Raw genomic sequence first — 144179 nt, 5'->3', positions numbered from 1 at the left:
GTAGAGGCTCTGTAATTGGAACAAGTGATTAAATCCTTTAACGAGCATTAGGCCCGGCCACAAAGGTACAGTTGAATTTTTTTGTAAGGCCCACTACTCGTACAGACATAGCTGCAGAGTCTTTTGTGCACAGTACCCCCATTGAAGCTGATTACAAAATTCACCCGCAGAGCCTGTTTCCACATTTCCCCCACATAAGCTGATAACAAATCTCAATTTCACCCTCAGAGCATGTTTTCACATTCCGCTCAGAGAAGTTGATTAAAAATTTCACACCCAGACAATAGGGCACAGTACTCCCCCAGGCAGAGCTGCAAAGCACACACAACATCTTAAAGGCACAGTACTCCCACAGATAGGGGTTAAAGAATACACACAGTGGCTTTTGGCACAGTATAATCACAGACACGGGTGCAGAGTACACATACAGAATGTTTTTTGGAAAACTGCGCACACACAAAACCTAATACTGTACCTCACTAGAGCTGAGTCCTGTTCCTAAGCTAAGAAGAGCAAAAATAAAAAAAAATAATCTTGAAATAGAAGGAAAAGTTCCAATTAAAGGATGAGGTATTTGTGGCGGTATAGGTGGAAGAGGCAGGGCAGCATGGTGGCTCAGTGGCTAGCAGTGCAGCAAAATACGGGTGCTTCTCACAAAATTAGAATATCATCAAAAAGTTAATTTATTTCAGTTCTTCAATAGAAAAAGTGAAACTCATGTATTGTATAGAATCATTACACACAGAGCGATCTATTTCACATGTATATTTCTGTTAATGTTGATGATTATTGATTACAGCCAATGAAAACCCAAAAATTATTATCTCAGTAAATTAGAATAATTTACAAAAAACACCTGCAAAGGCTTCCTAAGTGTTTATAAAGGTCCCTTAGTCTGTTTCAGTAGCTCCACAATCATGGGGAAGACTGCTGACTTTACATATGTCCAGAAGGCAGTCATTGATATACTCCACAAGGAGGAGAAGCCACAAAAGGTCACAAAAGAAGCCGTCCTGTAGCCGAGGTCAGGATCCTATCAGACCAGTGTCTGTATGCCCTCATATCAGTTAATCCAAGGTGGGAAACATGAAAACCCCATTATAAAATCTTGAGTTCAGGATGAACATATATGATAGTCAGACAGAAGAAAATAGAAACAGCAAATAGGCGGCATAGAAAGTCACATATGGGTGCGGGCCCCTGAACATATACTCAGTCTAGACAACAAGACCCCAAAGGGGGAGAAGGGGGAAAAGACAGGAACAAATGAACCAGAGGGTGCATTTTCTTCATGAGATTGGTAATATTCTACCTCCCTCTCTTTCTGCTGGTTTCCTCCTTTCCAGTCCCCTCTTTGGGGTCTTGTCCATAGAAGAGTATTTTTTTAGGGCTACCTGCATACATTCAGGGAGCTGTACCCATATGTTGGCCTCGATACACATCTGTTAGCTGTTTTTATTTTCTTCTATTTAGCTCTGTCATATATATCAGAGCTGTGCAAATAGCGGCCCTGAGAAAGGGATAGACAGAGACCAATATCTAAGGCATGGGAGTGAATGCTGGGGCCATTATACAACATGGGAGCTAATGTGGGGGCATTATACAGTGTGGGAGATAATGCAGGGGGCCGTTATACAGTTTGAAGGCCGCTGTCAGGCCATCATACAGTGTAGGGGCCATAATTGACTGTGGGGACTACTGTGGGGGCCTGTAAAGAGTTTGGGGCTACTGTGAAGGTACAAAGGAGACATTTTACTATGTAAAGACACAGTAGTGGCATTACATTTGAAGCAGTATGAGGAGCATTGTTTTTGTACCGCACAGTAAGTGGAGTAATAGGGACACATTCAGCACCAGCGGCTCAGTATTGGGGTATCAGGTGCAGTAATGGGGACACATACGGCAGCAGCGGCTCAGTATTGGGTATCAGGTGCAGTAATAGGGACACATACGGCAGCAGCGGCTCAGTATTGGGGTATCAGGGGCAGTAATAGGGACACATACGGCAGCAGCGGCTCAGTATTGGGGTATCAGGGGCAGTAATAGGGACACATACGGCAGCAGCGGCTCAGTATTGGGGTATCAGGGGCAGTAATAGGGACACATACGGCAGTAGCGGCTCAGTATTGGGATATCAGGTGCAGTAATAGGGACACATATGGCAGCAGCGGCTCAGTATTGGGGTATCAGGTGCAGTAATAGGGACACATACGGCAGCAGCAGCTCAGTATTGGGGTATCAGGTGCAGTAATAGGGTCACATACGGCAGCAGCGGCTCAGTATTGGGGTATCAGGTGCAGTAATAGGGACACATACGGCAGCAGCGGCTAAGTATTGGGGTATCAGGTGCAGTAATAGGGACACATACGGCAGCAGAGGCTCAGTATTGGGGTATCAAGTGCAGTAACAGGGTCACATATGGCAGCAGTGGCTCAGTATTGGGGTATCAGGTGCAATAATAGGATCACATACGGCAGCAGCGGCTCAGTATTGGGGTATCAGGTGCAGTAATAGGGACACATACGGCAGCAGCGGCTCAGTATTGGGGTATCAGGTGCAGTAATAGGGACACATACGGCAGCGGCGGCTCAGTATTGGGGTATCAAGTGCAGTAATAGGGTCACGTACGGCAGCAGCGGCTCAGTATTGGGGTATAAGGTGCAGTAATAAGGACACATACGGCAGCAGCGGCTCAGTATTGGGGTAGCAGGTGCAGTAATAGAGACACATACGGCAGCAGCGGCTCAGTATTGGGGTATCAGGTGCAGTAATAAGGACACATACGGCAGCAGAGGCTCAGTATTGGGGTATCAGGTGCAGTAATAGGGACACATATGGCAGCAGCGGCTCAGTATTGGGGTATCAGGGGCAGTAATAGGGACACATATGGCAGCAGCGGTTCAGTATTGGGGTATCAGGGGCAGTAATAGGGACACATACGGCAGCAGAGGCTCAGTATTGGGATATCAGGGGCAGTAATAGGGACACATATGGCAGCAGCGGCTCAGTATTGGGGTATCAGGGGCAGTAATAGGGACACATACGGCAGCAGCGGTTCAGTATTGGGGTATCAGGGGTAGTAATAGGGACACATACGGCAGCAGCGGTTCAGTATTGGGGTATCAGGAGTAGTAATAGGGGCACATACGGCAGCAGCGGCTCAGTAATGGGGTATCAGGGGCAGTAATAGGGACACATACTGCAGCAGCGGCTCAGTATTGGGGTATCAGGGGCAGTAATAGGGACACATACGGCAGCAGTGGCTCAGTATTGGGGTATCAAGTGCAGTAATAGCGACACATACGGCAGCAGCGGCTCAGTATTGGGGTATCAAGTGCAGTAATAGGGACACATTCAGCACCAGCGGCTCAGTATTAGGGTATCAGGTGCAGTAATAGGGACACATACGGCAGCAGCGGCTCAGTATTGGGGTATCAGGTGTAGTAATAGGGGCACATACGGCAGCAGCGGCTCAGTATTGGGGTATCAGGGGCAGTAATAGGGACACATACTGCAGCAGTGGCTCAGTATTGGGGTATCAAGTGCAGTAATAGGGACACATACGGCAGCAGCGGCTCAGTATTGGGGTATCAAGTGCAGTAATAGGGACACATTCAGCACCAGCGGCTCAGTATTAGGGTATCAGGTGCAGTAATAGGGACACATACGGCAGCAGCGGCTCAGTATTGGGGTATCAGGTGCAGTAATAGGGTCACGTACGGCAGCAGCAGCTCAGTATTGGGGTATCAGGTGCAGTAATAGGGACACATACGGCAGCAGCGGCTCAGTATTGGGGTATCAGGTGCAGTAATAGGGACACATACGGCAGCAGAGGCTCAGTATTGGGGTATCAGGTATAGTAATGGGGACACATACGGCAGCAGCGGCTCAGTATTGGGGTATCAGGTGCAGTAATAGGGACACATACGGCAGCAGCGGCTCAGTATTAGGGTATCAGGTGCAGTAATAGGGACACATACGGCAGCAGAGGCTCAGTATTGGGGTATCAGGTATAGTAATGGGGACACATACGGCAGCAGCGGCTCAGTATTGGGGTATCAGGTGCAGTAATAGGGACACATACGGCAGCAGAGGCTCAGTATTGGGGTATCAGGGGCAGTAATAGGGACACATACGGCAGCAGCGGCTCAGTATTGGGGTATCAGGTGCAGTAATAGGGACACATACGGCAGCAGCGGCTCAGTATTGGGGTATCAGGGGCAGTAATAGGGACACATACGGCAGCAGCGGCTCAGTATTGGGGTATCAGGGGCAGTAATAGGGACACATACGGCAGCAGAGGCTCAGTATTGGGGTATCAGGTGCAGTAATAGGTACACATACGGCAGCAGAGGCTCAGTGTTGGGGTATCAGGTGCAGTAATAGGGACACATACGGCAGCAGCAGCTCAGTATTGAGGTATCAGGTGCAGTAATAGGGTCACATATGGCAGCAGCGGCTCAGTATTGGGGTATCAGGTGCAATAATAGGATCACATACGGCAGCAGCGGCTCAGTATTGGGGTATCAGGTGCAGTAATAGGGACACATACGGCAGCAGCGGCTCAGTATTGGGGTATCAGGGGCAGTAATAGGGACACATACGGCAGCAGCGGCTCAGTATTGGGGTATCAAGTGCAGTAATAGTGTCACGTACGGCAGCAGCGGCTCAGTATTGGGGTATCAGGTGCAGTAATAGGGACACATACGGCAGCAGCGTCTCAGTATGGGGGTATGAGGTGCAGTAATAAGGACACATACGGCAGCAGCGGCTCAATATTGGGGTATCAAGTGCAGTAATAGGGACACATACTGCAGCAGCGGCTCAGTATTGGGGTATCAAGTGCAGTAATAGGGACACATACGGCAGCAGCGGCTCAGTATTGGGGTATCAAGTGCAGTAATAGGGACACATACGGCAGCAGCGGCTCAGTATTGGGGTATCAGGTGCAGTAATAGGGACACATACGGCAGCAGCGGCTCAGTATTGGGATATCAGGGGCAGTAATAGGGACACATACGGCAGCAGCGGCTCAGTATTGGGATATCAGGGGCAGTAATAGGGACACATACGGCAGCAGCGGCTCAGTATTGGGGTATCAGGAGCAGTAATAGGGACACATACGGCAGCAGAGGCTCAGTGTTGGGGTATCAGGTGCAGTAATAGGGACACATACGGCAGCAGCGGCTCAGTATTGGGGTATCAGGGGCAGTAATAGGGACACATACGGCAGCAGCGGCTCAGTATTGGGGTATCAGGGGCAGTAATAGGGACACATACGGCAGCAGAGGCTCAGTATTGGGGTATCAGGTGCAGTAATAGGTACACATACGGCAGCAGAGGCTCAGTGTTGGGGTATCAGGTGCAGTAATAGGGACACATACGGCAGCAGCAGCTCAGTATTGAGGTATCAGGTGCAGTAATAGGGTCACATATGGCAGCACCGGCTCAGTATTGGGGTATCAGGTGCAATAATAGGATCACATACGGCAGCAGCGGCTCAGTATTGGGGTATCAGGTGCAGTAATAGGGACACATACGGCAGCAGCGGCTCAGTATTGGGGTATCAGGGGCAGTAATAGGGACACATACGGCAGCAGCGGCTCAGTATTGGGGTATCAAGTGCAGTAATAGGGTCACGTACGGCAGCAGCGGCTCAGTATTGGGGTATCAAGTGCAGTAATAGGGTCACGTACGGCAGCAGCGGCTCAGTATTGGGGTATCAAGTGCAGTAATAGGGTCACGTACGGCAGCAGCGGCTCAGTATTGGGGTATCAGGTGTAGTAATAAGGACACATACGGCAGCAGCGTCTCAGTATGGGGGTATGAGGTGCAGTAATAAGGACACATACGGCAGCAGCGGCTCAGTATTGGGGTATCAAGTGCAGTAATAGGGACACATACTGCAGCAGCGGCTCAGTATTGGGGTATCAAGTGCAGTAATAGGGACACATACGGCAGCAGCGGCTCAGTATTGGGGTATCAAGTGCAGTAATAGGGACACATACGGCAGCAGCGGCTCAGTATTGGGGTATCAGGTGCAGTAATAGGGACACATACGGCAGCAGCGGCTCAGTATTGGGATATCAGGGGCAGTAATAGGGACACATACGGCAGCAGCGGCTCAGTATTGGGATATCAGGGGCAGTAATAGGGACACATACGGCAGCAGCGGCTCAGTATTGGGGTATCAGGAGCAGTAATAGGGACACATACGGCAGCAGCGGCTCAGTATTGGGGTATCAGCAGAATGAGGAGTTTGTGCAAGTTAGAAATAGATGAGGACGATGCTGGAAATCTGAGAAGTGAAATGTGTCTTTGTTGTAATCACTGAAACCGAGTCGTGGCTGGAAAAGTTGTCATGTTGGTCTGGGCCAGATGGAAAAGACGTGAAAAGTGAACGATTCCATCAGAAAGAACGTCGGCTGTAAGTCACCATCTATAACTGTACTGTAATCAGTTGTATGCTTTACAGCACAGGTATCTATAAACTATATGGTCACAATATGCCGGTAATATCAGCGTTGGTCTTTGTGGAGAATTTTTTTTAGGTACAACAGGATCATCTGCTGAGGTTCTCCTACATCCACTCTTACTGTATGGTGCATCACTATAGTTGTAATCAGGGGTTAGGGGCCCACTCAGATGTTTTGCTCCCACTGAGGCGAACCCCTAGCATCGCCTCTGCCACCAAGTTTAGCCCATCCACCAGGCAAGGGATGTCCACAAACCGGCTAGGCCCAGAGCTGCTATGAGATTTCACCCGTTATCACACACCACCTGGCCGAGCTTGAGGTTCACTGGCAGCGATCACTCGTCTGTCTCCTGTTTGATCTCAGTCCACAGCTCCTGCGCGATGTGGGAATTGCCAACAAACAAAGGAGTTTCCCTATGGATGTGCTCAAGTTGGTGGTGCAGGTCTTCCTGTGACCAAATGAGGAGGCGATGGAAGAAGAAGCGTAGGAGGAGGGAACCTGGACAGATAAAAGCTCAGCAATCCTAGGTGGTGGTAGGATATGAGGTAGAACGCCTTCCGCCTCTGTCCCAGCTGCCACTACATTTACTTAGTGGACATTTAGAAAGATGTAACATCCCTGGCCGTGCTTACTGGTCCATGTATTGGTGGTTATGTGGACATTGCCACTGATGGAGTTGCGCAGTGCACCCCTGATTTGCTCTGCAACATTATTATTATTATTTATTGTTATAGCGCCATTTATTCCATGGCGCTTTACATGTAAGGAGGGGTATACATAATAAAAACAAGTACAATAATCTTAAACAATACAAGTCATAACTGGTACAGGAGGAGAGAGGACCCTGCCCGCGAGGGCTCACAATCTACAAGGGATGGGTGAGAATACAGTAGGCGAGGGTAGAGCTGGTCATGCAGCAGTTTGGTCAATTGTTGGTTACTGCAGGTTATAGGCTTGTCAGAAGAGGTGGGTCTTGAGGCTCTTTTTGAAGGTTTCGATGGTAGGCGAGAGTCTGATATGTTGTGGTAGAGGGTTCCAGAGTAGGGGTGATGCACGAGAGAAATCTTGTATACAATTGTGGGAAGAGGAGATAAGAGGGGAGTAGATCTTGTGAGGATCGGAGGTTGCGTGCAGGTAAGTATCGGGAGACGAGGTCACAGATGTATGGAGGAGACAGGTTGTGGATGGCTTTGTACGTCATGGTTAGGGTTTTGTACTGGAGTCTCTGGGCAATGGGGAGCCAGTGAAGGGATTGACAGAGGCGAGAAGCTGGGGAATAGCGGGGGGACAGGTAGATTAGTCAGGCAGCAGAGTTTAGAATAGATTGGAGGGGTGCGAGAGTGTTCGAGGGGAAGCCACAGAGCAGGAGGTTGCAGTAGTCAAGGCGAGAGATGATGAGGGCATGGACTAGGGTTTTTGCAGCTTCTTGGTTGAGGAATGAATGGATTTGTGAAATATTTTTGAGTTGAAGTCGGCAGGAAGTGGAAAGGGCTTGGATATGTGGTTTGAAGGAGAGATCAGCGTCAAGGATTACCCCGAGGCAGCGAGCTTGTGGGACTGGGGAGAGTGGGCAGCCATTTACTGGATAGGTTCGTTGGGGGGGTCACGTGACATGGGGAAAAGATGATGAATTCTGTGTTGTCCATGTTAAGTTTCAGAAATCTAGAGGAGAAGAAGGATGAAATAGCGGATAGACATTGAGGGATTCTGGTTAGTAGGGTGGTGATATCTGGTCCAGAGATGTAGATCTGTGTGTCATCAGCATAGAGGTGATACTGAAAGCCATGAGATTCTATGAGCTGTCCCAGGCAAAAGGTGTAAATGGAGAAGAGCAGGGGCCCTAGTACTGAACCTTGTGGGACTCCGACAGATAGGGGGCGTGGTGAGGAGGTGGTGTATGAGTGGGAGACGCTGAATGTCCGGTCTGTTAGGTATGATGAGATCCAGGATAGGGCCAAGTCTGTGATGCCAAGGGATGAAAGGGTCTGTAATAATAGGGAATGATCCACTGTGTCAAAGGCAGAGAACAGGTCCAGGAGGAGGAGGACAGAGTAGTGTCGCTTGCTCTTGGCGGTTAAGAGGTCATTGGTGACCTTAGTTAAGGCAATTGCAGTGGAGTGGTGTGACTGGAAGCCAGATTGTAAGCGGTCGAAGAGGGAGCAAGAAGAGAGATGGGAGGACAGTTCAAGGTAGACGTGTTGTTCCAGTAGCTTGGAAGCATAGGGGAGAAGTGATATAGGGCGATAGCTAGATACAGAGGATGGGTCAAGAGAGGGCCTTTTGAGGATAGGTGTGATGGAGGCATGTTTAAAGCTTGAGGGGAAAACACCAGTTGTTAGAGATAGGTTGAAGAGATGGGTTAGGGTTGGGATGAAGACTGTGGTGAGGTTTGGGATGAAGTGGGATGGGACTGGGTCAAGTGCACGGGGTGGTGAGATGCAATCTTGAGAGTAGAGTGGAGAGTCAATCTTCTGTAATGGTGGAGAAGTTGGTTTTGGAGGTGGAGGGCTGTGAAGTTGGGAGGAAGGGCTCTGGGGGTTGTTGATCAAAACTGTCTCCGATGCTATCAATCTTCTGCTTGAAAAATGAGGCAAAGTCTTCAGCCGTGATGAGTGGGGAGGGAGGAGGTGCTGGGGGACCGAGGAGAGAATTGAAGGTGTTGAATAACTGTTTAGGGTTGTGAGACAGGGAGGATATGAGAAATGAGAAGTAGGTTTGTTTAGCTGTGGCGAATGTGGTCTTGAAAGTAGTGAGGGACTGTTTGAATGCGATGAAGTGCTCGTTGGAGTGGGATCTTTTCCATCTGTGCTCAGCAGCCCTGGAAGCTCGCCTAAGTTCTTTGGTCAGGCTGGTGTGCCAGGGCTGTCTGTTGATTTTGCGAGCTTTGGTATGTGTAAGTGGGGCAGCAGATTCCAAAGCTACAGCTATTGTGGTGTTATATAGAGCGGCAGCATCATCCACATTGTGTAAGGAACTTATACCTGTGAGAGGGAGGAGGGATTCAGAGAATGAGTGTAGGTCAAGGTGTTTAAGATTTCTGCGAGGGTGTGAAAGTTTGTGGGGTGGGGATTGTAGACATGGAGTGGAGAGGGAAGAGAATGTGAGACGGTTGTGGTCAGAGAGAGGAAGAGGTGAGTTAGAGAGGTTAGATAGGGAGCAGAGGCGGGTGAAGATGAGGTCCTGTGTGTGGCCATCTTTGTGGGTAACTGTAGAAGACCATTGAGTGAGGCCGAAGGAGGAAGTGAGAGATAGAAGTTTAGTGGCAGCTGAGAGAGAAGTGTCAATGGGAATGTTGAAGTTGCCCTTGATGATAGTAGGGATGTCCGCGGAAAGGAAATGAAGTAGCCAGGTGGTGTGGTCAAAGAAGGTGGTGGCTGGCCCTGGGGGGCGGTAGATGACAGCCAGTTGGAGGTTGGAAGGGGAGTAGATGCGCACAGAGTGCACCTCAAAGGAAGGGAAGGTAACAGAGGGTTGCAGTGGGATTGGGGTGAAGGAGCAGGTATCTGACAGGAGAAAACCAATTCCTCCTCCATGTTTGCTGCTGGGGCGGGGGGGGGGGTGAGAAAGGTGGAAGCCACCATACAAAAGTGCAGCAGGAGAGGCTGTGTCAGAAGGGGTGAGCCAGGTTTCCGTGATGGCAAGGAAGGAAAGTTTGGTAGTAACAAAAAGATCATGGATGTAGGAAAGCTTGTTGCAGACAGAGCGAGCGTTCCACAGAGCTCCTGTTAGTGGGACTGAGGAAGCGGGGGTTGGGTGAATGGGTATAAGGTTAGAGAGGTTACGGAAATTTGTGATAGAGCATGGATGGGAGGTAGAACTGACTGTGGGGATGTGGTGAGGAGGACCGGGATTTGGAGAGATATCACCAGCAGTGAGAAGGAGCAGAGAAAGTGTTAGCAGGTGGGAGCAGGAGAGGGCATGAGGTGGCTGTCTGTGCTTGGAGACAGATGATTGTATGTTAAGGAACAGTTCTGAGGAGGAGGTGAGATGGATGGGGAGGATTGAAGAAGAGATGAACAGTTCCTTACTAGGTGTAGGGATCAGGGGAGTTAGCAGAAAGTGAAGGATTATGGGGGTGAAAGTGAAAACAAACAGAAACATTGTTTACAGTGACTGTGTCCAGTTACCTTCAGTTCCCTTCTGGTTCAATTCTGGTTTTAATTCTACATAATCTTCACACTTTTAGGACACACTTATAGGAATCACACTGCAGACCACATGCCACCACCATTAATTTCTAAATCTGTCCATCTCCATAAGTCTGAATGGATGCATTTCAAAGGCCAGCAGTTTGGATATGTTGTCATTCAGGCCATTACTGATGGGTAGCTAGGAGGGTAACTCCTCTTTCTCTCATTTATTTTGGGGATGGAATGCTGAGCATTTCCATGGGATGAAAGCAAAAGAAAAAAAGAAAAAAGAAAAAAAGTGGTTAGCACTCACCAAACCCGATGATCGGGTTCTGTGGAAGCGCATGTAGCGCGAAACAGCTGTCATCCTTCAGGCATCATGTTCTCCCTGTCCCTGTCCATGTCCAAATAAAGACTTTTTACAGCATCGGGTTTGGTGAGTGCTAACCACTTTTTTTCTTTTGCTTTTGAATTATATATCTTTTTGGTTGAGCACCCCTTATGCCCATGCATTGAGTAGGAGGTATAGGGGCTGGTACAGCATATTGTGGCACGCCGATAGGTGATCGCGTATGACAGCAGTGCGGGTATACTTTGCTTCTTTTTGGACTTGATTTCCATGGGACGGTGTGGAGATGATCGGTGACACTGGTGGTGGTGATGCTGTCACAACCTCTTTGCCGGGAGGTAGGTGCCCTGTTGATTGTGAGCGTGGGGTAGAGGCTGAGACCACAGCAGAAGAGGGAGCAGGAGGAGGCTCAGATCTGTCATGCTTTTTAAGGTGTGTACTCCACTGTACCTCGTGCTTGGAATTCAGATGCCTCGTTATACAGGTGGTGCTCAGGTTCAGAACATTTATGATGCACTTCAGGGTATGACAAAACAGCGTGCAAACCACCTGTTGCTTCTCGGCAGCATATTCTCAGAAGAGATGCCACGCCAGGGAGCTCTTTTGAGCTGTCGTTGGTGTGCTGATTTCAGCAGGGCGGTGGGCAGTAGCAGCCGATGTAATGGTTAGGGGTTGCACGCTGTGCCTTTGCACCCCACTCCCTCTTTTGCTGTGCTCTGGCAGCGTGGCCACCTCCTCTTCCTCCGATCTGCGCATGTCACTAGAATGGCTTCCGGTTCATGTGGGGTCTAGGACCTCATGATACCCCGCATCATCTTCTACTGACTCCTCAACTCTGCCCTCCTTGCCAGTCTGCACACTGCAGAAAGACACTGCAGTTGGCAACTCAGTTTCGTCATTATGTGACATGTCCGTGTGGAGTAGCCCTCCCATATACTCATCCTCCAACCTAACAAGTGGTCGGGCATCAATGCACTCAGTCTCTTTCACTTTGGGGGCAGGGGCAGATGGATGGGCCATGGAACCACAGCCAGATGAGTCATCAAAAAGCAGAAGAGACTGCCGCATGACTGGGGGCTCAGACCGCTTGGCTGGTTTGCAAGGGAGTGAGATGGAAAGCGGATAACCTTGCTCCTCAGGAGCCAACTGTGCACTTTCTGCAGTGGACCGGGTGGAAGGTAATGCAAAGGAACTGGAGCCAATCTCAGTCATCTAATCTAACAACACTTCAACATTTTGCGCTGCAGCCTTTCAACCAGCTTTATTAGACTGGCGAACCCGAATCAGAACACAGATGTACATTAAAAAGTCCATGTTTGGGGTTTGTTACTGGACAATAGGTCTCTGGTATGAACCCCGAACTTAACAGTCTGGGTTCACTCATCCATATTCATGATCACATTCAAATGGTGCTGCCTTCTGCTGGATCTATGGCATCCATTACTGGGTCACATTCCGGGCTCACTACTAGATACCCCTGTATCATCCCATATGGTAGTCTACATTTACTGTATAATGCAGCAATATCTGTGTCTGGAGGAAATAACATGGTCTCTGGGCTTCGCCCCAGGTGTGAGGTTGTAGGATGTAGATTTGGGTCACAGTTGTGTGCGGTGATCTAATGCACAACACACAGCTGGGAACAGACGCACGTCATGTAGGTGTACACCCGTATACTGGCGCAGTCACCACATCCGACATCTCGGGCCCCATATGCTCTGAGCTGAGTCTCATATAATGTGGTTTATAGCAGATGTAACAAAATATAGCAGTATAGATGCAGGTACGGAGCATAGACCAGCGCAGCGCACAGCGACCCCAGGGAAAAGTGCGTGTACACTGTAATAATACACAATAATGAGCATGATAACAATGTGCAGTCATTAAAGCCAGACATGCTCTGCGCATCGTGCAATCATACTGTAAATGGAGTCAGGAGATTAAGGGCACATTTGTCTCTCTGCCTTACATGAGGACACCAATATTAGGGCAGGTGCAGACCACTGTATTTTCAGTCCAAGTGTGATCCGACAACACATAAGATCGCACTTGGACCAATGTTAGTCTGTGGGGCCTTGGACATGTCTGTTTTTTTCCTCGGACCAGCTTGATCTGATATTCGACCATGCAAGTCAATGAGTGTGTGGAAACCATCGGACTGCACTCATATGACATATGAGTACAGTCCAATTTCCTTGGACTGACAGTATGGAGAGGATGGAGTATGTTTCCTCCATCTTCTGCTCATCCAAGAGAATCTGATCGCACCATGCAGGCCCTTTGATGAGTGTTTGATTAGAGTGTGTTTTACATTGTCTCGATTCTCTCGGAAGAGAAAACATAAGATTTTCTGCACCTGGCTTTTGAACGACACCATAGCGGCAGAGGGGCCTCTTATATAGTTTGTTTTGAGGTCCAGAAGCATCAAATTATTCCAGTAAATCCTGCTGTATATACGTAGCGGCCTCCGGACTGTCTTACAACAGCAGATGGGGTGAGGTGGGTTTGGGCAAATTGAACTTGTCCATACTCAGCTCTTTGTTGCTTGGGAAGATAAGTGGCAGCTTGAGGTATCGGAGAATAACATATCCTCTTCCTTCCATTGACATGAACACACTAGTTGTTCTCAGATTACCGTATTACTCAAGACTCCAGTCCCACCAAGGCCAATGTGGCAGTAAGCAAAGGTCAAAGACTAGGTTTGGTGGATCCAGATCTTATCTTCAACTTTCCTTCAGGGTCTTTGATTTTCTCGCACTTTCAAAATACATCCTGATAGGACCAGGACTGATGTGACTGATGATATGGGGCCGTGGAACATAGGAAGCTACGACTCTTCTGTAATCAGGTGACTCGGAGGGCATTCTAATTTTATTAGTTTTTGTTGGTCTGCGCAATTCCAGAAAATGACATTTTGTACCAGGTCTGAGCTGAACACTTTCCCACACAGTTAGCAGAAGAGGCTTTGCAGGGGCCACTAAGGCAATCTGGATATGGGGGTCCGTCCAGATTCAAAGTGGAGCTTCCAGGATCTAAAGTAAAAGGTCTGCAAGTGGCATATGCTCCTTGCCTGGGTGACTGGCCACTCCACACTGCCACGTGGTGTCCTCCTTTGTCACCGACCGTCACCTGACTTCAGTGTGCAATCAATGGGCAGCGCATGATGTCGCTTCCATGCGCCCCTAGTCATGGGCGCGCTGACATCAGCTGCTGGCCCCTCTCCCGCACAGGCTCATGACTGGGCCCGTGCCGGAGGGGCCGCCCGTGCCGGAGGGGCCGCCAGTGCCTATTTCACCTGGATGTGCATGGCTTCCTGCACTGCTGCTCCTGCTGACTACAGTTAATACATCATTTCTGCAGATTGACAGGACTGACCCAACACTAGAAGACTCTCATGATAAACAATGTATCAATTCTGCACTGTTCATTTAACCTCTCAAGCACGATTATCACCGATTTTAATCACTTTTAGAATATCCCCCCTCCGCATGCTATGTGTCATTCTCAGATTGATTGTTGCATTCTGAAGGGAAAAAAAGAAAATTAAGAGATAAAAACAGAAAGATTTCTGTTTGGCAAATACTACAACAGCAGAAAAACAGACCTGGACTCAGACCACAAATCCATCTGCGCTCGATCTGCTGTGGGTAAGCAAAAATGTACAAAACTGAACAAGAGGTTTTTAATTAAAGGGCTTATCTGGGACATTACTGCTGATATCATGCTGATTGACTGCTGGCTCAGCCTAATGCTGGAGGGTTCTGGCTGCCAATCAGCATGACAGCAGTGACGTCCTGCTTAGTCCTCTATAACTACTTTAATTAAAAGCCTCTTATCCAGTTTTTTATTTAGCCGCAATAGATGAATGTACGGTTTTTGGATGTGCGGTCCTGGGCTTTTTTTTTCTACAATTGTAGCATATCCTTTTGATAAACTTTCACAGAATATTACATTTTAGGGACCCCAAAAAATGCTCCAATCTGCACTAAAATTAAAAAGATAGTATTCACTTACCTGCAGCTCCCCCACAGGATACATGAAGAATTACACAGTGATAGAGCAGCAGCTTCTCTTCCGCTTTGTTGATGAGGCGTGACTGCTAACATCATGCTGATTGACAGCTGGCTCATCATTGCCTAACTGTGGAGAGTTGGCTATCAATCAGCATGACATCAACAGTAACGCTCCATCTACAGAGCAGCCCGGAAGAAGAAGAGCTGCTCTGTTGACGTGCAGCAGCTGAAATGCCGGCAGGAGAGGTCGGCGACTGCTCTGAGCCAACACCGGGTTGAACAAGTGGGTAGTTGTCTCTGTTAGCAACTACTTGGATGTTGTTTTTTAGGCCCTTAGTAAAAAAATTAAAATAAAATGGTCCTGGAGACACCCTTTAACTATGGTTCATAAACTTAAAGGACCCTTTCTCCAGGTGCACACTGTTCCTGAGCCTCCCAGCTTTCTGCTGGCCAGGGAGTGAGGACAGGGCACTCCTGATTGACAGTTCAGGTCAGTGACAGTGCGCTCTATCATGCAGTTAGTAGAAGTCGCTCGGCCTCGACAGCATTAGAGGAAACAGAGAATATTAAATAGAGAGAAGATTTAATAAGAAATAATATTTTTCAAAATTACCCATTAGATAATTAGAGAATATCCCATTACTAGAGATACAGTAGAAGACTCTGACATTTTTCTTCATGCTGCAATGCTTTATTGGAGGGACTTTGAGGATAGATACTTATAACTGTCACTGGAGACGTTTTGCCCCACGAAGGAGATAGATCTTCATATTTGTCCCATGTATTGCCCGTTGACCCTGTACACCAGCAAGTTCTCCAGAGGTCGAGCGTAAGACGTGATTTCCAGAAATGTCTTACTAAATCCTGTCCCTCTACGTCTGAGCTTCTCCGGGCCGTTGTAGAGACAAACAGATATAGAGGTATAGAGGGTGGTCCACCCTTGTTTTTTATACTTTTACACAGATTTTTTTATACTTTTATGTTGACGTTTTTACTTTTTGTTACTTTGTATCATCACATCTGTGAGAGCGATTGATGCTGGTTTTTCTTATCGTTATTGGAGCCTGAGGTTACATCAAAGCCCCCAGGTTCTTTGTGTCACCGTGCATCACTGGAGGCGCAGAAATAAACCCCCTGATGTCTGAGTGCAGGAGACTCGATCCTCAGAGAGCTGTGCTTGTCCGCATTCGTCCTGTCCATCTTGTAGCCCACCTTGTAGCCGTCCTCATAGGTGGGCTCGTTTTTCCTGAGCATAGAGGCGATCAGCTTCAGCCCCTGCCCCCGGCTGTGATAATACCAGAACATCCATTCATGGTCCGTCGTCAGCTGTTCACAGTTCAGCGCCACCTCGGAGCCCAACTTCTCTATGAAGACCTGAGAGTCTTGAGTGATGGTGACTTTTTGGGTCAGACCTGCGGAGAAGGAAAAATGTTATATATTGATATCCACCATCAGTATCTGATGGGTGTAATATTCATGGCTTAATTAGTGAGCGTGTGGGTAACCATAGATGGGACATCGGATGACACAAACGATGGAGATATTGATGGTTCATCATTATAACTGATGGATCTGTGATGCTAAAAGTGTCCATCCCAATGGTACAGATGTGAGATGTTTATTTCTGGGAATCCTTGTAGTTTATGCTTCTCCGGGGTGTACAGATTTATCACTGACTCTGTCCACCCTGATACTTACCGAGTGGAAGGAAGACACAGAATAGGATCCTGAGTACGGACGCCATGACGGTGGGTGACATCTACCTGTGACTTGTGAAGAGGAGATCAGCGTCGTTCTCAGGAAGTGAAATGCTCCTCCTGGTTTGTGCGGTTCAGCTGCTCAACAAGAAGGAAAGTTCTCGTCTGCAGATACAGTGATTATTCTACATAAATAGATCATGTGTCTTCAGGATTGATCTTTCATACTATCAGCTTTTCTATTATCCTTCTAAAAAAGCAAAGAAAGTGGGCAGCAGACAATAGCAAATTCCAAAAATCTGGTGCATTTATTGGTCAATCTGAACAGGTGGCAACATTTCGGCTCAAGAGCGAGTGCAACTTTGTCAAGCACTTGCTCTTGAGTCGAAAAACACATATTCACATCGGCCAATAAATACACCAGTTTTTTTTACATGGAATTTTCTATTGAGTGCTATCCAGTTTCTTTGCTTTTTTATGTACCATAAGTTGGTGGATTACAACCTGTGGGCCAACGCCTAGATCTTCATTTTTGCTTTTGCTGCTTCATATTTTTGTTTTTATCTATCTATCTATCTATCTATCTATCTATCTATCTATCTATCTATCTATCTATCTAACTATTATCTATCTATTTATCTATGTATCCATTACCTATCTATGATCTATCATCAAGTCTTTCGAGAGGAGATATGTGTCACTGAGGTTGATAGCCTCGGTGATGTAAAACCCCCAAAAACAGGCTCCAGCACAATTAGTGCTGAAAGGGTTAAAAGGGCGTAGCAAGGGTTCATGATACAGTTTCATCACTCACTGTGGCCAAGGAACGCTGTGAATGACAGTTCAGCCAACCCTTTAGGATCTGGAGTGTGCTGAACTGTCAGTTTTGTGAGTGACAGCCCAGTCCTTCAATCTGAGACTGGGACGTGCTGGGCTGTCAGCATTTTGATTGACAGCCCTGCAGCTTAATTTGGCCTAGCCTTCAGGCGTTCCTTCAGGTGTCTCCAGTTCATGATAATCTGCTAGCTATTTAGCTGGCTGATTATGAGCAGACCATTGTCAGCTGTAGCTTTATTCTGTTATATGTGTGCTTTGCTCTGTGTCTGATTCCCTGATCTTGCTGCCGGACCTTGGATTTGTTCTGACTATTCGCGTTTGTTATCCCTTTTGCTTTTGACACTCTCTGAACTCAGGTACCTGACCCCGGACTTGGCCTCTGACTATCCGTTTTTCTTATGCCTTTATCTGGATGCATCCTCCTGGCATTGGACCCCGGACTGTTACGTGACGATGCCTTTGTCATGCCCCTCTGTACTATAAGCCCTGCGAGTATCTGACCATGAGTCTCCTGACTACCCTGTCTTACTGCTTTCCTGTGAGTGATAACTTAGTGTCACAGTTCGTTTTTAAGGCGCAGTCAAAAAGAAATGGGTGGGACTGGCTGCTCTGATATCTCCACCCTTGGGTGTGGTATGGTCTATATAAAACAGCTAGGCTGTCTCATTAGAGTCTGTGTGTGGAAGGTGAAGGACCTTGTTTGTACGGTGCAGGACTGATAGCTAAACGGGTGAACATGTGCTGTTGAGTTACCATCAGGGCACTACTGCCCTTACTGTTGTATGAGGCCTGGGGAGCAGAAGCAAAGAGGAGGGCCCGCACTGGGTCCAGGCACCCTCTCTTTTGCTTCTGTTCATCGGGCCCCAGGGTATAATAATGTAATGTGTGGCTATCGGCAGTGCACATGTCAGCGCAGGGAGCTTTCCTGGAGCTCTATGGCAAGGCATCAAATCACAATGGCTGCACAACTCCAGGGGAGCTCCCTCCACTTCTTCTGTGATGTGCTATTGTCAGGTGAAGGCACCTAATAAAATAAATTAATGGGTGGGAGCAAATGATGATGTGTTGAGGGTGCAATGGGAAAGCACAAATAGTGATGAATTAGGGACATGGGACAGAAAATGATGAATTGAGATTGGGGGGTGGGGAACAACAAATGATTATGATTCATCTATTATCTATCTATTATATATCAATTATCTATCTATTATCTATATATTATCTATCATCTATATATTATCTATCTATTATCCATCTATATCTATTATCTATCTATTATCTATCTATCAATTCTCTATCTATTATCTATATATTATCCATCTATCTATCTATCTATCTATCTATCTATCTACCTATTATCTATCTTTCATCTATCTATTATCTATCTATATATCTATCTATCTATCTATTATCTATCATCTATCTATTATCTATCTATCATCTATCTATATATGTATCTATTATACATCTATATCTGTTATCTATTTTCTATCTATTATCTATCATCTATTATTTATCTATTATCTATCATCTATCTATCTATCTATCATCTATCGCTATCTACAATCTGTCTTCTATCTATCTATCTATCTATCTATCTATCTATCTATCTATCTATCTATCTATCTATCTATCTATTATCTATCTATCTATCTATCTATCTATCTATCTCTATCTATCTATCTATCTATCTATCTATCTATCTATCTATTATCTATCTATCTATCTATATCTATCTATCTATCTATCTATCTATCTATCTATCTATCTATCTATTATCTTTCTATCTTATGTCTGTATCTGCGCTGCTCCTTTTTCTTTATTATTGGTGACTGAGGTTACATCAAAGCCCCCAGGTTCTTTGTGTCACCGTGCATCACTGGAGGCGCAGAAATAAACCCCCTGATGTTTTTGTGTAAGAGACTCGATGCTCAGAGAGCTGTGCTTGTCCGCATGTGTCCTGTCCATCTTGTAGCCCACCTTGTAGCCCTCCTCATAGGTGGGCTCGTTTTTCCTGAGCATAGAGGCGATCAGCTTCAGCCCCTGGCCCCGGCTGTGATAATACCAGTACATATTGTCATGGTCCGTCGTCAGCTGTTCACATTTCAGTGCCACCTCAGAGCCCACCTTTTCAATAAGGAGCTGAGAGTCTTGAGTGATGGTGACTTTTTGGGTCAGACCTGTGGAGAAGGAAGGAACGGTCATTACTAATCTCATACCTCAAACTACAGGACTCGAGGACACAATGTTACACAGAATATTCCTATTCATCCTCAGTATCTGATGGGTGTAGTTAGTATGATGAGCATATGGGCGACCATAGATGGGACATCGGATGACACGGCCGATGGAGATATTGATGGTTCATCATTATAACTGATGGATCTGTGATACTAAAAGTGTCCGTCCCAATGGATCCAGATGTGAGATGTGCTCAGAGTATATTTCTGGGAATCCTTGTAGTTTATGCTTCTCCGGGGTGCCCAGATTTATCACTGACTCTGTCCGCCCTGATTCTTACCGAGTGGAAGGAAGACACAGAATAGGATCCTGAGTACGGACGCCATGACGGTGGGTGACATCTATCTGTGACTTGTGAAGAGGAGATCAGCGTCGTTCTCAGGAAGTGAAATTGCAAGTATCACAGCTTGTAAGTGCTTTTTGTAGCCAGACAAGAGTCTTTTAATTCTTGTGTGAGGGATTTTCATCCATTCTTCCTTGGAGAATTCCTCCAGTTCTGTGAGATTCCTGGAGCATCTTGCATCCTCTGCTATTTTGAGGTTTAACCAGAGATTTTCAATGATGTTCAGATCAGGGGACTGTGAGGGCCATTGTAAAACCTTTATCTTTCGCTGTTTGAGGTCGTCTATTGTGGATTTTGAAGCGTGTTTAGGATCTTTATCCATTTGTAGAAGAAGCCACCAGGAAAAAGCCAGAGCGGTGAAACGCGCGTCGGGGTAACAAGAGCTCAGACCAGACCACGTTATACCAGTTCCATACCTAGTATTCTATACATATCCAGGTAAAAAGCTACATACAGAATCATGAGCTTTTGTGCTGATACAAGGGATATATTACTGATTTAATATGTATTGTATAATTACTAATAGCTAAAATAGTACAGGTGGAGTGGTTTCATGGAGTAGGAATGTATGTGACATATTTTCTAAGGTTCTAATCATGGATATATGGGAATATCTGAATGCACTTGCACTTAATATTTGTCAGTATACTTATTACTTTTCACATATATCTGAATATACTATTCAATCTTTAATGGTCTGTACTTTTTTGAGGTATCCTTGTTTTTTATATGTCTTTTTATATGATCTTATTGTTAAAAATATTTTTAAGGTAATCTAAATGAAAATAGCATTTTTTTACATAATCAATGGATCACTTCCTTATCTGGGATTTCCTTGTCACAAATGTATGGATTTTTTCAGGTGTTATTGAAGGGCTGTGTAGAATTTTGGGAACACATAGTTATAATTACGTAGTATCTTGTTTCGCAGTTGGTGCTGCCCCCGCATGGTGACTCGAATGTTTTTACTTTTACTTTTTTGATGACTTGTATTATTTTTGTGACATTCCTGCTCACCCATTGGTGACACCGCTCATCTCTGATCTGAGTTCTCCGCTTATTAGGAGGGGAGGTTTTATCACGGCCCTCCAGCTCTCCTGTGTCACTGTGTTGGGCTGGAAGCACAGAAATAAACCCCCTGAACTTGGGCCGTCAAAGACTTGATTTTCAGGTCGCTCTGTTTTTTTCCTCTCGTCCTGTTCATCTCATAATGTTCTTTGTAGCCATCTTCATAGTTTGGCTCCTGATCCAGCACCTTGGACACCATGAGCTTCAGTCCCTCGTTGACTTTTTGGTAGTACCAGTACATGTAGTCATGGTCTGTGGTCACCTGCTCACAGCCTATCTCAGCTTGGCCACCAGCTCGGGCTATGATAACTCTTGGTGTTTGAGTGATGGTGGCCTCCTGGGCTAGACCTGAGAACACAGGAATCATGAATGAGTAAGGTTACCAGGTGGAAAGACGAGGAACCTCATGAGGCGACGAGCACCCACCAAGACTGCTCTAATTCCCATCATGTGAAGAACTATTTTGTAGGATCCATAAAGTCCCACCTCACCTCTTCTTATGGACCTGAGCCTTAAAATACCAAAATGATTCTGGCCCTCACCCCAGACCTTCTTTTGGTGATAAAACTTACATTTCTGTCCTATAACTTACAGACTGGGACGAGCAGATAGAGAAAAAGCTGCGGAGGAGACATGGTGACAATGGTGATGGAGAGTATGGAGTAGCAAACGCCACCAAAGGGGAGGAAGTCAGAAACCTCAGTGCAAAAACATCTGAGTTAACCCTTCACTTTCACAAATGATCATGGGTGTGTTCCCTGGTTGGTAATTGTGGTGCACTAAAGGGCACACATGACACTCGGGGTACAGTATAATGACACTGACACTCGGGGTACAGGATAATGACACTGACACTCGGGGTACAGTATAATGACACTGACACTCGGGGTACAGGATAATGACACTGACACTGGGGGTGCAGGATAATGACACTGACACTGGGGGTACAGGATAATGACACTGACACTCGGGGTACAGGATAATGACACTGACACTGGGGGTGCAGGATAATGACACTGACACTCGGGGTACAGGATAATGACGCTGACGCTCGGGGTACAGGATAATGACGCTGACACTTGGGGTACAGGATAATGACACTGACACTCGGGATACAGGATAATGACGCTGACACTTGGGGTACAGGATAATGACACTGACACTGGGGGTACAGGATAATGACACTGACACTGGGGGTGCAGGATAATGACGCTGACACTCGGGGTACAGGATAATGACACTGACACTCGGGGTACAGGATAATGACACTGACACTCGGGGTACAGGATAATGACGCTGACACTGGGGGTGCAGGATAATGACGCTGACGCTCGGGGTACAGGATAATGACAATGACACTCGGGGTACAGGATAATGACACTGACACTCGGGGTATAGGATAATGACACCGACACTCGGGGTACAGGATAATGACACTGACACTGGGGGCACAGGATAATGACGCTGACACTTGGGGTACAGGATAATGACACTGACACTCAGGGTACAGGATAATGACACCGACACTCGGGGTATAGGATAATGACACCGACACTCGGGGTACAGGATAATGACACTGACACTCGGGGTATAGGATAATGACACCGACACTCGGGGTACAGGATAATGACACTGACACTCGGGGTACAGGATAATGACACTGACACTCGGGGTACAGGATAATGACACTGACACTCGGGGTACAGTATGATGGCACTGACACTTGGGGTGCAGGATGATGACACTGACACTCGGGGTACAGGATAATGACACTGACACTTGGGGTGCAGGATGATGACGCTGACACTCGGGGTACAGGATAATGACACTGACACTCGGGGTACAGGATAATGACACTGACACTCGGGGTACAGGATAATGACACTAACACTCGGGGTACAGGATAATGACACTGACACTCGGGGTACAGGATAATGACACTGACACTCGGGGTACAGGATAATGACACTGACACTCGGGGTACAGGATAATGACACTGACACTCGGGGTACAGGATAATGACGCTGACACTCGGGGTACAGGATAATGACGCTGACACTCGGGGTATAGGATAATGACACTGACACTTGGGGTACAGGATAATGACACTGACACTCGGGGTGCAGGATAATGACTCTGACACTCGGAGTACAGGATGATGACGCTGACACTCGGGGTACAGGATAATGACGCTGACACTCGGGGTACAGGATAATGACACTGACACTCGGGGTACAGTATGATGGCACTGACACTTGGGGTGCAGGATGATGACACTGACACTGGGGGTACAGGATAATGACGCTGACACTCGGGGTGCAGGATAATGATGCTGATACTCGGGGTACAGGATAATGACACTGACACTCGGGGTACAGGATAATGACACTGACACTCGGGGTATAGGATAATGACACCGACACTCGGGGTACAGGATAATGACACTGACACTCGGGGTACAGGATAATGACACTGACACTCGGGGTACAGGATAATGACACTGACACTCGGGGTACAGGATAATGACACTGACACTTGGGGTACAGGATAATGACACTGACACTCGGGGTACAGGATAATAACACTGACACTCGGGGTACAGGATAATGACACTGACACTCGGGGCACAGGATAATGACACTGACACTGGGGGTACAGGATAATGACACTGACACAGGGGGTACAGGATAATGACACTGACACTCGGGGTACAGGATAATGACACTGACACTGGGGGTACAGTATAATGACACTGACACTCGGGGTACAGGATAATGACACTGACACTCGGGGTACAGTATAATGACACTGACACTGGGGGTACAGAATAATGACACTGACACTCGGGGTACAGGATAATGACACTGACACTGGGGGTGCAGGATAATGACGCTGACGCTCGGGGTACAGGATAATGACACTGACACTCGGGATACAGGATAATGACACTGACACTGGGGGTGCAGGATAATGACGCTGACGCTCGGGGTACAGGATAATGACGCTGACGCTCGGGGTACAGGATAATGACACTGACACTCGGGGTACAGGATAATGACACTGACACTGGGGGTGCAGGATAATGACGCTGACGCTCGGGGTACAGGATAATGACACTGACACTCGGGGTACAGGATAATGACACTGACACTGGGGGTGCAGGATAATGACGCTGACGCTCGGGGTACAGGATAATGACACTGACACTCGGGGTACAGGATAATGACGCTGACACTCGGGATACAGGATAATGACACTGACACTGGGGGTACAGGATAATGACGCTGACACTTGGGGTACAGGATAATGACACTGACACTCAGGGTACAGGATAATGACACTGACACTGGGGGTGCAGGATAATGACGCTGACGCTCGGGGTACAGGATAATGACAATGACACTCGGGGTACAGGATAATGACACTGACACTCGGGGTACAGGATAATGACACCGACACTCGGGGTACAGGATAATGACACTGACACTCGGGGTACAGGATAATGACACTGACACTCGGGATACAGGATAATGACGCTGACACTTGGGGTACAGGATAATGACACTGACACTCGGGGTACAGGATAATGACACTAACACTCGGGGTACAGGATAATGACACTGACACTCGGGGTACAGGATAATGGCACTGACACTGGGGGTACAGGATAATGACGCTGACACTCGGGGTACAGGATAATGACACTGACACTCGGGGTACAGGATAATGACACTGACACTCGGGGTACAGGATAATGACACTGACACTCGGGGTACAGGATAATGACACTGACACTCGGGGTACAGGATAATGACACTGACACTCGGGGTACAGGATAATGACACTGACACTCGGGGTACAGGATAATGACACTGACACTCGGGGTACAGGATAATGACGCTGACACTCGGGGTACAGGATAATGACGCTGACACTCGGGGTATAGGATAATGACACTGACACTTGGGGTGCAGGATGATGACGCTGACACTCGGGGTACAGGATAATGACGCTGACACTCGGGGTACAGGATAATGACACTGACACTCGGGGTACAGTATGATGGCACTGACACTTGGGGTGCAGGATGATGACACTGACACTGGGGGTACAGGATAATGACGCTGACACTCGGGGTACAGGATAATGACGCTGACACTCGGGGTACAGGATAATGACACTGACACTCGGGGTACAGTATGATGGCACTGACACTCGGGGTACAGGATAATGACACTGACACTCGGGGTGCAGGATAATGACACTGACACTCGGGGTACAGGATAATGGCACTGACACTGGGGGTACAGGATAATGACACTGACACTCGGGGTACAGGATAATGACACTGACACTCGGGGTACAGGATAATGACACTGACACTCGGGGTGCAGGATAATGACACTGACACTCGGGGTACAGTATGATGGCACTGACACTTGGGGTGCAGGATGATGACACTGACACTCGGGGTACAGGATAATGACACTGACACTTGGGGTGCAGGATGATGACGCTGACACTCGGGGTACAGGATAATGACGCTGACACTCGGGGTACAGGATAATGACACTGACACTCGGGGTACAGTATGATGGCACTGACACTTGGGGTGCAGGATGATGACACTGACACTCGGGGTGCAGGATAATGACACTGATACTTGGGGTACAGACGATGAGCCTCAGTACAGGAGACATGGTGACTCTGCCACTTCAGGACATAAGACACAACACAACATTGTGGAGGAAGTAATGTTCCAGCTACAGAAACAGATGAATTAACTCTTGCTAGGATGAAGATACATTTTAAGAGTTTTTTTGCGCAAATCAATCATTGAAAGAAGGAATATAAACCAGCTCACCCGTGATGCATAAGCCAAATTTCGGGAGCCCGACCCGCTGTGTCCAGGCGTGTAGAATCCAAAAGAAGAAAATGTCCAGCTTCACCGAATCCGTGAAAAAAAGTTTTCTTTATTCACAAACTTAAACATGGAGGATACAGACTTCAGCACAAACCATATGAGTAAGAATCTCAACGCGTTTCTGGAGACTAAGCTCCCTTAATCATGACCATGAAAGTCTCCAGAAACGCGTTGAGATTCTTACTCATATGGTTTGTGCTGAAGTCTGTATCCTCCATGTTTAAGTTTGTGAATAAAGAAAACTTTTTTTCACGGATTCGGTGAAGCTGGACATTTTCTTCTTTTGCAAATCAATCATACATTCATATAATTCGCTACATTGCGAAAAGAAAAAAATCTTCTACTGTCTAGAGATTAGATAGCAATGTATGAGCTGGGGCGGGAGGAGAAGAAGACTAAGACACGGCGGTGCAGAGATTCTATAGTGTTGCGACCGTTCACTAGAATGTGCCACAGCATTCCGACTCTTGAGGGTCCGAGATCGTGACCAGTCATGGCGAGTCAATAGTACCTGGTGTGGCAATGTGGGCTCCTCCATAATGATCTGCAGCTGTCACATCAAATGGTCTAGCGCAATCAATCAGGAGGGCTATCATAGCCAGCATAAGGGATGAAGGCCGACCAAGGAATGCCATTTTATATTTGTACAGTGTAGGAATAGGAGGTCAGAGCGCACCACTCATTCCACAAAGGAACGGAAAAAGACCTAATGCGATTGTGTTTAACTACCACAGCGCTGAAGTAGATTCAAAATGGGAGCGATAGTGTCGGTCTGTGAATAATAATACAAAGATTCAAATGATACATAGGTAGGTGATGTAGCTGTCTAGTCACTCATTGTGATCTATAGGAAGGTGCTGTAGCTGTATAGTCACTCAGTTGATATATTGAAAGGTGCTGTAGCTGTATTTTCACTCAGTATGATATAGGGGTAGGTGCTGTAGCTATCACTCAATGTGATATATAGGAAGATCGTGTAGCTGTATAGTCGCTCAATGTCATATATGAGGTGATATAGCTGTATAGTCACTCGGTGTGAAATATAGGGAGGTTATGAAGCTGTACAGTCACTCAGTGTGATATATAGGAAGGTGCCTGTAGCTGTACAGTCACTCAGTGTGATATATGGGAATGTGATGTAGCTGTATTGTCACTCAGTGTGATATATAGGAAGGTGCTGTAGCTGTATAGTCATTCAGTGTTATATATAGGAGGGTTCTGTAGCTGTATAGTCACTCAGTGTGATATATACAAAGGTGCTATAGAAGTATTTTCACTCAGTATGATATATAGGTAGGGGCTGTAGCTGTATAGTCACTCAGTGTGATATATAGGAACATGGTGTAGTTGTATCGTCACTCAGTGTGATATATAGGGAGGTTCTGTAGCTGTATAGTCACTCAGTGTGGTATATAAAGGTGCTGTAGATGTGCTGTCCCTCAGTGTGACATATAGGAAGGTGCTGTAGCTGTATAGTCACTCAGTGTGACATATAGGAAGGTGCTGTAGCTGCATGGTCCATCAGTGTGACATATAGGAAGGTGCTGTAGATGTGCTGTCACTCAGTGTGACATATAGGAAGGTGCTGTAGCTGTATAGTCACTCAGTGTGACATATAGGAAGGTGCTGTAGCTGTATAGTCACTCAGTGTGACATATAGGAAGGTGCTGTAGCTGCATGGTCCATCAGTGTGACATATAGGAAGGTGCTGTAGATGTGCTGTCACTCAGTGTGACATATAGGAAGGTGCTGTAGCTGCATGGTCCATCAGTGTGAATGTGAATTGATTGATCTGATATATACTGCATTAACAGCACTTTAGTAACAGCCTTCTTTTCATTCTTCACACACTGCAAAAGCAAGGAGAGGCAGTAGTAAACCCCTCAGTGTTAATTCAAGGCTTGTGTATAACTGAAAGTGTAATTCCTTGATTGTGAGCAGACAAGAGATAGTTTTTTTTTTCTTTCTTTTTTTAAGTAACAAAAAAAATGTGTATAGTCCAGAAATGTATTCGCAATATGTAATTTAATCACCCAAATATTTTCGTCTTTTCACACACTTCCTTGTTGTAATAGTCCAGTAATAGACCTGTACACATCACTGCAGGTTATCACCAGTTACCATCCATTTTCCTAAAGCCAAATAGTAAAGTCCAAGTGATCTTAACCCAACGCTGTGTTTGCATTTTAGAGGTGACAAACATGTATCATGGGGTATCTGCCTATTCTCCGGTCAATTAGAGGCTTTTCAGTTGACTGATTTGCATTGAATAAATTGACCATGAATCAAATTTTTGTGCAAAACTTGGTGATACTGACAAATTCAAATTTCATCCATTGGCTCATCTCTACTGGTGGCTACACAGGGTTTCTTTCTAGTTTGTGATCAATTGTATTTACTTTTATAATGTTTCTGACATAGTAATGAATGGGTTTTTTTTCCTCTTTTTTTAGACACCTCCTGGGCCCATGTAAGCACAATGACTTACTTATAGAGAGCAATTCATTCATGAAATCATAACTCCTGAGCATCAATGCAAAATCTGTAATGGTCCCCCAGCTATCGTGTGCCATTGATAGTCCTGAGGTCTTCCTATGGAGTAGAGGACCCCCTTAGGCGCCATAGTCAGGGTATGACAGCCGCCTTTGCACCCCCTGTACTTTACCCTTCGCTCTGCCACATATCACATGATTATATACAATGTATAATATACTGATCTATTAGTTTCCTATAGCTTGTGCACATACACTGTACATACAGGAAGCATTTTTGTACGGCGGCCCCCTCCACCTGCTCCTCTGTGGGGCTCCACGCACAGTAATAGACCCCGCCATCTTTGTCGGTTATCTTCTCTGTTCTCAGAGTAAAGTCTGAGCCGGTTTTTCTCTCGGCTTTGAAGTGACTGAGAGTCAGCTCTTCTACCGACTCCACCGTCACTGACACAGATAACAATGTGAGGGTCCGGTCCTGTAGCCCTCGTCTGTACCAGAACAAAGTGGGGGTCCCGGCATTCGTCACAGTGCACCCCAGTGACACCGGGTCACCCGGCCGCAGGACCAGGAATGATGAGTTCTGGGTGATGGTGGATTGGGGAAGGCAGAAAGGACAGAATATAATGAGGAGGAAGAGAATAATCATGGTGAGCGCAGGTGACGGGCTCAGATCGTGCGTCCTACCAACAAAACTCGTCAGTTGTGCCTCCTACATCCGGCGTTATCTCACATCTGTCATCGCATCACCTATAGAAGAACCTCCCATATAAGAATTATACATATGTATAAAGGAGGGAAGGACGGAAGAAAGGTTCTATTCTATTTTTTTGTTTGTTTTTTTCATGACAATAACTATTTTAGAGTCAATATATTCAAGTAAAACATAAACAGATACAAACCGATACATAGTAACATTAATACCAACCGACCAACGCAATGAATAAATAGATACAGAGCGACATAGCAGCTTGAGAAGGGGCCTCGGTTTTTACCAATATATTGGGCTATAAAAATCTTCTAATTTTCTATTTTGGGAGTAATGCCTCCATTTTTGTACGTATATTGGAGGTTTGGCTTATTATGCCTGGGAGTCTCTGTACCCCTGACCCCCTGTTTTGCTAGTGCTGCCTTGAATTTTTCTAAATAGATAAATAATAGATAGATAATAAATAGATAGACAATAGGTAATAAATCGATAGGTAATAGATAGATAGATAATAAATAGATAATCAATGGATAATAGATAGACAATAAATAGACATAGATAATAAATAGATAATAGATAGATAATAGATAGATAATAAATAGATGATAGATAGATGATAGATAATAAATAGATGATAGATAGATAGATAATAGATAGATGATAGATAGATAGATAATAGATAGATAATAAATAGATAGATAGATGATAGATAGATGATAGATAGATGATAGATAATAGATAGATAATAGATAGATAGATAATCGCTAGATAGATAGATAGATAATAGATAGATACTAGGCAGACAGGTGGGTTGGGGGTTTTTGTGCGGCCCCCCGCTCCTCCCCGGCTGCTGTGTGGCTCCAGGCACAGTAATATTTCCCCCCATCCTCTGTCTTGATGCTGTCGGAGCTGAGGCTGAACTCCGTCTCGTTGCTTCTTGTTGCAGTGAAATGAGGAAGAGTCATTTCTTCTACAGATAATTTTCCGACAGACGAGGATACAAGGGTGAGAGGGGCCGCGGGGGTCTCCCTGTACCAGTACATATAGGGGTCTCCGGTGGCTTGCACACTACATCTCAGGTGAACCCTCTGCCCTTTGTGTGTGATCAGGGCGGGAGGTGATTGTAGAACAGACTGAGCGAGGAAAGGAGGGAAGAAGGAAAGAAGAGAGAGGAGCAGATACATTGTAACAGTCCGGAATGTTCCGCGAGGTGTCGGTGACTTCGGCCTTGTTACGTGTTGCCCATCGCCTCGTCCTCCTCTTATTCTGCTTCCTGTAATCCTCCTCACCCTGTACACACCCTCACCCTCACACAATGTACCCAGTGATGCCACCTGTCACAATTTGAGGGACAGATTTCTTCTTTGATGCTTTTCTTTCAATCACTTAAATGAAAAAAAGAGTTCATGTAAATTATATTTATTTTATTTGTGATTTTTGTCTTTTACTTTTCAAAAATAGGAAAAATGTGATGATCTCCCCACTTCAGGAACATGGCGCCAGGGTCTCTCTCCAACTGTGCACTGTCCATGACAAGGTTGGGCTGCAGGGAACATGGCACCAGGGTCTCTCTCCAACTGTGCACTGTCCATGACAAGGTTGGGCTGCAGGGAACATGGCACCAGGGTCTCTCTCCAACTGTGCACTGTCCATGCCAAGGTTGGGCTGCAGGGAACATGGCGTCAGGGTCTCTCTCCAACTGTGCACTGTCCATGTCAAGGTTGGGCAGCAGGGAACATGGCACCAGGGTCTCTCTCCAACTGTGCACTGTCCATGCCAAGGTTGGGCTGCAGGGAACATGGCGTCAGGGTCTCTCTCCAACTGTGCATTGTCCATGCCAAGGTTGGAGTGCAGGGAACAAGGGGCCAGGGTCTCTCTCCAACTGTGCACTGTCCACGCCAAGGTTGGGGTGCAGGGAACATGGGGCCAGGGTCTCTCTACAACTATGCTCTGTCCATGCCAAGGTTGGGCTGCAGGGAACATGGCGCCAGGGTCTCTCTCCAACTGTGCACTGTTCATGTCAAGGTTGGAGTGCAGGGAACAAGGGGCCAGGGTCTCTCTCCAACTGTGCACTGTCCACGCCAAGGTTGGGCTGCAGGGAACATGGCGCCAGGGTCTCTCTCCAACTGTGCTCTGTCCATGCCAAGGTTGGAGTGCAGGGAACATGGGGCCAGGGTCTCTCTCCAACTGTGCACTGTCCATGTCAAGGTTGGGGTGCAGGGAACATGGGGCCAGGGTCTCTCTGCAACTATGCTCTGTCCATGCCAAGGTTGGAGTGCAGGGAACATGGGGCCAGGGTCTCTCTCCAACTGTGCACTGTCCATGCCAAGGTTGGGGTGCAGGGAACATGGCGCCAGGGTCTCTCTCCAACTGTGCTCTGTCCATGCCAAGGTTGGAGTGCAGGGAACATGGGGCCAGGGTCTCTCTCCAACTGTGCACTGTCCATGCCAAGGTTGGGCTGCAGGGAACATGGCGCCAGGGTCTCTCTCCAACTGTGCACTGTCCATGCCAAGGTTGGGCTGCAGGGAACATGGCGCCAGGGTCTCTCTCCAACTATGCACTGTCCATGCCAAGGTTGGGCTGCAGGAAACATGGCGCCAGGGTCTCTACACAACTGTGCACTGTCCATGCCAAGGTTGGGCTGCAGGGAACATGGCGCCAGGGTCTCTACACAACTGTGCTCTGTCCATGTGAAGGTTGGGGTGCAGGGAACATGGCGCCAGGGTCTCTCTCCAACCTTTGTCCCCTATGCCCATTGTATGCGGTATTTGCTGTCACTTACAGGCAACCAAACACAAATGGCCGCCCCCAGTAGAAGGCCAAAAAAGAATTAAAAAACAAAACTAACACAAAAATAACTTTTGTTCTTTATTAACAATAAATGAAATCAATAAAAAAAAAATTGTGACATGAAGCTTTTAATCTTCCTTCCAGAAGTTGGGGGTCAATGGTAATTTTCCTAAGCCATTTCTATACCTTTTTGTACCCGGCTCCTGACATCTACCTTGTAGCGTTAGCAATAATTGTGTTTTAATATCAGAGAAGTTCTTCGGACGTCGGCAGACACCAGGGAAATACTCGGCGTCTTCTTTTGTGCACAAAAACTAATGGTGACACTTTTTCTTGCCCCTATGGAGTAATAGTCGTCTCGGTGCCCGCTGGCGAGATCTGCGCCCTTTTAGGCTCTACCCAGCACTAGTTTTCCTATTAGTGTCCCATAAAGTGTAAATGCCCATTATTGTGTCCCTAAGAAGGAAAAGTCACACTTAAGTGAATACCGGGTAGAACCGCTGTGGTCCTGTGCAGGCGGTGTACTGTCAGTGCTCGCCCCGGGTCAGGACGCTGTTGTCCCCGTGCCGGGACCTGCTAGTTCTGTGGGCCACAACCTCTATTTTCTGCTGGATCGGCAGCCTGATAACACCGGTAAAAGTGTCTCTATTCCAAAGGTTTGGGCACCGGGTCATAAAGTCCATGCCCCCGACCTCCAAGGGGCCACTTTGGGAATGGTGGCCCTGGATGATCGCCTACTTTGTCCTCCTAATGCCGGGTTGATGCAGCGCGGTAGATAATGGGGTCACCGCCTTCGGACAAATCGATCATGAAGAGGCCGTCCGGGCTGCGGCTGATCTAGGACTTCCTCTTCATTTGTATGAAGGCGGGGACAGGGACATCAGTGCTGATTGGGCGCCGGACATCACATGACATTTCGCCACATCGCTGCCCCAAGTCCGCGAGTGCTGACTCCACCGGGACAGAGGCGGCACTGAAGGCGAGTACAGGCTTTATTATTTGTATCATTGCTGAACGTTTAGTTGTTCTAAAATAGTGGACAACCCCTTTAATCCCCCGGCAGACCCACCAAGGTTTTCCTAGGCGCTTCAGCACTTTTTTTTTTTTCTTTTTTTAGTGATTTCCCAATCCTGAAGTTGTTATAAGAAGCGCACAGCAATTTCAGTATTTTCATATTTTCTTGACAGTTTTTCCGGCCTTATAACATCCGCCTGAAAAAAGACGTCATGTGCACGGACCCTATGGGGGGATCATTCTGCTGTTCGCATGAAGCTTTTTTGTTTTTTTTCCAAAACTTAGGGAAAAAATAAAGTGTATGTTAATTCTGTGAAACAAGGCACCGTCCAACCAGAAGGCGGCACAGAACTCGCGCTTATGTTTGTTTTTATACGGCGCATTTTTCAGGTGGAATCCACCCAAAAAAGACGCCGTGTGAACATACACTAAGGATAGGTTCATGCTGAGGTTTTGTTTTTTTTTTCTTGAGGAGGTAAAGAGCAAGGAGTTTTCTAGTGGGAAATTATTTCAGAATATGCTCTTCCTTTGCGGAGTTTTTGGAGAAGTTTTTCACTTCCTGAGGTTCTTTTAAAGAGTTTCTTTGCAGCCTTTTCATTGGACGGTTCTTCTTTCCAATCATTTCCCAAGAGGCGCTGCTTTAAAGAAGGGGACAAGAATTTTCTCACTTTCTTTTTTTCACTCTTGTGACTTTTTTAAAGCCTAAAATATAAAAACAAACAAACAAACAAAAAACTCAAAACACCGATCCTGCGACCAACAAGGTGGATTTACTATAGAAATTAATGATAAGCATTTAAGTGATTTCTCAGGTGTATTTTGGAGAGGATCCGCTCCAAGAAACTTCTCAAAAATCTCAGCGTGCACATAGCGTCAGGGGATGGACACATGACATATTTGAAAAAAGTGCTACAAAAAAAAAAAGAAAAAGAATGAACGTTTAGTGATTTTTGGGTTCTTTGATTCGTCTGAACTTTTATCCAAAGTTTCGTTCCGTTCCCGGAACTTTACTCCCAACTTTAACGCCCCTAATCGGTGTTAGCGTTACACAGGGGGCGGCCTCCGGAGCTGCACTTCTTCCATTACCTGGTTTAGCTTCACATTGCCCTCTAGTGGCCAACTGCTGAAAATGCATCCAAGTGCTCCCGATTGTAGTTACACCTGAGAGGCCCCAACATAAAAAAAAATAATCAATTAGTAAAGTTTTAGGATGAAATGTTGTGTAATGATCGCAACAAGATCAGGATGAATGTAATCGCTCTTTGTTCTGTCACTTTGATACAATGTATCCTGTTCTGCAGACCACCATTGTTTTGACTGGTTGCAATAGTAACAAACCCTCAGCTGTGAGAACTATCGGGTCCGTATAGGTTTATTATAAGGTTATTTTGGGAAACTTCCAGCCTAAGCGTTTGCTGACAACAAGCAGAAACTGAACATAGTGAGAAATGGAAAGACAAAATATATTAGAAAGGAGCAGAATTCACCCAGTAGTTAGTTTTTTATTTGCATTTTGCAAGACTTTAAGATTGAGCTGCAGAACAGATACAGAGGAGACGCCGAGGGGGATTTATTCAGGGCGGCGGTTTTTGAAAGGTTAAATAATAAAAAAAAAAGACTAAAGTAAAATAAAGTAAAAGGCGCCCCTAATTTTTCAATAATGTATCAATGAGAAGTCCCGACTTATAGTCAATTTATTGCCCCCTAAAGGACTTTGTGTCTTCAGCTGATCACAGCCTAATATTTAGAAAAATGCGCCATTTTTAATTTTTTTAACACCAGTTAGGGTGGAATGATACATTTCCCGATGTCCGTCCTCCAGAGCTGCACTCACAATGATCCTGGCATATATACAGTGCCTTGAGAAAGTCTTCATGCCCCGTGAACTTTTTCACATTTTTGCCCATTACAATCACAAACTTAAATGTACTTTCTTGGGACTTTATGTAAGTAACAAGTATTTGTGAAGTGTAAAGGAAATGATACAGGGTTTTCTAAATATTTAAAAAATATGAATCTGAACATTGTTCTGTGCATTTGTATTCAGCCCCCCTGTAGTCTGATGCCCCTAAATAACATTCTGAGTGACCAATCGCCTCCAGAAGTCACATAATTAGTACATTGTGTCCTCCTCTGTGGAATTCCTTCTCAGTATAACTACGGCTGTTCTGTGAAGGCCTCAGAGGTTTGTGTGAGAACATTAGGGATCAAACAGCACCATGAAAACCAAGGAGCCCACCAGACAGGTCAAGGATAAAGTTGTGGAGAAGAGTAAACCAGGGTTAGGTTTTAAAAATAGCCCAAGCTCTGAACATGTCACGGAGCACTGTTCAATCCATCATCCAAAAATGTAAAGAATATAGGCACCATTGCAAACCTACCAAAACATGGCCGTCCACCTAACCTGACATCCCAAGCGAGAGCACTAATTAGAGAAGCAGCCAAGAGGCCCATGGGTCACTCTGGATTTGCTGAAGGGATGCAGAGACTACAGCTGTTCTGTGAAAGCCTCAGAGGTTTGTGTGAGAACATTAGGGATCAAACAGCACCATGAAAACCAAGGAGCTCACCAGACAAGTCAAGGATAAAGTTGTAGAGAAGAGTAAACCAGGGTTAGGTTATAAAAAATAGCCCAAGATCTGAACATGTCACGGAGTGCTGTTCAATCCATCATCCAAAAAAGTAAAGAATATGGCACCATTGCAAATCTACCAAAACATGGCCGTCCACCTAACCTGACATCCCAAGCAAGGAGGGCACTAATTAGAAAAGCAGCCAAGAGGCCCATGGGTCACTCTGGATTTGCTGAAGGGATGCAGAGATCCACAACTTAGGTAGGAGAATCTGTCCACAGGATGACTATTACACAAATCTGACAAGAAGAAAGTCAATTTTAAAAGCAAACCATAAGAAGTTCCATTTTCAGTTTGAACACAGCCATGTAGGGGACACAGCAAACATGTGGAAAAAGGGGCTCTGATGATAGACCAAAGTAGAACGTTCTGCTTTAAATGCAAAACATTATGTGGGGTGGAAAACTAACACTACACATCACTCTGAAAACATCATCCCCACTGTTATAGATAGTGGTGACAGCATCTTGCTGTGGAGAGGCTTTTCTTCAGCAGGGGCAGGGAAGCTGATCTGAGTTAAAATGCATGAAGCTCAATACAGGGCAATCCTGGAGGAAAAAGCTATTAGTGGCTGTAAAAGACCAGAGCCTGGGGCATAGGTTCACCTTCCAGCAGGACAACGACCCTAAACATCCTGTCAGAGCTATAATGGAGGGTTTATGTCAAAACATATTCATGTGGCCCAGTCACAATACAGGCCGAAATCCCAGAGAATCTGTGACAAGACGTGAAAATTACTGATCACAGACGTCTCCATCCAATCTCGCTGAGCTAGATCAAGTGTGTAAAGCAGAAGGGGCAAAATGTCTCCTCTAGATGTGCAAAGCTGGAGAGAAAGACCCCAAAAGGCAGTAATTGATTCAAAAGGTGGTCCGACAAAGTACTGACACAGGAAGGATGAATACAAATGCACCTCACAATGTTCAGATTTATATTTTTAAAATATCTAGAAAATCCCTCTATCATTTCCTTTATATTTCACACAAATACTTGTTACTTTGTGTTAGTAGCAGATCAAATCCTAATAAAAATATATTTAAATTTGTGAATGTGGAAAAATATGTAAAACCTCACAGGGTATGAATACTTTTTCAAGACACTATAGATTATATTACAGATCCTCTACTGATCCTGAGTTACATCCTGTATTATACTCCAGAGCTGCACTCACTATTCTGCTGGTGCAGTCACTGTGTACATACATTACTGATCCTGAGTTACCTCCTGTATTATACCCCAGAGCTGCGCTCACTATTCTGCTGGTGAAGTCACTGTGTACATACATTACATTACTGATCCTGAGTTACCTCCTGTATTATACTCCAGAGCTGCACTCACTATTCTGCTGGTGCAGTCACTGTGTACATACATTACTGATCCTGAGTTACCTCCTGTATTATACCCCAGAGCTGCGCTCACTATTCTGCTGGTGAAGTCACTGTGTACATACATTACATTACTGATCCTGAGTTACCTCCTGTATTATACCCCAGAGCTGCACTCACTATTCTGCTGGTGCAGTCACTGTGTACATACATTACATTACTGATCCTGAGTTACATCCTGTATTATACTCCAGAGCTGCACTCACTATTCTGCTGGTGTAGTCACTGTGTACATACATTACATTACTGATCCTGAGTTACCTCCTGTATTATACCCCAGAGCTGCGCTCACTATTCTGCTGGTGAAGTCACTGTGTACATACATTACATTACTGATCCTGAGTTACATCCTGTATTATACTCCAGAGCTGCACTCACTATTCTGCTGGTGTAGTCACTGTGTACATACATTACATTACTGACCCTGAGTTACATCCTGTATTATACCCCAGAGCTGCGCTCACTATTCTGCTGGTGAAGTCACTGTGTACATACATTACTGATCCTGAGTTACCTCCTGTATTATACCCCAGAGCTGCGCTCACTATTCTGCTGGTGAAGTCACTGTGTACATACATTACATTACTGATCCTGAGTTACATCCTGTATTATACTCCAGAGCTGCACTCACTATTCTGCTGGTGCAGTCACTGTGTACATACATTACATTACTGATCCGGAGTTACATCTTGTATTATACCCCAGAGCTGCACTCACTATTCTGCTGGTGCAGTCACTGTGTACATACATTACATTACTGATCCTGAGTTACATCCTGTATTATACTCCAGAGCTGCAATCACTATTCTGCTGGTGCAGTCACTGTGTACATACATTACATTACTGATCCTGAGTTACATCCTGTATTATACTCCAGAGCTGCGCTCACTATTCTGCTGGTGCAGTCACTGTGTACATACATTACATTACTGATCCTGAGTTACATCCTGTATTATACCCCAGAGCTGCACTCACTATTCTGCTGGTGCAGTCACTGTGTACATACATTACATTACTGATCCTGAGTTACATCCTGTATTATACCCCAGAGCTGCACTCACTATTCTGCTGGTGCAGTCACAGTAATCCCATGTAATCAGTGTGTGATGGAAACTTCTGCCCCTTTCTGATGTACAGTTGATACCAAAGTTTCCATCCACTATATAAAAAGACACATCTGCATGTTTTTCTCAATATCTGACATGCAATCAGCATAAACCTTATTAATATTTGCCAAATGCCAGACTAATGAGAGAAGAAAGAATGTTTAAGGCATTTTTATTACTTACTGCCAAGTCAAAAGTTTCCATACACTAAGATTACTATGCCTCTAAGCAATTATGGGAGCAAGATGGGAATGTCCAGCCATCATACCGCTCAGGAAGGAGACGGGTTCTGTGTCCCAGAGATGAACGTGCTTTGGTCCTACATGTGCATATCAACCCAAGGACAAAAGCAAAAGACCTTGTGAAGATAGTAACATAGTTAGTAAGGCTGAAAAAAGACATTTGTCCATCCAGTTCAGCCTATATTCCATCATAATAAATCCCCAGATTTACCTCCTTCTACAGAACCTAATAATTGTATGATACAATATTGTTCTGCTCCAGGAAGACATCCAGGCCTCTCTTGAACCCCTCGACTGAGTTCGCCATCACCACCTCCTCAGGCAAGCAATTCCAGATTCTCACTGCCCTAACAGTAAAGAATCCTCTTCTATGTTGGTGGAAAAACCTTCTCTCCTTCAGACGCAAAGAATGCCCCCTTGTGCCCGTCACCTTCCTTGGTATAAACAGATCCTCAGCTAAATATTTGTATTGTCCCCTTATATACTTATACATGGTTATTAGATCGCCCCTCAGTCGTCTTTTTTCTAGACTAAATAATCCTAATTTCGCTAATCTATCTGGGTATTGTAGTTCTCCCATCCCCTTTATTAATTTTGTTGCCCTCCTTTGTACTCTCTCTAGTTCCATTATATCCTTCCTGAGCACCGGTGCCCAAAACTGGACACAGTACTCCATGTGCGGTCTAACTAGGGATTTGTACAGAGGCAGTATAATGCTCTCATCATGTGTATCCAGACCTCTTTTAATGCACCCCATGATCCTGTTTGCCTTGGCAGCTGCTGCCTGGCACTGGCTGCTCCAGGTAAGTTTATCATTAACTAGGATCCCCAAGTCCTTCTCCCTGTCAGATTTACCCAGTGGTTTCCCGTTCAGTGTGTAATGGTGATATTGATTCCTTCTTCCCATGTGTATAACCTTACATTTATCATTGTTAAACCTCATCTGCCACCTTTCAGCCCAAGTTTCCAACTTATCCAGATCCATCTGTAGCAGAATACTATCTTCTCTTGTATTAACTGCTTTACATAGTTTTGTATCATCTGCAAATATCGATATTTTACTGTGTAAACCTTCTACCAGATCATTAATGAATATGTTGAAGAGAACAGGTCCCAATACCGACCCCTGCGGTACCCCACTGGTCACAGCGACCCAGTTAGAGACTATCTATATATATAATTGTCTAAGGGTTTTTCCGTCTGTCTGTCTGTCTGTCTTTCTGTCTGTCTGTCTGTCTGTCCTGGAAATCCCGGCTCTCTGATTGGTCGAGGCCGCCAGGCCTCGACCAATCAGCGACGGGCACAGCGACGATGATGTCATAAAGGACGTAAACATCCCGCGTCTCTGATTGGTCGAGGCCACCAGGCCTCGACCAATCAGCAACGGGCACAGCGACGATGATGTCATAAAGGACGTAAACATCCCGCGTCTCTGATTGGTCGAGGCCACCAGGCCTCGACCAATCAGCGACGGGCACAGTCTGCCGCGAATTCTGGAATCATCATTGTCCATATACTACGGGGACATGCATATTCTAGAATACCCGATGCGTTAGAATCGGGCCACAATCTAGTACCATTTATAACCACCCTCTGCTTTCTATCACTAAGCCAGTTACTAACTAAGATGATGGCGGAAGCTGGTAAGAGTGTATCAATATCCACAGTGAAACAAATACGGTATCAACATGGGCTGAAAGGCCACTCTGCCAGGAAGAAGCCATTACTCCAAAAGAAAACATAAAAAAGCCATATTAATGTTTGCAAATGCAAACAGGAACAAAGACTTTAATTTTTGGAGACATGTCCCGTGGTCTGATGAAACTAAAATGTAACTTTTTGAGCCTAGTGACCCTCGTTACGTTTGGAGGAAAAGGGGAGAAGCTTGGTAGCCTAAGAACACCATCCCCACTGTGAAACACAGTGGTGGCAGCATCATGTTGTGGGGTTGTTTTGCTGCAGGAGGGACCGATGCACTTCACAAAAAATAGATGGCATCATGAGAAAAGCAGATTATGTGGCAACACTAAAGCAACATCTCAAGACATCAGCCAGGAATTTAAAGCTTGGGTGGAAATGGGTCTTCCAAATGGAATTATATAGAGAAAAAGCTACAGACCAAAAAATGGGAATCACCGTAAAAGTACAAGAATAATTTTAATGAATACATGACAGACACATATCATAAAAACCTTCCTTGACATTGAGAAAAAATGTGTTTTTAGGTTACCTGATTGTAGCGTATATTATAACCTGAATGCCGCGGAAGAACTTTCTGTACCTACGTTCTTGTGTTTCCATTAGTGATTTAAATAATGAGTGTTACTATGGTGAGGGCTGTGCTGTACTGCATCTGGACAGTAGCGATCATGCGCAGTAGCCTGCATACTTGATCCGGGAAGTATTTTGCATCCAGTCTGGAGGTCAGTCACACATGCCTCCTCTCAGCGTCCCGGAAGTCTGTTTCAAATATGCGAGGTAATCACCGCAACTGTTGTTTATTCCTTCGTATTTGGTAGTATATATAAGAATATGTGACAGACCACACTTTCAGCCCCTGATGAAGCCACCCTGCAGTGGCGACACGCGTCGGGCATCTCCACGAGCTCCCCCATTCTTAGGCCGTGCATGTGCTCCTCATTGGGTCTGTATTAGCCACTCCATTTCTATTACATCATGGTTTTGTAACTTCTTCCTTGCAGGTTTCCAGGTACTGGCTTATGTAAGCGTTATTTGTAATGCCTGCTTTATTTGATGATTTATGAGTGGCCACCTACCTGCCTGTAGTTGGATTTGGTTTATTTTTTGGTCTGTAGCTTTTTCTCTATATAATTCCTGATGTTTTTGTATTGACCTTGGATGTATCCCTTTATATTTGTTGTTGGGCCCTCCCAAACAAATTCTGTTTACTTGGGTCTTCCAAATGGACAATGACCCAAAGCATACTGCCAAAAATGGTAACAAAGTGGCTCCAGGATAACAAAGTCAATGTTCTGGAGCCCTGATCTCAATCTTATTGAAAATTTATGGACAAAGCTGAAGAGGCCGGTGCGAGCAAGGCGACCTACAAATCTGGATGAGTTACACCGGTGTTGTGAGTTTTGGGCCCAAATTCTGACCAACTATAGAAGCTTGTGGAAGGAAACTCCAAACGTATAACCGAAGTCATTCAGTTTAAGGGCAATGGTACCAAATACTAATGAAATGGATGTAAATTTTTGACTTTGCAGTAAGTAATAAAAATGCCTTAAAACATTCTCTCTCTCTCTCTCTCATTATTCTGGCATCTGGCAAATATTAGTAATTACGATTATCGTAATTGGCCTAAAACGGGAAAGGTTTATTCTGATTTCATGTCAGATATTGAGAAAAACCTGCAGATGTGTCTTTATATAGTGGATGGAAACGTCTGCCCCTTTCTGATGTATCTTGTATCCGTGGTCGCTCTTTGCCCCCATGCCTGGCAATCTTGTGTCCCCTCTTGATGTCTCTGCGGTCGCCCCTCCCCGCCTCCTCGTTCCCGCGAGGTCTCAGCCTCTGCTCCGTTTCTTGGTCTCGCTGCTTCTGTTCCATTGTATCGGTGTATTAGTAGAAGTCTGACGTGTTGGGCAGACCCCGGTGTGGTCTCCTGACTGTATCCTGGATTCACCCCTCATCAGCATCTGTTCTTCTCCGTCTCGGCGGTCTGTCGGCTCGTCAGACCTCCACTGGCTCCAGGGGCTGTAGATGAGCCTTCAAGAGCTGAATACTGCTGAGAATCTTCTTCTGGTGACCAGACAGCGTCACTCCGATTAACTGGATATCTCTGGAAACGAAGAAAAACACGTCAGATACGATAACGGGGGCGGAAAGACTGACGCTAATTTAAAGGGCAACGATCCCGAAAGCCCAGTGCTGCTCATTACACAGTATCACACCCTGCATTATTTAATACTCCAGCCACCTCCAGAGCAGCATTCCGAATTCTGCCAACACACTATAAGTCACAATGGCCAACTTTCTTTTGAATGCAGCTTTGGATGTGACTAGAGTATAAAGGCTGGTGGGAAATAAACACTTTTGGAACTTTAAACATTGTATAACGAAACTTATTTCATCGCTTCATTTGAGATGTCTGCTTGCTATCAGCGAACAGAACAATTCTTGCCTAAATTTCAAGGCTGAAAACCTACTTCGGGCTAATGCTTTTTCACAGCTGAGGGTTTGTTACAACTGAATCTACTCCGAGACAATCCTCTAAAGTTAAACCATCTAAATAACTGATACATGCACTGATACAATGTAACAAACTACCAAGGCAACAATTTTGTACAGACGAGTTTAACTCAAATATTAACTAGACAGGGTATAGAAACAAACCCTCAGCTGTGTGAAGAAGTACTCGATTAAAGGGATTTTTAGCATCGGAATAAAAAACTGAATGATTCGATTTGCTGACAGCAAGCAGAGATCTTGAAAGTATAAAAAAAAGATGCAGCAAATATATTGGAAAGTTGCCCACATTTTATCATACCGTACATAAGACATATTTACTGAGGCCGCGGACGACACGAAAATCCAATTTCCTTACTCTGCCGTCAGACGGGAGATGGCGTCCAGTGTCATGTATCCGGCTTTGTCAAAGTTTTCTCTATATTTCTCCATCTTGATCGCCTCCAGCCATTCGTGCGGGGAGGAGAGGGACGGAAAGTCTGGAGGGCAGTTACTGAGGAGCGGCTGCGAGGGTCTGACCCAGAAGAGAAGGTAAAATGCGTCAGCAGAACAGGCGGCGGGACGACGGTACAACAGAAGTCGCAGCTTTTAGGCTGAATTATTTACACAGAAAAGCAAAATATCACAATAAATAAAAGAAAATCCTCGTCGGTGCCGTCTCCAAAAATAAAAGATGTAAAAGCAGCAGAAAGTTCAGACATGAACAGATGTTAAAGGGGAAATACACCTGATAGGGAGATGACATAGGAGACGCGGCGGTGCTCTGTAGATTATTCACACCCTTTGGCATGAGATTTCCTCTAATTTACTGTATATGTTTATTCTATGATGTCACATATAGCAGTAGTAGAATCAGGAGCTGCTCGGAGAACAATATACAGCAATTCTGCTGTGTAACTGTGAATCCAGCTCTGAGGTGAGATAAACACTCACCAATAAGCAGCAGCATTGAAGACTATGATGTCACAGATAGAAGTAATAGTAGCCATAGCAGCTTGGAGAACAATATGCGGTAGTTAGGACGCGTGTAACTGTGAATCCAGCTCTGAGGTGAGATGAACACTTACTAAAAAGCAGCAGCATTGAGGACATTATTACAGTTGTACTGTGCTGTGTTGCTGTGAATTCATCACTGGGTTTTACTATTAGATTTAATAGAAAGCAGCAAAGTTTAGGACATTATAGAGCAACACTGAGCAGTGTAATTGTGAATCCAGCTTCGGAGTGAGATTAAGCATGTACTAGAAAGCAGCAGCATGTCTCTACTTCATTCTGACTCTGCTTCTCCCTCCTCCTCTCTCCCTTCTCCATAGATTTCAATACACAGCTGTAATCACATCCCTCATTGAGTTGGTAGTCTTTTTTTGTCTTGAGCGAGGCAACGAGAGAAGGGGAGGAAAATAAGTGGTTCATAAGTGGAGAAAGAAGCACAAAAAGTATACCGGGGTAAAAAAAAGTCATGTAGCCCCAGTTTTAGAGGAAATTCACACAAAAAGGATCTCATAGGCCCAGTATAACGTGCCTGTAACCTCTAATATTGTGTCATCGCCTTATTGGAAAGACACCGCTCTGCCAAGTGGGGATTGTCCATGAGTTTGTCCTCTGCGCAAGATAACGCCGCGCACTCACCTGCTGCCTGAGACTCCCACTGTTTTTAAGCAGTTCGGATTTCTTATCATTCGATCCAAAGAGCTGACAATCTGCTCAAACCGAGGCCTCTGAGAACGATCCAGCTGCCAGCAGTCCAGCATCAGGAGGTGCAGTGCGCTGGGGCAGTCCGGGGGAGGGGGAAGGCGGCACTCCTGGTCGATGGCGTCTAGTACCTGAGGAGTATAAAACTGAAATGAGATGGGTGGCAGGCGTCAGCAGATGGCCCAGCGGGTCTAGAGCGGGGGAGAGAACGGGATAAGGGGTGAAGGCCCGAGCACGAAATTTACAGAGGTCTGTGACTTCACTCAGCATTTTCATGGTAAAAGATTCTTACCTCTCACCAGGAATAATATAGAAAGCCTGTGAGTCCTGCTGCCCCCACCCAGTCATAGAGAAAGCCTGTGAGTCCTGCTGCCCCCACCCAGTCATAGAGAAAGCCTGTGAGTCCTGCTGCCCCCACCCACTTATAGAGAAAGCCTGTGAGTCCTGCTGCCCCAACCCACTTATAGAGAAAGCATGTGAGTCCTGCTGCCCCCACCCAGTCATAGAGAAAGCCTGTGAGTCCTGCTGCCCCCACCCACTTATAGAGAAAGCCTGTGAGTCCTGCTGCCCCAACCCACTTATAGAGAAAGCCTGTGAGTCCTGCTGCCCCCACCCAGTCATAGAGAAAGCCTGTGAGTCCTGCTGCCCCCACCCAGTCATAGAGAAAGCCTGTGAGTCCTGCTGCCCCCACCCACTTATAGAGAAAGCCTGTGAGTCCTGCTGCCCCCACCCACTTATAGAGAAAGCATGTGAGTCCTGCTGCCCCCACCCAGTCATAGAGAAAGCATGTGAGTCCTGCTGCCCCCACCCACTTATAGAGAAAGCCTGTGAGTCCTGCTGCCCCCACCCACTTATAGAGAAAGGCTGTGAGTCCTGCTGTCCCCACCCAGTCATAGAGAAAGCCTGTGAGTCCTGCTGCCCCCACCCACTTATAGAGAAAGCCTGTGAGTCCTGCTGCCCCCACCCAGTCATAGAGAAATCCTGTGAGTCCTGCTGCCCCATCCAGTAATAGAGAAAGCCTGTGAGTCCTGCTGCCCCCACCCAGTCATAGAGAAAGCCTGTGAGTCCTGCTGCCCCCCCAGTCATAGAGAAAGCCTGTGAGTCCTGCTGCCCCCACCCAGTCATAGAGAAAGCCTGTGAGTCCTGCTGCCCCCACCCAGTCATAGAGAAAGCCTGTGAGTCCTGCTGCCCCCACCCAGTCATAGAGAAAGCCTGTGAGTCCTGCTGCCCCCACCCAGTCATAGAGAAAGCCTGTGAGTCCTGCTGCCCCCACCCAGTCATAGAGAAAGCCTGTGAGTCCTGCTGCCCCCACCCAGTCATAGAGAAAGCATGTGAGTCCTGCTGCCCCCCACCCAGTCATAGAGAAAGCCTGTGGATTCCTGCTGCCCCCACCCAGTCATAGAGAAAGCCTGTGAGTCCTGCTGCCCCCACCCAGTCATAGAGAAAGCCTGTGAGTCCTGCTGCCCCCACCCAGTCATAGAGAAAGCCTGTGAGTCCTGCTGCCCCCACCCAGTCATAGAGAAAGCATGTGAGTCCTGCTGCCCCCACCCAGTCATAGAGAAAGCCTGTGAGTCCTGCTGCCCCCACCCAGTCATAGAGAAAGCATGTGAGTCCTGCTGCCCCCACCCAGTCATAGAGAAAGCCTGTGAGTCCTGCTGCCCCCACCCAGTCATAGAAAAAGCCTGTGAGTCCTGCTGCCCCCACCCAGTCATAGAGAAAGCCTGTGGATTCCTGCTGCCCCCACCCAGTCATAGAGAAAGCCTGTGAGTCCTGCTGCCCCCACCCAGTCATAAAGAAAGCCTGTGGATTCCTGCTGCCTCCACCCAGTCATAGAGAAAGCATGTGAGTCCTGCTGCCCCCACCCAGTCATAGAGAAAGCCTGTGAGTCCTGCTGCCCCCACCCAGTCATAGAGAAAGCCTGTGAGTCCTGCTGCCCCCACCCAGTCATAGAGAAAGCCTGTGGATTCCTGCTGCCCCCACCCAGTCATAGAGAAAGCCTGTGAGTCCTGCTGCCCCCACCCAGTCATAAAGAAAGCCTGTGAGTCCTGCTGCCCTCACCCAGTCATAGAGAAAGCCTGTGAGTCCTGCTGCCCCCACCCAGTCATAAAGAAAGCCTGTGGATTCCTGCTGCCTCCACCCAGTCATAGAGAAAGCATGTGAGTCCTGCTGCCCCCAGCCAGTCATAGAGAAAGCCTGTGAGTCCTGCTGCCCTCATCCACTTAAAAAGAAAGTCTGTGAGTCCTGTCCCCTGAAGAAGGAGTGTCCGAAACGATCGTTGGGGTGTGTGAGCGGACCCCTGGAAGTTTTCCTACACCCTGCAGCAGTAATAGGTAATGTCCTTTCTACCTGGCTTATTTTACCACACTTAGTGTATGCTAGTAATCTTTTGAGCTGCATTTGGTGGACATACGACTTTTATCTTGAAGTGCTTTGCAGTCTGCAAATTCAGACATGCACATAGAGCTGTATGTTTTCACATAATACACTTCTGTTCTGCCTGGGTGTGCTCTCTCCAGGTGTCCGCTCGCACTAACTCATATTGTTTCTTACATTGGTTTGCTCTCTGTATGTGCCATCTTTTGAGTCTGGTCCTTTGTACTGTTTTATATTTGCCCTAATAAAGAAATCTTTTTCATAATATGTTATATGGACTTCTTTGGTCGCCTTGTTTTTGGCTTTATTGCCTTTCTTTGTGTTTGCCATCATAGAGAAAGCCTGTGAGTCCTGCTGCCCTCATCCACTTATAGAGAAAGTCTGTGAGTCCTGCTTCCTCCACCCACTAATGGAGAAAGCCTGTGAGTCCTGCTTCCCTCTTTTACTCATATAGAAAGCCTGGGCATCTTGCTTCCCTTGCACACACATGTATAGGTTTGTAATCAACAATCAGCATAGGAGGAAGGTTTTCTCTATGTGTGGATGAGGTAAAGCAGGACTCACAGGCTTTTATTTAAGTGGGTGGGGGAAGAAGGACTCACAGTCATTCTCTATGAGTCCTGGCAGCATTATAGCTAAAAATAGTGAATAGGTGAACACATACAGTGGGGCAAAAAAGTATTTAGTCAGTCAGCAATAGTGCAAGTTCCACCACTTAAAAAGATGAGAGGCGTCTGTAATTTACATCATAGGTAGACCTCAACTATGGGAGACAAACTGAGAAAAAAAAATCCAGAAAATCACATTGTCTGTTTTTTTAACATTTTATTTGCATATTATGGTGGAAAATAAGTATTTGGTCAGAAACAAATAATCAAGATTTCTGGCTCTCACAGACCTGTAACTTCTTCTTTAACCCCTTAGTGACAGCCAATTTGGTACTTAATGACCAGGCCAATTTTTGCAATTCTGACCACTGTCACTTTATGAGGTTATAACTCTGGAACGCTTCAACGGATCCCGCTGATTCTGAGATTGTTTTTTCATGACATATTGTACTTCATGTTAGTGGTAACATTTCTTCGATATTACTTGCGATTATTTATGAAAAAAACGGAAATATGGCGAAAATTTTTAAAATTTTGCAATTTTCAAACTTTGTATTTTTATGCCCTTAAATCAGAGAAATATGTCACGAAAAATAGTTAATAAATAACATTTCCCACATGTATACTTTACATCAGCACAATTTTGGAAACAAAATTTTTTTTTGTTAGGGAGTTATAAGGGTTAAAAGTTGACCAGCAATTTCTCATTTTTACAACACCATTTTTTTTTTAGGGACCACATCACATTTGAAGTCATTTTGAGGGGTCTGTATGATAGAAAATAACCAAGTGTGATGCCATTCTAAAAACTACACCCCTCAAGGTTCTCAAAACCACATTCAAGAAGTTTATTAACCCTTTACGTGCTTCACAGGAACTGAAACAATGTGGAAGGAAAAAATGAACATTTAACTTTTTTTTGCAAACATCTTAATTCAGAACCATTTTTTTTATTTTCACAAGTGTAAAAACAGAAATGTAACCATAAATTTTGTTATGCAATTTCTCCTGAATACGCCAATACCCCATATGTGGGGGTAAACCACTGTTAGGGCGCACCGCAGAACTTAGAAGTGAAGGAGCGCCGTTTGACTTTTTCAATGCAGAATTGGCTGGAATTGAGATCGGACGCCATGTCACGTTTAGAGAGCCCCTGATGTGCCTAAACAATGGAAACCCCCCACAAGTGACATCATTTTGGAAACTAGACCCCTTAAGGAACTTATCTAGATGTGTGGTGAGCACTTTGAACCCCCAAGTGCTTCACAGAAGTTTATAACGTAGAGCCGTGAAAATAAAAAATCGCTTTTGTTTACACAAAAATGATCTTTTCGCCCACAAATTCTTATTTTCACAAGGGTAACAGGAGAAATTAGACCACAAAAGTTGTTGTGCGATTTCTCCTGAATACGTCGATACCCCATATGTGAGGGTAAACCACTGTTTGGGCGCACCGCAGAGCTTGGAAGTGAAGGAGCGCCGTTTTACTTTTTCAATGTAGAATTGTCTGGAATTGAGATTGGACGCCATGTTGCATTTGCAGAGCCCCTGATGTGCCTGAACAGTGGAAACTCCCCACAAGTGACACCATTTTGGAAACTAGACCCCTTAAGGAACTTATCTAGATGTGTGGCGAGCACTTTGAACCCCCATTTGCTTCACAGAAGTTTATAACGTAGAGCCGTGAAAAAAAAAAATCGCATTTTTTCTACAAAAATGATCTTTTTGCCCACAAATTTTTATTTTCACAAGGGTAACAGGAGAAATTAGACCACAAAAGTTGTTGTGCAATTTCTCCTGAGTACGCTGATACCCAATATGTGGGGGTAAACCACTGTTAGGGCGCACCGCAGAGCTTGGAAGTGAAGGAGCGCCGTTTTACTTTTTCAATGTAGAATTGGCTGGAATTGAGATTGGACGCCATGTCGCGTTTGGAGAGCCCCTGATGTGCCTAAACAGTAGAAATCCCCCACAAGTGACCCCATTTTGGAAACTAGACCTATTAAGGAACTTAACTAGATGTGTGGCGAACACTTTGAACCCCCATGTGCTTCACAGAAGTTTATAACGTAGAGCCGTGAAAAAAAAAAATTGCATTTTTTCTACAAAAATGATCTTTTTGCCCACAAATTTTTATTTTCACAAGGGTAACAGGAGAAATTAGACCACAAAAGTTGTTGTGCAATTTCTCCTGAGTACGTCGATACCCAATATGTGGGGGTAAACCACTGTTTGAGCGCACCGCAGAGCTTGGAAGAGAAAGAGTGCCGTTTTACTTTTTCAATGTAGAATTGGCTGGAATTGAGATCGGACGCCATGTCGCGTTTGGAGAGCCCCTGATGTGCCTAAACAGTAGAAATCCCCCACAAGTGACCCCATTTTGGAAACTAGACCCCCCATGGAACTTATCTAGATGTGTGGTGAGAACCTTGAATGCCCAAGTGCTTCACAGAAGTTTATAATGCAGAGCCGTGAAAATAAAAAAAATTTTTTTTTTCCACAAAAAAGATTTTTTAGCCCCCAAGTTTTTATTTTCACAAGGGTAACAAAAGAAATTGGACCCCAAAAGTTGTTGTCCAATTTGTCGTGAGTATGCTGGTACCCCATATGTGGGGGTAAACCACTGTTTGGGCGCACGGCAGAGCTCGGAAGGAAGGAGCGCCGTTTTGGAATGCAGACTTTGATAGAATGGTCTGCGGGTATTATGTTGCGTTTGCAGAGCCCCTGATGTACCTAAGCAGTAGAAACCCTCAACAAGTGACCCCATTTTGGAAACTAGACCCCCCAAGGAACTTATCTAGATGTGTGGTGAGAACTTTGAATGCCCAAGTGCTTCACAGAAGTTTAGAATGCAGAGTCGTGAAAATAAAAAATATTTTTTTTTCCACAAAAAAGATATTGTAGCCCCCAAGTTTTTATTTTCACAAGGGTAACAGGAGAAATTGGACTGCAATAGTTGTTGTCCAATTTATCCCGAGTACGCTGATGCGCCATATGTGGGGGTAACCCACTGTTTGGGCGCACGGCAGAGCTCGGAAGGGAAGGAGCGCCTTTTTGGAATGCAGACTTTGATAGAATGGTCTGTGGGCATTATGTTGCGATTGCAGAGCCCCTGATGTACCTAAACTGTAGTAACCCCCCACAAGTGACCCCATTTTGGAAACTAGACCCCCAAAGGAACTTATCTAGATGTGTGGTGAGAACTTTGAATGCCCAAGTGCTTCACAGAAGTTTAGAATGCAGAGTCGTGAAAATAAAAAATATTTTTTTTTCCACAAAAAAGATATTGTAGCCCCCAAGTTTTTATTTTCACAAGGGTAACAGGAGAAATTGGACTGCAATAGTTGTTGTCCAATTTATCCCGAGTACGCTGATGTGCCATATGTGGGGGTAAACCACTGTTTGGGCGCACGGCAGAGCTCGGAAGGGAAGGAGCGCCTTTTTGGAATGCAGACTTTGATAGAATGGTCTGTGGGCATTATGTTGCGATTGCAGAGCCCCTGATATACCTAAACTGTAGTAACCCCCCACAAGTGACCCCATTTTGGAAACTAGACCCCCCAAGGAACTTATCTAGATGTGTGGTGAGAACTTTGAATGCCCAAGTGCTTCACAGAAGTTTAGAATGCAGAGTCGTGAAAATAAAAAATATTTTTTTTTTTCACAAAAAAGATTTTGTAGCCCCCAAGTTTTTATTTTCACAAGGGTAACAAGAGAAATTGGACCCCAAAAGTTGTTGTCCAATTTATCCCGAGTACGCTGATGCCCCATATGTGGGGGTAACCCACTGTTTGGGCGCACGGCAGAGTTCAGAAAGGAGGGAGCACCATTTGACTTTTTGAGCGCAAAATTGGCTGTCGTGTTTGGAGACCCCCTGATGTACCTAAACAGTGGAAACCCCCCAATTCTAGCTCCAACCCTAACCCCAACACACCCCTAACCCTAATCCCAACCTGATCCATAATCCTAATCACTAACCCTAACCATAATCACAACCCTTACCCCAAAACAACCCTAATGTCAACCCCAACCATAACCCTAATCAATACCCTAAATCCAACACACCCCTAATCCTAATCTCAACCCTAACCTCAAACCTAACCCTAATCCCAATACACCCCTAATCACAACCCTAACCTTAACCCTAATCCCAAACCTAACCCTAATCCCAAGCGTAACCCTAATGCCAACCCTAACCCTAATACCAACCCTAATCCAAACCCTAACCCTAATCCCAGCTCTAACCCTAACTTTAGCCCCAACCCTAGCCCTAACTTTAGCCGCAACACTAACCCTAGCCCTAAGGCTACTTTCACACTTGCGTCGTTTGGCATTCCGTCGCAATCCGTCGTTTTGGACAAGAAACGGATCCTGCAGATGTGCCCGCAGGATGCGTTTTTTTGCCCATAGACTTGTATTGCCGACGGATCGTGACGGATGGCCACACGTCGCGTCCGTCGTGCACTGGATCAGTTGTGTATTGGCGGAGCATCGGCACAAAAAAACGTTCAATGAAACGTTTTTTTGTACGTCGCATCCTCCATTTCTGACCGCACATGCGTGGCCGTAACTCCGCCCCCTCCTCCCCAGGACATAGATTGGGCAGCGGCTGCGTTGAAAAACTACAGCTGCTGCCCACGTTGTGCACAATTTTCACAACGTGCGTCGGTATGTCGGGCCGACGCATTGCGACGGCCCCGTACCGACGTAAGTGTGAAAGAAGCCTAACCCTAAATTTAGCCCCAACCCTAAATTTAGCCCCAACCCTAACCCTAAATTTAGCCCCAACCCTAGCCCTAACCCTACCCCTAACCTAACCCTACCCCTAACCTAACCCTAACCCTACCCCTACCCCTAACCCTACCCCTAACCTAACCCTACCCCTAACCTAACCCTAGCCCTAACCCTAGCCCTACCCTAACCCTACCCCTAACCCTACCCCTAACCCTACCCCTAACCCTACCCCTAACCCTACCCCTAACCCTAACCCTACCCCTAACCCTAACCCTAATTTTAGCCCTAACTGCTGTTCTCCTGCCGGCCGGCAGATGGAGACAGCCGGCGGCCAGGAGGAGCAGCAAGAGGATCCAGGGACCTAGGTGAGTATGCTAGGGTCCCCGAATCCCCCTATTTCTCTGTCCTCTGATGTGCGATCACATCAGAGGACAGAGAATTACACTTTACTTTTTTTTTTTTGCGGTCGCCGGTAAACAGTTCATTACCGGCGATCGCAAAACAGGGGTCGGTAATACCGACCCCGATCATGCTCTTTGGGGTCTCGGCTACCCCCGGCAGCCGAGACCCCAAAGATTCTCCCGGTGCCGGCCGGCGGGCGCACTGCGCATGCGCCCGCCATTTTGAAGATGGCGGCGCCCACCGGGAGACACGAGGAGCATCGGGGGAGCTAGGTGAGTATTGGGGGGCCACCTGGGACCCCTTTTCTCTGTCCTCCGATGTGCGATCACATCGGAGGACAGAGAAATTAAAAAGAGATCGCTTTTTTTTTTTTTTGCGATCGCCGGTAAACGGTTAATTACCGGCGATCGCAAATGCGGGGAGGGTTAAAAACCCCCCGAATCATGTTCTCTGGGGTCTCGGCTACCCCCGGCAGCCGAGACCCCGGAGAAAATCGGCCTGTGGGGGGCGCTATGTACTTTTTCCACAGCGCCGTTAATTAACGGCGCTGTGGTTTAAGTACCCTTAGCGGCCGCCGTTAAAAGGCGTATCGGCGGTCGCTAAGGGGTTAAGAGTCTCCTCTTTCCTCCACTTATTACCTGTAGTAATGGCACCTGTTTAAACTTGTTATCAGTATAAAAAGACACCTGTGCACATCCTCAAACAGTCTGACTCCAAACTCCACTATGGTGAAGACCAAAGAGCTGTCAAAGGACACCAGAAACAAAATTGTAGCCCTGCACCAGGCTGGGAAGACTGAATCTGCAATAGCCAACCAGCTTGGAGTGAAGAAATCAAGAGTGGGAGCAATAATTAGAAAATGGAAGACATACAAGACCACTGATAATCTCCCTCGATCTGGGGCTCCACGCAAAATCCCACCCCGTGGGGTCAGAATGATCACAAGAACGGTGAGCAAAAATCCCAGAACCACGCGGGGGGACCTAGTGAATGAACTGCAGAGAGCTGGGACCAATGTAACAAGGCCTACCATAAGTAACACACTATGCCACCATGGACTCAGATCCTGCAGTGCCAGACATGTCCCACTGCTTAAGCCAGTACATGTCCGGGCCCGTCTGAAGTTTGCTAGAGAGCATTTGGATGATCCAGAGGAGTTTTGGGAGAATGTCCTATGGTCTGATGAAACCAAACTGGAACTGTTTGGTAGAAACACAACTTGTCGTGTTTGGAGGAAAAAGAATACTGAGTTGCATCCATCAAACACCATACCTACTGTAAAGCATGGTGGTGGAAACACCATGCTTTGGGGCTGTTTCCCTGCAAAGGGGCCAGGACGACTGATGCGGGTACATGAAAGAATGAATGGGGCCATGTATCGTGAGATTTTGAGTGCAAACCTCCTTCCATCAGCAAGGGCATTGAAGATGAAACGTGGCTGGGTCTTTCAACATGACAATGATCCAAAGCACACCGCCAGGGCAACGAAGGAATGGCTTCGTAAGAAGCATTTCAAGGTCCTGGAGTGGCCTAGCCAGTCTCCAGATCTCAACCCTATAGAAAACCTTTGGAGGGAGTTGAAAGTCTGTGTTGCCAAGCGAAAAGCCAAAAACATCACTGCTCTAGAGGAGATCTGCATGGAGGAATGGGCCAACATACCAACAACAGTGTGTGCCAACCTTGTGAAGACTTACAGAAAACGTTTGACCTCTGTCATTGCCAACAAAGGATATATTACAAAGTATTGAGATGAAATTTTGTTTCTGACCAAATACTTATTTTCCACCATAATATGCAAATAAAATGTTAAAAAAACAGACAATGTGATTTTCTGGATTTTTTTTTCTCAGTTTGTCTCCCATAGTTGAGGTCTACCTATGATGTAAATTACAGACGCCTCTCATCTTTTTAAGTGGTGGAACTTGCACTATTGCTGACTGACTAAATACTTTTTTGCCCCACTGTATTTAAGGTGACGTCAATATAATAATAATAATAATAATATGGCTGAAACTCCGCCCACCAGTGGTTAAAACCACGCCCCTGTACAGGTAGCCAATTAAATTGATGAATGGACGGGGCTTATTTCAGTAGAGCGGGGTTACGTCTGCCGAACTTGGGAATTGTACGCCCAGTGAGAGCCATTAGGAGAATTGAGTGGCTCTCATTGGGGTGCCGGCTCCCATCGTTCACAGCAGGGAGCTGGCTGTCTGGGATCATTCACGATCGACTCATCGTTACTGTACACACACAAAACATTACACATAGAAACAGTGTTACCACTGAAAAACAAATTTGTTTAGGACAGAAGACATTGAGGTCACCTCTTGATTGCTCATGTCCCAGTATGGCCGCTCCCCATAGGAGGTGACTTCCCACATGACGATGCCGTAGCTCCACACATCACTGGCACTGGAGAACTTGCGTTGCTGATGAGCTTCTGGTGCCATCCAACGTAGAGACTGCCGCCCGACCTGCGGGAACATGGAGGGAACTTAACGACATTCTGGAGATCTCATATTACTGTAATAGCCAGAAAAGGGGTCCAGATCAACCTCCTCTGTTACCTGGGGTAAAAATATATATTTATCGGGAGTGGTGAAAAAAAAATGAAAGAAGCGATGGCCAACCATACCGCTCCCATCCTGACGCTCCACTGATCCTTGCTGATCTTTACTCTCTGGTCCTGTGTCGACACCCTGCAAATGGCTGCAACAGGCAATGACCGGCTGAGGGAGTTTCTCACTGCCGAAAGTTACTGTCGGAAAGTTACTGGGGGATTTGGCATTACCAGTGGGTTCACATGGGACTTGGTGTGATTTGTAACGGGAGTTGTGGGGGAATGGTGAGGGTTTGTTCATGTAACCCTCAACTTCTACGAAAGTCTGGTGGTACCCCCTGGATTGAGTGGGTAATGACAGGGGCATAAGAGCACTTGGCCCACGTACCAACCGTTATTATGTAGATTGTACATGAGAACAATATTTTGCACAGTATGTCAGTAGTCTAAAAATTGGCTAAGATCAGGGGCAGACACCCCACTGTTGCAACCACACAGGGGTCCAAGATGTAAGGGGGCCACTATTTCCTCCAAAGCAGGTGGAATTGTGCATTGTGAAGAGCTATTGGACTGCAATGTTCTTGGATAGCCTCTTCTGTTCGTGTCCACCGCTGACCAGTGCGTTACGCCCAAACATGTACTCACCAGGTCTAGAGGTCCACGCAGTCCAGACACTTTGCACACTAACTGTCCATTCACCAGGATACTACGAGCTGCAAGATTTCTATGGATGTAACTTCTATCGGACAGATATCGCATTCCGGATGCCACGCCGCGGAGCATGGAGACCATCTGTAGGGCGGACAGACCACCCTCACACTGCTGAGATACAAGAGGAAAGAGGCCGTCATGTGTCAGGAAAATGGAAGAGTCATCAAGATACTATCCACTATGGAATATGAGCAAACAATCAACTGGCCAAGAAAATAATCCACTGGTCAAGCATTCAATCCCTGCTCCACCACCAGGAACGGTCACATCCATGGTTTACCCTCCAAACAGAAGATGGGGCACATTGCTTCCTACGATAATTTATGGGCTGGTGATCCTCATCCCCTACCCTGAGATAAGCGTCCAGGGCTCCGTTCTCCATGTACTCTGTCAGGATCATGATGGGGCGACTGCGAGTCACGGCACCTTCTAGACGCACAACATTGGGATGGTCAAACTGCCCCATGATGCTCGCCTCCCCGAGGAAGTCGCCCCGCTCCTTGTCACCACTCCCCGAGCGCAGCGTGCGGATACACACAGCGATGTCTCTCTTTCCAGGTAGACACAGACGACCTCGACAAACATCCCCGAAATCTCCTGAAGGAAAGAAAAGAAACATCTTGCAGATGATCCATCACATCTCGTAGATGATCCATCACATCTCATAGATGTTCCATCACATCTCATAGATGATCCATCACATCTCGTAGATGATCTATCACATCTCGTAGATGATCCATCACATCTCGTAGATGATCCATCACATCTCAAAGATGATCCATCACATCTCGTAGATGATCTATCACATCTCGTAGATGATCCATCACATCTCGTAGATGATCTATCACATCTCGTAGATGATCCATCACATCTCGTAGATGATCCATCACATCTTGTAGATGATCCTTCACATCTCAAAGATGATCCATCACATCTCGTAGATGATCCATCACATCTCGTAGATGTTCCATCACATCTCGTAGATGATCCATCACATCTCGTAGATGTTCCATCACATCTCATAGATGTTCCATCACATCTCGTAGATGATCAATCACATCTCATAGATGATCCATCACATCTCGTAGATGATCCATCACCTCTTGAAGATGATCCATCACATCTCGTAGATGATCCATCACATCTCGTAGATGATCTATCACATCTCGTAGATGATCCATCACATCTTGTAGATGATCCATCACATCTCAAAGATGATCCATCACATCTCGTAGATGATCCATCACATCTCGTAGATGTTCCATCACATCTCGTAGATGATCCATCACATCTCGTAGATGTTCCATCACATCTCATAGATGTTCCATCACATCTCGTAGATGATCAATCACATCTCATAGATGATCCATCACATCTCGTAGATGATCCATCACCTCTTGAAGATGATCCATCACATCTCGTAGATGATCCATCACCTCTTGTAGATGATCCATCACATCTCGTAGATGATCCATCACATCTCGTAGATGATCCATCACATCTCGTAAATGATCCATCACATCTTGTAGATGATCAATCACATCTCGTAGATGATCTATCACATCTCGTAGATGTTCCATCACATCTCGTAGATGTTCCATCACATCTCGTAGATGATCCATCACATCTCGTAGATGATCTATCACATCTCATAGATGATCCATCACATCTTGAAGATGATCCATCACATCTCGTAGATGATCCATCACCTCTTGAAGATGATCCATCACATCTCGTAGATGATCCATCACATCTCGTAGATGATCTATCACATCTCGTAGATGATCCATCACATCTTGTAGATGATCCATCACATCTCAAAGATGATCCATCACATCTCGTAGATGATCCATCACATCTCGTAGATGTTCCATCACATCTCGTAGATGATCCATCACATCTCGTAGATGTTCCATCACATCTCATAGATGTTCCATCACATCTCGTAGATGATCGATCACATCTCGTAGATGATCCATCACATCTCGTAGATGATCCATCACATCTCGTAAATGATCCATCACATCTTGTAGATGATCAATCACATCTCGTAGATGATCTATCACATCTCGTAGATGTTCCATCACATCTCGTAGATGATCCATCACATCTCGTAGATGATCTATCACATCTCATAGATGATCCATCACATCTCGTAAATGATCCATCACATCTTGTAGATGTTCCATCACATATCTACGTATCTAGCACAACTATTGAATATATCGAATATCTGCCCTTTACTGAATCTCCCGGGAGTCTTGCTTCTTACACGCGGAGTCTCCTCTTTACTGCCCACACTCCTGCTATCCTACCACGTAACATTACCTGTGCCGATCACCTCTTCAATCTTCACATAAGACACATCGATCTCTCGAGCGAATTCCCGCACTGCCTCCGCAGGGTCCTCGTATGTGGACGGGTCGATGTAATATTTCACCCCTATGCCTGAGATAAACAGAGGTGCTTTGTGTCAGAACAGGATATATAACCTCTGTCCGGCACATTATAGTTTCTTATCAAAATTATTTATATTTAATGGTTCTGTCCCTCAACAGCTGCGTTCTCACTTCTGCTTCAGAGCTGAAATCTCCCAGCGTTTCCTGCTTGTACTGAATTTGCACAAATCTTTCTCCTACACTTTGCATTCAGGATAGTGTAACTTTTGTATCAGGCGCCATCACTAGGGCTGCGGCAGTCTCCATGCTTACTGAACTCCGTCAGTGAGGCCTCATGCAGACAGCAGAATTATGCATGCAGCTCTGGAGTAGTATTAAGGAAAATAAGGAAAGTATTATTGAAATTTGCAATGTGAATCATGTCTGATCCCTGTTCTGGCAGTTTAACATAAGCACAAATAAAAATCTGCTTCTTTCTCCTCCAAGACAGTGAATACAGATTGAAGTAGGAGATGACACTTGGTATTTTTGTACTTTTAGGCTGTGTGCATGCGTTCCGTTTTTTTCGCATTTTTTTTAGCTAGAAAAACGTGATAAAAATGCTTAAGAACGCATACATATGCATCCCATAATTTATAATGCATTCGGCAATTTTTGTGCATATGTTGCGGGTTTTTTTTTTCCGTGAAAGAAATGCATCACGGTAAAAAACGCAGCATGTTCATTAATTTGGCGGATTTCCCACTATATTATTGCATTGGGAACCTCCGGACAAATCCGCGAAAAATGCGCACAAAAAAAAAACGCAGGCGGATTTCTTGCAGAAAATGTCCGGTTTTGTTCAGGAAATTTCTGCAAGAAATCCTGACGTGCGCTCATAGCCTTAAAATTCTATGGAGGAAAAGGGAGGAGCTAGAAGAACACACAGAGATTCTGCTGCAAGTTCTCATGAAACGATACAATTCTCCGTAGAACTTTATGAGCACCAACTGTCATCTTCTAGATCAATAATGGGAAAATATTAAGACAGATATTACCCATGAACTGAGAATTGGGAAACTGAATAATGAGTCCAGGAGGAGAAAGAAGCTGATTTTTCTGATAAAATATGTTATGATTTTTTTTTTTAGGTGTGCTATTAAACTTATGGTGAAAAAAAAAAGAAAAACGACGATTACACTTTAAATTGGCAATAAATCCGTAAAAATTGATGGAATCTTTGCGCAGAGAGGGAAAATGTTTGTCTCGTGCGCTCCCTCTAGTGGCAGCAGCAGGTAAATGCAATGGAAGGAATTTACCATGTCAGGTTTGCTATGTGCTGCACTCACCTCTTGACGTGATATAGTGCTGCAGTCGGTCGGTGTACGGCGTCTCTCGTCTTTTACTATAATTACACCATAGGAGAAAGTCAAATCAATACATTTATAAATGAGAAGCCAGTAATATTGTTTTTTTTTTTTGCTTTTTGTATTTTTTTGCATTTTTCTAGAGAAAAAAAAAGTAGATTATTTTTCACTGATTTTTTTTTCCGCCAAATTTGGAAAAACGGGAATCACATGGTCTTTAAGTCTTGGCCTCACAGCTTGATGAAACCCTTTAAGATATTGATACTTTTGTTCTGCTTATTAAAAGTCATCATGAACACATTACGAATACTCCCTATGGAACGAGACATGTACCACTGGTCGAGAACCTAAACTCTAGACCACCAGGGACTCTTACCATTAACTTCTTTATTAGTTTCTCTCAAACTACTCGCAAAGATATGTGTTGCCTAACAAAAGTCACGATGATGGGTACTCCGTACAGACGTAACCCCAGGACGTATGTGCCAAAGTTTAACTATTTAGGCTCTAGACCACCAGGGATTTCACCATCACCCCCATACCAATGTCTTGCAAAATAATCCTTAGTTAATGATCATACACAATACTGCTTGCATAGAGCCAGTATGAACAAAGTACAAGGACCCTCGGAAACATGCACCACAAGTTGGGAACTTAAGCTCTAGACCACCAGGGACTCTAATATTAACGTCTTCACCAGTGTCTCTCAAATTCCCCCTGAAGTTATAATCCTGCAGCATATTGCTCAGTGCATCCCCCTACAGACACAAGGATCAAAAAGCTAAAAAATTGACTCTAGACCACCAGGGACCATCCCATAAAACCCCTTCCTCAGTGTGTGTCTAAGTACCAACAATGTTATGATCACATACTGGGCATTTAATACATTCTAGTAAACCCTCTTGGGCACACTGACTACAAATGAAGAACATGGGCTCTAGACCACCAGGGACGTCACCATCAGCCCCTTGACAGTGTTTTTGAAAGAACCACAAAAGGTTATGATCCTACACTAGCACATTTATTGATTGACAGTACAGGTATCCCCTATGTACCACAGGTGGAGAATTATGGCTCTAGACCACCAGGGACTCTGCCATTAATCTCCTTCACTAATGTCCCCCCCCAAGGTTATAATCCTACAGTTTGAACACTGTAGCATGAACACATTATCAGTACCCCCTAGAGACAGACCCAGGGGGACACATAAAACATACTCTAGACCACCAGGGGCTTTGTTTATATCAACTTGTAATCTATGGTTCCGTTTTCTAGAAAACTGGTCCTGCTGCTGGGGGCATTGAGGACTGGGGGTCGTGGCGGGTTTTGAGGACTTTCCTTGTGTATTTCCATGATTGAAGAGAATAATGAAATAACCTTTTATAGAGAAGTATAAGGACCAGGAGGATGGAGAGGCCGATGAAGGCCAAAGCCCCGAGGCAGGAGCCGACGATGAGCGGCAGCTTGTCCTGGGAAAATTCCGACCTCTCCCCGCCTAGAAGAAACGAGCAGCCATTATAGGTGATAATATTATCTGGTGTATTATAACCATATATCGCACACAGTGGTCCGCACCCAATACACAAGTCTTCTGCGTGGTGGAAAGACTATTAGATCCTCATTATCACCGCCACATCCTGCAAACATTAATGGGATCACACCACGGCCTATCAATGTTTATTCGGTGTCGTGCTCCCATGACAACACTTCCTGTCAGTGTGATTAGGACATTGAGCCTCATATCTATCGAACTATAAAAATCTACTATTATTCCTGTGGTGGAGCAAAGAAAATGGAAGAATAGATGAGACCGGTGGATATGAGTCCGTATAATGACACAGAGATTTCCACCGCAAACACTACTTACTGCAACTATGAATAATAAACCCCACAGGGGGTAAAGGATGGGGCCGGCGATGCTAATTCAGGGGTGTAACAAGGAACAAGGTGGCCCTGCAACAAAATGTGGAATACGGGGCTTTTTGCTATTTCGACTACTTTGTCCTCTGTTTTCAAACCAATCTAATAGTTAAAGCGAATTACACTGATTATTCTATGCAAATTTCTTGATTCATCTTTATTGTGACCAAACACACAGTTCAAAATGTCCTGCATAGAGTTAAAGAATAAAAAATATAGCGACTTACAGTCACCACTAGGGGGAGCTCCATGTATGCAGAGATACATGATAAGATCCTGTCTGCAGACACCACTAGGGGGAGCTCCCTGTATACAGAGATACATGATAAGATCCTGTCTGCAGTCACCACTAGGGGGAGCTCCCTGTATACAGAGATACATGATAAGATCCTGTCTGCAGTCACCACTAGGGGAGCTCTCTGTATACAGAGATACATGATAAGATCCTGTCTGCAGCCACCACTAGGGGGAGCTCTCCGTATACAGAGATACATGATAAGATCCTGTCTGCAGCCACCACTAGGGGGAGCTCCCTGTATACAGAGATACATGATAAGATCCTTTCTGCAGTCACCACTAGGGGGAGCTCCCTGTATACAGAGATACATGATAAGATCCTGTCTGCAGCCACCACTAGGGGGAGCTCCCTGTATACAGAGATACATGATAAGATCCTGTCTGCAGTCACCACTAGGGGGAGCTCCCTGTATACAGAGATACATGATAAGATTATGTCTGCAGTCACCACTAGGGGGAGCTCCCTGTATACAGAGATACATGATAAGATCCTGTCTGCAGTCACCACTAGGGGGAGCTCCCTGTATACAGAGATACATGATAAGATTATGTCTGCAGTCACCACTAGGGGGAGCTCCCTGTATTCGGAGATACATGATAAGATTCTGTCTGCAGCCACCACTAGGGGGAGCTCCCTGTATACAGAGATACATGATAAGATCCTTTCTGCAGTCACCACTAGGGGGAGCTCCCTGTATACAGAGATACATGATGAGATCCTGTCTGCAGTCACCACTAGGGGGAGCTCCCTGTATAAAGAGATACATGATAAGATTCTGTTTCCAATCACCACTAGGGGGAGCTCCCTGTATACAGAGATACATGATAAGATCCTGTCTGCAGACACTACTAGGGGGAGCTCCCTGTATACAGAGATACATGATAAGATTCTGTCTGCAGCCACCACTAGGGGGAGCTCCCTGTATACAGAGATACATGATAAGATCCTGTCTGCAGCCACCACTAGGGGGAGCTCCCTGTATACACAGATACATGATAAGATCCTGGCTGCAGCCACCACTAGGGGGAGCTCCCTGTATACAGAGATACATGATAAGATCCTGTCTGTAGCCACCACTAGGGGGAGCTCCCTGTATACAGAGATACATGATAAGATCCTGTCTGCAGCCACCACTAGGGGGAGCTCCCTGTATACAGAGATACATGATAAGATCCTGTCTGCAGCCACAACTAGGGGGAGCTCCCTGTATACACAGATACATGATAAGATCCTGGCTGCAGCCACCAGTAGGGGGAGCTCCCTGTATACAGAGATACATGATAAGATCCTGTCTGCAGCCATCACTAGGGGGAGCTCCCTGTATACAGAGATACATGATAAGATTCTGTCTGCCGGCACCACTAGGGGGAGCTCTCTGTATACAGAGATACATGATAAGATCCTGTCTGCAGCCACCACTAGGGGGAGCTCCCTGTATACAGAGATACATGATAAGATCCTGTCTGCAGTCACCACTAGGGGGAGCTCCCTGTATACAGAGACGCATGATAAGATCCTGTCTGCAGTCACCACTAGGGGGAGCTCCCTGTATACAGAGATACATGATAAGATCCTGTCTGCAGTCACCACTAGGGGGAGCTCCCTGTATACAGAGATACATGATAAGCTCCTGTCTGCAGCCACCACTAGGGGGAGCTCCCTGTATACAGAGATACATGATAAGCTCCTGTCTGCAGCCACCACTAGGGGGAGCTCCCTGTATACAGAGATACATGATAAGATCCTGTCTGTAGTCACCACTAGGGGAAACTCCCTGTATACAGAGATACATGATAAGATCCTGTCTGCAGCCACCACTAGGGGGAGCTCCCTGTATACAGAGATACATGATAAGATCCTGTCTGCAGTCATCACTAGGGGGAGCTCCCTGTATACAGAGATACATGATAAGATCCTGTCCGCAGTCACCATTAAGGGGAGCTCCCTGTATACACAGATACATGATAAGATCTTGTCTGCAGTCACCACTAGGGTGAGCTCCCTGTATACAGAGATACATGATAAGATCCTGTCTGCAGTCACCACTAGGGGGAGCTCCCTGTATACAGAGATACATGATAAGATTCTGTCTGCAGTCACCACTAGGGGGAGCTCCCTGTATACAGATACATGATAAGATCCTCTCTGCAGTCACCACTAGGGGGAGATCCCTGTATACAGAGATACATGATAAGATCCTGTCCACAGTCACCACTAAGGGGAGCTCCCTGTATACACAGATACATGATAAGATTCTGTCTGCCGGCACCACTAGGGGGAGCTCTCTGTATACAGAGATACATGATAAGATCCTGTCTGCAGTCACCACTAGGGGGAGCTCTCTATATACAGAGACGCATGATAAGATCCTGTCTGCAGTCACCACTAGGGGGAGCTTCCTGTATACAGAGATACATGATAAGATCCTGTCTGCAGTCACCACTAGGGGGAGCTCTCTATATACAGAGACGCATGATAAGATCCTGTCTGCAGTCACCACTAGGGGGAGCTCCCTGTATACAGAGATACATGATAAGATCCTGTCTGCAGTCACCACTAGGGGGAGCTCCCTGTATACAGAGATACATGATAAGCTCCTGTCTGCAGCCACCACTAGGGGGAGCTCCCTGTATACAGAGATACATGATAAGCTCCTGTCTGCAGCCACCACTAGGGGGAGCTCCCTGTATACAGAGATACATGATAAGATCCTGTCTGTAGTCACCACTAGGGGAAGCTCCCTGTATACAGAGATACATGATAAGATCCTGTCTGCAGCCACCACTAGGGGGAGCTCCCTGTATACAGAGATACATGATAAGATCCTGTCTGCAGTCATCACTAGGGGGAGCTCCCTGTATACAGAGATACATGATAAGATCCTGTCCGCAGTCACCATTAAGGGGAGCTAGCTGTATACACAGATACATGATAAGATCCTGTCTGCAGTCACCACTAGGGGGAGCTCCCTGTATACAGAGATACATGATAAGATCCTGTCTGCAGTCACCACTAGGGGGAGCTCCCTGTATACAGATACATGATAAGATTCTGTCTGCAGTCACCACTAGGGGGAGCTCCCTGTATACAGATACATGATAAGATCCTCTCTGCAGTCACCACTAGGGGGAGATCCCTGTATACAGAGATACATTATAAGATCCTGTCCGCAGTCACCACTAAGGGGAGCTCCCTGTATACACAGATACATGATAAGATCCTCTCTGCAGTCACCACTAGGGGGAGCTCCCGGTATACAGAGATTCATGATAAGATTCTGTCTGCAGTCACCACTAGGGGGAGCTCCCTGTATACAGAGATACATGATGAGATCCTGTCTGTAGTCACCACTAGGGGGAGCTCCCTGTATACACAGATACATGATAAGCTCCTGTCTGCAGCCACCACTAGGGGGAGCTCCCTGTATACAGAGATACATGATAAGATCCTGTCTGCAGCCACCACTAGGGGGAGCTCCCTGTACACAGAGATACATGATAAGCTCCTGTCTGCAGCCACCACTAGGGGGAGCTCCCTGTATACAGAGATACATGATAAGATCCTGTCTGCAGTCACCACTAGGGGGAGCTCCCTGTATACAGAGATACATGATAAGATCCTGTCTGCAGCCACCACTAGGGGGAGCTCCCTGTATACAGAGATACATGATAAGATCCTGTCTGCAGCCACCACTAGGGGGAGCTCCCTGTATACAGAGACACATGATAAGATCCTATCTGCAGTCACCACTAGGGGGAGCTCCCTGTATACAGAGATACATGATAAGATCCTCTCTGCAGACCCCACTAGGGGGGGCTCCCTGTATACAGAGATACATGATAAGATCCTGTCTGCAGCCACCACTAGGGGGAGCTCCCTGTATAGAGAGATACATGATAAGATCCTGTCTGCAGCCACCACTAGGGGGAGCTCCCTGTATACAGAGATACATGATAAGATTCTGTCTGCAGCCACCACTAGGGGGAGCTCCCTGTATAGAGAGATACATGATAACATTCTGTCTGCAGCCACCACTAGGGGGAGCTCCCTGTATACAGAGATACATGATAAGATGCTGTCTGCAGCCACCACTAGGGGGAGCTCCCTGTATACAGAGATACATGATGAGATCCTGTCTGCAGTCACCACTAGGGGAAGCTCCCTGTATACAGAGATACATGATAAGATCCTGTCTGCAGCCACCACTAGGGGGAGCTCCCTGTATACAGAGATACACGATACGATCCTGTCTGCAGCCACCACTAGGGGGAGCTCCCTGTATACAGAGATGCATGATAAGATCCTGTCTGCAGTCACCACTAGGGGAAGCTCCCTGTATACAGAGATACATGATAAGCTCCTGTCTGCAGCCACCACTAGGGGGAGCTCCCTGTATACAGAGATACATGATAAGATCCTGTCTGCAGCCACCACTAGGGGGAGCTCCCTGTATACAGAGATGCATGATAAGATCCTGTCTGCAGTCACCACTAGGGGAAGCTCCCTGTATACAGAGATACATGATAAGCTCCTGTCTGCAGCCACCACTAGGGGGAGCTCCCTGTATACAGAGATACATGATAAGATCCTGTCTGCAGTCACCACTAGGGGGAGCTCTCTGTATACAGAGATACACGATACGATCCTGTCTGCAGTCACCACTAGGGGAAGCTCCCTGTATACAGAGATACATGATAAGATCCTGTCTGCAGCCACCACTAGGGGGAGCTCCCTGTATACAGAGATACATGATAAGATCCTGTCTGCAGTCACCACTAGGGGGAGCTCCCTGTATACAGAGATACATGATAAGATCCTGTCTGCAGTCACCACTAGGGGGAGCTCCCTGTATACAGAGATACATGATAAGCTCCTGTCTGCAGCCACCACTAGGGGGAGCTCCCTGTATACAGAGATACATGATAAGCTCCTGTCTGCAGCCACCACTAGGGGGAGCTCCCTGTATACAGAGATACATGATAAGATCCTGTCTGCAGTCATCACTAGGGGGAGCTCCCTGTATACAGAGATACATGATAAGATCCTGTCCGCAGTCACCATTAAGGGGAGCTCCCTGTATACACAGATACATGATAAGATCCTGTCTGCAGTCACCACTAGGGGGAGCTCCCTGTATACAGAGATACATGATAAGATCCTGTCTGCAGTCACCACTAGGGGGAGCTCCCTGTATACAGATACATGATAAGATTCTGTCTGCAGTCACCACTAGGGGGAGCTCCCTGTATACAGAGATACATGATAAGATCCTGTCCGCAGTCACCATTAAGGGGAGCTCCCTGTATACACAGATACATGATAAGATCCTGTCTGCAGTCACCACTAGGGGGAGCTCCCTGTATACAGAGATACATGATAAGATCCTGTCTGCAGTCACCACTAGGGGGAGCTCCCTGTATACAGATACATGATAAGATTCTGTCTGCAGTCACCACTAGGGGGAGCTCCCTGTATACAGAGATACATGATAAGATCCTGTCTGCAGTCACCACTAGGGGGAGCTCCCTGTATACAGATACATGATAAGATCCTCTCTGCAGTCACCACTAGGGGGAGATCCCTGTATACAGAGATACATTATAAGATCCTGTCCGCAGTCACCACTAAGGGGAGCTCCCTGTATACACAGATACATGATAAGATCCTCTCTGCAGTCACCACTAGGGGGAGCTCCCGGTATACAGAGATTCATGATAAGATTCTGTCTGCAGTCACCACTAGGGGGAGCTCCCTGTATACAGAGATACATGATGAGATCCTGTCTGTAGTCACCACTAGGGGGAGCTCCCTGTATACAGAGATACATGATAAGCTCCTGTCTGCAGCCACCACTAGGGGGAGCTCCCTGTATACAGAGATACATGATAAGATCCTGTCTGCAGCCACCACTAGGGGGAGCTCCCTGTACACAGAGATACATGATAAGCTCCTGTCTGCAGCCACCACTAGGGGGAGCTCCCTGTATACAGAGATACATGATAAGATCCTGTCTGCAGTCACCACTAGGGGGAGCTCCCTGTATACAGAGATACACGATACGATCCTGTCTGCAGTCACCACTAGGGGGAGCTCCCTGTATACAGAGATACATGATAAGCTCCTGTCTGCAGCCACCACTAGGGGGAGCTCCCTGTATACAGAGATACATGATAAGATCCTGTCTGCAGCCACCACTAGGGGGAGCTCCCTGTATACAGAGATACATGATAAGATCCTGTCTGCAGTCACCACTAGGGGGAGCTCCCTGTATACAGAGATACACGATACGATCCTGTCTGCAGTCACCACTAGGGGGAGCTCCCTGTATACAGAGATACATGATAAGCTCCTGTCTGCAGCCACCACTAGGGGGAGCTCCCTGTATACAGAGATACATGATAAGATCCTGTCTGCAGCCACCACTAGGGGGAGCTCCCTGTATACAGAGACACATGATAAGATCCTATCTGCAGTCACCACTAGGGGGAGCTCCCTGTATACAGAGATACATGATAAGATCCTCTCTGCAGACCCCACTAGGGGGGGCTCCCTGTATACAGAGATACATGATAAGATCCTGTCTGCAGACACCACTAGGGAGAGCTCCCTGTATACAGAGATACATGATAAGATTCTGTCTGCAGCCACCACTAGGGGGAGCTCCCTGTATACAGAGATACATGATAAGATCCTGTCTGCAGCCACCACTAGGGGGAGCTCCCTGTATACAGAGATACATGATAAGATTCTGTCTGCAGCCACCACTAGGGGGAGCTCCCTGTATACAGAGATACATGATAAGATCCTGTCTGCAGCCACCACTAGGGGGAGCTCCGTGTATACAGAGATACATGATAAGATCCTGTCTGCAGTCACCACTAGGGGGAGCTCCCTGTATACAGAGATACATGATAAGATCCTGTCTGCAGTCACCACTAGGGGGAGCTCCCTGTATACAGAGATACATGATAAGATCCTGTCTGCAGTCACCACTAGGGGGAGCTCCCTGTATACAGAGATACATGATAAGATCCTGTCTGCAGTCACCACTAGGGGGAGCTCCGTGTATACAGAGATACATGATAAGATCCTGTCTGCAGCCACCACTAGGGGGAGCTCCCTGTACACAGAGATACATGATAAGCTCCTGTCTGCAGCCACCACTAGGGGGAGCTCCCTGTATACAGAGATACATGATAAGATCCTGTCTGCAGTCACCACTAGGGGGAGCTCCCTGTATACAGAGATACACGATACGATCCTGTCTGCAGTCACCACTAGGGGGAGCTCCCTGTATACAGAGATACATGATAAGCTCCTGTCTGCAGCCACCACTAGGGGGAGCTCCCTGTATACAGAGATACATGATAAGATCCTGTCTGCAGCCACCACTAGGGGGAGCTCCCTGTATACAGAGACACATGATAAGATCCTATCTGCAGTCACCACTAGGGGGAGCTCCCTGTATACAGAGATACATGATAAGATCCTCTCTGCAGACCCCACTAGGGGGGGCTCCCTGTATACAGAGATACATGATAAGATCCTGTCTGCAGACACCACTAGGGAGAGCTCCCTGTATACAGAGATACATGATAAGATTCTGTCTGCAGTCACCACTAGGGGGAGCTCCCTGTATACAGAGATACATGATAAGATCCTGTCTGCAGTCACCACTAGGGGGAGCTCCCTGTATACAGTGATACATGATAAGATTATGTCTGCAGCCACCACTAGGGGGAGCTCCCTGTATACAGAGATACATGATAAGATCCTGTCTGCAGCCACCACTAGGGGGAGATCCCTGTATACAGTATGAGTCTACTCCCCCTAGTGGTGGTGCTGAAAACACTTGATATTTATCATTTACCTCTGTGCAGGAGATTTGCTGCTCTTTATCAGGAATACAAGGATTTGACGTTAATGAAGATATAGTAAGAATCTAATTAGGACTGAATGTTGAAGCTAACAATGACATGATGATGAAAGGTGGAGGTTCCCTGTACGATCGCCTGCAGCGCTTGTCCCACCTTTCCACATGCCAGAATTGCTAAGAAGCTGTCACATCAATTCTCTTCGAGTGCAGCCTCATATACATAATATATGGCATCTGCAGCCGCGCGTTCCTGCTCCATCGTATCTAATTCACCCAGATGTGATGCACGTTAGGTTCGCATTATCGGAGCTGACATGTGTAGTGCTGCGCTCCGCTCCCAGCCGGGGACTCTGCGCTCAGCGCCATGGATCGCCTTCCACTAATTGCCCTGCTTGTCTTTGCGTATCAATGACTTTCCCTGCGCATTGCATTATTCAGTGGAGTCTGGATTACGGGGGGCCGCGCTGCTCACCTCCCAGCAGGGTCTGGAAGTACATGTTCCCGCTGTAGGCTCCATAGCCTCGCTCCGTCCTGGCTCTCACCTGGAAGGAATAAATCGCCCCCGGGTTGAGTCCACCAACTGTTGCCGTGTTCGTTTCGCTGATCAGAGACAGAGATTCGCCCTCATCAGCCTGAGGACAGAAGACACAAGACACATGGTACAAGGTGTTTTATCATGGGGACGGAATTCTGTGCGATCCGCAACTTCTCGGAACGCGTTGCACTCGTCCATTCTATTCCCGGTCACTACAAATCCTTAAAAGACCATTTCCCTGATCGATGGTCGCCGGAGCTCTGTACAGCCCAGCGCTGCTGTCAATCATTGACCGGAAGAGAAAAATATAATCCGCCTTAATTAATTGATATAATAAAAGCTGGATATTTAGGATAGCCACGGTCATGGCGGAATCACGGCTCCCACTGTCAGCTTTGGCGCTAGTCGTTCAGGTCTGGTAGTTTACGATTTGATCATGGCGATCACAGTTCCCTACAGATCACAATGTGACCCCATTCACTCGCAGGGGCTCATGGCGCCGTTTCGCCCCAGCCTAAAACTAACAAGCCGGGTCAGAGCCAGACAAGTGCGGACAAGGATGAAATCAGAAGTGCGGATTTTCAGCCGCATTTTTTGCACCAATTACATTTTGGTTAACTTAGAGTTTTTAATTAATTTTTTTTAATATCAAACTTATGGAAATATAGAGGAAATAAAATGAACAAATATAAACAATATATAAATGTAGCAATTGTTGAATACATGCAATCTCTACAATTGGACTTGTGGAGTGCCTCAATGGCGGTGTTCTGCTAGTGGAATATGGACAAGCTGCGGGGGCCGCAAAAAGGGCCGGAAAATACAACATTCAATAAAGTTGTAAGAAAAAGGATAAAAGGAAAAATGCAAAAAAAAGAGGAAAAAAATGAAAATGAAGATGAAAAAAATCATCGTCGGCTCACTGATTCCTGCTTTGTATGTAGAGCAGCAGCACAGGAAACCTCTAGTAACATAGTAACATAGTTAGTAAGGCCGAAAAAAGACATTTGTCCATCCAGTTCAGCCTATATTCCATCATAGTAAATCCCCAGATCTACGTCCTTCTACAGAACCTAATAATTGTATGATACAATATTGTTCTGCTCCAGGAAGACATCCAGGCCTCTCTTGAACCCCTCGACTGAGTTCGCCATCACCACCTCCTCATGCAAGCAATTCCAGATTCTCACTGCCCTAACAGTAAAGAATCCTCTTCTATGTTGGTGGAAAAACCTTCTCTCCTCCAGACACAAAGAATGCCCCCTTGTGCCCGTCACCTTCCTTGGTATAAACAGATCCTCAGCGAGATATTTGTATTGTCCCCTTATATACTTATACATGGTTATTAGATCGCCCCTCAGTCGTCTTTTTTCTAGACTAAATAATCTTAATTTCGCTAATCTATCTGGGTATTGTAGTTCTCCCATCCCCTTTATTAATTTTGTTGCCCTCCTTTGTACTCTCTCTAGTTCCATTATATCCTTCCTGAGCACCGGTGCCCAAAACTGGACACAGTACTCCATGTGCGGTCTAACTAGGGATTTGTACAGAGGCAGTATAATGCTCTCATCATGTGTATCCAGACCTCTTTTAATGCACCCCATGATCCTGTTTGCCTTGGCAGCTGCTGCCTGGCACTGGCTGCCCCAGGTAAGTTTATCATTAACTAGGATCCCCAAGTCCTTCTCCCTGTCAGATTTACCCAGTGGTTTCCCGTTCAGTGTGTAATGGTGATATTGATTCCTTCTTCCCATGTGTATAACCTTACATTTATCATTGTTAAACCTCATCTGCCACCTTTCAGCCCAAGTTTCCAACTTATCCAGATCCATCTGTAGCAGAATACTATCTTCTCTTGTATTAACTGCTTTACATAGTTTTGTATCATCTGCATATGTGATGAGTTTGCCCAGGGTGCTCGGGTATGCACTGAGTATCGCGGGTGCTTGAGTGACATGTTCGAGTCCCGGCGGACGCATGTTTCGCAGCTGTTAGACAACGTGTTTGTCAGGCAATCCCCGCATGTTTTTTAGGCGTGAAACACACAGTCACAGGGGCTCTAACATGTCGCTTGTGCAGACCCAAGCACCCTGGGCAAACTCCAGTAATGAGCACTTGCACTCATCACTAACAAATCGCCTTATTACAATCACTGATAAACACCCTACATCTTCTTCCGTAGCTATTTATGCGGAATTTTGCAGCAGTTTTGCTACTTTTTGCAACCCGGGAGAATTTTTTTTTGCACCTAAAAGTTTGCAAAAACGGTTAAAGAAGGCAAGTAAAGACCGCCTTTTACTTTGCTCAAAATAAATGACCCACATGAGCCATTTTGAAGAAATTGGCATAAAAAAAGCGCAACAAATTCCACAAGTCAAAAAAGAAAAAAGCGCCCCCCACCTCTGCCACACACACACACACACCACACACGATGAATCAGGGTTTACGGGACTATGGAGCCAACCTGGAGCCAGTAAATATAATGTATCGAGACTGAAAAGCCGCCATTCAGCCTCAGTTTACGTGATCAGCATTGATTGCTAAAATAATTTATAATATCATGTTTGAAAATTTTAAAGGCTTAAATACTGAATAATCGAGAGGCTTCCTGAACAGTCTGAATTGAAAACTATAAAAATTGCAATGAATTGATTTCCTTTTAAACTTGTCAAGAAATGCCAAGTTAAATTACAATTATTTCTGCTGCCACTAGGGGGAGCTCACTGCAATCATTTCTCATTGTGTATAATTCACAGTCCAATGAGCTCCCCCTAGTGGTGACTACAGGTAGATGGAATTTTAGACTGAGGAGGGAAACCCCAGAACTCTGACCTTTACTTACATTCTTTGGACCTAATAATGTAGTGAATGGTACACTTTTCTGCCCTAAACCATCTCCACTTACTCTTTAACACTAGACAATTGAACAGTGGAGAGTGGACGCGTTCCCCATTCTCTACCCTAAGATTTCTTTGAACATCCTGCATTTGTGCCTTTGCGCTGCCTCTCGCCTGCAGGGATCCTGACCGGGCAGCACAGATCTCTAGTTTTCGGTCCCCTATTATTGGAAGTGTTGCTTTGCATTTGTGATCTAGATTGAAATTAAATTGTGCATGTAATTAGCCGTTAACGATTCTTCTAATCTGGACTGTGGCCAATATGTGCCCTCCATAAACTCCCAGAAATATGTTCCTGCCAGCAGTGACGTGGAATATAGAAAATGTTTACCATCGTGCTGCAGAACCAGCATGACAACACAAGACAAGTCACGTGTATCCAATGTCAGGTTAAGAATATTGAACACATGGTGGCTTGTAATCTAGGAGCTTGCAATATCTAATTTTGGCCTGTAGGTGTCACTCTTGCTCATGATAATTGCACATGCCATAGAAAAAGTAAGATTTTTGAACTTTATCTGCAATATTAAATGTTCTAGAACCTTCAATTACGCGATCTCTGCAGGTGAAAGCTTTGCAGTGAGCTGCATCTATTTGTATTAGACAATCTATCATTTTGTTACTTTACTTTCTTTATACATGTTTGCTTGTGATTCCATCGCTAGCCACATGGTGCGCTACTCTATATGTGTGATAGGACAATGAACAGCACCACCTAGTGGACACAACAATAGAAATTGACATTGACAATTTCTGGTCTACAAACTGCCCTGGATGCAGCCAGCAGGAAGGCGCTGTTGGGCCACCTGAGGCAGCAGTCTGAGGTCTCTTACAGCTGGCTGTCAGATGATGTATTCCTGTACTAATGGTGGTTCTGGTAATTTCTGTACTGTTTTTTGTTCTTGTGATATATTCCTCTGCTGATAGTGGTTCTGGTGCTGTAATCGGTACTGACAGTGGTTCTGGTGATGTATTTCTGTGCTGATAGTTGTTCTGGTACTGTAATCCCTATTGTACTGGTGATGTTTTTCTGTGCTGATGGTTGTTCTGATACTATATTCCAATACTGATGCTGATTCTGGTGATGTATTACTGTACTGATTGTGGTTCTGGTGCTGTAATAATGTTCATGGTTCAGTTATGTTTATGTTCTGATGGTGGTTCTGGTGTTACATTTCTGTACTGCTGGTGGTTGTGATGTTGTATTCTTGTAAAGCTGGTGATTTCTGTACTGTTGGGGGGTTCTGACTGTTTTTTGTACTGATGGTAGTTGTGATGCTGCATTTCTGCACTCTTTGTGATGTATTCATATACTGTTAGTGGTTCTGGTGATGTATTCATGTACTGTTGGTGGTTCTGGTGATGTATTCATGTACTGTTAGTGGTTCTGGTGATGTATTCATGTACTGTTGGTGGTTTTGAACCTGTTCCCATGTAACAATCCAAAACTTCTCTGATAACTTGATCCATGGCTATTAATAAAGTATTGTGCCACCTGACAAGTTAAGGATTACTACATTTGTATTTATGTTAGGAGCTTTAATCATAACATTAAAGGGACACTGTCACCTGAATTTGGAGGGAACAATCTTCAGCCATGGAGGCGGGGTTTTCGGGTGTTTGATTCACCCTTTCCTTACCCGCTGGCTGCATGCTGGCCGCAATATTGGATTGAAGTTCATTCTCTGTCCTCCATAGTGCACACCTGGGCAAGGCAAGATTGCACTGTGCAGGCGTGTACTACGGAGGACAGAAAATGAACTTCAATCCACTATTGCAGCCAGCATGCAGCCAGCGGGTAAGGAAAGGGTGAATCAAACACCCGAAAACCCCGCCTCCATGGCTGAAGATTGTTCCCTCCAAATTCAGGTGACAGTGTCCCTTTAAGCTCTGCAGCTTACCCGAGCCTAACAGTGTGTAATGGCGTGTCAGGATTCGGCTCTGCTCGCCAGGGTCAGTGATCATTCTGTGACCACTCATATGTGATTTCCAGACTTATGGTCACCACCAGCTTTCCTTCCAGGTTCTCTCACTGAATAAGGAGCTGCAGTTTTTCACTGAACATTGTGAGATTTAGGAAGTGCAGCTCGTCAACACGCGACTGTAATTATAACCACTTTAGTAGTGCATAGGAGGGGGCGCCAAATTTAATTTCTGGCCCTGGTGCAGGAAAACCTAGATTCTCCTCTGCTTTATCTAATATCTATCGATCTCAGTAATATTCATCCATATTCTATGTATCATCTCTTTCTGCAATAGCTATATGTTACCTCTATCTACATTTACTTTTATCTTCTTCCCTTCTAGTAACTCGCACTTTTAGGAAAGCAAAGCAAGCAAAGAAAAGTGAGACATTTTGCTTGTGCCCAGTTGGCCGCGCAGTGACTTTTTCATCGTGCCGGACTCATGGCTGTGCGCACGGATAGGACCCCGCGCTCTGCAGACGGCACATTGGGTGCTGCAGTCGGATGGGACCCTGCGCTCTAGAGATGGCGCAGCGGGTGCTGCAGTCGGATGGGACCCCGCGCTCTGCAGACGGCACATTGGGTGCTGCAGTCGGATGGGACCCCGCGCTCTGCAGACGGCACATTGGGTGCTGCAGTCGGATGGGACCCTGCGCTCTGCAGATGGTGCAGCGGGTGCTGCAGTCGGATGGGACCCCACGCTCTACAGATGGCGCAGCGGGTGCTGCAGTCGGATGGGACCACGCGCTCTACAGATGGCGCTGTGGGTGCTGCAGTCGGATAGGAACCCGCGCTCTGCAGATGGCGCTGCGGGTGCTGCAGTCGGATAGGACCCCGCGCTCTACAGATGGCGCTGCGGGTGCTGCAGTCGGATAGGACCCCGCGCTCTGCAGATGGCGCTGCGGGTGCTGCAGTCGGATGGGACCCCGCGCTCTGCAGATGGTGCGGCGGGTGCTGCAGTCACACAGCGGCAGGTACCTTTTCCTTGTAGCGCAGCTGATAATCCAGAATCTTCCCATTCGGCTGCTCCGGTTCCGGCCAGGTCAGGGTGATGCTCTGCATGGAGCGGCTCACCTGGTGGATGATGGGGACGGCAGATGGGACTGGAATGGAGAAGATAAGATGTAAGTGGAGGACAGGGAAGATATGGGGCATAAATAGAGAGGAGAAGAGGACACCGAACATATTTCCCTGCGTATCAGAACCAGACACAAAATGGTAACACACAAGTGCTGAGCTCCGCGCGGTGACATGTGACTGCGGGGAGGGCGACGCTTGGCCGGAGCTGTCACTTTGAATTTGGGTCACGGCATCACAGCCTCTTACGAGACCCCCGCACGCACGGTACAGGGAAAGCGTCACAAAGACAAATTCAATTAGAGTGCGAGGCCTGGGGGAGAGTGAGAAGAGACCCCCAGACTGGCAAATAGACAGCCGAAGAGGCCGGGAAGGAGCTGCCAACGTGGAGAGAGAAGGGACACACATACAGTACAGGGAGAACAGTATGTGCCCCCCACATCCACCTCCGGGGGCTTCTCTGTCCTCATCTACATCCATAGACATTAATATGGAGAAAGTATGTGCCCCCCACATCCACCTCCGGGGGCTTCTCTGTCCTCTCTACATCCAAAGGCATTAATATGGAGAAAGTATGTGCCCCCCACATCCACCTCCGGGGGCTTCTCTGTCCTCATCTACATCCATAGACATTAATATGAAGAAAGTATGTGCCCCCCACATCCTCCTCCGGGGGCTTCACTGTCCTCTCTACATCCAAAGGCATTAATATGAAGAAAGTATGTGCCCCCCACATCCTCCTCCGGGGGCTTCACTGTCCTCTCTACATCCAAAGGCATTAATATGAAGAAAGTATGTGCCCCCCACAACCTCCTCCGGGGGCTTCACTGTCCTCTCTACATCCAAAGGCATTAATATGGAGAAAGTATGTGCCCCCCACAATCAACCTCCGGAGGATATATACTGGGGAAAATGAGGGGCTGGAGGTTATACACCGAGGGTAATGGGGCCACATGTTATACACTAGGAGGCGAGGGTCCAGATATTATACAGCGGGGGACACAGGACAAGACTTCTGGCTTTATACTTTTCTCTATGTACATTTGATGGTAGGAGTTTTGCTGTATTATTATACAGATAACATTTTTGATCAAGACTTTCTACAAAGTTACTTCACTTTATATGCAAAAAATCTACAAGTCCCACAATATCAACAAGCGCTGGATGCAAAAATCTGCACACCCTTTATTGTAATTATATGTCACTACGGAGGTGTAATTTTATACTTTGTATTTATGGTACAACCTGTTCCTCTCCAGTTGCAGTCGTTTCATCCATCGGCTAAATTATAATAAAAAAGTTAAATTTTTCTCGGAGTAATTTTTTTTAAAACTTTCTGTAGGGAAGTGAATACTTATGACCGAGACCCCCATATTCTCAGTTTTACTGCAGCTAATCACAAGTGTGAACATATCACAGACACAACAAGTCGGGGAGGTGAGAAGGACGGTGCTGTTCTGCTCAGGGGGGATTTTCTCGCTTCAGCCAGGCGTGAATGTTCAGGGCTCCCATAATCATGGATTCAGTCACCAATAAGTAGAGGGCGGCAGAAAGTCGATAAATGTCCTCTCTGTGCCGAACTTGTCAGAGAAACCCCCTCCCCTCCCCGTAGAAGACGACAATCGAAAGACAGAAAATATTTCAATTGGAAAAAAAATGAAACAAGACAGAAAAATAACGAATAAAAAGGAGTGTAAACTTTCTAAACTTTTTTTTAAAAGCAAAAAATTAAGTTTGCAAATTGTCTTGATTGAAAACCTCCTCCCGTTTGGTGTTTGCAGCTCCCATGCAGATTTACGTGTTATTAAAGGCTTTACAAAATGGAGTTGCTTTTATTTAGGCCTTTTTTATACATCAGTGTCTCTGGTACGTGTGGTGACAGTTTTCACACTTACCGGAGACACTTACACAGGTAGACCCATTCAAGTGAATGGATCTGTGCACAAGTCAGTGTGTTTTCATGGACCATGCGTCCATGGGTAAAATACACTGACATAGCCATTTTTTAACAGCAGCACGAGTCGCAAAATGTGCCGCATGCGTGCACATAGATGACACACATGGATGTTATACATGTGACATGTACCGGCGCCTGAGAAGCAGTGGTACAGTTAGCGCTGTTCCCCGGCACCGGGTGCTGAGGACCACTCTCTTCATTCTCCCCTGCTCTGCTGGCGATCAGCACGAGCAGTGGAGAATGATGAGCGTTATATTCAATTGATGACAGTGACAGCAGGCAGCGGCTGATGGGAGTCTTCATCAGCAGTCGCCTGCTCTATAAATTAATGCATAAATAAAAAATCCAGAGTGGGTTCCCCTGTACTTTCTTTTTTCAGGCAAAAGCTCACAGCTGGGGGCTGCAACCCTTAGCTGTCAGCTTCAGCAAGGCTGGTTATCAAGAATAGACAGGTCCCTATGCTGTTTTTTTTAATTATTTTAAGAAATAATTTTAAAAAACGTTGCGTGGTCCCCCTTATCTTTGACAACCAGCCAAGCTAAAGCTGACAGCTGGAGGCTGGTATTCTCAGGCTGGTAAGGGGCCATTGATATTGACCCCCCAGGCTAAAAGCGGCTTGCAGCCACCCAGAAAAGGTGCATCTATTAGATGTGCCAATTCTGGTGCTTTGCCTGACTCTTTTCACTTACCCTGTAGCTGTGGCAAATGGGGTTAATATTTGTGGGGTTGATGTCACCTTTCTATTGTCAGGTGATATCGAGTCTATATGACACCTATCCATTACTAATCCTATAGTTATATGGTAAATAAAGACACAGCCAGAATAAAGTATTTCATTAGAAATAAAACAAAACATACTTTTCCATTTTTATTTAAAAATAACAAACACAGTTATACTCACCTAAAGCCCATTCCATTGAAGCCCTCGTCTCCTGTAATAAAACAAAAATAAAAAACAACAATATCCCTCACCTGTCCGTTGTTCTGTACCACACCGTAATCCACATCTGGGGGATTAAAAGGAATCTGTCACCCCAAAAATCGTATATATGAGCTAAGGCCAACGGCATCAGGAGCTTATCTACAGCATTCTGGAATGCTGTAGATAACCCCCTATGTAACCTGAAAGATGAGAAAAACAATTTAGATTATACTCACCCAGGGGCGGTCCGATGGGCGTCGCAATTCGGGTCCAGGGCCTCCCATCTTCATGCGATGACGTCCTCTTCCTTGCTTCCTGCCACAGCTCCTGTGCAGGCGTACTTTATCTGCCCTGTTGAGGGCAGAGCAAAGTACTGCAGTGCGCAGGCGCTGAGAAAGGTCAGAGAGGCCTGGCGCCTGTGCACTGTAGTACTTTGCTCTGCCCTCAAATCAGTACGCCTGCGCAGGAGCCATGGCAAGGCCCCGGACTGCGACACCCATCGGACCGGACCGCAGCGGGACCGCCCCTGGGTGCGTATAATATAACCTGTTTGTCAGGTTACTTTGGGGGTTATCTAGAGCATTACAGAATGCTGTAGATAAGCCTCTGATGCCGGGGGGCTTAGCTCAGATACGATTTTTGGGGTGACGGATTCCCTTTAATAGTTTTCAACCTGGATGGACCAAGATGCGACTGTTAAGGCTGAGAACCACTGATGAGTGAGCTGCTGCGAGCGCAGAATCAGTGAACAACAATGACATCATCAAAGTTACCGCCAGTCAGGGAGGCTGCGTTCCCAGCTGGGCTAATGAACTGCTGTGACCTCAGCACCGTGAGAAAAAGTCACTGAGTTCACCACAGTTCAGCTCAGTGAGTTGCCCACAGATCACCGAGAGAAATTCTCACAGTGATCTGCTGTGAACTCACTGAACTGAACTGTGGTGAACTCATCACTGACTTTTCCCCACAGTGCTGAGATCCCCAACGGACGGGTGAGGGACAATGTTGTTTTTTTATTTTTGCTTTATTACATAAGACGAGGGATTCAGTGGAATGGGTGTTAGGTGAGTATAACTGTGTTTGTAATTTTTAAATACAAAAGTAAAAGTGTGTTTTGTTTCGTTACAAATAAAGGACTTTATTCTGCCTGTGTCTTTATTTTCCATATAACTATAGGATTAGTAATGAATATGTGTCTCATAGACACCTCTCCATTACTAAGCCATGGGCTTGATGTCACCAGACAATACAAAGGTAACATCAACCCCATAAATATTACCCCACTTGCCACCACTACAGAGGAAATGGGAAGAGCTGAGCAAAGCACCAGAATTGACACATTTAATAGAATGCGCTTTTTCTGGGTGGCTGCTATTTTTAGGATAGGGAGGTCAATATCCATGGCCCCTTACCAGCTTGAGAATATCAGCCTCCAGCTGTCAGCTTTAGCTTGGCTGGTTGTCAAAAATGGGGGGACCCCGTGCCTTTTTGTTTTAAATATTTATTTAAATAATTAACCTCTCTGTTGTTGATAACTAGCCTTGCTAAAGCTGACAGCTGAGAGTTGCAGCCCCCAGCTGTCAGTTTTGCCTGGCTGGTTGTAGAAAATACAGGGAAACCCACATCAGATTTTTTATTTACTTATTTATAACGCAGGCGGCGGGTGTTGAATACTCCCATCAGCCACTGCATGCTCTCATTGTTCTCACTTGAATATAACTCTCATCGTTCTCCCCTGCTCGCACTGCTCACCGGCAGAGCAGGGGAGAATGATGAGCGCCATCTTCAGCAGCCGGCGTTGGGGGAACAGCGCTAACTGTACTGCTGGTTCTCAGGAGCCGGTATGTGTGGCACTGATGAGGCACACAGTTACCACCCGTGTGCTGCAAGTGTTACAGACACGGACACTGATATCTCCAGTACCGTTTTTCTTCTGGTACCGGAAAAAAACAAATGTGTAAAACCGGCTTTAGATGCATAAGGAATGGTTAATTGCGCCATAATAGTCTTAAAGGGGTCCTCCGAATTCCCAATAACAAACTGGTACAAAAATATTTCACAGTTTCCTTGAAATTATTGGGACGTTTGTTTCATGCAAGAAGAAAAAAAATCTGGATTTTTAGAAAACGTTACACGGTACTTCATATATGAATATTTGTGTCCCCCATTCTTTACACTGTGGGCTGTATCATGGATATAAATCCCAGATTCTCCACTGACCTGACTGACTGATGCTGACGTTCAGAGACGCATATTTGGGGGGTTCCAAGCTCAACTCTGACACCCGATTAGTAGACTGCACTTCCAGGGTATAGGCCACTCCGGGCAGAAGTCCGGACAGCTGGACCCTCGTCTGGGTGATTCCCACCTGTCCAGGTCTGAACGTCACTCCGTCCCCACAGCGGAGACAGCGTCCGATCACACACTCTTTACACGCCACTGAATACATGACCTCCGTACGTCCCCCCATGTCTTTCGGGGTCCTCCACGTCATGGACACAGCTCCGGGACCACTGACTTCATAATTCATGTCCCATGGAGCTGACGGGGGTCCTGGAAATGCACAAATGGGATCATTATCAATGGAGGGTCAAAGTCATTGTCATTCAGCTATTACAACTCCCATCATGCTCCTCTAGGAGGTTGTTGTCACCCAACTTTTCCAGAATCCAGAATTACATTTTCTTCTTGGTGCTGGGGTCTGAAATGTACCAAGATCTCGAGGGTGCGGGAGGGTCCTCTACTTGCCAAAGTTAGGAAAAGTTCCACGAACTGGATCTCAAAAGGGGCAGAGCATGAAAAAATTCTGAGAATAATGTGCTGGTGAGTGTGGATGGCGGGGGTCCGGTGGGGGTCTGTAGTTACTATATGTATAGGGCACTGTGGTTGTGGGGCATTATGTGTGCTATTATTATGGGGCACTGCGGTTGTGGGGCATTATGTGTGCCATTATTATGGGGCACTGTGGTTGTGGGGCACTATGTGTGCTATTATTATGGGGCACGCTGGTTGTGGGGCATTATGTGTGCTATTATTATGGGGCACGCTGGTTGTGGGGCATTATGTGTGCTATTCTTATGGGGCACTGTGGTTGTGGGTTATTATGTGTGCTATTATTATGGGGCACTGTGGTTGTGGGGTATTATGTGTGCAATTATTATGGGGCTCTGTGGTTGTGGGTTATTATGTGTGCTATTATTATGGGGCACTGTGGTTGTGGGGCATTATGTGTGCTATTATTATGGGGCTCTGTGGTTGTGGGTTATTATGTGTGCTATTATTATGGGGCACTGTGGTTGTGGGGCACTATGTGTGCTATTATTATGGGGCTCTGTGGTTGTGGGGCACTATGTGTGCTATTATTATGGGGCTCTGTGGTTGTGGGGCATTATGTGTGCTATTATTATGGGGCACTGTGGTTGTGGGGCATTATGTGTGCCATTATTATGGGGCTCTGTGGTTGTGGGGCATTATGTGTGCTATTATTATGGGGCACTGTGGTTGTGGGGCATTATGTGTGCTATTATTATGGGGCACTGTGGTTGTGGGGCATTATATGTGCTATTATTATGGGGCACTGTGGTTGTGGGGCATTATGTGTGCTACTATTATGGGGCACTGTGGTTGTGGGGCATTATGTGTGCTATTATTATGGGGCACTGTGATTGTGGGGCATTATATGTGCTATTATTATGGGGCTCTGTGGTTGTGGGGCATTATGTGTGCTATTATTATGAGGCACTGTGGTTGTGGGGCATTATGTGTGCTATTATTATGGGGCACTGTGGTTATCGGGCATTATATGTGCTATTATTATGGGGCACTGTGGTTGTGGGGCATTATGTGTGCTATTATTATGGGGCACTGTGGTTGTGGGGCATTATGTGTGCTATTATTATGAGGCACTGTGGTTGTGGGGCATTATGTGTGCTATTATTATGGGGCACTGTGGTTATCGGGCATTATATGTGCTATTATTATGGGGCACTGTGGTTGTGGGGCACTATGTGTGCTATTATTATGGGCCACTGTGGTTGTGGGGCATTATGTGTGCTATTATTATGGGGCACTGTGGTTGTGGGGCATTATGTGTGCTATTATTATGGGGCACTGTGGTTGTGGGGCATTATGTGTGCTATTATTATGGGGCTCTGTGGTTGTGGGGCATTATGTGTGCTATTATTATGAGGCACTGTGGTTGTGGGGCACTATGTGTGCTATTATGGGGCACTGTGGTTGTGGGGCACTATGTGTGCTATTATTATGGGGCACTGTGGTTGTGGGCATTATGTGTGCTATTATTATGGGGCACTGTGGTTGTGGGGCACTATGTGTGCTATTATTATGAGGCACTGTGGTTGTGGGGCATTATGTGTGCTATTATTATGGGGCACTGTGGTTGTGGGGCACTATGTGTGCTATTATGGGGCTCTGTGGTTGTGGAGCACTATGTGTGCTATTATTATGGGGCACTGTGGTTGTGGGGCATTATGTGTGCTATTATTATGGGGCACTGTGGTTGTGGGGCACTATGTGTGCTATTATTATGAGGCACTGTGGTTGTGGGGCATTATGTGTGCTATTATTATGGGGCACTGTGGTTGTGGGGCACTATGTGTGCTATTATTATGGGGCTCTGTGGTTGTGGGGCATTATGTGTGCTATTATTATGGGGCACTGTGGTTGTGGGGCATTATGTGTGCTATTATTATGGGGCACTGCGGTTGTGGGGCACTATGTGTGCTATTATTATGGGGCTCTGTGGTTGTGGGGCATTATGTGTGCTATTATTATGGGGCACTGTGGTTGTGGGGCATTATGTGTGCTATTATTATGGGGCACTGTGGTTGTGGGGCATTATGTGTGCTATTATTATGGGGCACTGTGGTTGTGGGGCATTATGTGTGCTATTATTATGGGGCACTGTGGTTGTGGGGCATTGTGTTCTATTATTATGGGGCACTGTGGTTATCGGGCATTATATGTGCTATTATTATTTGGCACTGTGGTTGTGGGGCATTATGTGTGCTATTATTATGGGGCACTGTGGTTATCGGGCATTATATGTGCTATTATTATGGGGCACTGTGGTTGTGGGGCACTATGTGTGCTATTATTATGGGGCACGGTGGTTGTGGGGTATTATGTGTGCTATTATTATGGGGCACTGTGGTTGTGGGGCATTATATGTGCTATTATTATGGGGCACTGTGGTTGTGGGGCACTATGTGTGCTATTATTATGGGGCACTGTGGTTGTGGGGCACTATGTGTGCTATTATTATGGGGCACTGTGGTTGTGGGGCATTATTTGTGCTATTATTATGGGGCACGGTGGTTGTGGGGCATTATGTGTGCCATTATTATGGGGCACTGTGGTTGTGGGGCATTATGTGTGCTATTATTATGGGGCACTGTGGTTGTGGGTTATTATTTGTGCTATTATTATGGGGCACTGTGGTTGTGGGGTATTATGTGTGCTTTTATTATGGGGCACTGTGGTTGTGGGGCATTATGTGTGCCATTATTATGGGGCACTGTGGTTGTGGGTTATTATGTGTGCTATTATTATGGGGCACTGTGGTTGTGGGGTATTATGTGTGCTATTATTATGGGGCACTGTGGTTGTGGGGCATTATGTGTGCTATTATTATGGGGCACTGTGGTTGTGGGGCATTATGTGTGCCATTATTATGGGGCACTGTGGTTGTGGGGCATTATGTGTGCTATTATTATGGGGCACTGTGGTTGTGGGGCATTATGTGTGCTATTATTATGGGGCACGGTGGTTGTGGGGCATTATGTGTGCTATTATTATGGGGCACTGTGGTTGTGGGTTATTATGTGTGCTTTTATTATGGGGCACTGTGGTTGTGGGTTATTATGTGTGCTATTATTATGGGGCACTGTGGTTGTGGGGCACTATGTGTGCTATTATTATGGGGCACTGTGGTTGTGGGGCATTATGTGCGCTATTATTATGGGGCACTGTGGTTGTGGGGCACTATGGTTGCTATTATTATGGGGCACTGTGGTTGTGGGGCACTATGTTTGCTATTATTATGGGGCACTGTGGTTGTGGGGCATTATATGTGCTATTATTATGGGGCACGGTGGTTGTGGGGCACTATGTGTGCTATTATTATGGGGCACTGTGGTTGTGGGGCACTATGTGTGCTATTATTATGGGGCACTGTGGTTGTGGGGCACTATGTTTGCTATTATTATGGGGCACTGTGGTTGTGGGGCATTATATGTGCTACTATTATGGGGCACTGTGGTTGTGGGGCATTATGTTTGCTATTATTATGGGGCACTGTGGTTGTGGGGCACTATGCTTGCTATTATTATGGGGCACTGTGGTTGTGGGGCACTATGTGTGCTATTATTATGGGGCACTGTGGTTGTGGGGCACTATGTGTGCTATTATTATGGGGCACTGTGGTTGTGGGGCATTATGTGTGCTATTATTATGGGGCACTGTGGTTGTGGGGCACTATGTTTGCTATTATTATGGGGCACTGTGGTTGTGGGGCATTATATGTGCTATTATTATGGGGCACTGTGGTTGTGGGGCACTATGTTTGCTATTATTATGGGGCACTGTGGTTGTGGGGCACTATGTGTGCTATTATTATGGGGCACTGTGGTTGTGGGGCATTATATGTGCTATTATTATGGGGCACGGTGGTTGTGGGGCACTATGTGTGCTATTATTATGGGGCACTGTGGTTGTGGGGCACTATGTGTGCTATTATTATGGGGCACTGTGGTTGTGGGGCACTATGTTTGCTATTATTATGGGGCACTGTGGTTGTGGGGCATTATATGTGCTATTATTATGGGGCACTGTGGTTGTGGGGCACTATGTTTGCTATTATTATGGGGCACTGTGGTTGTGGGGCACTATGTTTGCTATTATTATGGGGCACTGTGGTTGTGGGGCACTATGTGTGCTATTATTATGGGGCACTGTGGTTGTGGGGCACTATGTTTGCTATTATTATGGGGCACTGTGGTTGTGGGGCATTATGTTTGCTATTATTATGGGGCACTGTGGTTGTGGGGCATTATGTTTGCTATTATTATGGGGCACTGTGGTTGTGGGGCATTATGTTTGCTATTATTATGGGGCACTGTGGTTGTCACTATCTCTGAGCAGTAGTAAGACACTGAGGTAAATGCTGTTATTGGGGGGATCCTCGCTGTGCATGTTATGAAGCATGGCCATGATGATGGGTACTAGCCAGGGGGACAATTTAGGGATATGTATATTTAGACTTTGTGTGTTCGCACAGGGTGTAGCTCGCGTCCTGACAATATTGGTGGCATCTGTGCAGAATCGCCCTTATGATATTTCTGTAAAATAAGACTAAATGACCAAGTCAGTTCCCCAAAAACTGCTATTTCTGCACTGGCCCTTTAAATCTCTCTGCCCTAGGCAAATGCCACCTGTGCCTGCCCCTATCATACAATCTCCTTGGGTGCAATTAATAGAAGATCTGCTCTTATTGTGTGACTCACCAGTGCATGGAGCGGCCGCAGATTCCTCTGGGATGCGGTAAAATCCCTTGTTACATGGGCAGCTGATGGCGCCAGAAGTTGTAGTGTTGCTGTTGGTTGGGCAGACATCGCAGTGAGTAGTGGATGCATCTGGAGGACTATAAGTGCCAGGAGGACAGGCTGTTGAGTAAGGTGAGATATTTAGCAATTTCTGATACTGTAAAAAATCATGTGTAGTAGAGCTGAATTCTATGTTATATGGGTAATTTTCACTTTGTAACATTTTTTATGCAACAACGTATCTAGCTCTGCTACATATGAAAAATGCATCATTAGTCCTGTTGACAAACTCAGCTGTGATACATCAGATAAGGTAAACTCAGCTGTGCTACACCGGATAAGGTTAACTCAGCTGTGCTACATTGGATAAGGTGAACTCAGCTGTGCTACACCGGATAAGGTGAACTCAGCTGTGCTACATTGGATAAGGTGAACTCAGCTGTGCTACACCGGATAAGGTGAACTCAGCTGTGCTACACCAGATAAGGTGAACTCAGCTGTGCTACATTGGATAAGGTGAACTCAGCTGTGCTACACCGGATAAGGTAAACTCAGCTGTGCTACATTGGATAAGGTGAACTCAGCTGTGCTACATTGGATAAGGTGAACTCAGCTGTGCTACACCGGATAAGGTGAACTCAGCTGTGATACATTGGATAAGGTGAAATCAGCTGTGCTACACCGGATAAGGTGAACTCAGCTGTGCTACATTGGATAAGGTGAACTTAGCTGTGCTACATCAGACAAGGTAAACTCAGCTGTGCTAAATTGGATAAGGTGAACTCAGCTGTGCTACACCGGATAAGGTGAACTCAGCTGTGCTACATAGGATAATGTGAACTCAGCTGTGCTACATCAGACAAAGTAAACTCAGCTGTGCTACATCGGACAAGGTGAACTGAGCTGTGCTACACCGGACAAGGTATACTCAGCTGTGTTATATCATACAAGGTAAACACAGCTGAGCTACATCAGACAAGGTAAACTCAGCTGTGCTACATTGGACAAGGTAAACCCTGATGTGCTACATCGGACAAGGTAAACTCAGCTGTGCTACTTCGGACAAGGTAAAAGCTGTGCTACATCAGACAAGGTGAACTCAGCTGTGCTACACCGAATAAGGTGAACTCAGCTGTACTACATTGGATAAGGTGAACTCAGCTGTGCTACATCAGATAAGATAAACTCAGCTGTGCTACATCAGACAAGGTAAACTGTTGTGAATTCTGCTCTTGGGCTCCCTCTGGTGGTTGTTGATGGTAATGCAGTTATTCCTGAGCAGCAGTCTTGGACAGGTGTTTCTGCTAATTGCAATTCTGACTGGGGTATTTAGCTGTGCAGTACTCATTAGTCCTTGCCAGTAGTCAATGTTCCTTTGGAAGTGTTGGTCCTCTGCCTGGCCTCTCCTGCTTGCTGCCAATTCAGCTAAGATAAGTGTTTGCTTCATTTTTTAGACACACTGCTGTGTGTTTATTTTCTGTGCTTATCTTGTTTCTATTTTGTTCCTGCTAGACTGTGCCTGATGTTTTTCTCAGTCTAGTTGGACTCGCTGGAGTCGCAGATATACTCTCCACATCTTTAGTTAGGTGGTGGAGTTTTTGTATTTTTCTGCTGTGGATATTTTGTAGTGTTTTATGCTGACCGCATAGTCTCCTGTACTATCCTTTCCTATCTAGGTAGAAGTGGCCTCTTTTGCTTATCCCTGTTTTCTGTCTGCGTGTGTCTTTTCCTCTCCTACTCACAGTCATTATTTGTGGGGGGCTACCTATCCTTTGGGGATCTACTCTGAGGCAAGAGAGTTTTCCTATTTCCATCTTTAGGGATATTTAGTTTCTCCGGCTGTGTCGAGGTGTCTAGGTCTGGTTAGGCACACCCCACGGCTACTTCTAGTTGCGATGATAGGATCAGGGTTTGCGGTCAGTAAAGTTACCACTGCTTCAGCGAAGTTCTTTTCATGCTGCTCCAAGGCCACCTGATCACAACAGTAGACTCAGCTGTGCTACATCAGACAAGGTAGACTCAGCTGTGCTACATCGGACAAAGTAAGCTCAGCTGTGCTACAACAGACAAGTTGAACTCAGCTCAGCTCCTTTGCATCCAGCAAATTTAACTCAGCTACATCAGAAAATCTCAGCATATCTTAGACCAGGGGTCTCAAACTGCATTCCTCGAGGGCCTCAGACCCTGCGTGTTTTCAAGATTTCCTTAGCATTGCACAAGGTGCTGGAATAATTCTGTGCAGGTGATTAAATTATCACCTGTGCAGTACAAGGAAATCCTGAAAGCATCACCTGTTTGCGGCCCTCGAGGAATGCAGTTTGAGACCTTTGTCTTAGACTGACTCTGCTATATCAAATAACTCAGCTCTGCTACACCCGAGAAGCCTAGTATTGGTTTATCTTAAATTTCATATTTGAGGACATTTTAATTTTTTTAGCTTAATGTATTTTAGATTAAAAATCATTTGCTCAATTGGGCTTTAAAGATTTTGCAGTGTTTTGGCTTTTCCAGGTTTTTTATTTCCTGCACATTTAACTTTGATGTGATCTGTGGTCAAAGATCAGCAGAGAGGAGCTAAAAAAAAATACAAAATGTGCTGTGAGAAGGAGCTCGCTGACACATTCTTACTTCACTCATTCTGCCGCCAGCAATAGATGGTGCAGCACAGAGGTTATAGAAGGCAAATGGTGCAATATTTTTTATTAAGTTTAATGGCAAAAAAAGGATTTTTAGCCAAAACTACATACATGTAATAAAAAAATTGTCCCTAAATGTTGTAAAGTCAACGACGAAATCAGCACCGCCGTAGTAGACTGACTCAGCTCTGCTGCATCAGACAAGTTCAGCTGTATTACACTTGACACTTAGTTTCATCTAATAAAGTCGGCACAGCTACATTGGATGAGCCACTAGTACAGCTGACAAACTCAGCTCTGCTACATGTGAGAAGCTCAGCACTGGTACTTATGTCAGGCTCCGAAACTAAGTGCAGCTTCTAACTTTGCTCCCTTCGCCCCTTCTTGTTACATTGGGAGGCTACATGTATATATGGTGCATATGTTTTGGTTACACAGTCAGCTCTGCTATTTCAGGAAGCTTAGGATTCCTCCACCTCACAAACTCAGCTCTGCTGCATATCATTATTACATTGCAGAAAGGAGCAGAGATTTCACAAAATGTTTATTAGGCGTTCCCAGAATTAGGATGTCGGTACATCGTGGTCTGAGGGTATTAATTTAATATAAATAAGTGGCAGCGCCAGGACGAGGCCGCCCGGAATTCCCTCTCCTCCCCGGCATTAATTAACGCTTTGTCTATGGAGCTTGCATGGATCCCACAGATCAGGTCAGGAAGAATCCTTCCATCTGAGTGATCCTGAATGACCGGGGGCGCAGTCCGCGCTAACTGTCTGCACTCAACAGCCTCTAATTATAGCAATTAGTGCAAGGTTCACTGCAGCTCATGGCAAACTGTGAAAATTCTTGCCTCTTCATTAGGATTGTATTAACTGATTGTCTCCAAGGGAATTTACATCTATTCTTTAATCATCAAGTCTCAAAATCCTTTGGTTAGTCATTTTTAAGGTATCTTTATAGCAACCTAGAGCTCAATTTATCTAATTCCGAGAATCAAATCCTTGACAAAGTAATGGAATGAAATAACATTATTCTGACTAACTGCAGTCACCACTAGGGGGAGCTCTCTGTATACACAGATAGATGATAAGATCCTGTCTGCAGTCACCACTAGGGGGAGCTCCCTATATACAGAGATACATGATAAGATCCTGTCTGCAGTCACCACTAGGGGGAGCTCCCTATATACAGAGATACATGATAAGATCCTGTCTGCAGACACCACTAGGGGGAGCTCCCTGTATACAGAGATACATGATAAGATCCTGTCTGCAGCCACCACTAGGGGGAGCTCCCTGTATACAGAGATACATGATAAGATCCTGTCTGCAGCCACCACTAGGAGGAGCTCCCTGTATACAGATACATGATAAGATTCTGTCTGCAGTCTCCACTAGGGGGAGCTCCCTGTATACAGAGATACATGATAAGATCCTGTCTGCAGCCACCACTAGGGGGAGCTCCCTGTATACAGATACATGATAAGATCCTCTCTGCAGCCACCACTAGGGGGAGCTCCCTGTATACAGAGCTACATGATAAGATCCTGTCTGCAGTCACAACTAGGGGGAGCTCCCTGTATACAGAGATACATAATAAGGTCCTGTCTGCAGCCACCACTAGGGGGAGCTCCCTGTATACAGAGATACATGATAAGATCCTGTCTGCAGTCACCACTAGGGGGAGCTCCCTGTATACAGAGATACATGATAAGATTCTGTCTGCAGCCACCACTAGGGGGAGCTCCCTGTATACAGAGATAGATGATAATATCCTGTCTGCAGCCACCACTAGGGGGAGCTCCCTGTATACAGAGATACATGATAAGATCCTGTCTGCAGCCACCACTAGGGGGAGCTCCCTGTATACAGAGATACATGATAAGATCCTGTCTGCAGTCACCACTAGGGGGAGCTCCCTGTATACAGAGATACATGATAAGATCCTGTCTGCAGCCACCACTAGAGGGAGCTCCCTGTATACAGAGATACATGATAAGATCCTGTCTGCAGCCACCACTAGGGGGAGCTCCCTGTTTACAGAGATACATGATAAGATCCTGTCTGCAGCCACCACTAGAGGGAGCTCCCTGTATACAGAGATACATGATAAGATCCTGTCTGCAGCCACCACTAGAGGGAGCTCCCTGTATACAGAGATACATGATAAGATCCTGTCTGCAGACACCACTAGGGGGAGCTCCCTGTTTACAGAGATACATGATAAGAGCCTGTCTGCAGTCACCACTAGGGGGAGCTCCCTGTATACACAGATACATGATAAGATTCTGTCTGCAGTCACCACTAGGGGGAGCTCCCTGTATACAGAGATACATGATAAGATCCTGTCTGCAGTCACCACTAGGGGGAGCTCCCTGTATACAGAGATACATGATAAGATCCTGTCTGCAGTCACCACTAGGGGGAGCTCCCTATATACAGAGATACATGATAAGATCCTGTCTGCAGACACCACTAGGGGGAGCTCCCTGTATACAGAGATACATGATAAGATCCTGTCTGCAGCCACCACTAGGGGGAGCTCCCTGTATACAGAGATACATGATAAGATCCTGTCTGCAGCCACCACTAGGAGGAGCTCCCTGTATACAGATACATGATAAGATTCTGTCTGCAGTCTCCACTAGGGGGAGCTCCCTGTATACAGAGATACATGATAAGATCCTGTCTGCAGCCACCACTAGGGGGAGCTCCCTGTATACAGATACATGATAAGATCCTCTCTGCAGCCACCACTAGGGGGAGCTCCCTGTATACAGAGCTACATGATAAGATCCTGTCTGCAGTCACAACTAGGGGGAGCTCCCTGTATACAGAGATACATAATAAGGTCCTGTCTGCAGCCACCACTAGGGGGAGCTCCCTGTATACAGAGATACATAATAAGATCCTGTCTGCAGTCACCACTAGGGGGAGCTCCCTGTATACAGAGATACATAATAAGATCCTGTCTACAGCCACCACTAGGGGGAGCTCCCTGTATACAGAGATACATGATAAGATTCTGTCTGTAGTCACCACTAGGGGGAGCTCCCTGTATGCAGAGATACATGATAAGATCCTGCCTGCAGCCACCACTAGGGGGAGCTCCCTGTATACAGAGATGCATGATAAGAGTCTGTCTGCAGCCACCACTAGGGGGAGCTCCCTGTATACACAGATTATAAGATTCTGTCTGCAGCCACCACTAGCGGGAGCTCCCTGTATACAGAGATACATGATAAGGTTCTGTCTGCAGCCAATACTAGTGGGAGCTCCCTGTATACAGAGATACATGATAAGATTCTGTCTGCAGCCACCACTAGGGGGAGCTCCCTGTATACACAGATGATAAGATTCTGTCTGCAGCCAATACTAGTGGGAGCTCCCTGTATACAGAGATACATGATAAGGTTCTGTCTGCAGCCACCACTAGGGGGAGCTCCCTGTATACAGCGATACATGATAAGATCCTGTCTGCAGCCACCACTAGGGGGAGCTCCCTGTATACAGAGATACATGATAAGATCCTGTCTGCAGCCACCACTAGGGGGAGCTCCCTGTATACAGCGATACATGATAAGATCCTGTCTGCAGCCACCACTAGGGGGAGCTCCCTGTATACAGAGATACATGATAAGATCCTGTCTGCAGTCACCACTAGGGGGAGCTCCCTGTATACAGAGATACATGATAAGATCCTGTCTGCAGCCACAACTAAGGGGAGCTCCCTGTATACAGCGATACATGATAAGATCCTGTCTGCAGTCACCACTAGGGGGAGCTCCCTGTATACAGAGATACATGATAAGATCCTGTCTGCAGCCACCACTAGGGGGAGCTCCCTGTATACAGAGATACATGATAAGATCCTGTCTGCAGTCACCACTAGGGGGAGCTCCCTGTATACAGAGATACATGATAAGATCCTGTCTGCAGTCACCACTAGGGGGAGCTCCCTGTATACAGAGAAACATGATAAGATCCTGTCTGCAGCCACCACTAGGGGGAGCTCCCTGTATACAGAGATACATGATAAGATTCTGTCTGCAGCCACCACTAGGGGGAGCTCCCTGCATACAGAGATACATGATAAGATCCTGTCTGCAGCCACCACTAGGGGGAGCTCCCTGTATACAGAGATACATGATAAGATTCTGTCTGCAGTCACCACTAGGGGGAGCTCCCTGTATACAGAGATACATGATAAGATCCTGTCTGCAGTCACCACTAGGGGGAGCTCCCTGTACACAGAGATACATGATAAGATCCTGTCTGCAGTCACCACTAGGGGGAGCTCCCTGTACACAGAGATACATGATAAGATCCTGTCTGCAGTCACCACTAGGGGGAGCTCCCTGTACACAGAGATACATGATAAGATCCTGTCTGCAGCCACCACTAGGGGGAGCTCCCTGTATACAGAGATACATGATAAGATCCTGTCTGCAGTCACCACTAGGGGGAGCTCCCTGTATACAGAGATACATGATAAGATCCTGTCTGCAGTCACCACTAGGGGGAGCTTCCTGTATACAGAGATACATGATAAGATCCTGTCTGCAGCCACCACTAGGGGGAGCTCCCTGTATACAGAGATACATGATAAGATCCTGTCTGCAGTCACCACTAGGGGGAGCTCCCGGTATACAGAGATACATGATAAGATCCTGTCTGCAGCCACCACTAGGGGAAGCTCCCTGTATACAGAGATACATGATAAGATTCTGTCTGCAGCCACCACTAGGGGGAGCTCCCTGTATACAGAGATACATGATAAGATGCTGTCTGCAGCCACCACTAGGGGGAGCTCCGTGTATACAGAGATACATGATAAGATTCTGTCTGCAGCCACCACTAGGGGGAGCTCCCTGTATACAGAGATACATGATAAGATCCTGTCTGCAGACACCACTAGGGGGACCTCCCTGTATACAGAGATACATGATGAGATTCTGTCTGCAGCCACCACTAGGGGAAGCTCCCTGTATACAGAGATACATGATAAGATCCTGTCTGCAGCCACCACTAGGGGGAGCTCCCTGTATACAGAGATACATGATAAGATCCTGTCTGCAGTCACCACTAGGGGGAGCTCCCGGTATACAGAGATACATGATAAGATTCTATCTGCAGCTGGGACTTGTTCCTGCTCTCTCTGCCCTTCTTCACTCAGCGAGCTCCTATGATGTCAATCATTCTAGGTCGTGGCCTCCATACTGCTTCTCATTTATAGAACAACAACCTAAAGGACATAAATTCATAAACGAAACCAGAAAAAACAGCCTTACCAGCTCCAGGTTAGATCACAAATGTACAAACAGGATGCAGCAGACCCAAATTATAAAGGCGAGGGCAGCACAGGTGCAAACTACTGATGAAAGCAGCCACTCACAAGTCCACCAATGTATGCAGGGAGTGGCTGCCTGTTGGTTGGGCTAACAGGGGCGTCTGTCCTTGTGGGGTGCACTCATATAGTGCAGGGCAGCCCGCCTGACATACTATTATGGGCGTCATTAATAGGCTGTAAGCCGGACACTGAGCTTCACGTGTACCTGTGTGACTGGCTTTCTATTCAAGCCTCAACTGTGTGCATTTTTTACTAGATACTACATTGGTAGACTTGTGAGTGGCTGCTTTCATCAGTAGTTTGCACTAGAGTTGAGCGACCTTGACCTTTTTAGAGTCGAGCCGGGTTTTGCGAAACCCGACTATGTCCAAAGTCGGGTCGAGTGAAATCGGCCGATTATGACGTAAAGTCGGGATCGACCGAAACACGAAACCCAATGCAAGTCAATGGGGCAGCATAGTCGGCAGTGAGTGGGGGCCAGGAAAACACCTAGAGTGCCCATTTTAATGTCAAAACCATCCATTCTTCTTAATGAAGCTTGTCAAGCGTAATTTACCTTATAATAATTGGAAGGCATTTGAAATTGGGGGTCATTTGGCTAAAGTTGTGGGGGGTAGGGCTGGTTCAAGTAATTAGTGGGCCCAGGAAATCTGGACCACGTCACGGCAGTGGAGCAGGGAGAGGTAAGTATTTCAACTTTGCAAGTGCTGTGAACCTGAGCAAGCAGGGGGGGCCCACTCGTTGGCATTGGCACTGGCACAGGGCCCCTCAAAGTACAGCGGTGTGTTTGCACGGCGGGGGCGCCTCCCACCGGCAGCAACACTTTTGCGTACTATGAGAGGCCCTGTGCCAGTGACGTCGCCAACTAGTATTCCTCCCCCCACCTGATGAAGGAACCTGCACTTTCATCTGCACCTTCCTCTTTGTCCCCGTGTAAGGTGGTATGGTATGCGGGAAGAGCAACCTGACTTTCAGCAGGGTCACAATGTTGTTGTGTAGCGTGCACGGGGAATGTTGCGTTATGGGTCAATGTACCAGCAGACTCATCTATCACTGGCTGGGCAATGGGCACGATGAAGTGGAAACACAGATATAGGCCCAAAGAAGAAAGTGGGCTAAATGCAGTTCAAAATTGGTAACACAGGAATAACCAGGGGGCATTGCAGTGGAGGACAACTGGAATGAGAGGCTGACACAGAGAGTAGGGCCAAATCAGTAAGTAGTCGAAATGCAGTTCAAAATTGGCAACCGTAGTAAACAGGCGGCACAGCTTTGTTCAGTGGAGGAGAACAGCAAGGAGTGGCAGACACCGATAGTAGGCCCCAACCCAACTAGTAGGCCAAATGCAGTCTAACATTAACAACTACTTAACGAGAGGCTGAAAATGGTATTTCAGGACAGGAAACCAGGAGAACAGCAAGGAGTGGCAGACACCGATAGTAGGCCCCAAACCAACTAGTACGCCAAATGCAGTTGTTCCATTTAACCACAATTTAATGAGAGCCTGAAGATAGAAGCTCAGGAAAGGCAACCTGGGGAACACCTTGGAGTGTAACACACCATCTCTCTCCACCCCATACCCATTTTGTAGGCCTAATGCTGTGTACTTTTCTACAACTACTAAACGAGAGTCGGAAGACCGAAGCAATGGCAAGGAAACCTGGGGAACACCTTGGAGTGTAACACACCATCTCTCTCCACCCCATACCCAATTTGTAGGCCTAATGCAGCCTACTTTCCGACACCTACTAAACGAGAGCATGAAGATCGAAGCTCAGGAAAGGCAACCTGGGGAACACCTTGGAGTGTAACACACCATCTCTCTCCACCCCATACCCATTTTTTAGGCCTAATGCAGTGTACTTTTCTACAACTACTAAACGAGAGTCGGAAGACCGAAGCAATGGCAAGGAAACCTGGGGAACACCTTGGAGTGTAACACACCATCTCTCTCCACCCCATTCCCCATTTTTTAGGCCTAATGCAGCCTACTTTCCGACACCTACTAAACGAGAGCATGAAGATCGAAGCTCAGGAAAGGCAACCTGGGGAACACCTTGGAGTGTAACACACCATCTCTCTCCACCCCATACCCATTTTGTAGGCCTAATGCTGTGTACTTTTCTACAACTACTAAACGAGAGTCGGAAGACCGAAGCAATGGCAAGGAAACCTGGGGAACACCTTGGAGTGTAACACACCATCTCTCTCCACCCCATACCCAATTTGTAGGCCTAATGCAGCCTACTTTCCGACACCTACTAAACGAGAGCATGAAGATCGAAGCTCAGGAAAGGCAACCTGGTGAAAACCTTGGAGTGTAACACAACCTGTCTCTACACCCCATACCAAATTTGTAGGCCTAATGCAGCGTAGTTTCCACCAACTACTAAACGAGAGCCGGAAGATCGAAGCTCATGAAAGGCAACCCGGGGAACACCTTGGAGTGTAACACAACCTCTCTCTACACCACGAAAGGGCTGATTCTTAGGAAGGAAGGCTGTTGTAAATAAGCATTGCGCGTCCGAGGGTGATTATATTCTTATTCGGTATCTACTCACCCTCGGACGCGCCATGCTTCTTGATTTGTAATTAATGTTTATTTGCAATGTGCTTTTGACTTACTCAATTATTTTTTTAATTATTGATTTTATTAAATTAATAGTTTAACATCTTATTGGAAATAATTTAAAGGAGACGCGACAGGACAACACTCGGTGGATGCCATATCTGTGTTAACAACTCCAAAAAACTTTCAGTTAACTTCTTGCAGGAGAAAGAAATTGTAGCTGTTGGACCTTTGTAGTACAGTTCCAGATATTTGTTGTGTGTTTGTTTTGATTGTTAAAATGTCTGCATTTGAGATCTCAACACGATCTTATTTTTTATAATCAAATTAATTTTTTTTATATTTAATGATGTTGGTTCAAGGGGTACACGGGCAGCAATATACAGGTCAGTGGAGGCCTAGTGGAAGGAGTGACGGCAGACAGGCATCAAAGGCCTAACATTGGGCTGGCTGTAGGCAAGTTAAAATTGGTTCCAGGGGAACACGGCCATCAGTGGCCTGGTCAGTGTAGTTGTAGTTGAAAGAACGGGACGCAGACAAGCTTCGAAGGCCTAACATAATAACATAGGGCTGGCTGTAGGCAAGTTAAAATTGGTTCCAAGGGAACACGGCCATCAGTGGCCTGGTCAGTGTAGTTGTAGTTGAAAGAACGGGACGCAGACAGGCTTCGAAGGCCTAACATAACAAACTTGGGCTGGCTGTAGGCACTTTTAAATTTGTTCCAGGGGTACATGGGCAGCAGTGTATGGTCAGTGGAAGTCTAGTGGAAGGAGTGACCGCAGACAGGCTTCGAAGGCCTAACATAACAAACTTGGGCTGGCTGTAGGCACTTTTAAATTGGTTCCAGGGGTACACGGGCAGCAGTGGTCTGGTCAGTGGAAGTCTAGTGGAAGGAGTGACCGCAGACAGGCTTCCAAGGCCTAACATAACAAATTTGGGCTGGCTGTAGGCACTTTTAAATTGGTTCCAGGGGTACACGGGCAGCAGTGGTCTGGTCTGTGGAAGTCTAGTGGAAGGAGTGACCGCAGACAGGCTTCGAAGGCCTAACATAACAAACTTGGGCTGGCTGTAGGCACTTTTAAATTGGTTCCAGGGGTACACGGGCAGCAGTGGTCTGGTCAGTGGAAGTCTAGTGGAAGGAGTGACCGCAGACAGGCTTCCAAGGCCTAACATAACAAACTTGGGCTGGCTGTAGGCACTTTTAAATTGGTTCCAGGGGTACACGGGCAGCAGTGGTCTGGTCAGTGGAAGTCTAGTGGAAGGAGTGACCGCAGACAGGCTTCCAAGGCCTAACATAACAAACTTGGGCTGGCTGTAGGCACTTTTAAATTGGTTCCAGGGGTACACGGGCAGCAGTGGTCTGGTCTGTGGAAGTCTAGTGGAAGGAGTGACCGCAGACAGGCTTCGAAGGCCTAACATAACAAACTTGGGCTGGCTGTAGGCACTTTTAAATTGGTTCCAGGGGTACACGGGCAGCAGTGGTCTGGTCAGTGGAAGTCTAGTGGAAGGAGTGACCGCAGACAGGCTTCCAAGGCCTAACATAACAAACTTGGGCTGGCTGTAGGCACTTTTAAATTGGTTCCAGGGGTACACGGGCAGCAGTGGTCTGGTCTGTGGAAGTCTAGTGGAAGGAGTGACCGCAGACAGGCTTCGAAGGCCTAACATAACAAACTTGGGCTGGCTGTAGGCACTTTTAAATTGGTTCCAGGGGTACACGGGCAGCAGTGGTCTGGTCAGTGGAAGTCTAGTGGAAGGAGTGATCGCAGACAGGCTTCCAAGGCCTAACATAACAAACTTGGGCTGGCTGTAGGCACTTTTAAATTGGTTCCAGGGGTACACGGGCAGCAGTGGTCTGGTCTGTGGAAGTCTAGTGGAAGGAGTGACCGCAGACAGGCTTCGAAGGCCTAACATAACAAACTTGGGCTGGCTGTAGGCACTTTTAAATTGGTTCCAGGGGTACACGGGCAGCAGTGGTCTGGTCAGTGGAAGTCTAGTGGAAGGAGTGACCGCAGACAGGCTTCCAAGGCCTAACATAACAAACTTGGGCTGGCTGTAGGCACTTTTAAATTGGTTCCAGGGGTACACGGGCAGCAGTGGTCTGGTCTGTGGAAGTCTAGTGGAAGGAGTGACCGCAGACAGGCTTCGAAGGCCTAACATAACAAACTTGGGCTGGCTGTAGGCACTTTTAAATTGGTTCCAGGGGTACACGGGCAGCAGTGGTCTGGTCAGTGGAAGTCTAGTGGAAGGAGTGACCGCAGACAGGCTTCCAAGGCCTAACATAACAAACTTGGGCTGGCTGTAGGCACTTTTAAATTGGTTCCAGGGGTACACGGGCAGCAGTGGTCTGGTCAGTGGAAGTCTAGTGGAAGGAGTGACCGCAGACAGGCTTCCAAGGCCTAACATAACAAACTTGGGCTGGCTGTAGGCACTTTTAAATTGGTTCCAGGGGTACACGGGCAGCAGTGGTCTGGTCTGTGGAAGTCTAGTGGAAGGAGTGACCGCAGACAGGCTTCGAAGGCCTAACATAACAAACTTGGGCTGGCTGTAGGCACTTTTAAATTGGTTCCAGGGGTACACGGGCAGCAGTGGTCTGGTCAGTGGAAGTCTAGTGGAAGGAGTGACCGCAGACAGGCTTCCAAGGCCTAACATAACAAACTTGGGCTGGCTGTAGGCACTTTTAAATTGGTTCCAGGGGTACACGGGCAGCAGTGGTCTGGTCTGTGGAAGTCTAGTGGAAGGAGTGACCGCAGACAGGCTTCGAAGGCCTAACATAACAAACTTGGGCTGGCTGTAGGCACTTTTAAATTGGTTCCAGGGGTACACGGGCAGCAGTGGTCTGGTCAGTGGAAGTCTAGTGGAAGGAGTGACCGCAGACAGGCTTCCAAGGCCTAACATAACAAACTTGGGCTGGCTGTAGGCACTTTTAAATTGGTTCCAGGGGTACACGGGCAGCAGTGGTCTGGTCAGTGGAAGTCTAGTGGAAGGAGTGACCGCAGACAGGCTTCCAAGGCCTAACATAACAAACTTGGGCTGGCTGTAGGCACTTTTAAATTGGTTCCAGGGGTACACGGGCAGCAGTGGTCTGGTCTGTGGAAGTCTAGTGGAAGGAGTGACCGCAGACAGGCTTCGAAGGCCTAACATAACAAACTTGGGCTGGCTGTAGGCACTTTTAAATTGGTTCCAGGGGTACACGGGCAGCAGTGGTCTGGTCAGTGGAAGTCTAGTGGAAGGAGTGACCGCAGACAGGCTTCCAAGGCCTAACATAACAAACTTGGGCTGGCTGTAGGCACTTTTAAATTGGTTCCAGGGGTACACGGGCAGCAGTGGTCTGGTCTGTGGAAGTCTAGTGGAAGGAGTGACCGCAGACAGGCTTCGAAGGCCTAACATAACAAACTTGGGCTGGCTGTAGGCACTTTTAAATTGGTTCCAGGGGTACACGGGCAGCAGTGGTCTGGTCAGTGGAAGTCTAGTGGAAGGAGTGATCGCAGACAGGCTTCCAAGGCCTAACATAACAAACTTGGGCTGGCTGTAGGCACTTTTAAATTGGTTCCAGGGGTACACGGGCAGCAGTGGTCTGGTCTGTGGAAGTCTAGTGGAAGGAGTGACCGCAGACAGGCTTCGAAGGCCTAACATAACAAACTTGGGCTGGCTGTAGGCACTTTTAAATTGGTTCCAGGGGTACACGGGCAGCAGTGGTCTGGTCAGTGGAAGTCTAGTGGAAGGAGTGATCGCAGACAGGCTTCCAAGGCCTAACATAACAAACTTGGGCTGGCTGTAGGCACTTTTAAATTGGTTCCAGGGGTACACGGGCAGCAGTGGTCTGGTCTGTGGAAGTCTAGTGGAAGGAGTGACCGCAGACAGGCTTCGAAGGCCTAACATAACAAACTTGGGCTGGCTGTAGGCACTTTTAAATTGGTTCCAGGGGTACACGGGCAGCAGTGGTCTGGTCAGTGGAAGTCTAGTGGAAGGAGTGATCGCAGACAGGCTTCCAAGGCCTAACATAACAAACTTGGGCTGGCTGTAGGCACTTTTAAATTGGTTCCAGGGGTACACGGGCAGCAGTGGTCTGGTCAGTGGAAGTCTAGTGGAAGGAGTGACCGCAGACAGGCTTCGAAGGCCTAACATAACAAACTTGGGCTGGCTGTAGGCACTTTTAAATTGGTTGCAGGGGTACACGGGCAGCAGTGGTCTGGTCAGTGGAAGTCTAGTGGAAGGAGTGACGGCAGACAGTCTTCGAAGGCCTAACATAACAAAATTGGGCTGACTGTAGGCACTTTTAAATTGGTTCCAGGGTAACACGGCCAGCAGTGGCCTGGTCAGTGTAGTAGTTGTAGAAAGAAGGGACCGCAGACAGGCTTCGAAGGCCTAACATAACAAAAATGTCAAAACAATGGTATTGTCAGTGCCAGGCATTGAAGGATGTCAGCGCCTAGACTACACATTGGTGAAGCTGTGAGAGATAATTTTGCTAGTGGTAGAGCACTGTTTGAGCTGGGGGGGGGAACTGTCTTGTGGCCGGCGGTACAGGCACAGGGCCCCTCATATTACAACGGTGTGTCTGACGTTGGGTGCGCACCACCACCGCCAGAGACACTTTATTGTACTATGAGGGACCCAGTGGCAGTGCCGTCGACCAAAAGCGGCCACACCCACCTCTTCAGACAAACAGCACTCTCAAGGGTCCAAGCGCAAAGTGGCGATAGCACGGCCCCGTGTGGGGAGTTTGGCCATTTCGTGAGGTGGAAACATGTCGTATGCTGGACAATCAGGTGAAGAAAATTACGAGATTGGAAAAGTCATTCAGAATAGTCCACAGGCAAGACCTTTTCATAGGAAAGCTAGGTGTCAGCCGGGCAGGGTGGGGCAAAAGATTTTGAAATCCAGTTGTGGTTCATTTTAATGAAGGTTAGATCATCTACATTTTGGGTAGCCAGACGAGTCCTTTTTTCTGTTAGTATTGAACCTGCAGCACTGAATACTCTTTCTGATAGGACACTAGCTGCCGGGCAAGCAAGCTCCTGCAATGCATATTCTGCCAATTCTGGCCAGGTGTCTAATTTGGATGCCCAGTAATCAAATGGGAATGACGGTTGAGGGAGAACGTCGATAAGGGATGAAAAATAGTTTGTAACCATACTGGACAAATGTTGTCTCCTGTCACTTTGAATTGATGCTGCAGTACCTGTCCTGTCTGCGGTCATAGAAAAATCACTCCACAACCTGGTCAGAAAACCCCTCTGGCCAACGCCACTTCTGATTTCTGCCCCTCTAACACCTCTGGTCTGCTGGCCCCTGGAGCTCGTGTGAGAACGATCACGGGCGCTGTGTGCAGGGAATGCCAGAAGCAAACGGTCAACAAGAGTTGATTGTTTTGTTGCTAATATTAGTTCCAAGTTCTCATGTGGCATAATATTTTGCAATTTGCCTTTATAGCGAGGATCAAGGAGGCAGGCCAACCAGTAATCGTCATCATTCATCATTTTTGTAATGCGTGTGTCCCTTTTGAGGATACGCAAGGCATAATCCGCCATGTGGGCCAAAGTTCCCGTTGTCAAATCTGCGGTTGTGCTTGGTTGAGGGGCAGTTGCAGGCAAATCTACGTCACTTGTGTCCCTCAAAAAACCAGAACCCGGCCTTGCCACGCCACCAATTTCCCGTGCCCCCGGGAAAGCTTCCTCATTAAAAATATACTCATCCCCATCATCCTCCTCATCCTCCACCTCCTCTTCGCCCGGTACCTCGTCATGTACACTGCCCTGACCAGACAATCGCTGACTGTCATCAAGGCTTTCCTCTTCCTCTGGTGCAGACGCCTGATCCTTTATGTGCGTCAAACTTTGCATCAGCAGACGCATTAGGGGGATGCTCATGCTTATTATGGCGTTGTCTGCACTAACCAGCCGTGTGCATTCCTCAAAACACTGAAGGACTTGACACATGTCTTGAATCTTCGACCACTGCACACCTGACAACTCCATGTCTGCCATCCTACTGCCTGCCCGTGTATGTGTATCCTCCCACAAAAACATAACAGCCCGCCTCTGTTCGCACAGTCTCTGAAGCATGTGCAGTGTTGAGTTCCACCTTGTTGCAACGTCTATGATTAGGGGATGCTGGGGAAGGTTCAAAGAACGCTGATAGGTCTGCATACGGCTGGAGTGTACAGGCGAACGGCGGATATGTGCGCAAAGTCCACGCACTTTGAGGAGCAGGTCGGATAACCCCGGATAACTTTTCAGGAAGCACTGCACCACCAGGTTTAAGGTGTGAGCCAGGCAAGGAATGTGTTTCAGTTGGGAAAGGGAGATGGCAGCCATGAAATTCCTTCCGTTATCACTCACTACCTTGCCTGCCTCAAGATCTACAGTGCCCAGCCACGACTGCGTTTCTTGCTGCAAGAACTCGGACAGAACTTCCGCGGTGTGTCTATTGTCGCCCAAACACTTCATAGCCAATACAGCCTGCTGACGTATGCCAGTAGCTGCCCCATAATGGGAGACCTGGTGTGCAACAGTGGCAGGTGCGGATGGAGTGTTTGTGCGACTGCGGTCTGTGGACGAGCTCTTGCTTCTGCAGGAGGACGAGGAGGAGGAGGAGGAGGAGGGGGTGCGAACGGCTACAGACAACTGTTTACTAGACCGTGGGCTAGGCAGAACTGTCCCAAACTTGCTGTCCCCTGTGGACCCTGAATCCACCACATTTACCCAGTGTGCCGTGATGGACACGTAACGTCCCTGGCCATGCCTACTGGTCCATGCATCTGTTGTCAGGTGCACCTTTGTGCTCACAGATTGCCTGAGTGCATGGACGATGCGCTCTTTAACATGCTGGTGGAGGGCTGGGATGGCTTTTCTGGAAAAAAAGTGTCGACTGGGTAGCTCGTAGCGTGGTACAGCGTAGTCCATCAGGTCTTTGAAAGCTTCGCTTTCAACTAACCGGTAGGGCATCATCTCTAACGAGATTAGTCTAGCTATGTGGGCGTTCAAACCCTGTGTACGCGGATGCGAGGCTAAGTATTTCCTTTTTCTAACCATAGTCTCATGTAGGGTGAGCTGGACTGGAGAGCTGGAGATCGTGGAACTAGCGGGGGTGCCGGTGGACATGGCAGACTGAGAGACGGTGGGAGATGGTATTGTTGCCGCCGGTGCCCTAGATGCAGTGTTTCCTACTACGAAACTGGTGATTCCCTGACCCTGACTGCTTTGGCCTGGCAAAGATACCTGCACAGATACAGCAGGTGGTGCGCTAAATGGTGGTCCTACACTGCCGGAAGGGATGTTGCGTTGATGACTAGCTTCATTGGCCGAGGGTGCAACAACCTTAAGGGACGTTTGGTAGTTAGTCCAAGCTTTCAAATGCATGGTGGTTAAATGTCTATGCATGCAACTAGTATTGAGACTTTTCAGATTCTGACCTCTGCTTAAGGAAGTAGAACATTTTTGACAGATGACTTTGCGCTGATCAATTGGATGTTGTTTAAAAAAATGCCAGACTGCACTCTTTCTAGCATCGGATACCTTTTCAGGCATTGCAGACTGAGCTTTAACCGGATGGCCACGCCGTCCTCCACCAGGTTTTGGCTTTGCCACGCGTTTTGGGCAAGATACGGGCCCGGCAGATGGAACCTGTGGCGATGTTGATGCCTGCTGCGGCCCCTCCTCCTCCTCTGCTTCAGAACTGCTGCCGCCTGCACCCTGTTCCCCCAATGGCTGCCAATCGGGGTCAAGAACTGGGTCATCTAATAACTCTTCTTGTACCTCCTGCGCAACTTCGTCTGTGTCACCGTGTCGTTCGGTGGTATAGCGTTCGTGATGGGACAACATAGTCTCATCAGGGTCTGATTCTTGATCAGCACCCTGCGAGGGCAATGTTGTGGTCTGAGTCAAAGGACCAGCATAGTAGTCTGGCTGTGGCTGTGCGTCAGTGCACTCCATGTCAGATTCAATTTGTAATGGGCATGGACTGTTAACTGCTTCACTTTCTAAGCCAGGGACGGTATGTGTAAAGAGCTCCATGGAGTAACCCGTTGTGTCGCCTGCTGCATTCTTCTCTGTTGTTGTTTTTGCTGAAGAGGACAAGGAAGTGACTTGTCCCTGACCGTGAACATCCACTAACGACGCGCTGCTTTTACTTTTACCAGTTTCACGAGAGGAGGCAAAAGAGCTAGAGGCTGAGTCAGCAAGATAAGCCAAAACTTGCTCTTGCTGCTCCGGCTTTAAAAGCGGTTTTCCTAATCCCAGAAAAGGGAGCGTTCGAGGCCTTGTGTAGCCGGACGACGAACCTGGCTCCACAGCTCCAGACTTAGGTGCAATATTTTTTTCCCCACGACCACCTGATGCTCCACCACTACCACTACCCTCATTACCAGCTGACAATGAACGCCCCCGGCCACGACCTCTTCCACTAGACTTCCTCATTGTTTTAAAAACGTAACCAAACTAACGTTATTTGTTGCAGTCACACAACTTACACGGTGAGCTATAACTTCAGTATGATTTAGCTACCCCTTTACAGGTTGGTGAGACCACAGCGAAAATCAGGCCCAATGTTACACACTCTTTTTTTGGTGGCTGCAAATTAGAGAGATGCCCCACACGCAGGACTGTCACTGAAGCACAAATGTTAATATTAATGTCACACTATTATTTTTTTTTTATTTTTATTTTTTTCAGGAACACTTTAGAAACCCCCAAAAAAAAAAAAAATAGATTTTTGCAGGGAGAACTTAGAAAACAAATGTAACAAACTATATGCTTTCTATGGGCCACTGAGTGAGAGATGACGCACACAGGAATCAGGAGTGGCACACAAGCCCAGAGGCCAATATTTTTCTACCAATGATTGATGTAGTTATTTTCTCTGGTAGATTTTAGAACCCAAATCAAGGAAAAAAAATATAGGCTTTCTATGGACCACAATTGGAGAGAGAGAGAGAGAGAGAGAGAGAGATGGCACACCCAGGAGTCAAGACTGGCACACAAGCAGAAAGGCCAATATTAATCTCCCACTGTTTTTTTTGGTTGTTTTTTTTTTTTTTTTTTCAGGGAGACTTTAGAAAAAAAAATAATAAAAAAAATATGATTTTATCAGGAAGAATTTAGAAACCAAATAAAATAAAATGATTTTTTCAGGGAGAATTTATAAAACAAATAAAAACAAAAATAGGCGTTCTATGGCCCACTGACTGAGAGATGACGCACACAGGAGTCAGGAGTGGCACACAAGCCCAGAGGCCAATATTTTTCTACCAATGATTGATGTAGTTATTTTCTCTGGTAGATTTTGGAACCCAAATCAAGGAAAAAAAATATAGGCTTTCTATGGACCACAATTGGAGAGAGAGAGAGAGAGAGAGAGAGAGATGGCACACCCAGGAGTCAAGACTGGCACACAAGCAGAAAGGCCAATATTAATCTCCCACTGTTTTTTTTGGTTGTTTTTTTTTTTTTTTTTCAGGGAGACTTTAGAAAAAAAAATAATAAAAAAAATATGATTTTATCAGGAAGAATTTAGAAACCAAATAAAATAAAATGATTTTTTCAGGGAGAATTTATAAAACAAATAAAACCAAAAATAGGCGTTCTATGGCCCACTGACTGAGAGATGACGCACCCAGGAGTCAAGACTGGCACACAAGCAGAAAGGCCAATATTAATCTCCCACTGTTTTTTTTTTTTTTTTTTTTTTTTTCAGGGAGACTTTAGAAAAAAAAATAATAAAAAAAATATGATTTTATCAGGAAGAATTTAGAAACCAAATAAAATAAAATGATTTTTTCAGGGAGAATTTAGAAAACAAATAAAACCAAAAATAGGCGTTCTATGGCCCACTGACTGAGAGAGAGAGAGAGATGGAACGCTTAGTACTGGCACACAAGCCCAAAGGGCAATATTAATCTCCCTTTTTTTTTCCAGGGAGAATTTCTAAAACCCAAAAAAAAAAAAAAATAGGCTTTCTATGGCCCACTATTTGTGAGAGAGATGGGACGCTCAGGACTGGCACAGATGGCACGCTCAGGACTGGCACAGAAGCCCAGAGGCCAATATTAATCTCCCTTTTTTTCTGGGAGAATTTATAAAACCAAAAAAATATTTAAATAGGCTTTCTATGGCCCACTATTTGTGAGAGAGATGGCACGCTCAGGACTGGCACAGATGGCACGCTCACAACTGGCACACAAGCCCAGAGGCCAATATTAATCTCCCTTTTTTCAGGGAAAATTTATAAAACCAAAAAAAAAATTAAATAGGCTTTCTATGGCCCACTATTTGTGAGAGAGATGGCACGCTCAGGACTGGCACAGATGGCACGCTCACAACTGGCACACAAGCCCAGAGGCCAATATTAATCTCCCTTTTTTCAGGGAAAATTTATAAAACCAAAAAAAAAATTAAATAGGCTTTCTATGGCCCACTATTTGTGAGAGAGATGGCACGCTCAGGACTGGCACAGATGGCACGCTCACAACTGGCACACAAGCCCAGAGGCCAATATTAATCTCCCTTTTTTCAGGGAAAATTTATAAAACAAAAAAAAAAATTAAATAGGCTTTCTATGGCCCACTATTTGTGAGAGAGATGGCACGCTCAGGACTGGCACAGATGGCACGCTCACAACTGGCACACAAGCCCAGAGGCCAATATTAATCTCCCTTTTTTTCAGGGAGAATTTATAAAACCAAAAAAAAAATTAAATAGGCTTTCTATGGCCCACTATTTGTGAGAGAGATGGCACGCTCAGGGCTGGCACAGATGGCACGCTCAGGACTGGCACACAAGCCCAGAGGCCAATATTAATCTCCCTTTTTTTCAGGGAGAATTTATAAAACCCAAAAAAAAATAAAATAGGCTTTCTATGGCCCACTATTTGTGAGAGAGATGGCACACTCAGGACTGGCACACAAGCCCAAAGGCCAATATTAATCTCCCACTGTATTTTTATCAGGGAGAATTTATACACCCCACAAAAAAAAATACAGAAAAATGAAAAGGCTTTCTATGGCCCACTATGTGAGAGAGATGGCACACACAGGGATGGCACTCTAGCAGAAATGCCAAATTGCCAATCTTAATCTCCCACCAAAAAAAAAAAAAAACAGGGAATGTCCTACAATTACTATCTCCCTGCCTGCAGTAATCTCAGCCAGGTATGGCAGGCAGCAATAAGGAGTGGACTGATGCACAAATGAAATAAAAAGTGTGGACAAACAAAAAAGATAGCTGTGCAGAAAGGAAGGAACAAGAGGATTTGTGCTTTGAAAAAAGCAGTTGGTTTGCACAGCGGCGTACACACAGCAATGCAGCAATCAGGGAGCCTTCTAGGGCAGCCCAATGAGCTACAGCGCTGAGGGGAAAAAAAAAAAAAAAAAAACTTCCACTGTCCCTGCACACCGAGGGTGGTGTTGGACAGTGCAAATCGCTGCAGCACAAGCGGTTTTGTGGTTAATGGACCCTGCCTAACGCTATCCCTGCTTCTGACAAAGCGGCAGCAACCTCTCCCTAAGCTCAGATCAGCAGCAGTAAGATGGCGGTCGGCGGGAACGCCTCTTTATAGCCCCTGTGACGTCGCAGACAGCAAGCCAATCACTGCAATGCCCTTCTCTAAGATGGTGGGGACCAGGACCTATGTCATCACGCTGCCCACACTCTGCGTTTACCTTCATTGGCTGAGAAATGGCGCTTTTCGCGTCATTGAAACGCGACTTTGGCGCGAAAGTCGCATACCGCATGGCCGACCCCGCACAGGGGTCGGATCGGGTTTCATGAAACCCCGACTTAGCCAAAAGTCGGCGACTTTTGAAAATGTTCGACCCGTTTCGCTCAACCCTAGTTTGCACCTGTGCTGCCCTCGCCTTTATAATTTGGGTTTTCTGCGTCCTGCTTGTATATTTGTGATCTGACCTGGTGCTGGTAAGGCTGTTTTTTCTAGTTTATTTTTTGCTTCTCATTTATAACCAGTGCAGGTTCTCCAGATGACATTGTTCCAGCTCTGCCGTGCCGCACTGATTGCCCTGCTACCCCAATGCTACCTGTCTGTGCTGCAGAAAAATGGCTTTTCTGGATCTTGGGCTTTGTAGCTTCACCTCACGAGATGAGACACAGCAGTCACATTGTGTAGTAGTGTGCACGACCCCCTAATGAGCTGAGCTCTGCCAGACACGGATGCTCTGTCACTGTGCCGGACACGGACTCTCCGTCACTGTGTTGAAACGGATGCTCCTTCACTGTGTTGGACACGGACGCTCCATCTCTGTGTTGGACACGGACGCTCCGTCTCTGTGTTGGACACGGACGCTCCGTCTCTGTGTTGGACACGGACGCTCCGTCTCTGTGTTGGACACGGACGCTCCGTCTCTGTGTTGGACACGGACGCTACGTCTCTGTGTTGGACACGGACGCTACGTCTCTGTGTTGGACACGGACGCTACGTTTCTTTGTTGGACACGGACGCTACGTCTCTGTGTTGGACACGGACGCTACTTCTCGTGTTGGACACGGACGCTCCGTCTCTGTGTTGGACACGGACGCTCCGTCTCTGTGTTGGACACAGACGCTCCGTCTCTGTGTTGGACACGGACGCTCCGTCTCTGTGTTGGACACGGACGCTCCGTCTCTGTGTTGGACACGGACGCTCCGTCTCTGTGTTGGACACGGACGCTCCGTCTCTGTGTTGGACACGGACGCTCCGTCTCTGTGTTGGACACGGACGCTCCGTCTCTGTGTTGGACACGGTCGCTCCGTCTCTGTGTTGGACACGGATGCTCCGTCTCTGTGTTGGACACGGACGCTCCGTCTCTGTGTTGGACACGGACGCTCCGTCTCTGTGTTGGACACGGACGCTCCGTCTCTGTGTTGGACACGGACGCTCCGTCTCTGTGTTGGACACGGACGCTCCCTCTCTGTGTTGGACACGGACGCTCCGTCTCTGTGTTGGACACGGACGCTCCGTCTCTGTGTTGGACAAGGACGCTCCGTCTCTGTGTTGGACACGGATGCTACGTCTCTTTGTTGGACACGGACGCTACGTCTCTGTGTTGGACACGGACGCTCCGTCTCTGTGTTGGACACGGACGCTCCGTCTCTGTGTTGGACACGGACGCTCCGTCTCTGTGTTGGACACGGACGCTCCGTCTCTGTGTTGGACACGGACGCTCCGTCTCTGTGTTGGACACGGACGCTCCATCTCTGTGTTGGACATGGACGCTCCGTCTCTGTGTTGGACACGGAGGCTACGTCTCCGTGTTGGACACGGACGCTCCGTCTCTGTGCCTGACACAGACGCCGCACACGACTATAAGAGGCGGAAACCAATGGAACCAAAAAGAAGATCGAACAGAAGAAAGATCCAAAGAACTGAAGGAGTCAGTGGAGAACCAGGCTGGGATATGTGCTATCAAAAAATTCCAGAAAAATAGCAGCCAAATCACCTCGCTTACCTGTATTTGCACCACTTAGTGGCAGGGATCGTTTTATGAAGAATTTGACCAAATCATTGAAGCTTCAGTATCTTCATACAGTGCTAAGTTAATGCTTCCATATTGCAGAGAAATAATACCACCCAATAGTTATCAAATTAACCATCTTGATAAAGTTTTTTTCTTTTACCCCTAGTGCTCCTAGTGCGAAAGGATTTGTAGGGTCTTGCACATAATGCCCAGATAATACTGCCACATGGTTTCAAAATAATATGTAGCATTCAGGTACAATAATACTACCATAAATCATACTTGTTAATGTGATTGTTCATAATAAGCTGTTCTGTGTGTAGATGAGGAATAACATTGCATGACATCCTGTATTTTCACTAGTTTTCTTCTCTATAGTTGTCTCTGAGCTAGTGGGTGGAAATGAGCTGCTTTGATGTCTCCCATGCGTAGCACGCAGAGACATGATGGATTTCTGTTCTGTCCCTATGTGGTACAGGTTCAGAAGAAACAGCATTGAGGACATTACTGATGAAGATATTAAATAGGAATATTGAGGAGTGTAGCTGTGAATCCAGCCCTAGGGCAAGATTAACATTTGCTACAAAACAATAATAGAATGAAGGACAGTATACAGTGGCACCGAGCAGTGTAGCTGTGAATCTAGCACTAGATAAAACACTTATTAACAAGCAACAGCATGAGCATGAAGGACATTATACAGCAGTTTTGAGCAATTCAGCAGCAAATTCAACATTTGGGGAGATAAAACACTTACTAGAAAGCAACAGTAACATTCAAGGCATTATAAATTAACATGAAGAAGCTCAGTAGTGAATTAAGAATTGGGGTAAAATAATAACTTGCTAGAAATTTGCAAGAATAGAGGACATTAGACAGTGTAGCTGTGAATCCAGCACTGGAATCAGATAAAACACTTACGAAAAAGCAGCAGTGCCATCTGAATGTATCATAGCGTTTCCCAACAATAGGAAGCTGTGATCTGATCACTCACTGTACTGACTAACTGTCTTGTTTTGACCAAGACGGATTTTAGCTGTTATTCAGAGTGAATGAAGAATTCAGGAGGCAGGAGAGATGGAGGAGTGGCTTATAGGTGGATAAAGACGCTTGGCTTGTTTATCTGATAAGATGCTACAAAATGTCTTACATTTGCTTGTTGAAGCCACAGAGCCCACATGACAGTCCAACATAATGTTACATAAAGCAGCCATATTCAGGAGAGGGCGCCACTGAGCACCAGAGACGCCACTGAGCACCAGAGACGGCAATTTTCATTGTAAAATGCGGTATCCTGGACTATTGGACTTTAGAAAAAGATTGCTAAGGTTGTTAATCTCAGTATGAAATGTGCCCAGAATCGCTCATTGTTCTGCCGCCCGCGGATCATAGAAAGTGCAATTTCTGGAGCACATTGTCCGTTGTGCTGCAGCCACCGTGACATTTCATTCTTCGGAGAAGCAGAAATCTGTTCACGCTTTGGGGCCTATGACCTAGATTCATCATGGGGAGATAAATGTTTAAGTTTTATTTTTTTTATTTTTTTTCTCTTGCCATAGGGAATACAGGAAAAAAAAAGAAGTGGACCGTATTCTGCCTGATGTTGTAATCATGTAAAGCAATGAAGGGATGAATATTTTATAGGGAAAAGGGAGTTTTAAACACCACGTGCGCCTTTTTGATACATCTAGATCCATGTGTCAAAATTAAAAAGATCGGGGGGTGGGGGTGTGAAGCAAAAATAGCAACGGGACACACACAATGGAAGCATTAACACATAAAACAGCGGATGTGCTAACTGGACCTGAAACTTTAAACAATCGGAGACATTTTGGCCATTTTGACGTTTTTGTCTTAATAAAAGGAGAGCTGGAATAACAGGGAGCAAAAATGGCATAAGTTGATACATTTTTGGGCAAAAATTATGTTTCTGCTGTGCTCTACTATTGATGAACTCTTCGCTGGGGTAAGAGGCGCAAAGTCCATCAAGAGACGTGTGCCAGAAATGTAACCTCCGGTCAAGGATTGGGGCTAAATTTTCTCAAAATTTACACCACTTTTCTAAAAGTAAGGTAGACCTGGGGGACAAAAAGCCAAAAGTTACAACATTTCTGTGTTGCAACTGTGTTGCAGCCAATTGTCACAGATCCCTTCTCCGTGGTGTCACTTATTCGTCACGTGCCTTCTCTCACACGTGACTTGGGGTTGTGCCTGCAAGGGTTAATCTATCTCCCCACTCTCAGTCCAACATTCAACCTCTGTCCTATGCTGTAATGGGAGCATAAATCACACACCGACCCAGGTCACACACCCGCTCGTACGTGCTGCCACCACTCATCGAATACACAGGAGATGAGTCCTGGAACTAATAATACTAATAAAAATATGTCTATCACTCATAAGGCTCACACACCTTTAGGCTACGGATTCTTTTAGAACATTCAAGGTTCAACTTGTTAAAGTTTTATACTTTAATAGCAAAAAGTTCAATGCTTACAATAAGAAAAAGGTATAAAAAATATGATAATAAAAAGACATACAACTTATGCAAAACAGTATCAAAATAAACAGGAGAAACTTACAGAAATTATATCTAACTGGTAGTTGCTTTCTAGTTTGCATATTTCCCAGAGGAGCATTGCGGCTTTAAGTCTCCTCACCTCGACATGCTTATCATGTCACTCTCCACAAGGAGAAACGATACTTCTTGGATCCCCAACATTTCTGTGAAATTTCGAATTGTAAAAAGAAACATTTCAAACAACATTCCGGAATGTTGGCGAAAACAACTTCCTGAATCTGAACAATCGTGAAAAAGACAGCGCTAAAAGCTCCAGCGAAAAAAGAAAAGATGAAGGAAGATGGGTCCAGATACCAAGACTGGAAATCGAAGAGGGTTTTTATTACAGTAGCAAAATGAATGCCAGGCAGCTGCTGCTAAAGCCATCAATTTTGTAGTGCAGAACCACAACTTATTAATCGGAATGTCAAAATAACACAATGTTTCCAAAAAAAATAGAACTTGAGCCTTCAAGAAATCTGGTTAATTAAAAAGGCAGGGAATTCATTAAGGTTATTTGTATCGGTGCCCACTGGTATTCTTGGACCCTCTCCTATTTTTTTTCAGTGGGAGGATTTGTCATTTTAAATCAATTTGGCCAAATTCTAGGTCAAGTGGAAAATATAAAGTGGAACATTTAGTAAATTGTAAAATGTAGAAAAAAAAAAGATGTGAGTATTGAAAAAGGCTAAAATATACAAGAAGAGGGAGGGGATAATACTCGGAGGCTGCAAGCACTAACAGGGAAAAATAATTTAGGGACGATAAGAATACTTCGCCAGCGGCTGAGAAGAGAGCGCGCTGCCGAGTGTCTTTTGATGCCGCCATTATTTGTGCGGTTACGTGTTTCACTACACGATCAGATTCACCAGAGAAGGAAAATGGATAAATCAGAGCCAAATAATAAAAAGGGAACAAATGTGCAAAAAAAAAAAAAAAAAAATGTAGGAGACACAGAAAAAAGGATTCTAAAGGTTCATAAAAATATATCCGCTGTGCAAAAAAAAAAGAAAGAAAGTCATAGTAGAGTAAGATATTTATATTGTTAACGTCACACTGAAAACTGCAATCACCAAGAGCATCTGTGATTTCTGCTACTGTCAACTAATATACTAATACTAATATACGATGGAGTCTCATCATGTACTGTATGGCAGTATTATAGTAGTTATATTCTTGTACATAGGGGGCAGTATTATAGTAGTTATATTCTTGTACATAGGGGGCAGTATTATAGTAGTTATATTCTTGTACATAGGGGGCAGTATTATAGTAGTTATATTCTTGTACATAGGAGCAGTATTATAGTAGTTATATTCTTGTACATAGGAGCAGTATTATAGTAGTTATATTCTTGTACATAGGAGCAGTATTATAGTAGTTATATTCTTGTACATAGGGGCAGTATTATAGTAGTTATATTCTTGCACATAGGAGCAGTATTATAGTAGTTATATTCTTGTACATAGGAGCAGTATTATAGTAGTTATATTCTTGTACATAGGGGCAGTATTATAGTAGTTATATTCTTCTACATAGGGGCAGTATTATAGTAGTTATATTCTTGTACATAGGGGCAGTATTATAGTAGTTATATTCTTGTACATAGGGTGCAGTATTATAGTAGTTATATTCTTGTACATTGGGGGCAGTATTATAGTAGTTATATTCTTGTACATAGGGGCAGTATTATAGTAGTTATATTCTTGTACATAGGAGCAGTATTATAGTAGTTATATTCTTGTACATAGGAGCAGTATTATAGTAGTTATATTCTTGTACATAGGGGGCAGTATTATAGTAGTTATATTCTTGTACATAGGGGCAGTATTATAATAGTTATATTCTTCTATATAGAGGCAGTATTATAGTAGGTATATTCTTGTACATAGGGGCAGTATTATAGTAGTTATATTCTTGTACATAGAAGCAGTATTATAGTAGTTATATTCTTGTACATAGGGGCAGTATTATAGTAGTTATATTCTTGTACATAGGAGCAGTATTATAGTAGTTATACTCTTGTACATAAGGGGCAGTATTATAGTAGTTATATTCTTGTACATAGGGGGCAGTATTATAGTAGTTATATTCTTGTACATAGGGAGCAGTATTATAGTAGTTATATTCTTGTACATAGGAGCAGTATTATAGTAGTTATATTCTTGTACATAGGAGCAGTATTATAGTAGTTATATTCTTGTACATAGGGGCAGTATTATAGTAGTTATATTCTTGTACATAGGAGCAGTATTATAGTAGTTATATTCTTGTACATAGGAGCAGTGTTATAGTAGTTATATTCTTGTACATAGGGGGCAGTATTATAGTAGTTATATTCTTGTACATAGGGGGCAGTATTATAGTAGTTATATTCTTGTACATAGGGGCAGTATTATAATAGTTATATTCTTCTATATAGAGGCAGTATTATAGTAGGTATATTCTTGTACATAGGGGCAGTATTATAGTAGTTATATTCTTGTACATAGGGGCAGTATTATAGTAGTTATATTCTTGTACATAGGGGGCAGTATTATAGTAGTTATATTCTTGTACATAGGGGGCAGTATTATAGTAGTTATATTCTTGTACATAGGGGCAGTATTATAGTAGTTATATTCTTGTACATAGGAGCAGTATTATAGTAGTTATATTCTTGTACATAGGAGCAGTATTATAGTAGTTATATTATTGTACATAGGGGGCAGTATTATAGTAGTTATATTCTTGTACATAGAAGCAGTATTATAGTAGTTATATTCTTGTACATAGGAGCAGTATTATAGCAGTTATATTCTTGTACATAGGGGTAGTATTATAATAGTTATATTCTTGTACATAGGAGCAGCATTATGGTAGTTATATTCTTGTACATAGGAGTAGTATTATAGTAGCTATATTCTTGTACATAGGGGGCAGTACTATAATATTTATATTCTTGTACATAGGAGCAGTATTATAGTAGTTATATTCTTGTGCATAGCAGCAGTATTATAGTAGTTATATTCTTGTACATAGGGGCAGTATTATAGTAGCTATATTCATGTATACGTATATAGGGGCAGTATTATAGTAGTTATATTCTTGTACATTGAGGCAGTATTATAGTAGTTATATTCTTGTACATAGGGGTCAATATTATACACATTGCCTCCTACTACAGATCCTCTCTTCATTTGGCATCAAAGACCTCGCCCTATCCTGGATCTCCTCATACCTTTCCAACCGCACATTCAGCGTCTCCCACTCCCACACTACCTCCTCATCTCACCCTCTCTCTGTTGGAGTCCCCCAGGGCTCTGTTCTAGGACCCCTACTCTTCTCAATCTATACACTTGGCCTGGGACAACTTATAAAGTCCCATGGATTCCAGTACCACCTCTATGCTGATGACACTCAGATCTACCTCTCTGGCCCAGACGTCACCGCTCTGCTCTCCAGAATCCCGGAATGTCTATCAGCCATATCCTCCTTCTTCTCCTCTCGCTTCCTCAAACTCAATGTGGACAAATCTGAACTCATCATCTTTCCTCCATCCCATAGATCTTCCTTACCTGACCTAACCATCGCAATTAACGACATCACGCTTTCCCCCATACTGGAAGTCCGCTGCCTCGGAGTAACCCTCCACTCTGCCCTGTCCTTCAAACCGCACATCCAAGCTCTTTCCACCTCCTGTCACCTCCAGCTCAAAAATATCTCTAGAATCCGTCCTTTCCTCAACCGTCAATCTACTAAAATGCTTGTGCACGCCCTCATCATCTCCCGCCTTGACTACTGCAACATCCTTTTCTGCGACCTCCCTGCTAACACCCTTGCTCCTCTCCAGTCCATCCACCCTGCTGCCCAACTAACTCATCTCTCTCCTCTCCAGTCCATCCACTCTGCTTCCCCCCTCTGCAAATCTCTTCACTGGCTCCCATTCCCTCAGCGTATCCAGTTCAAATTACTAATACCGACCTACAAAGCCATCCATAACCTGTCTCCTCCATATATCTCTGAACTAATCTTCCGATATCTTCCCTCACGTGATCTCCGGTGCTCCCAAGACCTCCTTCTCTCCTCCACACTTACTCGCTCCTCATCCAATCGCCTCCAAGACTTCTCCCGAATATCCCCCATCCTCTGGAACTCTCTGCCCCAACACGTCCGACTATCAACCACAGTCGGATCCTTCAGACGGAACCTGAAAACTCATCTCTTCAGGAAAGCCTACAGCCTGCACTGACCCCGCTGCCGCCTCACCACCACCGGAGCTCCTGCAACCCTCAACCTATTGTCTCCTTCCCCATAATCCTGTAGAATGTAAGCCACAAGGGCAGGGTCCTTGCCCCTCTGTATCAGTCCGTCATTGTTAGTTTGTTTACTGTAATCGATATCTATAACCCTGTATGTAACCCCTTCTCATGTACAGCACCATGGAATCAATGGTGCTATATAAATAAATAATAATAATAATAAATTATATTTCTGTGTAAAGTGGTTAGTTCTAGTATATTGCAGCAGTAAATATTCTGTTGAGATTTTCAATGTTTTAATAAACATGAATTATGATAATCATTATCTTAATAAAATTGTTTTTTTCCCACAAATACAAGTATTATAATGGCCATCCTTTGATTTAATGGGTCGTGCTCTGCTAATACTCAATTTTGTGTTCTTTTCTCATAATTCCTTTTTAATCAGAATATTCCAGGATGCCTCGCAATCTTCAATCTACATAAAATAGGTTATATAGCTAAAGGGATTTACAGGATTACACTGGTATAAGCGGAGCTGGAGCGCTATATACCGACGACGGCGGAAGGAGCAGATATATAGCAAAACCTCCACAGTTACTAAAATCAGGGAGACCTTTCACAAGTTTCTTGACCGATGATCGTGTGGCTCCTTCCTCACCGTCAGTGTGTATGAGGCAGGTTCCTGATCATCTCATTGGTAGTTTTTCTACTTTTTGTTTAGAATCATTATATTCTCGTCAGTAATACAAGGAAGTTCTCTTTGACTTTTTGCAGTTTTTTTGCTTTTACTCCACAATGAATGGGCTGCGGTATAAAGAATGGGGCAAATGAGAACAGCAAATTGGCTCAGTGGTTAAACAAAATGTTGATATCAGACATTCTAAAGTTCCAACAGGCAAAGTAGGTAAAAAGAAGTTTCTGATCATACAATATAGAACTATAGACACATGTGGACAATGCTTCTAAAATCCATCCTGCTCAAAATAAGATGGACTGCAAGCTCACTGAGAGAACAGATTACAGCTGCCTATTGAGGTCTATGCAGAGGGGGGGGGGCGGGATAAATAGGAAGATCAGGGTACGAGAGACCTGATAACTGCATTCTAGTAAGTTTAATCTCACTCCAGTGCTGTATTAACAGCTAATTACTCAGTACCACTGTATAAAGTGTTTTATGCAGATGCTGCTTTCCGGTAAGTGTTTATCTCACCCCAGTGCTGGATCCACTGCTATCTTCTCAGTACCACTGTGTAGTGTGTTTTATGAAAAATGCTGCTTTCCTGTAACTGTTTCTCACCCCAGTGCTGTATTCAGAGCTACAGTGCTTGCCAATACTGTTTAGTGTGATTTATGAAAATGTTTCTTTCCGATAAGTATTTATCTCACCCCTGTGCTAGATTCACAGTTACACTGCTCACTACTACTTTACAGTGTGCTTTATGCAGATGTTACTTTCCGATAAGTGTTTATTTAACCCAACGCGGGTTTTCATGGCTAACTGTTTAATACCACTGTATAGTGTGTTTTATGCAGATATTACTTTCCCGTAAGTGTTTATCTCACCCCAGTGCTGGATTTACAACTACACTGCTCAGTACCACTGTATCATGTTGTGATGGTGTGATATGCTATGTGGGTATCATTTTTTTTGTATATTTTTATTTTACTTATTTTCATGATGTTCTCTTGTAGAAGGAGTTATTTGCTAATTGATGAATGGCTGTTGCTGCCATCTGATATCAGCCCCCACAGTACTGTATTGTTTGCTAATATGCTAATGACATGTTGACCTAGCTTGTTGAAACAATGAGCCCCTGAGACCTTCCCCCTCCTGACCTGTGAATGAGGAGGGAGACTTTTAAAATATCAGGTAGGTGAGGCACAGATCAGTCCTGTGTGGAATGATGATGTGTTCACAGCACCTCAGAGAGAAAGAAGAGTATATGGACTTTGTTATTCTCTGTGCTGGATTGTTGGACTTTTATCCTGTTACTGAACTGCGTTCGTGTTCTGGACTATTTTATCCTTTGTGTGGTGGATCATATATGGACCTTTCGTATGTTTGCCTAAATAAAGGTCTTGGGATGGTTCACTCTTCGCTGGGTCTGCTGATTGTGTGGTACCGGAGAAGGACCCTGTGACACATGTGCTTTATGCAGATGCTGGTTTCCAGTAAGTGTTTATTTCAACCCAGTTCTAGATTTCCATCTACTGCTTAGTATTATCCTATTAGGTCCTCAATGCTGCTGCTTCTGAACATGTGCTTGGTAGAGTCAGGAGAGCTGGAATTCCTTATGTCTGTGTGTGTTGTGTATGGAAGATTTCATAGCAGCTTGTTTCCTTCCACTAGCTCAGAGACAACTGAAATTTAGAGAGCGAGTCTGTAGAGGGTAAAACTGATATGATATGTAGGATACAAGTGAGAGAATGTTCAAAAATAGTGTTCTTCCTCGTCTACACTCACAAAAGAACTTATGTAGAAAGTTACCAGAAAAAAAGGAACTCTTTTCCCAGGTTCTTAAAGTACCAAGATAACTTCAATCCTCACAAAATATTTTCCATTTTGTAGATTCACCCGGGTCTCAAAAATTTACAATTAAACCAATTCACCATGTTGGCTCATGCCATGACATGTGCTCATTTGGGGTCAAAAGTGGCCAATCTAAGGTCACCAACCCAACTTTCCATCCATTAGTGGAGAAAGGGGTAGGTAGAATATATCCCCTCTCTTTTTGCCTAGGTTGCAGAGCGAGCAAAGTTGCACAGTTCCTTTTACCCATTGGGTAATAATAAGTAAGGTGAGCCTCACGGCTGATGAAAACCTATGAGCTTCCTCTATGGTTCATCAGCCCTTTTAACTAGAGGCTACCGCAACACAAGACACTAATTTGTGGCCTCTTGAGTGACACGGCATGTTGCACCTTACCCCGACATTCAGTGCCTTCTTCACTCTCTTCTCTTCCGGGGTTACAGATGCAGCTTCCACTTGACACCATCCACTCGCCCTCTCCTCCGCAGTGTAGACTGAGTCGCGTGGTGCCCAGGAGGTGAGCGCCATTTACACAGTTCCCTATGGCTTCCGCCAGTGATGCCCCTCCGTCTCCACTCGATGGAGTCTCAGGAAAGGATGCCAAGCTCCTCACAGAAGCCGGACACTTATTAAAGTAAATTTTTACTCCAGCTAAAGATAAACAAGCCCCCGAATCCACAAACGCCAGGTAGAATCCATTTCTAATAATTGGTCCAAAGTCTAGAGTTCTCTCGTCCAACCGAGGACCCTGCCCACCTTTTCCCGGGTCTCGTGAGAAGCTTTTGCCAGCTCCAATGGTGTCTACTTTTATCCAAGACGTTTCCGTCCATTCCCATTCCTCAGCCTCCATGGCGCTGTCCACTTGCCTATAATACAAGGTAAATGTTTCTCTGCAAGCCAGGTGACGCCGAGACGGCGGTGGGCGAAGGCTGGCACAGTCTCGTACTGAGAAACGTAATTTGACGTATACACGTCGAGCACCGCGGCTTGGGATGTAGCCTGTGCGCAGCCAGTTGCTCTGGTTGGAGCGCTGAGCGTATGAGTTGCAGACTTCGTAGGTGCGCAGCAGCCGTCGCTGGCCGTCTAAAACACTGACTTCATCCCACTACGGAAACAGAAAAGAGGAGAAAAGCAAAAAATCTGGGTGACGATTGATGTTCTCCAGCACCTCTCTTGGAGGGTTTTACGCCAACATTCACTTGGGTCACTCACCCCTTCCTCTGGATGGGTTGACCAGCCGATCTCTGAGGTTTCCAATGTTGTATCAAGTAAAATATCTGTAATACAAGATAGCAATATACATAAGTGTTTAAGGATTGGACTATGAGCAAATCATAGGGAAATGGAGCGCTAATATCACAGTTTTTATTTTCATGCATTCTGTATTTTAACGGTTAATATCATGGATTTACCTTTGCGCCTTTCACCTCTACTATCCGAAATTGCACATCTATGAGCTGAGCTTGCACTTCCACTATCTGACTATAAACGTCAACAATCTGTCATTATGCCAGTAATATCTGGAATTACACCCCTAATATCAGTGCCTGAACTTATAACATCTGTGAATGCACCCATACCATCATAGTAGTGTGGATGGTCTCCTTCCATTTGTGATTGCACCTCTTCTATCTCCAGTTACTCCTCTACCATCTGTGGTGGCAGCTCTGCCCCCTGTGATTGCACCTTCATCATCTTTGATAGCAATTCTACTATCTGATCTCGCACTTCTACCATCTGTGACTGCACCTGTGCTATATGTGGTTGCATCAATCATCTACGAGACCGCTGCAGCCAACCACTGTCCATAGCTCTGAAAATTGACACAGGACCAGAGCACTGCCACTGGAGCAATGGGGGATTAAGTAGTAAGGGATACTTACCGTATTTATTTTCTTTTTCTTTTTTTTTAACATTTTCTACTTTTTGCCAACTTTTCAAAGATTCCAGAAAACTTCTAATTGTGCTTCTTTTTTCCTATATAAAGTGATAGGCAATGGACATGGTTTTGCCTATGGCGGTCTTCTTCCTGTTCCTTTCCCCCACATTTATGGACTATATTTCAATCTGAGGTCCTTGCTCCAGAGTTGGAGCTATGACGGGCTGTAGAGGTGACACGTGGGCAGTGGTGCCTGATGGACCCTGAAGACCCCCTACAACATGCACAGACCCCAATATCATAGATGGCTCTTCACAGATTTCTGGTTTTGGGGACCAGGTGCTTTAGTTTTGCCTCCAGATTGTTCCTATTTTAGTATTTTCATTGGCTGTATTCACATTATTGGGTGTTTGCCTTCTAAGGACTCTCCGATGTTAATTGCGCCTTTCCTTTTCTTCGTATCTCCTGGCATTTCTTTCTGGAGCGTTTGTATATTTTTTAATCTGCAGGATCAGAAAGTAGGTCATACGGCATGCATGTAGCAGCTGAGACTAGCCCCGGTCAGACCCGCATTGTTTGAGTGATGGCCCGTGGCGCAGGGTGGGCGACGTCTGCCATGCAGTGTGACTCTGCGCTCGTCTCAGCGAGGGATTCTCGCACGGAATATCATGTGTCACTGACAACGCTTTCTCTTCTCACTTTCATGTAGATCCAGGGGAAAATTAAGGACAATCCTTTAGGCACCTGACATGAAACTACTTAGTCAATGAAATGAACTGGAAGATGTTAGAGACACGGAGACCGGAATACGGAGGCAGGACAAGGAGGTAGTTCCAAACCAAAGGATATTTTGGACAAGAAAAAACCCAAAATAGTCTTCAATCCGCATAGTCAACCACCTTTCTCCGTTTGTAGGGGACAATCATTTTAGGACCTGTAGCTATCAGTTCTTTCGCTGTATAGGAGACTCCCTTCTAAGTCCGCACCAAATTGTTTAGGATCTGTTCGACTGCCAGGCGGAAAGTTAAGATGTCCAAAATGGCTAATTTGGGCAGCTCAGGGTCTACAAAATGTTGTGGTCAACAGAGATGAGCGACTTTGTTCAAGGAGAATTTGCCTTTTAATTTTTCGCCAAAAAAGTTATATTCTCCTGAATCCGAAATGTTGTTATTTTCTTTGTGCATATTTAGCAAAATGGCAGCTGGCTGTATTATTATTTGATTGTAAAGAGCCAGGAAAGGTGTTAGAAAATAAAATCATACCTCGCCGCCCACCGTCCAAACCTCTGATCTGTCCGATCTTCTGCTCTTTACCGCCAGGTGTACGACGGACTTCACTTCTTCTGGTGAAAACTGAGCCTCATAACATTGTGCTGTCACGATGTGCAGGACGTCAAAAGGTTCAGTTAGCGCCTCAGTCGTGAAGTCATGGGCATCTTTAGTTCAGATTGGAGATTGCCGGAGAGGATGTTATTTACCGGGGGACAGAAGAAGAGGTTGGGTGGAGAAGAGGACCAACGGTGGGATGTAGAAGCAGCGGGACAGATGAGTTGTGACATGAATATTTATTTTTCCCACCTTACATTTTTGTTCTCTGCAGTTTAGAGATGGTCAAAAGATGAGAATCCCAAATAGAGGACCACTCCCTCTGTAAACTCGGGATTTTCTAAGAGGGTGCATAGAATTTGGTGACCCCGTTAACATTTTTAGATCAGTGGTGTTCAGATTGCTCAGACTCCCACCATTAGGTAGAACAAGAGGCCCCAGTCTCGCTTCTTTCCCACCAATATGTCCACAAAGGGGACTGGATATTGTGTTGGTTCCCATTATGTACAACTCTACGGGGGCTACGGAAATGGCCATTACTCCTGCATTTTATCGTCCATTTTACATAAGATCAGTTCTCCCTCTTTATAGTTCACTTTTAAACCACATGATAGAGTAAATCTAGTCAAGGTAAGACTGGTTGGCACTGAAGACCATAATAAACATGTGTAGGTGAACAATTTGCTTGAGACTGTCCTGGTCCATGTCCAATCAGGGCATCCTTGGCTTCTGGTCTTCTCTTCTGCAGCCGGCATCTTCGCTGCAGCATCCTGGGAGCCTCTTGCACTTTCTCAGTCCAGTGTCACTATGTAAGCACCAGAGATGCCTAGGATTACATTATGGGGCCTGGTAAACACCAGAGGTTTCCAGGATGACATTGTGGGGTCTAGTAAGCACCACAGATGCCCAGGATAACATTCTGGGGCCTAGTAATTATCAGAGATGTCCAGGATGACATTACGGGGCCTAGTAAACACCAGAGCTTTCTAGGATAACATTGCAGGGCTTAGTAAGCACCAGAGATGCCCAGGATGACATTATGGGGCCTAGTAATTATCAGAGATGTCCAGGATGACATTATGGGGCATAGTAGACACCAGAGGTTTCTAGGATAACATTGTGGGGCCTAGTAAGCACCACAGATGCCCAGGATAACATTATGGGGCCTAGTAATTATCAGAGATGTCCAGGATGACATTATGGGGCCTAGTAAACACCAGAGGTTTCTAGGATGCCATTGTGGGGTCTAGTAAGCACCACAAATGCCCAGGATGACATTACGGGGTCTAGTAATTATCAGAGATGTTCAGGATGACATTACGGGGCCTAGTAATTATCAGAAATGTCCAGGATGACATTATGAGGCCTAGTAAACACCAGAGGTTTCTAGGATGACATTGTGGGGTCTAGTAAGCACCACAGATGCCCAGGATGACATTACGGGGCCTAGTAATTATCAGAGATGTCCAGGATGACATTATGGGGCATAGTAAACACCAGAGGTTTCTAGGATGACATTGTGGGGCCTAGTAAGCACCACATATGCCCAGGATGACATTACGGGGTCTAGTAATTATCAGAGATGTTCAGGGTGACATTATGGGGCCTAGTAAACACCAGAGGTTTCTAGGATGACTTTGCAGGTCCTAGTAAGCACCAGAGATGCCCAGGATGACATTGCGGGGCCTAATGAGCACTAGGATCTCTAGGATGACTTTGCGGGATCCAGTAACTAAGCACCAGAGATGACCACGATGATTTTATGGGGCCAGGATGATGTTTCATGGTTTAGTAAACACCAGAGGTGCCCATGATACGACTGCAGGGCCTAGGAAGCACCAGAGATGCCCAGTATGACATTGCAGGGCTTGAGGAGCACTAAAGACCTCCATGATGACTTTACTGGGCCTAGTAAGCATCAGAGAGTCCCAGGATGATATTGTGGGGCTTAGAAAGCACCAGAGGTGCCCACGGTGACATTGTGGGGCCTAGTAAGCACTAGATGTGTCCAGGAAGATGTTACAATGCCTAGTACGAACCAGAGATGCTCATGGTGACATTGCAAAGCCTAATAACCAATAGAGATCTCCAGGATGACTTTGTACCACTTTATAAGCACCAGAGATGTCCAGGATGACATTATGGGGCCTAATAAGCACTAGAGATTCCCAGAATTACAGTATGGGGTCTATTAAGTTCCAAAAATATCCAGTATGACATTGTGGGGCATAGTAAGCACCAGAGATGTCCAGGATGACATTGCGGTGCCTAGTAAGCAGCAGAGATATCCAGGTTAATGCCACGGAGTCTTGTAAGCACTATAGATACCCAAGAAAATGCTATGGAGCCTAGTAAGCACCAGAGATACTCAATATGACTTTGTTGGGCTTAGAAAGCACCAGAGGAGCCCAGGATGACATTATGGGGCCTAGTAAGCACAAGAGATTTTCAGGATGACTTTGTGAAGCTTTAGAAACACCAGAGATGTCCAGGATGATTTTATGGGGCCTAGTAAGCTCCAGAGATGTCCAGCATGACATTGTGGGGCTTAGTAAGATCCAGAAACATCCAGGATGACACTGCGGTGCCTAGTAGGATCAGAGATGTCCAGGATATTGTCACAGAGTCTTGTATGCACTAGAGATGCCCAAGAAAATGTTATGGTGCCTATTAAGCACTAGAGATACCAAGATAACGTTGCAACACCTACAAAGCATATTATTCCCCAGCAATGGACAGAAGATTGGCATGTGCTAAATAAAGATGCACATAATGAAATTCCTTTTATACATGAAGCACACATGATTCAATACTATCTTCATTCATAACCTTGAGCAGCTTTTATATTTTTACACTTTTTCTAAACTTAAATAGGGTAAGCGATTGATTAAGGTGAGACTTTGAGTTAGGCTTAAGGCTAGGCTTAGGCTAGGAGTTAGGCTTACGGCTAGGATTAGGCTAAGAGATAGGCTTAGAGATAGGGTTAGGGTTAGTTAGGGTTAGTTGCCTATGTCACTGTCATGGAGACCTCCACAGGCTTGACTGAAGCCACAAGGATTTTATACATGCTCAACGCCTGTGCCTGATTTTCTGACAATGATACTTTTGTAGCAAATATATTCGTTCTAGAATCAATGAAAAATTTCTTTCTGCTGGTATTTCAGATCCCCCCTTTCGGGATAGGTGGGAATCCCAGCAAACAGATTTCCACCCTCTAGCAAGTTACAGTGGAGAAAAAAAGTATTTAGTCAGCCACCAATTGTGCAAGTTCTCCCACTTAAAAAGATGAGGCCTGTAATTGACATCATGGGTAGACCACAACTATGAGAGTCACAATGAGAAAACAAATCCAGAGAATCACCTTGTCTGATTTGCCAAAATATGGTGGAAAATAAGTATTTGGTCACCTAAAAACATGCAAGATTTCTGGCTCTCCAGGCCTGTAACTTCTTCTTTAAGAGGCTCCTCTGTCCTCCATTCATTACCTGTAGTAATGGCGCCTGTTTGAACTTGTAATCAGTATAAAGGACACCTGTGCACACCCTCAGTCACACTCCAAACTCCACTATGCTGAAGACCAAAGAGCTGCTGAAGGACACCAGATACAAAATTGTAACCCTGCACCAGGCTGGGAAGACTGAATCTGCAATAGACAAGCAGCTTGGTGTGATTAAATCAACTGTGGGAGCAATAATAAGAAAATTGGAGGCATACAAGACCACTGATAATCTCCCTCAATCTGGCGCTCCACGCAAGATCTCACCCCGTGGGGTCACAATGATCACAAGAACAGTGAGCAAAAATCCCAGAACCACGTGGGGGGACCTAGTGAATGACCTGCGTACAGCTGAGACCACCGTAACAAAGGCACCATGAGTAACACACTACACCGCCAGACTCAGATCCTGCAGTGCCAGACGTGTCCCACTGCTTATGCCAGTACATGTCTAGGCCCGTCTGAAGTTTGCTAGAGAGCATTTGGATTATCCAGAAGAGAATTGGGAGAATGTCATATGGTCTGATGAAACCAAAGTAGAACTGTTTGGTAGAAACAAAACTCGTCGTGTTTGGAGGAGACAGGATGCTGAGTTGTATCCAAAGAACACCATACCTACTGTGAAGCATGGTGGTGGAAACATCATGCTTTGGGCTGTTTCACTGCAAAGGGACCAGGACGACTGATCTGTGTACATGAAAAAATGAATGGTGCCATGTATCATGAGATTTTGAGTGCAAACCTCCTTCCATCAGGATGGGCATTGAAGATGAAACGTGGCTGGGTCTTTCAGTATGATAATGATCCCAAGCACACCGCCAGGGCAACGAAGGAGTGGCTTCATAAGAAGAAGATGAAGGTCCTGGAGTGGCCTAGCCAGTCTCCAGATCTCAACCCCATAGAAAACCTTTGGAGGGAGTTGAAAGTCCGTGTTTCCCAACAACAGGCCCAAAACATCACTGCTCTAGAGGAGATCTGCATGGAGGAATGGGCCAACATACCAACAACAGTGTGTGGCAACCTTGTGAAGACTTACAAACAACGTTTCACCTCTCTCATTGCCAACAAAGGATATATAACAAAATATTGAGATGAAATTTTGTTAATGACCAAATACTTATTTTCCACCATAATTAGCAAAATAAATCTTGCCAAATCAGACAATGTGATTTTCTGGATTTGTTTTCTTATTTTGACCCTCGTAGTTGTGTTCTACCTATGATGTCAATTACAGGCGTCTCATCTTTTAAAGTGGGAGAACTTGCACAATTGGTGGCCGACTACATACTTTTTTTCCCCCACTGCATCACCTATCTTACGGATAGTTAATGACTTGATACAATTGAACAACTCCTTTAAAGTGAATTTCATAAAAAAAATAGCTGTTGAATACTATCATATTATGTTTTTATAGTGATAAATGCTCTGAAATACAGCATAACATCAGAAATACACATTCATTATTATTATGGCCGCCTGAAGTCACCACTAGGGGGAAGCGAAGTGAAGACATTTTGTGCATTGAGTTCAATGATAGCACAGTATGCGGTGTGCTCCCCCTAGTGGTGGCTGCAGTCAACCTGAAGTTTATGATGTAATTTTATGACAAAATGAGGGATATGGCGCTCCGTATTAGAACAATAAGTTCTAATCACTGAAGGACGTGAATCTGAACAGAATGATGGATGTTAAAAAAAATGAAGTTAAATTTAAGAACCCTATTTACAAAAATATTGGATCTAAGTTAACCCATTGCATCAAAATCACTGCTGTCATACGGCAACACACGTTTTACCGATACGAATCACAACTAGTAATGTGCGGTGTTCTCCTGGGATAATAGAAGTCAACGAGGCTTGACTCCTGGACCCGGACGCTTCCAATTAACTCGAGATGTAAGAGTCCTACCAAACTAAATACCGCACCATCTGAAATGCAAAGAGACAAGGAACTTGGTGTAAAGGAGCAATTAGCGCGATTAAGACACTCACCCTGGAGAAGAGAAGCAAGAGGCAGCAAGGAGAAGATACAAACAAGTATCCTAATGGGCCCCATGGTGTCAGAGCCGGAGCCGGGCCGCCATCTGAGGTGTCCACAAGTGATGCTGGTGGGAGCGATGAGCTTGTCCCCTCATGACCTACTGTCGGAAGAGCAGATGACGGCAGCCGTAGACAGGCAGCAGTCCGAAGCTTCCCATTCCCTGGGATAACAGATGTGTCCCCCCATTGATGGTCTCCTCTTGGGGGTCTGCTCCTTCTCTGCCGCCTCCTGTGTAGGGTTTCGGGCTTCCTGAGTTATAAATGCCTCTGCGCCTCCAGTTCGGGGTCTCGTGGAGATGCTTTCTGCTCTGAGCGGTCTCCCCCCTTGTTCCCTCCCCAGCTGTCTCACTAATCTCTCCACGCTCAGTGCCCCTCACTCTCCACCAGTCTGCGCCCACCCTACAGCACACGTACTGCTGGGATCTCCGCACCTTCCGCACTCGCTCTGATGGGTTACCTGTAGATACGGGGTTACGATATGCCGCCGTGAATACATTGTAGGTCTCTATAGGAAAATCACTCTCCAGTAATGACTTTACTGTCTCCATTCATAATACAGACCCCGCAATCACCCTTCCTTCATAGTCAGTGGAATCAATGGCCACTATTTATCATCGTGTCATTTTGTGCTGATTTTTATTTGATATATCTTTATAGGGGGTCAATTTCTCTTATACAGAGCTCCAAATCCCCTGCATCGACACTGTGAAAAGTTATCATTCTTCCTCCCTGCAGCCTCCACTAGGGGGAGCCCAGGAGATTGTACGCAGTTAGCTCCCCCTAGTGGAGGCTGCCAGATGGTTCTTTACTAATATTTCTCTGTGTCTGTGCAGGGAATTTGGAGTTTTAAGTCACAAGATAAATGAATCAGTACTGAAGTATCAGGTCAGAACTAGAATCCAAGGCAAATGATCAGGCAGATCTGAGGGCAAATTATATAATTCTCATATCAGCTCGACATATTATAAATTACTCTTTAGAAGACACTGGGTGGAAATATACACAGCTATTACAGGGGATCTATCTATTATCTATGTATTATCTATGTATTATCTATCTATTATCTATCTATTATCTATGTATCTATTATCTATCTATTATCTAATAAATTATCTATCTATTATCTATCTATTATCTATCTATCATCTATCTCTATCTATTATCTATCTATCTATCTATCTGTCTATCTATTATCTATCTAATATCTATCTATTATCTATGTATCATCTATCTATCTATCTATTATCTATCTATTATCTATGTATCATCTATCTATTATCTATCTATCTATATATTATCTATTATCTATCACATGATGGTGGAAACAGTATATATAGCGATTCAATCAATGTGCAATTAATACATTATTTACAGGAATATGTTAAATCACATTACAATCTGTGCACAGTCTGCTGGTAGAGAATTACAGAGGTATAAAGTGCATGGTGAACACGTATCGTCATATTAATAAAGTGTGTCCATATATAATTAGTGCCGGGTGATCGCAGGTGAGCATCAGGATAAAGGTCCAGACGGATTCAGCCATTAGATATAATATGTGCGCCCCAACTCCATCCTGGAAGTTACAGATCCAAAGTGACATTTCCGGATATCTTGCATTGAGACCAGTCAGGTTTCCATATGATCCAGTCCCCTGTTAATCATTGTTATGCAGTGCACACTTGGCTCCACTAGAGGGCAGTACTGAGCTTCACTTGTTGCAGCTGTGTACCAAGCACTGGATCATCTTGGCTACAAATCCAAACAAAAGGGCAACAGTCTCATTAAAAAAGGGCACAGGTTCCCTATGATCAGCTTATTATATCTATATGAACTAATATGCGCCTAGATTAATGTGAGAAACAATCATTTTATTTATTGTGCCAATATTTCTGGATTGTCTTTCATGTCAGATCTCCGTTTCACAATATCCCATCGTGCATGTGTTCATGAGAAATAATATTGTTTCTGGCCATTATGTGACCTGAATCCTGCACTTTTCACCAGTTTTCCACTCTTCAAGCTCTGGCTCTGTTTTTCAGTTGTCTCTGAGCTAGTGGGTGAAGACTAGCTGATATCTAGCTGATATCGTACATGCATACTAATATGATGTCTCTCATCCACAGATATGAGGGATTCCTGCTCTCCTGTCTCTATGTAGCACAAGTTCAGGAACAGCAGCAGTAAGGAAATATTATACCTATGTACTGAGCAGTGCTGCTGTGAATCCAGCACTGGGGTGATCTCTCACTTTAGGCTCCAGTAGGTAAATATAATCTGATCCATCAGTAAGATGATAGTCTGTGGTGTTTTGACCAAGATTTTAGCAGTTTTTTAGGACTGAATGATGAGATCAGGAGGCAGAAGGAAGAGGAGAAGCGGCTCATAGAGATAAGAGCATGTTTGACTGATTGTATGTATATTACACAGTTTCCTATAATTTCTTGCACTATTGAGCTATGCAAAGTTTGTTGAAATGACACTATTTAAAGGGAACCTGTCATATCCGATAACACAATTAGCCTGCAGATGTAGGGTTAATCAGTAGGATAATAGCATTAGACTATGTTCACAAATTAATTAATGCAAATTAAAAGCTGCGTTTTACAGTACCAGAAAAAGCTATGAGATTTCAGAAATCTCCTGCACACGCTTTGTTTGTTTTTTTTTCCTGACTGAATTGGAAAACTTCTGCATGTCATTTCTTTCAACGTTTTTGAAGCGTTTTTTCACCCATAGAAAGCAATGAGTAAATGCAAAAAAAACAGCAAAAAATGTTGTTATCGGTTTTTGTAGCGTTTTTAGGTACAGCAGGATGTGAAACATTTATTTTTGTGATTTTCCCAAGTTTAAACCATAATGTCTTGGTCTGGTCACCTGAGAATGGCAGCTAGGATGAGTAGAATTCAATTAAATTAGTGATATGAGCAAAGTAAACATTGGCCGACCAAGGTGTGAAAGTAAACAAAGCTTGACCAGCTCAATGCTCTTCCAATGTCTTGGGTAAACTATTCCTGACCAGTTCACCTCCCCCCCCCCCCCCCTTCCGCTATTACATTTGTGATTGTGTATTATTTCATAAACTCATGTGAAGTTTTTTTGTTCAGAATTTTTTCAGACATAATATTCTTTTTCCACTAAATAATTTCATCAAATTGTCTTTTTTTTCCGAAAATGTTTTCTGGTGTGAAATACGTTTTGCATTGGTGACCTAACACCTTGCATTGTTCATACTTTCGTGGTAGAAGCAAAGCTGAACTTTGGGACCCTGAAAAACGCAACAACCAAAAATGCAACAAAAAAGCAACAAAAAAAAGCCAGAAAATTCTGTTTTTTGTCTACAGCTTTTTAACTGCCAAGAAATCAGGTTTTGGCTGCAGAAAAAAAAAAAAAGCAGAAAAAATGCAACCTGTGAACATAGACTTAGAACGATGCCGGGCGCCGCCGTACTGAAAGTGTGGTTACTGGGAGAAAATGAACTTTATTCCTCCCAGGAGCCGCAGGCTTTCAGTCACAGAGGCGTGGGGACGCCGCCATAGTCTCTGCTCACGGAACAAAAGAATAATAAAATGATTGAGACAAATTTTAATAAAAGCTAAATTAAAATTTTTAGTTCTAACCGTTTATGATCTTTAGACAACATACTAATGAGGTCAATGACTATAATGGCTGTGCCTGAGAACTGAGACCCCACCATAGGCCTGTGCCTGAGAACTGAGACCCCACCATAGGCCTGTGCCTGAGAACTGAGACCCCACCATAGGCCTGTGCCTGAGAACTGAAACCCCACCATAGTCCTCGATGACCTAGCAGGGAACAATGCATTTATTTGCCTTACGTTACATACCCAACTGAACGGTCCTTTAGTGCCCCATTGTGTTTACAACTGAGACTGCTTTCATCACATTGGGTTCTTAGTGAATCACTTCATTCCTGTTGGATCCCCCAGTTGGTCACAGTGCTGTTATCTCATGATGGATGCAAATTTCCCGCAGAAGCCGGTGACGAGGAATCATTACCCCTGGTGGGCTTGATGAACCTAAATCCATCATTGGTCCAGGTAGGTTGTTCACTACTCTATGATGACCTATCTTTAGGATAGGCCGTCAGTGTCTGATCGGTGAGGGTGCAACACCAGGCTCGCCCACTGACCAGATGTTCTCGGGACTGATCGGTTAGCGCAGCGTCGTCTGCTGTATAGTGGTCGCGGGCGGGTGCTGCGCATCGATTTGAACAGAGGGCGGGTGTGCCGGTCTCGGTGTTGAAGGAGCTGCGTTGTGAAGCTCCGTAACTGGTCAGGTCCAGCCACCACTGACACCAGGATCAGCTGATCGGCGCCGTGTATAGTCCATCAATGATAAAGTAGCGGAAAACCTCGTTAAGGCCCTTCCCGAATAGCAAAAGACAATACAAAAAAAAAAATCAGGGCAGCGGACCCCCTACAAGGAGCAGCGTTACTTTTACCCATATGGAAAACAACCGCTGGAATTCGGAACTGTAGCAAATTGTTTTCGGCAGATGATCCCGAGCCGACGATGATTCCCTCCGGTCTCCGCGCTCTGACCCCCGCGCAGGGCTCGGCTCCTTGTCAGCCTTCAGCTCGCATCCCTGCCATTTCCAGTCTGTTGTTCTCATTCGTGATAAATTATTTAAGGAGAAATAAATGGAAAAAGATTTTCTATAAAGGGCCCCATGGCGTGATCCAAAGAGAGCAACTATATCACAAGAACGCTCCGGTCTCCGGGAATTACCGGCGGCTCCATGTGGCCTGTAGGGGTCAATAATTGATGAGATATCACCGTGGGGTCAGATAGTTTGTGATTCTCCGCTTTCCTACGGTTTGCCATGATATTCTGTCGCCTTGTAAATCATTGATTCAGACCAATCAGCAAAGTGAGAAAAGTAAATCACCTAGGGAAAACACAAAGCTGCATCGCTGCCGAAAAATGTGCTGAAAATGACATTTTATTGGAAATCAACCCAGTTTTATAATTCTTATTTACAAAACCTCTAAGCAGCAAAAGCCGATGGGAAAAATGTACGACAGAGACGTTCTCTGCACCTGTGATGGCCGCTCATGTCCCTTCTCTAGAGTCTCCACATGGTGCTTTATACGTAAAATTCATAAAGCTACAGTCACGTTAAGGCCATGTTCACACAATCAGTATTGGGTCAGTATTTTACATCAGTATTTGTAGCCAAAACCAGGAGTGGGTGATAAATGCAGAAGTGGTGCATATGTTTCTATTATACTTTTCCTCCGATTGTTCTCCTGATTTTGGCTTACAAATACTGATATAAAATACTGACCAAATACTGAACTTGGTCTCAAAGTGTATCTGCTATTTCATGGGGCCTTTCTGTGCCTGTCCTGTGTGTCACGCTGCTCTCTGCAGGTAAATGCCAACTCCACAACGTGGCAAAAGAGTGGAGGGAGGACAGCAAGTCTGCCAGAACAGACCTGCAGCGCTGCAGATAGGCTACCACCAGGTGGCAGCAGAATAGTCAAACAAGCCGGGTCAAAACCTAGAGAGTAACGCAGTACAAAAGGATAACACGAATTACAGAGTCAGCGAGAGCCATGGGGGTCAATACCAGTCAGAAGCCGAAGTACCAGAAGCAAGAGACGAAGTCAGGTCAGGCTCTAAGCCAAGTCAAGCATGGGGAAATCGAAATACTAAGGGGAACACTAAGTCAGGACAGGGAAAGAAGAGGGAACAGACTCGAGCGAAGTCAGCTAAAGCAGCAGGACAAATCAGAGTAACACCAGAGTCAGATACTCACGCCATAGGCAGAAAATATACCTGACACCACCTGCAGGATGCAGCAGAGATAAATAGCAACCCTGAACCCAGAATGAGGCAGAGTAAAGATAACCCCTGACATGACTAGACCGGGAGAGGGGTAGACTGAACTCAAAACCCGGTCATGGCACTGTCTGTGTGCGCATGAGGAATAACACTATTTCTGGCCATTATATGACTTGTATTCTGCATTTTTCACTAGATTTCCCATCTGTTGGCTCTTTCTCTAGTTTTCTGTTGCCTATGAGCTAGTGGATAGAGACTAGCTGCTTAGATGTCTCCAATTCATAGCACAGCATACTCAAACATAAGGGATTCCTTCTATAGTGTCTTTATGTAGCACTTGTTCAGAAGCAGCAGCATGGAAAACCTTATACAACAGCACTGAGTAGTGTAGCTGTGAATCTAGCTCTGGGGTGAAGAAAATGCAGCGCCCCAGAGATCTGGTCGTTGCAGTATGACACTCTGCCACTAAGGGGAGTGATGGTACGTCTGATGGCACTGAAGGAATTCTACTGACCAGGTATCACCAGCACACATTACACTTCACACTCCGGCGAGTAGGGGGAGCCAAAGGCTTTATTTATTAGGCCACTCCTCACACTGGTAAAACTAGGGGTTGGATAGAAAGTTAGTCAGAAGCTGACTGGGTTGGATTCAGGCAACATCCCGTGGCAGGGGGTGTTGCAGGGAGAAGACATAGGGGGGGTCCCTGTCAGGCGTGGGAACCTGGCAGGCACCTAGCGACCAGAATAGAATGTTATGGAACCGCACCTGCACACCCCACGGCGGTATCCTAAGAAAGAGACACGAAGCGAAGGATATTGTGAGACAGTGAGAAACCAGATCAAACACAAAGGAGAGTCAGTAGGAGTCGTGCCGTGAGACCGAGGCAACATCCTACTGAGGCGCGTAGTCGGTGGCCGGAACACCGAGGGAGTAACTGACTCTACGCCTTACTTCAAACTCCGCAGGACAGTTAATTATAGGTTGGCTGTCTCACCTAAACACCTAAACACCTATGAAGACATATCGGGCAACAGTGGGAGAGGGGCGTCTCTAGGGTCCCAGAAGACCTCCAGGCCTTCCCGTCATACGGGTGTGTCCTAGCCATAACATACCTGGGGGACATTGAACTAGAAACATCTGGAATGAACGAACGAGAACAGAAGTTGTGAGGACTATTCCGAATGCTCAGCAGGGTAGCACTACAACACACAGGCGCTATTGGTAGGCAACGATTTCCACCTGCAAAGGGAATTCTGGAAGTGCCCATCGGACCGTCCGGTCTCAGACAGCCCTGTTAACCGTGCTCTGGATTGCGGATCCTGAAGTCTTCAGTAAAGAGGTAAAGAGACTGCAACCTTGTGTCCTCGTTATTGTCTGCACCTCACACCATCTCCATCCACCTTACTGGGAAGCCCTGGGGACATACTTCACCTGTGGGAAGGTATACCATCCAGCTGCCATTCCATCACCCCAGCGGACCCCACAGCAGCGTCGGTCACCCTGACCGAACACCACAGGTGGCGTCACGAATCCCTGACAGACTGTACCACCTTTATTGGACGCCCCTTAGCAGGGTCGCGGACCGGGTCTAGCCACCGTGACAGCTTCAGAACTGAACCAGAGAGGCCCGGTACCGAGAACGCGTGGCCCTGTGTCTGGGGGCGCTCCAACTTGGCGTCACGAACAGGATCGTACTTAAGCCTGAGAAGCAGGTCATGTGTGCCTTGGAACTGTGATTGAAATGTGTTTGGACTGTGATTTATTGCAAAGACTGTGAACTGCTATTGACGCATGATTCCCGCCAAAACCGCCGCCATTGCCGCGCCACGAGGAGCGCAGAAGAAGGAGGGCGTGTCATGGGAGGAGATCGAGAACACAGCGCGAACAGCAACATCCGCCCACTCCGACTACGGCTGCGGGATGACGAGCTCGGGAATGGAGGAGCTCAAACCCCAGAAAATGGAGGAGCCTTGTGTGTGTGCTGCCGCAGGGCCAGGAGAGGAGACGGCGACCAGCGAGTGCCTGAACGACGACAAAGTGACCCAGGATCACTGGAACCCAGCGGAGCCGGACCAGGGCTTACCGCCACAGGGGGATCCGGATCCCCTGGAATTGCCGGAGGAGGCATTGAACCACCCGACTCCAGGCGAGGGGTCGGCGACGGCGAAGAAATAGAAGTCGGAGCTGTGCAAGAAGATCGCACAGGGAGCGCCGTGGTCAGAGCCGCCGCAGACTCCAGCGCCCTCGTCAGCGGAGCCGATCGACATCGGTGGAACCACATCAGACGCAGGTACCAAAAGCGACCCTGCCCCGCCGACCGATCCAGCTCCGGTGACCGCTCCCCATCCCAGCTGTGACCAGCCTCCCGTTACCGAGATTGGGGTGACAACCCTGTACGCCATGAAGGGGATACTGCCCCCGCTCCCGATATCTATGGGCAAACCATTAGACGTGAGTCCCGAGGACATGACACAGAAGGTCTTGCTTTCATTAGACTTGCAGACAGAGAGAATCTGCACTACCTCAGAGAGACTTGGTTCCCTCTTAAAGGGAATGTTCACATGTTGCACTGAAGTTATAATGTTGCCTTGAGAAAAGTTGGAATGTTAATAATGTTGAAATGTAGAAAAGTTTGATAATGGAGATAGAGATTGAGGACAGGAAAGATTGAAAGTGAACCCATAGGGGTTAGAGAAAGAGTCCTCCTGAGAACTGTAGAACGATAGTTGGTTGCTGAAAGAGAGACAATGACAGTAGGCCCGGCCCAGGAGCTAGGCGGTCCTGCTTTGGTGAAGCTAGAAAGGAAAGACAAGTTTAGATATTTTATAGTATTTTATAGTAGGCCTTTAGTGGGTTCAGCTTATACACCCTTAAAGGAAAAGTTAACTTATTGTTCAGAATTTGCACTGAGTAGAATACCCGGTTGGGTGAACAGAGTTATTTATAGTCATAATGTTATTTAAAAATATTTAAACCTGTTTTTGTTTGTAACGTTCAAGTGTCCTCACCTCCCATAAAGGGAAGCATTGTTCTATCTACTTGTTTTAAGCATTTCAAAATTTTGTATGTCTGTTGCTGAAATGTACTGTTGTTCTTCTTCCCAGTCCAGGAGTACTGGATTTAACTGGGGGGGGGGAGTGGGGGGTGTGAAGGGGGGAGTGCAGCGCCCCAGAGATCTGGTCGTTGCAGTATGACACTCTGCCACTAAGGGGAGTGATGGTACGTCTGATGGCACTGAAGGAATTCTACTGACCAGGTATCACCAGCACACATTACACTTCACACTCCGGCCACTAGGGGGAGCCAAAGGCTTTATTTATTGGGCCACTCCTCACACTGGTAAAACGAGGGGTTGGATAGAAAGTTAGTCAGAAGCTGACTGGGTTGGATTCAGGCAACATCCCGTGGCAGGGGGTGTTGCAGGGAGAAGACACAGGGGGGTCCCCGTCAGGCGTGGGAACCTGGCAGGCACCTAGCGACCAGAATAGAACATTACGGAACCGCGCCTGCACACCCCACGGCGGTATCCTAAGAAAGAGACACGAAGCGAAGGATATTGTGAGACAGTGAGAAACGAGATCAAGCACAAAGGAGAGCCAGTAGGAGTCGTGCCGTGAGACCGAGACAACATCCTACTGAGGCGCGTAGCCGGTGGCCGGAACACCGAGGGAGTAACTGACTCTACGCCTTACTTCAAACTCCGCAGGACAGGTAATTATAGGTTGGCTGTCTCACCTAAACACCTAAACACCTACGAAGACATATCGGGCAACAGTGGGAGAGGGGCGTCTCTAGGGCCCCAGAAGACCTCCAGGCCTTCCCGTCATACGGGTGCGTCCTAGCCATAACATACCTGGGGGACGTTGAACTAGAAACATCTGGAACGAACGAACGAGAACAGAAGTTGTGAGGACTATTCCGAATGCTCAGCAGGGTAGCACTACAACACACAGGCGCTATTGGTAGGCAACGATTTCCACCTGCAAAGGGAATTCTGGAAGTGCCCATCGGACCGGCCGGTCTCAGATAGCCCTGTTAAGCGTGCTCTGGATTGCGGATCCTGAAGTCTTCAGTAAAGAGGTAAAGAGACTGCAACCTTGTGTCCTCGTTATTGACTGCACCTCACACCATCTCCATCCACCTTACTGGGAAGCCCTGGCGACATACTTCACGTGTGGGAAGGTATACCATCCAGCTGCTATTCCATCACCCCAGCGGACCCCACAGCAGCGTCGGTCACCCTGACCGAACACCACAGGTGGCATCACGAATCCCTGATTGACTGTACCACCTTTATTGGACACCCCTTAGCGGACCGGATCTAGCCACCGTGAAAGCTTCAGAACCGAACCAGAGAGGCCCGGCATTGAGAATGCGTGGCCCTGTGTCTGGGGGCGCTCCAAAAACATTTGGAAGCAGAAGCTGTATGGAGGTCATTAAACAGCAATACTGAGCAATGTAGATGTGAATCCAGCTCTGGTGGTGATATAAACACCAGAAAGCAGCAGCTGTATGGATTTCATTATATAGTAGTACTGAGCAGATGTGAATCCAGCTCTAGGTGATATAAACACTAGAAAGCAGCAGCTGTATGAAGGTCATAAAACAGTGGTACTGAGCAATGTAGGTGAGAATCCAATTTGGGTGAGATAAGAACTAGAAAGCAGCAACTGCATGGAGGACATTACATAGTAGTACTGAGCTGTGTTACTGTGAAACAAACTCTAGGATAAGATAAAATACTTACTATAAAGCACTTGCACCTTCTGTGTGTGTCTGTGATGTTTCTCTTTCACTCTGCTTCATTTTCACCCCTCCTGATTTCACATACCTGAATAAGCAGCTGTAATCTGACTGCTCAGTGAGCTGGCAGTCTGGGGGAATTTGACTGTTTTTTCAAGTGAATGATGCATTCCGGAGGTGAAGGTTGGGGAAGAGATGGCTCATAAGTGGGTAAAGCAGCAGATTTCTCTAATAAGATATATTAGAAAGTTTCTTATATTCACTTGTACTACTGATTCATGTAAGGTTTGTTGAAAGAACAATGATTATTTAATACAAAGAAGAGAAGAAAAAAAGAAAAATCTGTCCCGTTTTCTGTCTCCTCTTCTGTCCCTCCTCCCTTTTTTATAGCTACAACATGTGGAAGAGCTTGGAAAAAATGGAGGCACTTTTATGGAATTTTTTCTGGTTTGAAAAATCCTTGTTTCAAATACTCTGTTTAGGTCCATGAATGGCTACAAACAGCATCCACCACCGTGGAGGACCCTGCAGTGCTTCATTTCACCTGTGGTGGCGCTGCAGGGAAGCTAAGCACTTGTTGCTGGGCACTTACACAAATCATAACTGATCGCTGTGGTGGCGTCAATGATGTAATTGTGAGGTCGTTAGATCAGGAAATTATTATCTAGTGAGAGAATCCTTAATGGCACAGCTGCCGGGATATGGAAGACAAACAGAACTTATGGTGTCGTCTTCACCAACCCAACCCAATATGATTGCTGACAGATCTTATTAATATCAACGATTCTTCAATATTATTTAGGTCAAATCTCCTAATGTTAGGAGGAATGGGCCTGACAGCATTCAGCATCCGCTCAGGTGGTGATGGATGATGACTCCCGGATGCCACTGGTAAGAGCGGTCCATCGGGAGGACTGGAAACCCGCTCTCGTTATTGATTGAACCGTCCTGATTTCACTTTGTATTTTCTCCGCACCATTGCTCTGACTTCAGCCTTATCTGGAAATTCTGCTTTTTGGTGGATGGGAGCTGGCTCCACTTCAAAAACATTCTGGCAATATCCAATGATATTCTTTAACCCGTAAGGCTTTTTTGATCACTGCATTCCAAGAGCGAGAAGTTTACATTTTGTCCATCACTGTCACTCTTTTAAGCTCTTATGGTCAGTGGGGTCCTCTCTCTCTCCTGTAGAGTGTAAGATCTTATGGTCAGTGGGATCTTCTCTCTCTCCTGTAGAGTGTAAGCTCTTATGGTCAGTGGGGTCCTCTCTCTCCTGTACAGTGTAAGCTCTTATGGTCAGTGGGGTCCTCTCTCTCTCCTGTAGAGTGTAAACTCTTATGGTCAGTGGGGTCCTCTCTCTCCTGTAGAGTGTAAGCTCTTATGGTCAGTGAGGTCCTCTCTCTCTCCTGTAGAGTGTAAGCTCTTATGGTCAGTGGGGTCCTCTCTCTCCTGTAGAGTGTAAGCTCTTATGGTCAGTGGGGTCCTCTCTCTCCTGTAGAGTGTAAGCTCTTATGGTCAGTGGGGTCCTCTCTCTCTGCTGTAGAGTGTAAGCTCTTATGGTCAGTGGGGTCCTCTCTCTCCTGTAGAGTGTAAACTCTTATGGTCAGTGGGGTCCTCTCTCTCCTGTAGAGTGTAAACTCTTATGGTCAGTGGGGTCCTCTCTCTCCTGTAGAGTGTAAGCTCTTATGGTCAGTGGGGTCCTCTCTCTCTGCTGTAGAGTGTAAGCTCTTATGGTCAGTGGGGTCCTCTCTCTCCTGTACAGTGTAAGCTCTTATGGTCAGTGGGGTCCTCTCTCTCTCCTGTAGAGTGTAAACTCTTATGGTCAGTGGGGTCCTCTCTCTCCTGTAGAGTGTAAGCTCTTATGGTCAGTGGGGTCCTCTCTCTCTGCTGTAGAGTGTAAGCTCTTATGATCAGTGGGGTCCTCTCTCTCCAGTAGAGTGTAAGCTCTTATGGTCAGTGGGGTCCTCTCTCTCCTGTAGAGTGTAAGCTCTTATGCTCAGTGTGGTCCTCTCTCCTGTAGAGTGTAAGCTCTTATGGTCAGTGGGGTCCTCTCTCTCTCCTGTAGAGTGTAAGCTCTTATGGTCAGTGGGGTCCTCTCTCTCCTGTAGAGTGTAAGCTCTTATGGTCAGTGGGGTCCTCTCTCTCTCCTGTAGAGTGTAAGCTCTTATGGTCAGTGGGGTCCTCTCTCTCTCCTGTAGAGTGTAAGCTCTTATGGTCAGTGGGGTCCTCACTCTCTCCTGTAGAGTGTAAGCTCTTATGGTCAGTGGGGTCCTCTCTCTCTCCTGTAGAGTGTAAGCTCTTATGGTCAGTGGGGTCATCTCTCTCTCCTGTAGAGTGTAAGCTCTTATGGTCAGTGGGGTCCTCTCTCTCTCCTGTAGAGTGTAAGCTCTTATGGTCAGTGGGGTCCTCTCTCTCCTGTAGAGTGTAAGCTCTTATGGTCAGTGGGGTCCTCTCTCTCTCCTGTAGAGTGTAAGCTCTTATGGTCAGTGGGGTCCTCTCTCTCTCCTGTAGAGTGTAAGCTCTTATGGTCAGTGGGGTCCTCTCTCTCTGCTGTAGAGTGTAAGCTCTTATGGTCAGTGGGGTCCTCTCTCTCCTGTAGAGTGTAAGCTCTTATGGTCAGTGGGGTCCTCTCTCTCCTGTAGAGTGTAAGCTCTTATGCTCAGTGTGGTCCTCTCTCTCTCCTGTAGAGTGTAAGCTCTTATGGTCAGTGGGGTCCTCTCTCTCTCCTGTAGAGTGTAAGCTCTTATGGTCAGTGGGGTCCTCTCTCTCTCCTGTAGAGTGTAAGCTCTTATGATCAGTGGGGTCCTCTCTCTCTCCTGTAGAGTGTAAGCTCTTATGGTCAGTGGGGTCCTCTCTCTCCTGTAGAGTGTAAGCTCTTATGGTCAGTGGGGTTCTCTCTCCTGTAGAGTGTAAGCTCTTATGGTCAGTGAGGTCCTTTCTCTCCTGTAGAGTGTAAGCTCTTATGGTCAGTGTGGTCCTCTCCTGTAGAGTGTAAGCTCTTATGCTCAGTGGGGTCCTCTCTCTCTCCTGTAGAGTGTAAGCTCTTATGGTCAGTGGGGTACTCTCTCTCTCCTGTAGAGTGTAAGCTCTTATGGTCAGTGGGGTCCTCTCTCTCCTGTAGAGTGTAAGCTCTTATGGTCAGTGGGGTTCTCTCTCCTGTAGAGTGTAAGCTTTTATGGTCAGTGAGGTCCTCTCTCTCCTGTAGAGTGTAAGCTCTTATGGTCAGTGTGGTCCTCTCCTGTAGAGTGTAAGCTCTTATGCTCAGTGGGGTCCTCTCTCTCTCCTGTAGAGTGTAAGCTCTTATGGTCAGTGGGGTCCTCTCTCTCCTGTAGAGTGTAAGCTCTTATGTTCAGCAGGGTCCTCTCTCTCCTGTAGAATGTAAGCTCTTATGGTCAGTGGGGTCCTCTCTCTCCTGTATAGTGTAAGCTCTTATGGTCAGTGGGGTCCTCTCTCTCCTGTAGAGTGTAAGCTCTTATGGTCAGTGGGGTTCTCTCTATCCTGTAGAGTGTAAGCTCTTATGGTCAGTGGGGTCCTCTCTCACCTGTAGAGTATAAGCTCTTATGGTCAGTGGGGTCCTCTCTCTCTCCTGTACAGTGTAAGCTCTTATGGTCAGTGGGGCCCGGCAAATTTTAGGCCACGCCTCTGACCACACCCATTCATTAGTCACACCCATATCCACATCTCAACCACACCCATTTAGCACTGCTGATCACACTGTTCATAAAGAATAATTATAAACAAAAAAATATGGCCACACAGTGCTCCATACTGTATAATGGCCACACATGATGCTCAATACTGTATAATGGCCACACATGATGCTCAATACTGTATAATGGCCACACATGATGCTCAATACTGTATAACGGCCACACAGTGCTCCATCTATATATATAATTGTCTAAGGGTTTTTCCGTCTGTCTGTCTTTCTGTCTGTCTGTCCTGGAAATCCCGGCTCTCTGATTGGTCGAGGCCGCAAGGCCTCGACCAATCAGAGACCGGCACAGCATCGACGTAGAAATCCCGCGTCTCTGATTGGTCGAGGCCGCCAGGCCTCGACCATTCAGCAACGGGCATAGCGACGATGATGTCATAAAGGACGTAGAAATCCCGCGTCTGATTGGTCGAGGCTGCCAGGCCTCGACCAATCAGCAACAGGCACAGCGACGATGATGTCATAAAGGACGTAGACATCTCACGTTTCTGATTCAGCGACGGGCACAGTATCGACGTAGATGTCATAATGGTTGCCATGGCGACGATGATGTCATAAAGGTTGCCTCGATCAATCAGCGACGGGCACAGCGTGCCGCGAATTCTGGAATCATCATTGTCCATATACTACGGGGACATGCATATTCTAGAATACCCGATGCGTTAGACACTCTGCTGATACTGGGTATAAGGGACACTCTGTCTGTCTGTCTTTCTGTCTGTCTGTCTGTCTCTGTCTGTCTGTCTGTCCTGGAAATCCCGGCTCTCTGATTGGTCGAGGCCGCCAGGCCTCGACCAATCAGAGACCGGCACAGCATCGACGTAGAAATCCCGCGTCTCTGATTGGTCGAGGCCGCCAGGCCAGACCAATCAGCAACGGGCACAGTGACGATGATGTCATAAAGGACGTAGACATCTCACGTTTCTGATTCAGCGACGGGCACAGCATCGACGTAGAAATCCCGCGTCTCTGATTGGTCGAGGCCGCCAGGCCTCGACCAATCAGCAAAGGGCACAGCGACGATGATGTCATAATGGTTGCCATGGCGACGATGATGTCATAAGGGTTGCCTCGACCAATCAGCGACGGGCACAGTCTACCGCGAATTCTGGAATCATCATTGTCCATATACTACGGGGACATGCATATTCTAGAATACCCGATGCGTTAGAATCGGGCCACAATCTAGTACTGTATAATGGCCACACATGATGCTCCATACTATATAATGGCCACACAGTGCTCCATACTGTATAATGGCCACACATGATGCTCCATACTGTATAATGGCCACACATGATGCTCAATACTGTATAATGGCCACACATGATGCTCAATACTGTATA

General features: G+C 45.9%; 1 protein-coding gene and 2 gene segments (V, D, J or C); all 3 read right to left on the bottom strand.

The window, feature by feature from the left end:
- Window positions 1-15588: 15588 nt before the first annotated feature.
- LOC138667837 (T cell receptor beta variable 28-like) lies at window positions 15589-17081 on the bottom strand. The segment is given in 2 exon segments: window positions 15589-16380; window positions 16667-17081. Coding segments are annotated over 2 exon segments (375 nt in total).
- Window positions 17082-30070: 12989 nt separating this feature from the next.
- LOC138666860 (T cell receptor beta variable 30-like) lies at window positions 30071-30460 on the bottom strand. The segment is given in 1 exon segment: window positions 30071-30460. A coding segment is annotated over 1 exon segment (390 nt).
- An 11329-nt stretch (window positions 30461-41789) lies between these two features.
- Window positions 41790-129110, bottom strand: LOC138666859 (ephrin type-B receptor 5-like). The gene is made up of 17 exons (XM_069755040.1): window positions 128665-129110; window positions 122101-122205; window positions 121036-121144; window positions 120220-120928; window positions 86453-86611; window positions 81150-81482; window positions 75952-76076; window positions 70050-70209; window positions 60861-60978; window positions 59466-59521; window positions 58067-58186; window positions 56088-56335; window positions 55673-55849; window positions 54792-54941; window positions 44288-44481; window positions 43017-43172; window positions 41790-42251 (listed from the first exon to the last, which is right to left on the bottom strand). Exons 1-17 carry the CDS (start codon window positions 129108-129110, stop codon window positions 42143-42145), a joined length of 3474 nt encoding a protein of 1157 aa, XP_069611141.1. The 3' UTR covers window positions 41790-42142.
- Window positions 129111-144179: the final 15069 nt, after the last annotated feature.

The sequence above is a fragment of the Ranitomeya imitator genome, chromosome 2 (assembly GCF_032444005.1).
Source record: "Ranitomeya imitator isolate aRanImi1 chromosome 2, aRanImi1.pri, whole genome shotgun sequence".
Classification (NCBI taxonomy): Eukaryota; Metazoa; Chordata; class Amphibia; order Anura; family Dendrobatidae; genus Ranitomeya; species Ranitomeya imitator.
This window is presented reverse-complemented; position numbering and strand designations above follow the sequence as displayed.

Excerpts from the sequence above, each read along its gene's own strand:
- LOC138666859 (XM_069755040.1), bottom strand. The coding sequence starts at position 129,110 with ATGGAGACAGTAAAGTCATTACTGGAGAGTGATTTTCCTATAGAGACC. Across the intron at positions 58,187-59,465 it reads GCACTATATCACGTCAAGAG|GCATAGGGGTGAAATATTAC; the intron begins GTGAGTGCAGCA and ends TGTTTATCTCAG. Across the intron at positions 43,173-44,287 it reads GTGGGAGTCTCAGGCAGCAG|ACCCTCGCAGCCGCTCCTCA; the intron begins GTGAGTGCGCGG and ends CTTCTGGGTCAG.